General features: G+C 36.4%; 1 protein-coding gene across 1 annotated transcript; it reads left to right on the top strand.

The window, feature by feature from the left end:
- The first annotated feature begins 26,582 nt into the window (after positions 1–26,582).
- On the top strand, positions 26,583–108,942 carry Enpep (glutamyl aminopeptidase). Its single transcript, XM_027935472.2, has 20 exons — positions 26,583–27,479; positions 38,953–39,094; positions 41,119–41,250; positions 53,542–53,662; positions 56,566–56,720; positions 57,383–57,496; positions 60,912–61,046; positions 63,796–63,861; positions 68,964–69,029; positions 69,167–69,315; positions 76,954–77,033; positions 85,421–85,557; positions 85,702–85,757; positions 91,153–91,303; positions 92,733–92,806; positions 92,916–93,020; positions 93,109–93,279; positions 97,231–97,371; positions 104,750–104,828; positions 105,733–108,942. Exons 1-20 carry the CDS (start codon positions 26,824–26,826, stop codon positions 105,883–105,885), a joined length of 2,883 nt encoding a protein of 960 aa, XP_027791273.2. The 5' UTR covers positions 26,583–26,823; the 3' UTR covers positions 105,886–108,942.
- Positions 108,943–144,179: the final 35,237 nt, after the last annotated feature.

Here is a 144,179-nt window from a genome sequence, read left to right as displayed (position 1 = left end):
CTCCCTCTGCTGCCCCACAGGTCCAGGCAAAAGTCAAAGTGGGCAAGCTGAGCTAAAGACAGAAAACTACTATCTTCAGAATTGGAAATCCTCTCCAGAGCCAAACAAAAACTACCGATCAATTATCCAGAGCTCCCCTTGGCTCTTAGAGATGTGTTTCTTAAAGTAAAACTGTTTTCAAACATTCAACTATGACAGCAAGGGCTTTTAAACATACCGTAGATTATGAAACACTTTGTTCTTTCCCATGATGTTTCTCTAGAAAAATTAAAACAATTTTAAAGCCTACCCCCCCAAAAGAATTGGAAATTCTCCTCCTCCCTCCAAGAATTAGTATATTTGCTAAGTTATTGTTCTTGTAATTCTCTTGCTTTTGAGATTATTCACGTAGAAATCTATTCTTTGAGTATAGTGGGAACATAAAGAATTACATATTTAAAAAATAGCTAAAAGGAAAATGAAGTTGGCATTTTTGCTTTGTGACAATAGGATAATTAGGGAGTAGGGAATTTTTTTTGAATTTGCAAAACCGTTAGAAACAATCTCTGTTGTACTGAGGCAGAAGAGACTAAAAGTCAGAAAGAAGATTTATTTCAAAATCAAAAACTGTTGGGATTCTTCCTGAGATTTGCATGCTTGAACAGTTCTATTCAAAGGGGCAATCCTGTCCTACCAACACTGCTCCTTCTTAGTCTCATTTCTGTCATGTGTATTTAGGGGAAAGCATTTTCATGGAGCTAATGTTTTGCATGGATTCACATCCAGTTAAAACAACTTTGTGTAACAGGTTCTAAGTCATAGCATTCAAGTGTAAGCTTGTCTATGTGTCTGAATGATTAGGGTTTTGCAAAAGTCAATCCAAATAAAGTTCCATCAGTGTCTTTTTTTTTTTCTTTTTTGCACCCCTGAGGATTGAACCTAAGACCTAGCTCTATACCACTGAGCTACACTCCCAGCCTTTTAAACTTACTTACTTACTTATTTATTTATTTTGGTACTGGGGATTGAACCCAGGAACAGGCTACCTCTGAGCAGCATTCACAGCCCTTCTGTTTCTATTTTATTTTGAGACAAATCTTGCTGAATAACTGAGACTGGCCTCAAACTTGCAATCCTCCTGCCTCAGCCTCCCAAGAACTTGGATTACAGCCACGTGCCACCATGCCCAGCTTGAGACTTGTTGAGTAAGCTACACTTAATGAGTTAAATTGTTATGTAGAATATTATTCGGCACATACTAAATCCATGTGTGTATTACCTTTGGCCATTCAGAATATGGGAAGAATAGACAAAAATAACATAATAGATAAAATGGTTGTCGAGTTAGATAATAGTAACATACTCATCCCAATAATCCCTCTGTGTCATAGTGCAGCAAGATGTCAAGAAGTGAGGTTAGTGGGATTTGAAGGGGATGTTTAAATTGGGAGTAACCTCTAAAAGTCTTTATTAATACTGTTTGTCCTTGTTTTATTTTGTTATTTACTTTTAGAAACATTTTATCGGAAAAAGAGAAAAGAAAATACCTATGACTTCCCCTATGTAACTGGTGTATCCCTGCATCAATTTAGCAGAACTCTATACCCTGGAACAATCCAAAATATAATCCTCTGACTGCAGAACCTGGAAAAACTGTTGCTGCTATTGATACATAACATACCGCTACTTTTGGTCTTTTTATATAAATATAAACACACTCACACACTTATATGTATATATCGAATTTTTGGAAACTTTAGCTGTGCTTTCCTCCTTGGAAAAAGCATCCAAGTTTATCATCTTTATTTGGCATCGTACAGCAATTAACAACCACATTGGATAGGTGTGACAGTGCACACCGAAATCCCAGCGGCTCAGGAGGCTGAGGCAGGAGGATTACAAGTTCTGGGCCAGCCTCAGCAATTAAGCAAGGCCCTTAGCAACTTAGAGAGAACTTGTCTCAAAATAAAAAATAAATAAATAAAAAGGACTGAGGATATAGATCAGTGGTAAATTGAATCCCCTGGGTTCAATTCCTGGTACAAAAAAACAAAAACAAAACAAAACAAAAAACCCAAAAATTAACAAAACAAAATGATATCAATCTATAAATGCTAAATTTAATTTTTTTTTCATTTGTACAGGGGTTAATATCCTGTATTAAATATGTAAGGGTTTGATTACAGAAATTAATAAAGCATCTCTGAACAATGAAAAAAAGTATAACCCTCAAATATATATATATATATATATATATATATATATATATATTTTTTTTTTTTTTTTTTTTTAATGGTACTGGGGATTGCACCCAGGACTTTGTGTGTGTCAGGCAAGCACAGTACAACTGAGCTACATCCCAGCTCAAGCCCATATTAACAGGAAGCAAATCTCTCTCACTTGCTATGCCCCAGAATGCTTACTCATTATGTAGGACCACCCATGTCTGCTTTTGGCTCACCGCTAAAACCAAAATTCAGCTCATGCTCTCTCTGAAAATGACTAACTCCATCATTCTATGAGAATTTTATGAGGAGCTGGGTGTCCTGGCATGCTACACTGCTTCTGCTTGTTTTTGCAGACAAAACCTAGATAGCGTGAGGAAGTTCTCCATTCCCACAGCTGGCATGGCGTCATGTCTCTGTGCCCTACTTGGAGGTGGTTGCTGCAATCAGCAATGGTACTGCAAGGTACAGGAAAGTTGTTACCACCACAAAGAATGTCAGAATCAAAACTGGGCCAAGCTTCCCAAGTGACAGTCCTTAGTGTCACTCAAACCTCCACTCTCAAGATACAAAGACCCCCTCATGCCCACTCCATCAAAGTGGATGACTAGTTTGGGATGGATTCTAGTGTCTCTCTACCACTTCTTTTTTTTTTTTTAGTTTTTGGCGGACACAACATCTTTGTATGTGGTGCTGAGGATCGAACCCGGGCCGCACACATGCCAGGCAAGCGAGCTACCACTTGAGCCACATCCCCAGCCCCAGTCTCTACCACTTCATAAACTGGAACTCACAGTTTCCCTGGCCACACACTGAGAGCAAAGGGCAGCTCACAAATTCTCTCTTTCACCCTCGTGGAAACTTTTCTCCAAGAAGCTTAGCTTCAGAGACCTGCCTTGACTTAATCAGGGTACATGGGTCCATCAGTTTTGGATAGTTTCTATTGTTGTGCCTTCAAATTTACTACTCTTTACTTCCATTATTCCCATTCAGTGTAACTTTCAGCTCAGCCACTGTAGCTTTCATCTCTAGAAGTTCAATTTGGCTCTTAAAAAAAAAAAAAGCAAAAAAAATTAAGAATTTCTTCCATGTCCACTTAAATTGGGGGGGGGGGGGTACTGGAGATGGAGTTAGTTACACCCCCAGCCCTATTTATTTGTTTATTTATTTATTTAGGTACTGGTGATTGTACCCAGGAGCATTCTACCTCTAATCTATGTTCCCAGACCTTCTGTTTTTACTTTATTTTAAAACAAGGTCTCACTAAGTTGTCCAGGTTGGATCTTGAACTTGTGATTCTTCTGCCACAGCCCACAGCCCTCAAGTAACTGAGATTATACACATTTACTTAACTTCTTGAACACAAAATATAGCTGTAAAAATTGTTTGGGTAATTTTGTCTGCTAATTCTAGCATATGAGGCAATACTGGCTCAACTGATTGATTTTTTCTCCTGTTTAAGGCATCGATTTCTTTGAATGCCTGCTAAATTTTGATTGCATATGAGACATTGTGATTTTATTTTGTTGGATGCTGGGTATTGCTGTATTCCTATAAATATTCTTGAACATTACTCTGGGATACAGTTAAGCTAATAGGAAACAGTTTGATCCCTTGTGGTCTTATTTTTAAAGATTTATTAGGTGAGATCAGAGTCATGTTTATTCTCCAGCTATAATTATTCCCCACCACTGAAGCTAAACCCTTCTGAGCACTCCATCAAATGCCCTGTGAATGATGAGGTTCTCCAACATGGCTGGTAGGAACAGGAACCTACTCAGTCCTGTTTAAGTGCTCAGAGTCTCCCCTCTAAGCTGATTGGGTGGTTCTCTGATCTCTGATAAATTCCTCATGTGCATGGAGTATTCTGCTGCATGGTCAGGGAGACACCTTATAGATCTCTGGGTTCCTTTTTCAGTGCAGTTTTTTCCTCTTTGGTATTCTGTGCTATGAACTCTAGCCACTTGGTCTCCCTGGATTCCCAGCCCCATCTATTCAACTCAAGGAGTCTGCCAGCAACTCTTATGTTGTACTTCTTTGTACCATAGCTTGGAAACATGCTCAACAGGACAAAATGGACAAATATAGGGCTCATCCAACATGTTTTTCTGTATTTTGAGACTATCTGTCAGTTGTTGCCTTATGTCTGGCATCCACGACATATTTCATAATTTTTTTCCTTTTTTGGGGGATGGGGGTATTGCAGATGGAAGGATAAATCAAGTCTGTGTTACTCCTTGATGAGACATGTAAGTCTACCCAAAGCCATTCAAATCAATAATGTTCTATTTTGGAAAGAGGAATTAGGGGAAGTAGTACTTTGAGAATATGTAAATAAGAGAGATTTATGGATGGTAATTTACTGAAATAAATAACATACAGCTGTTTTGCATAACACTTCACAAAATATTGAGAAAAACAGACATTATATCAAACAATGAGAAAGACTATGGGGAGAAAACCAAACCTACCCCTGAAGCTGCTATTGGATTGGGGTCTTAATCTCTTTCCTGTCAAAGAAACTCTTGGAATTCTTGTACAAAATTCTCCTAAATCTTTTTAACATGTTCAAATACCATGTTTGAAGTTTCTTTTGTGGGCATGTGTGTGGGCATTGAACCAGGGGTTCTTTACCACTGAGCTGTGTCCCCAGCCCTTTTATTTTTCATTTTGAGATAGCGTCCAAATTGCCCAGGCTGGCTGGGAACTTGTGATCCTCCTACCTCAGCTTCCTCGGTTGCTGGGATCACAGATGTGTACCACCTTGCCCAGCTTCCCTATTTGAAAAGTTTCTACCCACACAATTCAATTTCTACCCATCCTCCTCAACTTTTTAACTCATGGGAAAGAGAATATTTGGTAGAATATTTAAAAATAATAGTGACAGCAGATCCTTCTGCTCTGGAACTCACATAGTCTGGCTCCTTATGTGTGGATCTGGGATGGAATACAGAAGGGAACAGTCTGACATAGAGCAGGAGTGAGATAAAGCTAACAGTCACACCCCATGGATGATTGATATGTGGTCATACTTGCCAGATTTATTGCACTATCCATATATCAAGTGGATACAAAGCAGCCTGGCACATACCTATGAAGCCTGGGTGATTCTCCAGGAAAGGGTTATGGGAACCATCAGAGAAAGATAGAGAACTTATCTGTCCTTGCATATTTGTGGAGAGACTGATCCAAGAAATCCCTGTTCCCTTTCTAAGTTTTAACAGAGGCTAGTATTTCTAGTAACCTCCAAAGTAGAGATCAGATTTCTCAAAAACCTATAGTCACCCACATGGAAATAAATTCAACTTTTAATTTTTAAAATAACTTTATAAAAGTGACAGCTTTAGATGCTGAAAGAAACAGAGAGTGTCTGAAATGGGAGTGACACTGTGATCTAGTGGGGAAATAAGTCATGCCTTTATTCAAAGTAACACAAGGGAAGGAGTAAGTCACAATATAGAGTGTCAACAGAAGAAAGGTCACAGAGTTAGCAAATAATGGTAAGGAAAAAAAATCACAAAATTTTGCTGAGCGTAGTGGGGCATGCTGGTAGTCACAGTAACTTGGGAGGCTGAGGCAGGAGGATCACAAGTTCAAGGCCAGCCTCAGCGACTTAGTGAGTCCGGTTTCAAAATAAAAATTAAAAAGGGCTGGGGTATAGCTCAGCAGTAGAGCATCCTGGGTTCAAACCCCAGTACAAAACAGACAGACAGACAGACAGACACACACACACACACATGAGAAAATCATAATATTTAAGTTCAGAGAGATCAGAGAAATATATAGTCACTAGGCTGGGGTGGCCTTAAAATGCCCCATGAAACTTGTGGGGATCCTGTTGTGCTTGATGGGATTTCAATGAGAATAGTCTTGGGGTGGCCAAGACTCATGGGGACTTATTCCCATATAACTTTCACTTCATGGCAATACTTGCAGAGCTAAAGTTTCATGAAAAGTAAGGTGGCAACAAGTGTAAAGTTCAACATTCCCCAGGGCAGGAACTCTAAAACTTTACATCCTAGAGTCAGCTGACACCCCACTGCTCCTGGGCTCTCCAGCTGGGATAGTGGCACAAAACTGCTTCTAAATTCTTACCTCTTCAAGAAGGGGAGGAAGGGAGGGTCATTGCTCATAAGTCAGGCATTGGTTCATTGAGCACATAATAGTGCGAGGAATTGCCCATCATCTTATCATTACCTGCTTCAGTGAACATGATGAATGGGTAAGAGATAAAGCTGTTTCAGTACTGCTGCGTGTGTTCCTGCAACATCATTTTCCTGCTGCCTTTGTAGGAGTAGCTTATAGACTGATGCTAAGAAAACTGCTGAATCTGGAATTGCTTGCCAAGGAAGAAGAGGAAGAATGATGTTGACCCCTGCAAGGACACAGAAGAGCAATGATCCTGCCTGTATCAAGAGAACAGTTGGTGAAGTTGAAGACTCATGGGATTGGACAAACAAAGAAAAATTAAACCCATAAAGAGGGGAAAGACAATGCTGTGTACTTTTTCAGAGCACCTTTGCTCTGAAATCAAGGCAAGTTAAGAGAAAGGTATATACTCCCAGTGAAGTAGGAGTCAGGGCCAGTGGTCATTGCAGTTAGAACTAGTATCTGGGGCTGGGGCTGTAGCTCAGTGGCAGAGCGCTTGCCTAGCATGGGTGAGGCACTGCGTTTGAGCCTCAGTACCACATAAAAATAAAGAAAATAAAGGCATTCTGTCCATCTACATCTACAAAAAAGAAAAAAAAATTTTAAAAATCTAGTATGGAACCCTCCATTTCATGGTTAATAAATGAAAGAAAAGCATTCCCCATGACCATTTCCTGATTTCCTTGTGTCATTCAAAATAGAAAGCATGAATTTCAAAATCTCAGATAATTTGGTGTTTTATTTTACAAAATTATAGGTACTATTATAATTACCCTTCAAAGATCAGGAAATCTTTATTTTATTTCCTACTTCCTATTATACCTTGAACTTAATGTCAATCTTAACTCTATTCCCATCACCCTGTGAATTTATCATATAAATTTTCAAATACTATTATCATATAAGGAAAGAACTCAAAAAAATTTGGGGTGGGTGGGTATGGTGCCAAGATCTTTGTTTTTTATTCTCCACTACTCGTCAAAAATGTTTAAATATTTCTACTTGAAGAATAAGGGTTATTAATTTTTTTATAATGGGATGGAACCCTGGAGTGCTTGACTACTGAGCTGAATTCCCAGCCCTATATATATATATTTTTTATTTTGAGACAAAATAAAAGGCCAGCTGAGGCTGGCCTTGAACCTGTGATCTCTGTCTTAGTTATTTAAATCACTGTGGTTACAAGAGAACACCATTCTGCCTCCCTGAAAGATTAATAATTAAATGTAAGAATTTCAACTTAATTTATTTTTTGTCAAAGGATAGAATTGCAATTTAGTTTTAAAGATCTAATTGACTTTATTTTGCCGTTTTAGAATCAGGCAACACTTCCTTTCAGAAAGTAGAATAAATGTTTCAATGAGCCAAGCAGAGAGGTTGGTTTCATACACAGAAAAGGTATATAATATATTATATATATATATATATATATATATATAATATACAATATATAAATTTATATATATATATATATATATATATATATATATATATATATATATATATATATACATATTTTTTTAAAGTGGCTTTGTCATTTCAAACTTATTTTCCTTGTAAGGTGGGGGATAGGGAGACAAAACAATAGAAAAATAACCACCTGGTTAACATAAGGTTACCAGTTTTGTGTAAAGATTAAGGTTAAGGTAAAGATAAATTCACTATTATGCTGGTTGAAACTGGCCTGTTTAGAAAATTTGGCTGTTATCTCTCTAATCCTGATATCTAGGAAAGCCAGATAAACAGCTTAGTTTCAGGTTGATGACATAGAACTTTAGCACAAGTGACTCCCTTTTCATATTTAGCCCATTCAATTAGGGCCAGTGCAGAACCTTAGTTCAAAAACATGTTTTCTTATGTGAGCAGAGTACGTGCCTGTTATCCCAGTGTCTCTGAGGCTGAGGCAAGAGGATCCCCAAGTTCGAAGCCAGCCTGAGTAACCTAGCAAGACCCCTTTTCAAAATAGAAAACAAAAATGTCTGTGGATGTAGTTTGGTGATCGAGTGCCCTTGGGTTCCATCCTCCCACAGCATTGTAAAAATAAATAAATAATAAAATAACATTTAAAATTCTATAATTTTTATTTAACATTTCCATTTAAAAATAACAACCAACATCTGGGTGTGGTGGTGCATGCCTGTAATGCCAGCGGCTAGGGAGGCTGAGGCAGGAGGATCACAAATTTAAAGCCAGCCTCAGCAACTTAGAAATGCCTCAAGCAACTTAGGGAGATCCTGTCTCTAAGTAAAATATCAAAAGGGCTGGGAATGTGGTTCAGTGGTAGAGTGTCCCTGGGTTCAATCAACAAATAAAATCACTTTACTGCATTATCATATCAGTAGTGGAGTTGTTTACTTTGCATTTAAATACCAAGTTGGATACTCACTTCAGGGTGCATTCATTAGGCAGAGGTGACTAAGAAGCATAGAGAGGCAGATAACCATACAAATTAAAATTGTTTAAGTCACTGTGTAGGATAGTCGTGCTTGTGTTTTACATCCTCAAAAGTCCTCAAAAGTCAAAGATTAATGAAAAGCAAAGGATATCGAAATAGTCCCCAGAGAACTTCCCTTATCTACAACTGTTCCCTACCCACCCTCCTGCCCTGTCCTAAGTGAGCTTTACCACCAGCCACAATCTTCTCCCATGATGTGGCCCTGCTAAACGTCATAAAACCCAGATCCTTGTTGTAGCCTGTCACCATTTTCCCTCTAGAATATGTGCCCCTCCACTGCTTAATACAGCATCACTGATCCGTCAAGGTCTGTCTCCCTGTCTTTTTCTTTTCATGTTCTCTTTCATTTGCTTTAAAAAAGCACCATGACTCTATAACCATTACTGCAACCAAAGCCAAACTCCTAAACTTACATAAGTTTTTAAAATCTTTTATAAAGTGTTGATTCGTCAATTGTCAATTGACTGCCTTTTATGTGTCAGGTGGTGTGACACAGAAGAAAATACTAATATTGAAAAATAGCTAAGCCTGTAACTAATAAACATTCAATTTCATTAGATGTAATGAAAAGAACCCTGGTCTGGTTAACTAAACTGGGCTCTCTGTGACCTTTGGAAGGTTCTTTAGACTCACCCTGGGTTTAGTTGTCTTACCTGTTTACTAGATTATATCTAAATTGCATTGCAGTTCTATATGCCATGTTCTTATGAAAGATCAACTTCTCTTTATTTTTAACTCAGTGCAAGTATAGGTGTTATGGTTGAATACATTTTTAATATGAATTTAAAAATCGGTAAGTCATTATATTACTAAAGATGCTCTGAATTTCCATTTGGCCCAAATTCTAAACCAGATAGTACCCCCAGTCCTATTAACTTGCCAATAAATACTGATTCAAGGTCAGGGCATGGGTGTGGGAAGGAGTGTGAATGGAACTTGGCTAGATAAGAGACAATTCCCCTAAATGCACAAATTGCTGATAACATGGCCATTTCACCTGTGTAGACTGAAGGTCAATACAAAGATTCATTGAGTAAGCTGATTTCTGATTACAGGAGCTGGTAGGAATCTTTGCAAAAATCTGGCGAATGTTGGAAGGCAGGGTTGGAACTGCCCATGGCCTGAAAAGACACTAAGAGCTTGAGAATAATGACAAAGAGAAACTGAAAGAACTGGCAGGAAGGGCTTTCTCAACTCAAAGGAGGAGGGAGGCTTCTTATTCCTGAAGCCAGGTAGCCTTTAGAGGAGGATCAAGCCAGGTGTGGTGGTGCACGCAATTTAGGAGGATCAGATGTAGGTGATGTGCATCCTCAAAGTTAATTTTTATTTACCTCCCTCCCCCGTTTTTATGTGCCTACTGTATACTTGACACACTTCCAGACAATGGGGATACAAGAAGAGTCCTCATTTGGTGGAATTTACATTCTAGTTGGGGAGACAGATAATACACATTAAGGAAAGAATAGATGAAATAACTTTGGATGGGAAGAGGGCTCTGTCTGCAAAATATAAAATAGGTTAATATGATAGAAGGTGCTAAAGAGAGCCAGGAGCCGTGGCACATTCCTGTAGTCCCAGGACTTAGTTGGGAGGCTGAGGCAGGAGGATCACTTGAGCTCAAGACTAGCCTGAGCAACAGAGTCAAGTAAATAAGTAAGCAAGTAAATAAATAAATAAATAAATAAATAAATAAGAAAGCAAGCAAGCTAGCTAGCTAAAGAGGAGGGAGAATGGGCAGTAATGAGAAAGCTAATGGAGTCTACAAGGTCCTCCCTGAAGAGGTGACATTTGAGATGAGGTGTGAATATGAGGATCCCTCTTTGCAATGATGTTGGGGAAATGTGTCTTAAGCAAGCAGAATTGGAGATGGGATTCTGGAGTGTTCAAGGTACAGAAGGAAAATTGGAGGGAGTAGAGCCTGGCCTAGGAATAAAAAAAGGACCTCGGAGGAACATGCAGGGTTTCAATGTTGCTCCAACTGCATTGGGAAGCTGTAGCCTAGTATTGGGTTCCTTGGTTCTTGTCTAATCCAAAGAAAGATTTGCAAGACATGGGATGTAATGCCAAATTTGTGGGACCCCAATAAACCTCCAGGAGCCGAATCCGATGCAATCACACAAGAGTCTTTATTGCAAGCTCCAGCCTGGATTCACAACCGTTCCCGTCGCAGTGGTCCAGAGGAGTGAGCCCCAACACTTAGTTCAGTGAGGATTTATTGGTTTTTTGGGGAATACTCTATGTGTCACAACATCACACAGCAAATCATTTCACACAGTGGGAAAGTCAAACAACAACTCTTAACATTGATTAGCATATTCATTGGCGGGAACAAGTCGGGTAAGGGTGACTGGTTAGAACTGATTGTGGTTTAAGCCGAGAGCGGGTGTACATGCTGAACTACTTGGTTTCCTAACATGTTATCAATCAACAAAACTACTAGGGTGGTCACCTGGCATTTCAGGTATCTTCCCTGTCTCACTCTAATTGGTTGTTGCTATGGTCCGAATTAGGCCTCAAGCATTTTTTGGAACTTGCATTTGCTGAGTCAAGGACATCTGGTAGGACAAATGACTCAACAGGGTAGCTATGTGCCTAGGAATGTGTTTTCCAAGGACAAGAGTCAGCCCTCTCCCACTTTGGACAGGCCCTGCTCTGAGGTATAGGCTGGTTTTTCAAAAATGGAGTCACATCAGTTTCTCAGGATAAGCATAAAGGGTTTATTAAGCGAAGTAAAAATACACTCCAGATGAGAGAAAGTGGCCCACTATAGGTTTTCTACACTGCAGGTTTTAATATTTGGTCTAGAAACCTCCCTCCTCATGTATTTTGTGCTTGGAGGATGCTTACCCTTGTCTCGGTGGCTCAGTGCGCCTGCGCTGATTTCACCGAATTGGAAAATTTCCTGTCAGCACCTAAGTGAAACTTTGCTGTGTTAGTTTTAAAAAACTACTATGGCTGCTCTGTATATTGTTTTCATAAAGCATTTCTTTAATTAAAAAAACTCAGATTTAAAAGTATAAAAGAGTTGCTTGACCTGCAGGTGTGTCTGAATGTCAGGCATCTTTAATAAAGGATTGATCAGGCATGTTTGTTGACTGACCTGTAATCCATGCAGTAAAAGAAATTTCCCCAAGAAGGAGTAATAGGCAATAAATAATGCCTGACACCCAGGAGGGAGGAGGGAGTGAGAAAGATAATCAGAGGGGAATAGATACTTCTGAAATGGGAATCTCAGTACCAGGTTCTCCTGGTTCCAGGAAGCCTTATAGCCTTCGTAAGAGCAAACAAATTGCAGGTGACATCCATCACTCAAAGCTGATTTTTATTAAAAAAAAAAAAAAAAAGACCTTAAAAAACATGGAAAATTGCAAAGGCTGGGCAGCACAGATATAGAATTAAATTTCCCTTAACAAATGAAAAGTATAAGATAATGATGGAAAATGGATTTATATTTTATTTAGAAATGGCATAAATCTCTCTTCTTAGCTTATTTAATTGATCACGATTTGGAGGAGGGTTATTATTACATTATAGGAAAGTGACAAATGCTAATTTTCCCAGAAAAATGCTAGATTTTCCCAGAAGAATTTCACAAAGATATATGTGTATGTGTGTGTTTATTTACGTGGAAAACTAAAGAAATATATCTTCAGGTATATTTAGAGAAAAAGGTCTCTAAATCAAAGGAAAGTAAAGGTGATAACATAAAACTACAAAAGAATGTCCATAATTGTATAAGGCACCAAAGAAAACCAGTTTTTAACTTTTTTTTAATGTTTTTCTGTTTTTTAAAACTACATATTTTTTACAACAGCAATTTCACATAGTACATATCATTTTGTTTGTTTTTATCATTTTATTATATATATTATATATTTATATTTTCTTTCTAAACAATAAGCCTACATTTAGTTAGTAGTTAAAACAGTTAAATACAGCATCACATTGAAAATTGGTTAATATGCTTTAGAAAAAAGCTGTTTAAATGCTGTTGCATGAACTATGTATGACATTGTTAAAATTTTACATATGGTGTTAAAATTCTAAATTTATAGCAAAACTAGGAAAAAGTGTTTTTCTTCCAAGTTAGATTTTATCTGGCCCTCATGTTATCCACTCATTCCACCTGTATAATATTTTCTATTAAATTGGCATCATTCAATGCAGAGTGGGGAATAATGAAGACATTACAAAACCAAGTGAATGACTCTGATCTCAAAATACTGTATGGGGAGAAAGAAGATACATAATATGCCAAGAAAATAGGAAACAAATTTAAAGTATCAAATAAGTTTGAGACACTATATACAAAAATTCTATAGATTGTTATTCTGTAGAACATTACAAAGAGAAAATGATCCCAAGGAAAAGAGGTTAGTTTCTTTGGCTGAACACATGTGTGTGCCAGATGCTGTGTCAGATATCATGAACACAAACTAGCATGAGGCCAACCTAGACCTCTGCAGCTGTGCTGTCAGCTAGGATAGCTGCTAGCTATGTTAGTACTTGAAAGTACGGGTCAGGTTGTCATCTTAACACAAAACACACTAGGCTTTTGTTTGTTTGTTTGTTTTTGGTTGGTTGGTTGTTGGGTTTTTTGTTTGTTTGTTTGTTTGTTTTTTGTTCACAGGGATTGAACCCAGGGACACTTAACCACTATTTTGGTCAGCTTTTTCACTGCTGTGACTAAAAGATCTGACCAGAACAATTGTAGAGGAAGAAAAGTGTATTTGAGGGCTCACAGTTTCAGAGGTCTCAAGCCATAGAAGTCCATTCCTTGGCTTTCAAGGTAAGGCAGAACATCATGGTGGAAGAGTGTGGCAGAGGTTAGCAGCTCACATGATGATCAGAAAGCAGAGAGAGACTCCAATGACCATATACAAATGTATACCCCAAAGTCACACCCCATTCCCACCTCTTCCAGCTACACCCTACCATTTCAGTTACCACTCAGTTGATCCCTATCATAGGATTAATTCACTGAGTTAAGACTCTCACAACCCAATCATTTCTCCTCTGAACATTCTTGCATTGTCTCAGACATGAACTTTTGGGGGATACCTCACACCCAAACCGTAACAACCACTGAGCCACATCTCCAGTCATTTTTATTTTTTATTTTGAGACAGGGTCTCTCTAAGTTGCTTAGGACAACGCTAAGTTACTGAGGTTACCTTTGAACTTGTAATCTTCCTACCTCCACCCTCCAGAGTTGCTGGGATTACAGGTGTGCCTGGCACACACTAAGTTTAGGTAGTGTGTGTGTGTGTATACCTAAAACATTAATTTTTATATTAATATATTCAAAATTTTGTTTTGTGTCTACAACATGATAATATTTTGGACATACTGGTCTAACTATATTGCTAGAATTAATTCCATCTGTTTCTTTTGTTTTGTTTTGTTTTTTAATGTGACTACTAGAAAACTCAAAGATAAATATATGGTTTACAATGAATCAAAATGCATCTTCTGTCATGTATAATTAATTAGAACAAACAAAAAATTTTAAAAAATTTTAAAGATAAACATATGGCTCATACTATATTTCTATTGGTTGATACTGCTCTGGGTTTTTAAAATCCAAACAAGAAAACAACAGATTAAAGCTATACAAGATAACCTATATATAGTGCCAAGAGGGTGGACATATCTCAGGGATAGAGAACTTGCTTGGCATGCACAAGGCCCTGGATTCAGTTCCTAGCACAGTGTGGGGTAGGGGCAAGAGATGAGAAAGAGAAGCTACAAACTCTCAGTGTAATATACTCAGCAGTCTGTGAAGAAAAGGTAAGTCTTGGTCAATGTCAAGGAATAATGATTGTTAAATGGAAAAATGAAACATGGCAAGGTGTAGAAAGATACAATGTTTTCTGGGGAATGATACTATTTAACTTTAGACCATGGAACTTGCAGGTAATGGTGAACTACACAAGTGGATATGGCCAAGCAGAGTTTTGACCTTGAATCTCAGGAGAAAATTTGGATTAGTGATGAAATTTTACATTCTTTGAACAAATGATTGAAGTCATAAGATGAAGTTATGGAAAGTTTAGAAAGAAGGAAGAGAAAGCATCTGACTTGTGGAAGAACATTTAGTGGACAAGAGGTAAGGACATTGGAGCAGACAGAATGGAGACAGAATGGGGTAAGAAGAATCAAAGCGGGGACAAGAGAATGATATTATTTCACTCTTCATTCCGTAAGCATTTATTAAATACCTACTCTATGCCGGGTATTACAAGAACTTATGGAGATACAATGATAAATATATGGTTTGGAAAATAGATAAGAGGTAGATGACTGGTTAAGGATAGTTGTGGATGAAAGTAGAAAGAAAAATCTACAGATCATTGAGCTTTGCACAAAAAGACAAATGACCAAAGCTATAACACTACCAAAAACAAGAGCCTAAATTAATCAGACAGGAAACTCTGCTTTAGGCTGTATCTCAACTTTAGCACCATTGACATTTGGATTAGATAACCAATGGAGAGGCTGTCTTGTACATTGTAGGGTATTTATCAGCATTGAGGGCCTTTGCCCTCTAAATGCCAACAGAAATCCACCCCTACCCCAGTCATAATAATCAAAATGTCTCTGGATATTGCCAACCGGGAAGATGACAGTTACCTTTAATGAACTGGCCTAAAGTAAACTTCAGTGATTAAATAAAACTAATATGTATGGTAAAGAATATTAAAAGTCATGCTAGCAGATAATTCCTTTGACTCGAAGTAACTTAATACTGTGGAGTTTATTTATTGCTTATGTAAGGATCAGTTAGTGTGTGGAGTTGGAAGGGGCTGTATTTGTTCAAAAACCCAGAATGAGGAGGAGGAGGAGGAGATGAAGGGGGAGTAGGGGAGAGGAAGAGAAAGAGGAGGAAGAAGAAGAAGAAGGGAGGTAGGGAGGAGGAGGAGGAGGAGGAGGCAGAGGAGGAGGTGGGGGAGGAGGAGGAGGAGGAGATAGAAACCCAGACTCCTTCCATCTTGTGACTCTTTCCTCTTCACTATTTGCCTGTTGTGATTTTCCTGGGTATCAACATATAGCTGGCAGGCAGTGTAAGAGAGAGCATAGAATTACAGAGGTGGCTCCTGTGGACCAAATCTGGAAGAAACTATTACTTTTCTTCACATTCCATTAGCCAAAATGGAGTCACATTTCCACAGGGGAGAAAAGAAAGGCTGAGAATTGTCCATCTGTGAGTCTGAGAGGAGAGCAAATGTGTTTCATGAACAATTACCCAGTTACTACCAATAAGCCAATAGTCACCTTGTATCTCAAATGAAATTTTGTCTTTATTATCAAATTCAATTGTCTATATATAAATAAAATTAATAAAATTATAGATGAATCTTTATGTATTTATTGTTATGTAGACAATGTTGCTTTAGAGTCAGAAATATTGAGTTTCAGTTGCTAAAAAGCAAAAAAAAAAAAAAAAAAAGAAAACACTCATTATGCATTGCTTCATTAGCAACGGGGAGAAATTAGCCATGTTGGCCTTCATGGCAGAATGATTAACTGTTAAGACTGAAGTCACAAGATTGGTTCAGAACTTGAACTCATTGCCAGAATCAACACAGAAAAATGACCAGGTCTACCCCTTGGACATAGATATGGGTAAAGTTCTGTCATACTTATAATGCTGTAGTTGAAACACATGAAAAATCAACCACCAAGAAAATGAAATAGCCTTTTTAAAAATAATCTGAAATAACTCACTCAACTTCTCAAATCACTGACTTATTTGAAAAATAGAATAACAATCAACTTGCTTTATAAATTTGTGCATGATAAGTTTCTAGTCTTAGTCTCTTGTCTGTTGACTAGGCTAACATTTGTCATCATGTACTAATAAGCTAGGTGACACACTACCTAGGTTACAAGACTACTTTCTGAATATCCCAGGGAGATGGGACACCATTGGAGGATAAAGAGTAATGCAATGTCTAGCCCAGCTCAGTACATGTCATGGGAGGGGGTCCTGAAAGACTTGATATCCAGATATCTGTCTTATATGTTAGATCTGGTAGTAAATTCTTCTTTAGAAACTATTATACATGCTATTTGTTAGCTAGGCTATCTGCAAAGGTCTATGTAGGCCATAACATAGCAAAACCATAAAATTATTCATGGAGAGGTCTGGAGTGGGTCATAAATAGTACCAAATTTCTTCTATTTGATTTGGAGTCAGCCTGGTGTAATAAGTGGCAGCTGGGGCTCATAATAACTAACTCATAGCATTGTTGAAATGTACTAAAAAGACAGCAAATAAAAGACATCTGGTCCCAAGTATGCACCGAGAAGGCTGGCTCTGTTTCACTCTCTTCTTCCACCTGAATGCAATTACATTTTGAAGGGGAGGTGAGGAATGAGAGACGGGTAAGTGAGAAATGAAAGACACAGACCATGCAGAGATACACACGAGAGTTTATTTGTCAGGGCTGACAAATAAAGGCCATCTCTCTATAAGAGAGAGAGAGGCAAAATAGGCTTGGGTTCTGGGATTTTTTTAATAGGGCAGGCTCGGGAATCAGAGCGGAGTGGGTCCTAATGAGGGTGGTTAAGAGTTGGGTTCATATGAGGGAGTGGTGAGCTTTCTCAGAAACGCCCTGGGGTGGGGAAAGCAGAACTTTTTCCTTAAAATGGGGCTGTCACTTAAGATGGCCGTCCAGATGCTAAGCAAGGACCTTATATCTTTGCCCACATTTGTTTCTATGGTATTCTGAAATGCAAATAAAATGATCTTTAGGAAAATAGAATTGGGAGCTGCTGTTCCTAAGCCATCTCTAGAAGCAGTGTGGGGCCCAGGGTAAATCACCTTGTACATTTCCCCCTCAAAGTAAAACAAACCTTCTCCTGAAAGATCAAGCTGCAGTAAATATCCATGATAGGAAATAAGTGCAGGCTATGAGGGTGTGGCCAAAGTTCTTCTATATGTGTAAAGAGAGTGTACGTGTGAAGGACTGTGTCAGTGAAGTGTGTTCTGGAGATTAACTTGGGTTATTCAAGTTGTTGTTTCTGTTATATTCCTCTTTACCAGTAGGAGCTACCGAAGGCATAAGCAAACCAGACCTGGCCAAGGAGGTATCAAGGAATGCGGCACCGGGAATTTTTTATGCAGTGATAAAAGGAAAAAAGCACTTAAGGAAAAAATGTGTCTTCATCTTTCCCCCTCTCTACTTCTGTTTTTTTAGTTTGATTGTGATAGTGAGAGCTGTGGCAACCAGTTTGAGACCACACTATATAGATGGTAGAGGGGAAAAACAGGCAGAGATTAATTTCTTGATATGACTGAGCTGCTAAGATCACACTGAAGCTCTGTAACTCTAGATTTCTTTTTTTTTTAAATTTATTTATTTTTTAGTTGTAGTTAGACACAATACCTTTATTTCACTTATTTTTTTAACGTGGTGCGAGGATCGAACCCAGGGTCTCTCACATGTGAGGTGAGCGCCCCACTGCTGAGCCACAATCCCAGCCCCCAGATTTCTTGTTATAACGTATTCCAATTAGGATACTATTATTGTGGTTGAACATGATGTGAAGTTTCACTGGTAATGTATACATATACGAGCATAGGAAAGTTTTGTCAGATTAATTCTACTGTCTTTCCTATTCCCCTTCACCTTCCCTTCCCTTCATTCCCCTTTGTCTAAAACAATAGACTTCTATTCTTCCACACCCTTCTTGTAGGTTAGTATCAACATATCAGAGAAAACATTCTGCCTTTGGTTTTTTGGGACTGGCTTGTTTCACTTAGCATAATATTCTCCAGTTCCATCCATTTACTGGCAAAAGATATAATTTCATTTTTGTTTAAGGCTGAGTAATATTCCATTCTGTGTATATACATCACATTTTCTTTATCCATTCATCTATTGAAGGACACCTAGGTTGATTCCATAAACCATTCAATCCAGTTATCCCACTCCTTCGTCTATACCCAAAGGACTAAAAATCAGCATACTACAGTGATGCGGACACATCAGTGTTTATAGCAGCTCAATTCACAATAGTCAAGCTATGGAATGAAAAGTATCTTAACTTATGAACTTCAAAATAAGTTCTTTCTCAGTCAAGCACTGGGACACAAACCTGTAATCCCAGAAACTTGGGGTGTTTGCCCAGACAGGAGGATCACAAGTTCAAGGTTAGCCTCAGGAACTTAGGGAGGTCCTGAACAACTTAGCAAGACTATGTCTCAAAATAAAAACTATAAAGGGCTAGGGATATTGTTCCACAGTAAAACATCACTGGGTTCAATCTTCAATACCAGAAATAAATAAACAAATTTTTTCTCAAAAGGAATCTGAAATTCTCATATGTTCCAATCCATTATTGACTGTGCCTGATAATTTCACACATGGAAAAATATCTGAATCTTAAGTAAAGAGATTGTAAGCAGTCAAGCTAAGACCCTTATAAATATCTTAGGCCTATATTCAAAAGAGACCAGATAAAGCAAGAATGAGTTCACTACCTGAAACCCCTTTAAATGCTAAAGGAAAGCATGGCTTCAAAGAAAAGAATCCAAATGTTTTAAGTCAAATAATTTTCCAGGTTAGCTGTTGACAACAAGAATAAAAATAAATGAGGCCAAGCATTCAGAAGACAGAAGGAAATGACTTCTAAAAATAGTGTCATTTGCCTTGAACTTTTAATAACATTAACCAAAACAAATTCTAGAATAAAACCCTCAGAAATCAGAAGTGAATATAAAATTTTCCCAGACATCAACTTAAGGAAGGATTCAAGTAAAATCAGTGGAGTCATATTATTTATGTGGAACTACAAGCATCCTAGTCACTGAACAAATAATTGATGGACCCTGTTAACAAATATTCCATAGTGAAGGTAATTACAAAGAAAGTCATAAAAGTACTTTGAAACCTTGAGCAAAAGCTATTATGTCCCAAAGAACAAAAAGAAAATTCTGAAGAGTACCTTCAGAAAATCAGAAACAAATTAAAGAAGGTATGTTTTGGCAAAAAAAAATAATATTCTACCTTATCCTGACCCTCTTTCACTTAAGAAGAACCATTGTCTTGAAAAATGATGTTTTCATTTGTTTATACTCGGTGTCTTTTTACCAACTTAAATACCTAACATATTCTGCCTCTCACTAAACGTGTGCTGAATGAATATATAAAATCCATTGTATTCACTTAAAATAACAAAAATTTATTCTTCCACATTTTGGGACACCAGAAATTCAAAATGAATTCAGCTTGACCCAAATCAAGGTGTCAGCAGGGCCATACCCACTGTGGGAGTTGTAGAGGACATTCTGTTCCTTGCTTCTTCCAGCTGCTGGTGACTGTCAGCACTTCTTGGCTTGTGGTCACATGGCTCCCACCTTTAAGACCTACATCTTAAATTCTCTCTTTCCTCTGTCTTCACACTGCCTCTGTGTTTGCAATCTCTCTCTCTCCTTTCAGAAGGGAGTGTAAGATTGTGTTTAGGATTTGCCCCAATAATCTAGGATAATTCCCATCTCAGGATCCTTAATTAAATTACATCTACAAAGAACCACCCCTTCTCTTCATTGTTTTTTAAACCATATAAGACAACATTCATAAGTGCCTGAGATTAGGACCTTGACCCCTGGGGGGAGTTGGAGGGCATTTTCTGGTTTAAGACAAAAATGTTCTTAAAGAACAATAAAAAAGCAGTTAAAGCCTTTACTTCCAAGGGAAGCAGAAACTGAACACAACTTTATTAGTTAAAATCAGTGTGGAGCTGGATATGGTGGCCCACACCTATAATCCCAGTGACTTGGTAGGCTGAAGAAGGAGGATCATGAGTTCAAGTCCAGCCTCAACAACTTAGTGAGGGCCAAGCAACTTAGGCAAAGTCTTGTCTAAAAAATAAAAAGGACTGGGGTGTGGTTCAGTGGTTAAGCACTCCTGGGTTCAATCCCTAATACTTAAAAAAAAAAAAAAAAGTTAGTGTGGTAATGAAGAAAATTCAAACTAAACAGCTAGCACTAATAAATAATAATTGGAAAAGTACTGGCCTTTCTTCTGAAAAAAATAATTAATATCACCTAAGGGGAAGAATAGGTCCATTAGAATGTTTATGGAGAACTTGATACAAAGCCTTCTTTGCTAGTGTAATTCACTTGGACTCTGTATGAAATAAAAGAACATTCAGTGATATAGTTTCCCTACACCAACATTAATTTTGCTGACTTCTGCAGATGCAAGAGAAGAGAGAAAACGTTGCCAAGAATTTGGACACTACAAAGGCTGAAAGGAAATGCTGAGTAAATTAAGCACTTCAGGAAGTTTAAAAGTTCTCTTGAAATATGAAACTATTATTTAGTGCACTGTGAAAAAAAATATAAAGATAATTTTGAAATTCCTGGAACAACAGAAATCTAGACTATATTATCACTATTATTTTTCTCCTGCTGTTTCTTTATCTACCTGCTTTCTCCCAATATAATGCACATTAAGGAACTCACTATAAAAGCAGTTCAAAATTATAGGAGTAATAAACTCTTTCCTTTTGTTTTATTTGCTGTTCTGAATATTTTCAAGACATCTACGTGCTGAGAACAAAGCAGAGGTTTACATACATGCCTTTAAGAGTATTTACTAATATTTCTTTTAATGTTCACATTTTAAAATTTGTTCTAAAATTTCTTGCCTAATATATGTTCTTTGAAAAGTGAATATTTATTGAGTCAATAAATATTTGTGGAGTGAACAAATGAATGAATGAATGGTGGCCTAGAGACACTTACCAGGAGAGTGGCAAACTGATTCTCTTCAGAGGAATCCAAATGAGCGACCAGAACAAGATTCACACTTATGAACTGAGAAGCCCTGGCATCCATGGAAGATGGATGTGGGAAAGATTTAGACCATCAGTCTGTAGATCCCAGAAAATCCTGCAGGACAATCAGTCTTGGAAACAAAGAAAAGAGAAAACTTATTGTTTCATTGATTTTTACTTTTTATTGAATAATTTTCCCCTTCATCTTTGAAAATCTTCCTTCTTCCTTTCTCTTGTCTTTATCATCTATCCTTCCTTCACATTCTCCTCCTTTTCATTTTCCCTAGTGTGTATTTGCCCATATTGTGTCAATCATTGGACCAATTCATCATTTACCAACCCACAAAAAATAAGTTGTAGTATGCCGAGCATTTTCCATCTGAAAACTACCCACAAAAATAAGTTGCAGTGTGCCGAGCATTTTCCATCTGAAAACTACTCCTAACAGCTGCAATCACTTTCAGCTCTTAAAGTTTATTTAGTCCACTTAGTTTAAATGGGAACTGAATCTTTTCAAACAGTTGCTGAATCCTAATAAAAGATGATGAATAAAATACAGGCATTGAAAACATCAAATGATTAGACAGGATCACAAAGAACATCACCAATATGGATTCAGAATTCATAGTTAGCAGAGTCATAGAAAATGTCTCCCTGCTTCCATTCTAAGCCTTTAAGTTTTAAAATGTCTGGATTAACCATGGAGTTATGTAGGACTTACATGCGTGATAAAAGTGGCCCTATAGCAAGATGGAGAGGAACTGGTTGTTAACTTCCCTAAAAAATACAACTAAATAGTGGCAGATTCTGCTTCTTCCAACGTTGTGAATCCAGCTTGCCACTTTTGTTTGTTGGTTAACCATGGGGTTCACCTCAGATCAACTGAGAGAAATAAAGAACCAGCCAAGTAATCACACTGTAGTGTTAGTTTTTGACAACACTTCTGGAGATGGTTCTGGTGCTCAGGTGAGCCTAAGGCACATCATGTATACAGATGGCCAGGTAGCCTCGGTGCAAATGTGTACTCTCTGGACTTCACAGCTTTAAACTGAAGCTTCAGGTGAAAAAATAAAAAGAGAGAGAAAGAGGCGCACTCTAGGTGTTTCAGTGTTATGGTGATTCCAACATTAGTCTACCTGTTGTGGGAAGGAATTGGTTAAGAAGTACCTCTGCTACTCAAGACCCGATATGATCTCCTTGCCTCCAAGGTATGTCTTTCCAGGTGTTCCTGGAATTTTAAGTTATTTTATTTTATTTATTTATTTTTATTTGTTGCAATTGATTCTATTTTAACTCAACATTTCTGGTATACTATGTCCATGAATGCTTTCTATTCTGGATTCTTGGTGTCCTTTCCCCTTCTTTTCCTTTCTTTATTTTTTAATTTTTTTTTTTTAATGTGGTGTTGAAGATTGAACCCAGTGCCTCACATGTGCTAGGTGAGCACTCTGCCACTGAGCTACAACTCCAGCCCTCCTTTCTCCTTCTTGTTCATTCATCCATTCATTTGTTTATTCATAAGCCATCAATAAACATTTATTGCGTCAAATGGAGAACGAATATCGGACTTGTATTTTAAATAGAAGATGATAATGTACATTGTCAAAAGCTTTGAGAGCTGTGATCTAGAATCTGCAGTGAACAGCCATCACTGGCCTGGACCTAATTAGTGAAAACTGATCAGGAGTAGCCTTTCCAAATTACTTTTATCAGGCTAGAGTATGGAGCTCTGTCGTAGAACACTTGCCTAATACAGGCAAGGTCCTGGGTTCAATTCCTCCTCAGCACCAAAAAAAAAAAAAAAAAAAAAAAAAGGAAATATTTCAAATTACTTTTATCTGATATAAATTCATTCAACATAACTTTATCCAACATAAACTATTTCATCTAGAAGGGCTTGTGTGATGGTTCATTGGTCTCCTTGTAGGAATAGCTTCTCTCTCTTTCCTCAGTAGCTACCTTGATGGTCATTGTGGATTGAGCATGGAATGAATGAGGGTTTTCAAGATCAAGAGGATTGCTGCCACAGACTCTGCCTTCCAGTGTCAGTGACATGAAGGACAGTAGGTACTGCTGCAATGAGAACAAGTGTTGAATTATAAAAGCTAGGTGAGTTTATATTTAGTAGATCCTAACATGTTGACCACAGATAGGTTTAGGATACTCCTGGCTCTGCCACCCTCCTGCCCCACCTGTCTGGCTGTGTGTCTTATCTCTATCACATTTAGCAACCTTAGTATGCGGATCCAGTTAGGATGCGGTGCCCCTCACTGAATGCAGTCAGCTTTCACAGACAGGTACTAAGATATTGTGGCTGGAACTAGGTGTTAGACTCTAAATTTACACACACACACACACACACACACATTACTTACATGTATTTAATGTATTTTATTTCTTCTAGCAAAAACTGCATTTAAATACTGACTCTTTTATGATGGAATTCCAGGAAGAGTAGGAGGGATGTTTTATAGCAAGTAGCCATTCTCAGTCATCATTAAGTGTATTCTACCCCAAAGGTCTATTTTCTTTTCTGCCCAGTCTATGCATAGTCTCATATTACTGTTTTTCTAGATGAGGTGGAGTTTGTATATGTTTGCTTATCTGATCATTCTAAAAAATGCTTCTAGTTTAATATAACTTTATATGTACCTTCTTCCAAACAGTTTTTCTCTTCATTTTTTCTTACATTATGTTGAGGTAAATTTGATTTTGCCTTTTATTTATTTTTTTTAATGAGAATTTTAATATTTATTTTTAGTTTTCGGCGGACACAACATCTTTGTTTGTATGTGGTGCTGAGGATCGAACCCGGGCTGCACGCATGCCAGGCGAGCGTGCTACCGCTTGAGCCACATCCCCAGCCCTTTGCCTTTTATTTTTGACACACATATGATTTCCAGCCGCTTGCCAGGGAGCTGATGGGTCCAAAAATATCTGACCCATCAAACATTTAGTGAAATGTCAATCTTATCAACAAAAAGGGGGTTTGAGCTGTCCCTCTCCTTGGTCTATACCCAAAGGACTTAAAAACAGTACTACAGGACACAGCCACATTAATGTTTATAGCAGCACAATTCACAGTGGCTAAACTGTGGAACCAACCTAGATGCCCTTCAATAAATTAATGGATAAAAAAATGTGGCATATATACACAATGGAATATTACTCAGCAATAAGTGAGAATAAAATCATGGCATTTGCAGGTAAATTGATGGAGTTAGAGAAGATAATGCTAAGTGAAGTTAGCCAATTCCAAAAAACCAAATGCCGAATGTGTTCTTTCATATAAGGAGGCTGATTCATAGTGGAATAGGGAGTGGGAGCATGGGAGGAATAGATGAACTCTAGGTAGGGCAGAGGGGTTGGAGGGGAAGGGAGGGGGCATGGGGTAATTAATGATGATGGAATGTGATGAACATTATTATCCAAACTACATGTATGAAGACACGAATTGGTGTGAATATACTATGTATACAACCAGAGAAATGAAAAATTGTGCTCTATATGTGTAATAAGAATTATAATGCATTTTGCTGTCATATATAAATTTTAAAAAGTAAAAGAATGGGGGGCACTTGAAGGGCTAACATTCATGAAGTTGATTTGCTGAGTTTAAACATACTGTGATCTCAAAAAGTTTAGAATTGCTTCAGAATGTGAAATTGATGAATACAAGATAGATCTATAATTTAGAAAAGCATATCTCCTCCTTCTATTAATTCTTTTCCTCTTAGTAGTATTTCATGAGAAAATGCAAATATCAGAATACAGTAGACTATTTTGCCTTAAAGAGGTCCCCCGCACCCCGATTCATTCGTTTGTTTAGTTTGTAACAGAATAGTTTAAAGCAACATTTCTCAGAGTGTATTCCTTGGTGTTCCCTCACCAAAAAACAAAAATACAAACAAACAAAAAAAGCTCTTGTGTTAACTAAATGTGGAAATTACCCCCATAGTGTTTCCTCTCAGAGTCTCACAATGTGTGTCACAATCTGGAGACTCTGAAAGAATGGAGGACAGCAAAGAAGATTTTAACTTACTCTCTTGGTCAGCAATCCCTGTCCTGCCAGCGTATCTATTAATACTCATAGATTGTACTTTGGGAAATAATTGAGTTTCTCCCAGGTACTTAACCTTTGAATATTTCTCCTCTTTACAGAATAGAAGCAGTGTAATGTGGTAATTAAGTGTACAGACTTTAGATACACACCACCTGGGTTCCAACCCCAATTTGCTGTTTACCAATTGTGCTACCTTCAGCAATGACCACCTCTTAAGATGTCAGTTTTACCATCTCTAAAAATGGTCATCCAAATAGCACCAATATCATAGAGTTATTGGAAAAATTTCAACAACTTCTATAAATTACTTTGCATAGTGCCTGACATATAAAAAGTTGTCAAGATTTGTATTATTATTTTTGTATTGTTACTATTCCAAAGGCCTTGGGTGCCTACATGTACAGCTACCCCTAAATATGGAAGTCATTGTGACTTGCCCGGACCCTCTGTCATCCAGATGCAATAGGTTTGCCTTGCAGCTTGGAGAAGTGGTCCTTGGATTTATGAATTAACTCCAAGCACCCAACTCTAAGGATTGTCCAGAGGGCAGAATTTGAATGTTTATATAATAGGAAGAAAAAGAATGGAAACAGTTTCTTTGGCAAGCGACCTGATAAAATAGTGAAATTCAAGAAGCCCTTCAATTAAGAGAGAGAATGTGAACACAACAGGAAGAAGACCTAGTGGCAAAGGTTGAGTTTTTCTCTCTAAGCACACCTCTTACCCAGAGGCTTTCTCTCTTGAAAGCTGCTGACAGAGCTTTGGGGGAAAAAAATATATCATTCTCCTTTGGCTGATAAGCCAGGTCCTGTTTTATGTTTAACTTGCTCCAGTGTGGGAGGGGTAGGGGTGGGGATGCGGTATTTATAAGGGGAACTGGGGCCATGTTCCTGTCATTCCCTGTCTGGGATTCAGCTCCTCTTCTCGAGTCCCCATCCCACCCCCCTCGTTTCCGCCCTCACCCTTGAGCTGAGCGGCTGGTGGGAACTTGAAGGGAGTGGAAAAGACGCAAGAAAGCAAGAAAGCCGGAGGAAGAGGTGTGGTGAAAGTGAAAACAGGCTGCCAAACCAGGGGACTCTCTCCAATTTAAGAAGGAAGTCAGCTGACGTTAGTTAAATTTAACATCCCTCTTATGTGTAACGTTTGACTTCGGAAACAAAAAAATGAACTTTGCAGAGGAAGAGGGCTCTAAGAGATACTGCATTCAAACCAAACATGTGGCTATTATCTGTGCGGTGGTGGTGGGTGTGGGGTTAATAGTAGGACTTTCCGTGGGCTTGACCCGATCGTGTGACTCCACCGACGGCACAGCTCCGGCGCCATCCCACCTTCCTCCCGGGACTAGCCCTTCAGCCCTTCCTCCCACGGCCAGACCTTCAGACGTCCCTCCCCAGGACCCCAGCGCCTGTCCTGCCAGTGAAGATGACAGTGGAGATTGGAAACATTTCAGACTGCCGGACACCGTCAACCCCGTACACTACGACCTGGAGGTGAAGCCCATGATGGAGCAGGACACGTACACCGGCAGAGTGACCATCTCCATCAACGTGAGCGCACCCACGCATTACCTGTGGCTGCACCTGCGGGACACCTGGATCACCCGGCTCCCCGAGCTCAAGAAGCCCTCGGGGGAGCAGGTGAAGCTCAGGAGGTGCTTCGAGTATAAAAAGCAAGAGTATGTGGTGGTGGAGGCCGAAGAAGAGCTGGCCCCCGTCGGTGACAAAGGTCCCTACCTCCTGACCATGGAGTTCGCTGGCTGGCTGAACGGCTCCCTGGTGGGGTTTTACAGAACCACCTACGTGGAGAACGGGCAAGTCAAGTAAATATTAAGTTTCGCTTTACTTCCCCTGAGCCCACAGATCTCCTTTCTAGTTCTTCTCTTTTTTCGCATTCTACGTTTTAATTATTTTATTGGTCTGATCTTTATCTGCCGTCGTCGTCGGTTTTAATTTTCCAGTTCTCCCTGTTAACTCTGAGAAGCAAAAATTCTTGCCCTGCCGTATTTTAAAAACCTATCATAAAATTTAATTGTAGTGAATGAAATGCCTGGAGGGGGAGAAAAGCAGTAACAGTGAGTCCTTCATTCAACCAGGAGGAATCATGATATACTGCATCCCATCCTTTATATTTACACAAACTACTTTCAGATTTTAAAGTTTAGGAGTTCAGTGAATTTCACTAGTGATATTCTTGGGCCATTGGGCAGTGATTTTATACTAAGCTTTTAAAGTGATGTTACACTACAACCTGATGCTATTCCCCATCCTTCATGTATCTAAGTGAGCAATCAGTAAATGTCAATGATTATTCTGTCCATTATATCAAAGAGAGACATTGAAAAACTGCATGAGATCCACAGAATTGTTTTTTATATCTTCATCTAGAAAGGAAGGAAAGAAGGATCATGTCTTTCTTGTGTCCTATGGCCAGAATTGTACTTTTATATTTATTTATTTATTTATTTATTTATTTATTTATTTTTGGTACCAGGGATTGAACCCAGAGGTACTTAACCACTGAGCCATTTCCCCAGCCCTTTTTATTTATTTTTTTTTTTTAATTTTGAGACAAGGTCTTGCTAAGTTGCTGAGGCTGGCTTTGAACTTGAGATCCTCTTGCCTTAGCCTCCCCAGAGGCTGGGATGTACACTACGTCTGTACGTGCACTACCGGCCGGGCTTCTCATTCTTAAATATTTACAGGAATTAGATTTTAAAGATTGTGTAATATCCTGTTGTATGAAGGAACAGAAACTTTCCCCTAATTCCCTGATGTTGGGTATTTGAGTTGCTTCTGGTACTTTATTATTTCAAAAAAGTTAGAAAAGGGCGTAGGTATACATATATTTTTATGTATATATCTGTTTATTTCCTTAGGTTAGGATATTATCCTAAAAATAAAAGTAGTAGTAGGCCAAAGGGTACAAATATGTCAAGAAACTTGTAATACTTAGTTTATTCATTAAATAAATAATACAAATTCATTACAGAGAACTTGTAAAACATAGAAAATTATAAGAAAAAAATAAACATTCCCCGTAAATCACCCAAGTATACCTAAGTAAATCACCCAAGTATAGCCATTGTTAGCCTTTAGCCAGATACTCTGAGTCTTTTTTCTGCACACAGATAAACATGATGTTATTGTATTGCATGGTGGTATTGTGTAACATGATTTTTCACTATATCATCAATACTTTAATATGTCATTTGTATTCATCCACAAATGGAATATTTGATAGGCCATTGGATAATACTAATGTAATTTTTCAACTTTTCTACTAAATGTGTGTAAGCTGCTCCTATTTAACACAATGAACAGTTAGTAAATTATATATAAACATTTTCTAATATTTCTATTAAAAATTCCTAGGAAATCTACCAAAATTATGTCCCAAATTACATTCGCCTCAGTGATATGTGAACAGGTCTTTTTCTATGAACCTCACCAACAATATGATGGTTTTTTAATTGTTTGCCAATTTCATAGAGGAAAAGGCTTAATATTCTGAAGAATATCCACTTTAAAGAGATTGTAAAACTTCATTAGTGTAAAGTAAAAAGAAGCCAAAACTTTTAAATCATTATCACTAAACTTTTTAAACTGCTTTTTAGTTTAAAAAGTTGTGAAGATAATAGAAATTTTATCTGAGGGAAGCCATCAAAATATTTATAGAATAAATAAGATAGAATTTCATATAAGAAAGGTTCAAAATATGGAACAAGTTTCCATTAATAAATTTCTGTCACATCATTTATAAGTTTAAAAAAGCATTTTATACTCAAATGTGATTTTCACTCTGGCTCTTTGTGTTATTTTTCTGTACCAGTTAATTTTACCAAAGTAGATATACTCGAGAGCTGCTCACTCTGAAACTCAGCTGACTTAGTTTTTGGTTGGCAAATCCTAGATGAGGAAGGACAGGGCTTGGCTAGATTCTCGAGGAGGCTTGGTCTCCTGAGTTTGCCTGTTTTCATTAGTAGCAGTTGCAGTTGAAACTCTCACATTACACAGATGCTGCCAGTTCCGTATTGCACACACAGCTCTGGAGGTATTCTGGCATCTACTCAATAATCTCATTTAGGCTAAATGGAATACTTTTTTGTTTTTCTTATGATGAAATATTTCAGGCACTTGAGAAAAGTGCATTTATGTTTTGTTTTGCTTGTTTTGTTTTTTTCAAGCCTGTGAGTAACATCTTGACAATGTAGTTAGTCCCTAGTGGTTCTCATCCCCTGAGTCCATATAAGGGTTGCCAAGGTAAGGTCACAGGGAAGCACCATTCTGTCATACTCTTCAGTGAGCTTTGTCTTATGTGATGTTCATACAATTTTAAATATTACCATACTGTTTCATTTTAAGTATGCAGTCAAAGTATATTTTATTTATTTATTCAATACATAAAAATTGGACATGTTTATGGTGTGTTTTTGATACATATATTCATTGTGTAATGTTCCCATAAGGGTGAGCAATCTGTCTCTTCAACCATTTATCATTTTATAGTGGTGAAAACATTCAAAATCCTTTCATCCAGCTTTTATGAACTGTATTATACATAATCTATAGTTACCATATTGGGCAATAGTGTCCTGGAACGTCTTGCTCCTGTATAACTGTAGCTTAGTACCATGACCAGCTTTTTTGCATCCCAGCTCTCTCAACTACCATCACAGCCTCTGGTAACTACCATTCTACCCTCAACGTCTAGGAGAAGTTTTTTAGATTCCACATATGAGTGAGATCCTCCTGAATTTGACTTTCTGTGCCTGTCACTTCACATAATGTCCTCAGTTTCAATCACGTTGCCTCAAATGACAGGATTTCATCCTTTTGCGGGTGAATAGTATTCTGTTATGTATGTATATCATGTTTTCTTTGCCATTCATCAGTTGATGGATACTCAGGTTGATTCCATGTTTTGGCTATTGTGACTAATGCTTCAATTAATGTAGAAGTACAGATATCCCTTTGACATATCAATTTCATTTTCAAATTCTATTTCCTGACCTTTCTACCTTAACATAAAATTTAATTCTGGGGTTGAGTATCAGTTTGGGATATCAATCTGTGACAGTCTCAATGCATTCTAAGCATGATTGCACTCAGTAGTAACCAAAATTACTTGAGTTCTGCAAACAGAACCAGGACCTGAATTTCACAAAGAGGAGATGAGACAACAATCCATGATTCTTTTTCTCAAGATTGAGAGGTGGAAAAAAATAAGTGGAGCCACTGTAGAATTCCTTAATAATAATAATAATATCCACATTATCTTAATAGTAACAGAGAGGCTGAGAAACGTTGCATCATTTTTCCTTTCTTACCCACCTCTTCCTACTCTCTAGACTGTTACTTAAGAGTCTAAGAAATACCACTTAACTGTAACCTTTGGAATGTTTTCCTCCCTACATTCTTCCCCTCCACTTGTACTCACTGTGTTATATAGGGTTTCCTGTTGTCTTCTTCCCAAAAAGTTTCCCTCTACTTAAATCTCCAAAGTATGTATTTTCTTCCCCCAAACGCTCAGCATTTCTTTCTCAGTATTTGAATTACCCTTGCACAGAATTTCCCAAGGTTTATTCTATAGCATTCTGGTTGTAAGGAATCTTAGTAGATATTGCCAGAAAAGAATCAAGGGAGGGATTCTGTGGCCAAATCAACCAAAGAAATAATATTGCATACATAATTTGGTTTGTTTTTTAATCGTGGGACTTTTTGGAAACTTTTATTTGATAATATCCGTTATGAATCTTTGACAGACTGCCATAGTACACAGTTCCCACACTGTGTGGAATCTCCAGTGGAGTTCCTGAGAAGAGACAGTGGTTCTCCTGTTTCCCACCTAGTACACAGCGAACGCTCAAATGTTATTGAATGACTACATGGGAACGTTTTCATTCAGGTCCCCATGTGACTGGTGTTCCCCTACATATGCCAAGACGTTGAAATTGAAATTGACAAAGCTGCAGCCCATTTCCCATTAATGAGTTCCACTTTCACTGGTGAAATTTTCTCACTTAGGGTGGAAAATTAGCCTTGGCTCCTTTTCTCCCCTTCTATGGAATGGAAGAGCAGTTTGTCAAATCTTTGTTTGACTTTGGAATGCAATCTTTATACTTTTGTGACTGAGAATCATTAGAATTGACAGTAAGTACAAGAAGAATTTAAAAGAGGAACAGGTCATTTCTAATTTGGGTTTTTCAAGGTGTCCTTCATAACATTGGGAGGATTTCAACTGAGTTTTGATAAATGGGATTTTAATAGGCAGAAGGAGATGAGAAGATAAAAGCAGGTGGATGCCAAGTCAGAAACTCATAACGGTGGTAAGAACATTAGTTTGTGGTCTCTCATTGGAAGAAGCTAGCTAGAGATAACTCTGGGAAACACGCAGGGAAGAAAAAGAAGGCTGGCTATGACAGAAACTGTGAAGGAGGAATTAACTGGTGACTCTTTGGATGTAGATGGAGAAGGAAAGAGATAAATCAACATCTAAGTATTTGGGAAGTACTGAAAAGAGATGAGCATCAATCAGATATTGGTTTTAGGATAGAGAGAAGAGGATACAATGGAGAAAGTAGAGGGAAGATAGTCAAGATTCCCAGATCAACTGACTGTGGAGAAGGGCTAATGTTATGGGTCTCAGATGCCCGAGGTATGTGATCTGAGTGATGGCTCTTGTCTTTAGTTGATATTGCAAATGGAAGAAAAAAGAACTGGTTTAGGAAGGAAAGCCAACTTCAGTGTTAGGCCTGCTGGAGACCTGTCAGACATCTGAGAAGATACGACTAGTGAGCACTTGAATAAATATATCTGAAGTTTGTAATGAGATTTAGGCTCCGAGTGGAAGCATCAGTGAGATGCTCACAGTCAAGTGTGTGGGGCAGGTGGTATATTCTCATGCACAGAGGTGTATACTCAAGCATGTGTAGTTTCGATCTTAAAATTTTCACTGTACTCAGCTTATTCTTATATTCTTAGACTGATGTCATGCTATCAGTCTGCCCATTATCAGTAAAGAATTAGACTTGGGGAGAGGTTTTGTTTACTTGTTTAAAGAGGTTTCATAATTTCCTTTTGGAAGTGAGGAAATAACAGAAAAAGATTTTTACTTGACCTTGAATATCCAAGGTCAAGCAATAAAAAAAACAAGCAATTGGAAATTAAATTATTAACTGGTTTATTCAGATCACCATAAAGCTACACTAAAGTCTGAAATCTATATGAGCCATCCTGCACTGACTGATGAGGTTTCCTACACAATTCTGGAACCCTTTACTTAGTCTGCATAGACATTTGGCATCAGAAGCCCTTTGCTTAAGGATTTCATCTGGATTTGGTAGTTATTTTGCTGGTTCAAGTTATTAACTTGCTGAACATAGCCTGAGAGTGTTCACTGGAAAAAGTGGGTTTTTTTCCTCATAAAAAGTGATTTATGAGATGATCAGGTAGTTTTTTTTTGGTTTGTTTTTTAAAGTTGATTCAGAGTGAATTAGGCTGTGACTTGGATCTATTCCTCAGCTTTCTCCAGAGTTACCTTGATCTAATGTGCTTTGAAAAGTCAGAAGGATGTTCTTCCTGTGGATGAATTAATAAGTTACAAGGAATTTCTTTTTAACATGCTAGGTCTAGCAATTGACTTAATGTGACACAGAGAGGCCCTTATGGAGAAGGGTTTCACAGCAGCACATTGGACTGGCATGATAGCTATTCAGGACATACCCAAGAGTCACTTCCAAATGTGTTGTGCTATTAGTCAGACTTTTCCATTAATTTGTAAAATAGTTCATTAGATTTTTAAAAGAAGAAATTTGAATCACTGAATCAAACCTCCCCAGAGAAGTTGTGATCTACAGTTGCTTTACATTGCTATCTCATATACCTTGCCTTCAAGTTTGCATAATATTTTTAAAAATTTAGTCATGTTTATTGAATTTGACTATATTAATAGAGGCTTTTAGGTTATTCAGTCATCCATGAGAAAAATAAGTGATTGCCATTTTAAAAAATGGTTTATCACCTATAGTATTTACACATAAAGTTATTTTGTTCTAATATATATTCTAGTCAAATGAATAAATTATAAATACTTTAGATTATGTAAAGTGCTATATCAGAAAGCATAGTTAGCTTTCTAGATTTATAGGAAATACAATGAGGCGTGTCCTAAACCTATCATGTAAATTTCAAGGGAGTTTCAAATATATTACTACCTATGATCTTCCCCCTCCTATGTCCCCCTAACCTTGTGAAGAGGCTAGACATGCTCTGGTGACTAGGTTTTACAGTTTGAGGACACTAAGAGTTGGAAGGTTTTGTGACTTGCTTAAGAATCACACTTAAGGGATCAAAGTAAGATTAGAATTTAAGAATTTTTAGTTTTAGAAGAGAGCTTTACCCTAAAATCACATGATCCTGCACTTTAACAAAGAAAAAAAAATACCCATTTTGTGGCCCTGCTGGTTGATGAATGTCACTTTGCCTGCTCTGATGTAAATCCAGGTCACTGTGAAGGAGTTGGACTTGTTGTGATTTGCTGGGAAGACCACCAAGACAAACCAAGCCAGATCTGCCCCAGGTCCATGTGCAAGCTCAGGAGTACTCTGATTTCAGAAGGCAGGTTTTGCCTATTATCAAGCAGAACCTCCTTTAAAGAGAGAACACTAAAGGACTGAGAAGCCTTCTCTCTCTTAGGTCCTTAGGAGTTTATCTAGCATCTACCCAAGGGCAAAATAGAGTATTTGGAAACCTGCACAATGGCTATTATTTGGAAAATGATCCACTCCCTCCTCACTTTCCCTGCCACATGAAGTCCCCCACCCTTTCCCAAATTAGTTAGCTCACTTATTGATTAAGCTGAAGCATTTTTACAGGGAGTGACTTTTCCTTTTCCTCTGCTTCTGGAAAAAAAAAATCAGATTCCAGAATTCAGAAGAAAAAAGCAACTGACTTATCATAGGGTTGGAGCTTGGTGGATCACTGTATACAACTTAACACTCTGGGAAAGTGTGCAAGTTTTTATTCTGATGCATTTGCACTCAATATGATCTATAAGATGTTAGGAACTTCAGTTTACCAAACTGTTAACACCACACAACTCATCAATAATTATTCTACTGCAGAATAAATAATTTAACTCAGATTCAGCAATCATTTACATCTTGTCCCTTTTCTTTTCTCTCTCTCTCCTTTCATCTCCCTCTTTTTCCTTCCCCACTTTCCCTCCTCTGTTCCCTCCCTCCCTTTCTCTCTGTCCACCTGCTCGCCCTTTGGAGAATACAGTGAGAGCTCTCTCCCTTTCTCTTTTAATATCTGTATATTTCTTAAGTACAGTGGCATCCTCTAACATTATCACAGTACAGTTATCAAAATCAGGAAATTTAACATTGATACAATACAATTATCTAATCCATGGTCCATAATCAAATTTCCACCCAGTTATGTTCCAATTGATTTTTTTTCTGGTCCAGAATGCAGCCTTGACTCATGCATTGCATTTAGCATCATGCCTGTTTGTACTCCTGGAAATCAGGACAGTCCCTTAGTCCTTCTTTATCTTTCTCAGTGTCAATATTTTTGAAGAGCATAGGCGTTGTTTGGAGAATATCACTTAATTTTAGATCGTCTGACTCTTAGGATTTAAAAATTCGAGTTAAACACATCAGGAATATCACTGTATTCCTTCAGGAAATCGCATCAGGAGACTGTTGATTGTACTATTATTTGTGATGCTACCTTTAATCACTTGCTCAAGATGGAATCCAACAGTGATGACTGCCATTCTGACTGGAGTCTGTTGTAAAGTGACAGTTCCTCCTTGATAAGAATTTTTCTGAAGATTCTTTGAAACTATGCAAATATCCCTCATCAAACTTTTACCCACTTGTTTGAACATCCACTGATGATTTTATTTTCTTCTCTTTCCATGTTTTTTTTTTTTTTTTTACTGGTGCATTATAGTTGTATATAATGGTGGAATTTGTTGTTACATATATGTACGTGCACACAACATGACAATATAATTTGGCCAATATCATTCCCCAGTATTCCCTGCATCCCCTCCCTCCCTGGGGTCACTTTCCTTTACTGATCTCCCTTTGATTTTCAAAACACCTTCCACAACATCACTTCTTTTTTTCCTTTTTCCTCTCCAGTTTCCACATATAAGAGAAACCATATAATCTTTGACCTTATGAGTTTGGCTTCTTTTACTTAACATAATGGTCTCAAGTTCCATCCATTTTCTTACAAATTACATAATCACATAATTTCATTTTTCTTTATGGCTGAATAAAACTCCATTGTGTACATTTACTTTATTCATTCATCCATTGATGAACACCTAGAATGGTTCTGTAGTTTGGGTCTTATGAATTGTGCTGTTGTAAACATGGACATGCACATGTCACTATAGTATGATGACTTTACTTCTTCAGGGTAAATACCAAGGAATACTATAGCTGTGTCATACTGTGGTTCCATGCCTAGTCTTTTGAAGAACTCCCATGCTGATTTCCATATGGTTGTACTATTTTTATGACCCCAAAATAGTATAAAAGTGTTCCTTTTTCTCTGCCTCCTTACCAGCATTTTATTATTATTTGTATTCTTGATGACTGCCATTCTGACTGGAGTGAGATGAAATTTACCACTGACGATTTTGTAAGACCCTTATTCCTACTAAAATTATGAGTTTGCAAACTAAGAAAGAGCTTTCCTTCCTCCCTAATTATTTATTTGTTTTGAAAATCAGAATAAGGATTCATGGATTCATGAATTCCCTTATTTATTTTGATGTTCCAATTCTCCCAAGTTTGTCCAGTGGTGCTCACGTCAAGCAGGCTCTTGTGTCCTTTCAACTTGTTCCCATGATTCTTTGAATATTTCCTGGCTTTTTGGCACAGTTAGATATTCCAAGATCATCTTGGAATTTTCCTGACCCAGCACCAGAATAAGCCATTTCTCCAAGGAGCCCTGGTTTCTTTCAGTAGAGAATGATATTTTAAAGTCATCTGGGAACTAATTGTGCTCATTACTTCAAGTCTGTCATTGTTTCCAGTCTTGCTCAGTAGATAAAGCAAGGACATATATGTGTCTGTATTTCTGTATCATCTGCCTTTTTTACTTGTATTTAAAATCATTGAAATCACAATGAAACATGTAATTACAATTCAGCCCCACAGAGTGCAGTTTAGTGTTCCCTTTACAAATATATAACTCCCTTACCCAACAGTGAGGAATCTACTAAGCTAAGGAAGCTAAGGAAGCCCTATCATAAAGATTATCTTAAAATTTTTTTTTCATTTGCCATGCTTAGGAAATGGAGAAGGATGTTTTCCAAATTGCTAACACATACCATTGCAAAAATACAAATGTACTTCATCGTGTTCAACATTTATTTACACTTATTTTAGATAAAATACATTGAAATGTACAAATCTAATGATTACGATTCAAGGAACTTTGACAAATATGCCCATCTTTGCTATCTATATCTCTATGATGAAAACAAAGTTGTCCAATCATCTGAAAAAGTCCCTTTTTTTCAGTTAACACTCTTCCGAAAGATAGCCAGTCTTCTGGTTTTATTTATTTTTAGTATAGATTAGTTTTCTTGGCCAAGTTTTTAACAAGAAATTTTTTTTAGATCCAGATAGCTTTTGGAAAAAATTCAAAAATATTATAATTTTACCTAGATGGATGTTGACCTATGGCATATTACTTTTTAGGTAAATTAGTGTATATAATAAATCCTTGAACCAAAATAAAAATGCAGAGGGTTCCCATGGCCTGTTCTCCTCATCTGACTGTGCTGAACTCTTCTTTTGCCCCAATTACCTGGTTCACTGGGTTTCAGCTGACCACCTCTCAGTTCCTCAACTGCACCAGGTTCTTTTTTTACTAGAAGGACTTGGCACTCACTGTTCACTGAGCTAGAACACATTTTCCTTATTCTTCACCTATCTGGTTTTTTTGTGATTATCCAGACCTCAGCACATCATCATTCATTCCAAGAGCTCCCCTTTGATTATTCTACCAGAAATTGCTCATCACTTTTCCTGGGTCACTGTCGGCCATCTCCCCTGGTTTATTTCTGTTTAACTCTCATTGCTCTTCTAAATTACTGAGTTGTTTGGGTATCTATCTTTTCATAAGATATCAGGGACCTTATCTATAAAGTCTTTGTTGTTTCCTCAGCACCTAGAATAATGTGTATGTGTATGTGTTTGTGTGTGTGTGTGTGTGTAGGGACAACACCTATTTGTGGGACAAATGAATGATTGATAACTTAAATTGGTACTCTTTATGATAGGCCTTCCTTAGCTTCTGAAAATCCTGAAGAACAAAATATTTTCCTTTTACAAATTATTAATGAATATAAATCAACATTGCTTTACTTTTCCTTTCTTTTATACTTTTTACTTTGTTTAGTTTTCCAATGAGCAAATACACAACACTGTTGCCTTATTTTAATATGTTTACAGGTATAAAATGTATATTTAATTGATTTTGAGCAGATTTTTCAGCAAAAAAATATTTTCATTTTGAAATTCTAGAAATATTAAACATTAACATTTTAGTGAACACAGGCAAATGCCTAGAGTCACAAGAGAATGTTGCTGTATCTTTTCAAAAGTGGGTTTTTAAAAATTAAAAAAAAAAATTGCTGGGGATTGAACTTATGGCCTTGCTCATGCTAAGCACCTGTCTACCACTGAGCTACATCCCTGGCCCTCATAGGTGGATTTGTTTTAAATCAGGCCAAAGTTTACTTTACCTGGGGAATTGCTCAGCACTGCCTCTGCATGAAAATGAAACTGGATTTCTGTCTGTGGTATAACATAAATAAGACAGAATGTGCCATTCGGATAGGACCTGGAGATGCTGGAAGATACTCCTCTGCTCTGTGACAGAATACAGCTGCTCACTACCTCTAGGACAGTTAGAAACAGGCCTTTGAGTTTAGCTTTGTGTTTATCTCTTTGTTGCTCAATGAGTTTGGGATAGAGAGAGTCATGATTCATAATTATATTTTATTTTGGCCCACTGAACAGATTTGTAAAATGTGTAAATATTCAAATAAAATACAGGAAATTGTTTGTCTCTGGATTTTCATGGATTTGCCAATCTAAAAATTCCAGGACAGACTTTGACAGTTATTTGATCATTTTCCTAGATGGAACCTTGTGTTAAGAAATTTAATAGTTATAATCATTTTTTTTGTATAGGAATAAGAGCATAGGGTCTGTCAAAAGAGGCAGCATGTATTCTGTCTATGTGTTTATTTCTAAGGAGCATAGCGGCCACTGACCATGAACCAACAGATGCCAGGAAATCCTTCCCATGTTTTGATGAGCCCAACAAAAAGGCGACTTACACCATATCCATCATCCACCCCAAAGACTATCAGGCACTTTCAAATATGCCCATGGAGGTGAGTATTTCTTAATGTTCTGTTTATGCAGATAGTCTGTGTGTATAATATCAGCTAAAATACCTGATTTGCCATGGAAGAGAAACCATTAAATTCTAGAACTAAATGTGCACTCATTGTAGGTTTAGAAGATTCAGAATACATTTTAACACTCGCTTTTGCTTTGAGTTCTAGTAATCATAGTCCAGTAAAGAAGTCACCTCCATGTTTCTGTGCAGGAGAGAAAACAGTAGACATCCATTGGCTGGGACTTTGCTCGACTCACAAAATCCCCTAATAATGATGAATTCATGACAAACTAATGGAATTACAGGCTTAGAAATATTTCTGGGCCTAAAATAAAACTCAGTAGTTTTATTTTCAGCTGAATATAAACCCAGTTTTTAAACACCGAAAAACTACTGTGAAAAATCTTTACTTAAATACTGGGTTGTAGAAGCCAACTCCAGCAAAGACCATGCCTGTAGATTTTTTTTGAGAACAGGAAATGTTTGTCAACTGTTGGATAAATAACAGGCTACACTAATTTCTGCCTGTGTAATCATTAATTAACATAAGACTCTTTCCTCTATAATTGGTAATGTAGTTAACTAGAATATCATTACCTCAAAGTTGAAGTTCAACATACTTTATACCTTTGACATGTCAAAGAGTAGGTCTCATCTTTAGGTATAATTATCATTTATTTAGTACCAGAAGGACACTGAGGCTGAAATTATACCTCTGATCTTTCTGATTCACTGCCTGAAATGTCATCACTGAAATTCTTCTCTTTTGATAATAAAATATCCCTTGAAAAGACAAACACAAAACAAAAACATTAGAGAGTTAAAATGTAAACTGTCGTCAGCCATCCATGCCTCCATGTGAACTAGCTTCTAAACTTGACTTCTTTTGGTATCAGGCACATGAGAAATTAAGTTTTGGTTGGAGAAGAGAGAGGAAAGAATAAAGTTAAAGTGTGACACATTGACCCAGAAGATGGGTTCAGGGTACAGCATCATCAGAATGTCTTGGCATGAATGAGGGAAGAGTATGGGAGGGGGAAAGCAAACTTACCAGTCTCTGCTCACAGTCTCCCCACATTACCTTTCATTTCACAGAGTTATATTTCTTGACCTTCTTCTAGATCCAGACAATAGAGCTGGAAAAGGGAAAATTTTCAGGTCATTAGGAGATCAACACTAATACTATTAGTCTTTCATCGTGGAGTAACTACCTTACTGGAACCCCAGCACTTTTATATAAGCACATACACGTAATGTCAATCATATATCAATTCTAGTTCAGCCTCCCTCATTTAATCTCTTTGTAAAGCTTCCCACTTAGATAGAAGCTATAAGAGGAAGTGGAAGCATTTAAACAATGGTACCAAGAATTGAGAAAGCATTCATTGTTGAAGTATTAGGATTCATGATTGACAGGGAGGACTGCAGAGCTGGTGTGGAAAAAAAAAAACCCAGACAGAGAAGGAGTATGTCAAGCACTGGAATCCTTCTCTCTGTCCATGGAAACCAAGGCACTGACTTTAGAGGCCATACCTTGGGTCTTCTATGTAGACAACTAGAAGTGGAGAAGAGAAGCCACCATTCATTTATTCTTGATAGAATGATTCCCCTCCTGCATGTACTCAAGTCAGCAAACATTTACTAAGTTCTTTCTCCCTGACAATATTAAACACTAGCCTATCCTTTATTAACAGATCAAAATACCCCCTAAAATATTATGGTGAGGATTGTTGTTTAGTGTAGAAAGATAAACTCTCATCCAATTGACATCATAGTCCAAATTCTGTTTTTCCTAGAGAAACCCAATATGGCATATAATTCAGTTACTCTTTCACAATACTTAAAATAATGTAAATTTTCCTTTAGTCTTTTCAACATCACCACAAAAATTTTTACTTCTGAGCTTTGGCAAGCTCCTGAGTAGAGAGAAGAGCTGGGGGGGTGGGGTCACCATTTGTTTGTCTTGGACATGATTGATCTCTTGATAAATGAAAAATTATCTTTTGTATTCTATAGATAACAGAGTCAGTGGATGACCAATGGATTCGAACAACTTTTCAGAAGTCTGTTCCCATGAGCACTTACCTGGTGTGCTTTGCTGTACATCAATTTGCCTCCATAACGAAAATGTCAGAAAGTGGAAAACCTGTGAGTTCCATTATATTTTAAATATTTACCACCTGTGAATTTGTAGTTAGTTTTCTACATTTTTGAATAGATATTGGTTTGTTTTCTGCAATAATAGGCCAGAAAACTCCATCAGACATCAGGGTCTGTGAACTTGAAAATATATCAAGCAATATAGAAAAATATAAGCCTAAAAGCCACAGACAGAAAGTAAACAAATAGGAGAGACACAGATATGTATGGCCTTGAATTATGTTAAGGGGAAAATTCACAATGAATCAAAATCTGGATCCCAAGTACACCAGCATAAATGTATTTAAATATCTGTGCATATTCAATTTAATAAAATGGCTCAGTGCCCCCTGGGTGAGGTCCCAGGAAGAGAGACTCCAGGGAGAGAGGAAGAGAAAAGAGAAAGCCAACTGTCCTTCCAGTAACCAAGCACTGAGAAGCTGGGGCCATTTCTACATGTGTGACTTAAAATAGGACAGCACCAAAGTGTCAAACGTACTTTTTAAAAGTGTGAGAAAACATAAGCAATCTTTTTTTTTTAATGAGGATATCTACTTTAATAATTTCCTTTTGAAAAATCAAATAATTTTACCCATTTTTTTCTCATTTTGGAGGCCCCCATTTGGCTTATGCTCTGAACACTTACTTCTTCTATAAAGCACGTTAACCCAATTTTGTGCCATCGGTTTTATACGTGTGCGTATGAACTTATGAAATATTTGCAGTATTATTTAAAAAGGGAGGACCACCACCCCATTATATGGATGGGAAACTAAAGCTTAATGAGTGCAAGTAATTTGTTCATGATTCAACTGATAAGTGTCAGAGACTCAAATTCCATTTTTTACCCCAAATACTGTATCCTGATGAGCCTTCTGAGATGTAATGTTCTAAAAATATCTTACCTTTTCACCAGTCATTGGAAGGGAAGAGATAGATCCTTTATTTCCTGTGAAATTAGCTCCTGGGGAAATTTAACTTTATCTTGGTATAGAAGGATGGACATTGACATATGCCAAACCTGGGTTTCCAGATGGCTACCTATACTCTATCCATATTTCAGTGAGTACGGAATGTCCAAAGGCCTTTCAGAGGGGCTACACATCATGACTCATTCATCTTTGTGTTTTCCTTGCCATATATGTTGCTTCGATGTGGCCTTCAATCATGGTGAAGGGGACTACCAGTGGCAAACAGATAATATTAGATATGGAAAAAAATGGCATCAGAAAGAGGAAGTTGTTTTTTCTAGGTTGAAATGAGTACAGTCAATGCATTCCTCTTGTTAAAGGCAGAGTTGAGTACATCCATCAAGCTCCCCCCCCCTTTCAATCTCATAGCAAACATGGAATTTTGTCTGAATGTGCTTTCCTCATACCCCACAATTCAATTGCATCATTGTTTTTTATGCGGTGCAGGTGTTTCTCACACCAATTTTTTTAAAATTACAATTACTTCTAGGCAAGTTTTTCTATTTTGGGTAGAAACACCAAGCCAAAGTAGAAAAGATTCCAGTAGGTTCTACTAATCATATAATTTCATAAATGAGAACAATGCAGCTGGGCACCATGGCACACACCTGTAATCCCAGCGACTCAGGAGGATCACCAGTTCAAAGCTCGCCTGGGTAAGAGCGAGGCACTAAGCAACTCAGTGAGACCCTATCTCTAAATAAACACAATAAAAGGGCTAGGGAATGGCTCGACGGTGGTTAAGCACCCCTGATTTCAATCTCCAGTACCAAATAATAATAATAATAATAATAATAATAATACAGCCAATCAGCAGATGATATTATTCTTGAAGTTCCTTTCTTTTCTTTTTTATTTATTTATTTTATTTTTTATTCTTATTTGTTATATATGACAATGGAAAATGTATTACAATTCATATTACATATATAGAGCACAACTTTTCATATCTCTGATTATGTACAAGTATATTCACACCATTCGTGTCTTCATATATGTACTTTGGATAATGATGACCATCACATTCCACCATCAGTTCTAACCCCCTGCCCCCTCCCTTCCCATGCCACCCTTTTGCCCTATCTAGAGTTTTTCTATTCCTCCCATGCTCTCCCTCTCTACCCCACTATGAAACATCTTGATGCTGGTTGTTTTAATGAATCATAATAACAGCCATTATTATCAGGTGGTTAGTATGTGCCCAATACTGTTAAAATACTTCATGAACTAGATTTCTTTTTAAAGTCATGTTTGTTGAGATATAATTTATATATGGTAAATTTATCCTGTTTAGTTTTATAGTTATATGAATTTTGATAACACAAATATAAAAAATGACAACATATATATGGATATATAGTACTGCTGTCAAGATACAGAATATGTTAGCTTGTGCTCCTTTATTTCTTTTTTTAAGCAAATAGAGAAATTAATTTTAATACATTTTCATTTAAACCAATGGATTACCAACATAATTTGCAAAGAAAATAATTGTTAGTAAGATAAGTAAAGTATTTCATGTTCATTTTCTTTGTTCCAGTAAGTCTTTGGAATCTAATGTGTATTTAACACATAGCACACCTCAATTCAGACTAGACACATTTCAAATCTCAGTAGCCTCATGTAACCAATGACTGCCATATTGGCTCCTTTCTTCATCTTTCACCTTTTGGTGAGACATATGCTGTAGGCTGCATGATAAGTCCTCTTGTTATGTGGTTTCTTGTTGAGTTCCATCAGAAAGGGACACCAAAGAGATGTACTTAAAATATACAAGAGTAGAGCAAGGAGTTTTATTCCTCCCTATAAGACTCTATTAGACTGTAAATTGTTTTCTACATGCTTTTGGTGGGAATAACTTCAGTTAAGTCACCTTCTCCTACAAGTTTTTCATAATGGCTCTCTCTTATTTCACCTCTCACCTTTCCAATTTTACAAAAGGAAAGGTGCTTCACAAAATTTGTTAGTTTCTCTCAACCTCTCCCTTACCTTTATAAATACCTTATTAAACAATTTTTACTCTGATTAAGCTTTTTCATGCTTGAATCTTGAATAATGATTTTTAATTATAAGAGAGTAAAATATACCTCATCTCATATCACAGGGAATGTATATTCACATACCAAATTAATTATATGTTAAAATATAATGTATAAAATGCTAAAACTTTTAAAGAACATATTTGTGTAACTTTGTGAAGAGAAATGGAAAACAAAATAATATGAAATAAACAAAAGCTTAAAAATTAGATGATATTATAGTTATTAAGAGACATGAATCATATTACAGCTCATTTTTAAAATTTTTTATATTTAGCTTGACTTGGTTTCTCCTTTGGTTGGCTTTTCCCTTATTGTAGTTCTTCCCTTTGCAGATTTTCATTGTTGTTTTTTATTTCCTCCTCATGGAATATTTTGCCAAGAATGTTCTGTAGTGCAGACTTTCTTGCTGTAAATTCTTTTAGCTTTTGTTTATCATGGAAGATTTTTATTTCATCATTAAATTTGAAGTTTAATTTTGCTGGATATAAGATTGTTGGTTGGCATCCATTTTCTTTCATAGCTTGGTATATGTTGTTCCAGGCTCTCCTGGCTTTGAGAGTCTGGGTTGAAAAATCTGCTGAGATACAAATTGGTCTTCCCTTATAGGTAATCTGATTTTTCTCTCTTACAGGCTTTAAAATTCTATCCTTATTCTGTAGGCTAGGCGTTTTCATTATAATGTGTCTTGCCGCAGTCCGGCTACAGCAAAATAACCGGGGGGTGACAAACAACTTGTGTACATTGATACAGCAGGAGTGGGAGCCGTTTATTGTAGGACAGGAGGGGTATATATACATTCCATACAGCTTATCTTAATTAACATAAACTAGATACAGCAGTCAACCAATAAGGAATCTCCACACTTAATGGCTTGCTGGTGTTATTTCACAAAACACTCCCTCTGGCAAAATGCCAGGCGCCATCCTGACTTGTTTACAGACTCTAACAGTGTCTTGGTGTAGAACTGTTGTAATTTTGTACATTTGGTGTCCTGTAGGCCTCTTGTATTTGATTTTCCAGTTCATTCTTCATGCTTGGGAAATTTTCTGCTATTATTTCATTGAAGAGATTGTGCATTCCTTTGGTTTGAATCTTGGAAACTTCCTCTATCCCAATCAATCTTAAATTTGGTCTTTTAATGGTATCTCATAATTCTTGGATATTTTGTTCATGTTTTCTTACTATCTTCACTGTGAGGTCAACTTTATTTTCAAAATTGTATGTTTTGTCTTCATTGTCTAAGTTCCTGACTTCCAAGTGATCTAGTCTGTTGGTGATGCTATAAATTATGGAGTTTTTTAAATTAGCTTATTGTTTCTTTCATTTTGAGGATTTCTGTTTTTTTTTTTTTTTTTCAGTATCTCTATCTCTTTCTTTAAGTAATCTCCTGCAACTTGAATTTGTTCTCTTATCTCTTTGTTGGAGTGATCAACTTTTGCCTGCATCTACTCACTTAGGTCGTTCTTCAATTCCCAAATCATTTTAGTTATGTATATTCTGAACTCCTTCTCTGACATTTCACCTACTGCACTATCTATGGATTCTATTGTTGTAGTGTCTTGGTTTGTTTGGGGCACTTTCCTCCCTTGTTTTTTCATGATGTCTATGAGTCTTCCTCACTTGAGTATAGATTTGAGGTACTACAGCTTCTGCCCTATTGTCTTATAGTATGCCTATAGGTTACCAATACCTCACTTTTAAGGGAGAGATCAATATTACAGCACTCAAGGTACCCAACGAGCAGCCATATATTGGTTAGCTTCTATTTTTACATTACAGTTTTGTCACTATAATTAGAAATGATGGGTTTGGTTATCTTCTACCTTATAGTCAATAGGTTTGCATAACGGTTTACAGTTTCTAATGATAGAAGGGGGCCTGGGTGGTTGGCTGAGATGTTTATGAGGTAGAATGTTAGAATATGGAGATATTAAATTGTATGACTAGTGAGAGGGTAATCATAAAAAGGTGGCTGTTAGTAGGAGGAACAAGAGAGAGGCAACCCCATGCAAAACTCCCTGTTACCTCAGCAACAGGATAATTATTAGCACCCCTAGTAGAGATACCTTTGGTGCAGCCAGGCCCACAGGGATCTTGGTGATATCTTACCAGGTCCTTATTGTTGTCCCTTGATACAAGCGGTGATGTCCCTCCCAGTGGTGGTGGCAGCCGCAAGCCTATATGTACCCTGATGTTGGGCTGTGGAGCCACGCTTTGCTGAATAATGAACCCCAGTGCAGGGCGGCTCACCACATATCTCTGTGTCTCCGGGTGCGGGACAGGACTTTCCTCCCGATCTCTGGGCCGCGGTGTCTTGAAGTTATTTTCTAATAATGTCGTTGAGCTTGAATTTCCAATATCACTCTGACCAAGGATGTTTCCTTGTAAGGTAGCTCTACTAGTTGAGTGAGTCATTGAATCTGTACCATTCAGCTAGCTGGGTTCTAAGGATGGATTTTACACAAAGATTTAGAGTGAATAATTGGAAAATAGAATTTGGTGAAAGATCCCCGAAAGTCCTGTAAGTAGTAAATCTTTCTTAAATGGTTCTATGATAAGTGAGAGCATAGCATTCTGTCGTAAATCAGTGAAGCTTTTCATCGTTTGGAAGAGGAACAATGCTAATATTGTCATGATATATTACTTTCTCATCATTAATTTAACAAGAGAGTAATAGAAGCCAAACTTCCTTTTGAAACTTCCCAGATGCTCTGAGTCAGAATTCCAAGAAAATTAAAATGTAAAACTGAAGCCGCTAGGTACCCCTTTCTCTTTCTTCCACCACATCTACCCACCTCTTTTCTCAGGGCTGGGGGTCAAACCCAGGGCCTCATGAACGCTAGGCAGATGCTCTCACTGAAAGCACATTTCCAGCCCTCTACCCCTTCCAATCAAAGACAAGCAACCAGAATGTTCTCTCCTGCAAAAATCTGTGGGACTGTGCCCTTCAACAGTTGAACAAAAGTTCAAGGGAGAAGTTTGAAGCCTCCAGTGTGAATGTTAGTGCTTCAGAGTAAATTCCTCTTCCTTGGCATCCGGAGGTTCTCCCCTGGCTCCCTACCCACTCACTCTAAACTAAAATCTAATAGTTGACATCACAGAACAAAATGCTCTCAGTATGATTTCCTACTTCAGAGAGAATTACAGGAAAATCAACCTACTTAAATCTACTGAAATGTAACATCAGAGGAAACCCACACCAGGTGCATGGTCCTACATTTTTAGAGCTGAACAGACAGCCTAAGACACACAGTATATGAAAACAAGCAACAGGAAAGAGAAAGTCTGAGACAAATAGAAACATAGTGGGAGTGAATTGCAATAATTGGAGAAACAAGAGAGATTTTTTTTAAAGCCATAACAATTAAGTATTCATACACCTGTAACCTTTAATTAGTAAGTTCAAAGATTCAAGAAGATGTGCTCATTTTAAAATAAATACAAAAAGTGATGTGGAAACAATCAGAAATAGTAATTAGAGTTTAAAAACATGATTTCCAAAACATGACCTTTGTCCCACCCCCACCCCTACCAGGTGATCAATTCATTCCAACATCAGAGCCTAATAAGCCCATAATTTCATTCTGCCCACTTTTTTGTATTTCTATTGACTCCATACAGGTATTCATATTGTTGCAAGTCCTGATAGGTCTGGTGGGGTTCCGATTTTTATAACTTACCAATCATTTCTGAGTTCTAGGAGCAGAGGGGATCCATCAAAGCATTAATTTTTACTGCATCATCTTGACCTGAGGTCATTACTTTTTCTGTTAAAAAAAATAAGTTTAAAAAGTTAAGTTGTAGCTAGATAGTTGTTGCACACACCATTTTTATTTTATTTGGTACCAGGGATTGAACCCAGGGGTGCTTAACCATTGAGCCACATCCCCACTCTTATCAGAAGATGATCAATAGACAAGAACAATAAAGACAGGGCACAACTGACCTGCAGTGCTCCCAGCTAGAACCCTGCAGGCCTGGCTTCTGTCCCCGGTGATGGCAGCAGTAGAGGCTTGCAAAATGGATTCTTTCATGTGGTCTTTCCAAGTTTAAGGACCTCATCTCAGACCTCAACACAACCTTCCAGAGTCTTGCTCCACCAGCCTTTCTTCCTCTCCCTGACCCAGGTAAATTTCATCTAGTCTTTTAAGACAGTAGAATCTCAATGTCTCTCCATTCTCTCTCCAATCTATGATTACAGCAAAAACTCTGGTTTATTTTTTTTTTCTGGCTTTCAGTTTTTATTGCTAAAAACTTTTCCAAACAAGGTTCTTGCAAATCAAAAGGTTTCGCTTCAAAATTTATAGTGTGAGCACCAAGAACCTACTTTGGATGTCCAAAAAGTAAGTTTTGCTTTTCCGCCCTCCATTCTGTGGCAGTGCCATTGGCAATGTGGGTACCCTGTGAGATCACTCACATATAAGGAAGTGCAGACAAGAAAATCACAAAGGCCAATAATTCAGTGTGTTATCTTTAGTGATATTAACACTGTTTATGGACATATTTTTAGAATCATTATGTGTCAATTGCTGTGTTTGCATTATCTTATTTAATCCTTGTAATATTTCTATGACACTATTATCATTATTATCTCTATTTTGTAGCCAGGAGAGTTAGATTTCAATCTGATGAGTAGTGAGAAAGTATGATGTAGAAAAATGAACCTTGTTTTGAATTCTAATGTCAGTGTGCTTTGGACTTCATTTTCTCCATGCATACAATGAGGAAGTTTACTTTTATTTATTATCTGTTCATTTATTTGGTACCAAGGATTGAACCCAGGGGTGCTTAAACACTGAGCCACATCTCCAGGCCTTTATTTTTTATTTTGAAACAGGATTTCACTAAGTTGCTTAGGACCTTGCTAAGTTGCTGAGGCTAGCTTTAAACTTGCAATCCTCCTGCCTCAGCCTCCCAAGCCAGAGGGATTACAGGCGTGCACCACCAAACCTGTTAGGAAGTGTATTTTTTTTAAGAGAGGGAAAGAGAGAGAGAGAGAGAGAGAGAGAAAATTTTTTAATATTCATTTTTCAGTTTTCGGTGGACACAACATCTTTATTTTATGTGGTGCTGAGGATCGAACCCAGCGCCCCGCGCATGCCAGGCGAGCGCATTACCGCTTGGGCCACATCCCCAGCCCAGGAAGTGTATTTTTAAATCTCCTTCAAACCCTGAAAATTTAAATAGAGGTTTACAATCCTTATCTAAACCCTTACAACCAGTTGTGTGTTGGAATTCCTAAGTTTTTGGATTTGTGTAAAATGATATGTTCAAATACTGTCACTGCAGTGGCATCTGGGGTAGCATCTTATAAGCACACAGTGATGTTTCTGCCTGTATTTTAATAGCAGGAAAAAAAATAAAGATCGTTAAAAAAAAAAATCCTAGGAAAAGACAATAGAATGAATTGTACAACACTTTTCTATGTTCATATATGAATACACACCACGGTACCTCCACATCCTGTTCAGCCATGGAAATGAGATATTATACTCCATGTATGTATGATGTCAAAATACATTCTATTGTCATGTAGAACTAAAAGGAACAAATAAAATTTTTTTTAAAACTCCATATTAATTTGTTTAAAGACAACAAAAGCTTTTGATTTTCAGAGCTCTGTGTTTTAAGGTCATGGCTAAGGAATTGTGAACCTGAGAAAGGACTGAGGGAAGTGAGCATGGATGATATAAAACATTATGTTCCATTATCATTAACAGGACCAGATTCATAGAACTGATGAAAGAAACATTGCATGGGAAATGCTTTTCACAGTACCTAAAACAATTTAGGTGCTAAATAAGACTAGCAAGAAATCATAATAGTTCCATTGTTAAGCTTTGTACTTGATTTTGGTGGCAGAGACATAAAAAATCATCACTGACTGTAAAGATGGCACGTGGTCTTATTACATTGTTCTAAGAAAAGTTGACCTCAAGGGACACATAAAGGGAGTGACAATGATCAACCAGGAATCAATCAGGACTCACGTCCCATCTCTGAAACTACTGGACACATTTGAATGAAACGGATAATATTAAAAACTCTAAAAGCCTACTTTATAATAAGTTCCAATAGGTTAAAGGAAAAGCACAACAATAATTGTAAAGCCAGTGCATGGTGCCTCCCCAAAAAACAATCAACTGAATCTAGACTTTAGAAAGCCCAGACTTTCACCACTGATATTTGTGCAATGGATTCAGTATTTTGAGATATGACTAATAGTTTCTGGTGGAGGTATATCCAGGTAGTATAATTTGCTTAGAAAGCTTACTCTTTTTTAAAAATTAAATATGCGCATAAAAGTTAGGTCCTTAAAGCCTTATAAATCTTACATTTATGTGTGAAGTTTACAAACCTTATGTTCATATTTATATATAAAGGTTGCAAACTTTATATTTAACCTTTAATAAAGACCTTGAATAATAAAGGCATGGCTAGTCATACACTTTTTTCAAAATATGTATATTTTTTAAGTTGTAGATAGATACTCTACCTTTATTTTATTTATTTATATTTTTGTGGTGCTGAGGATGGAGCCCAGGGCCTCACACTTACTAGACAAGCACTCTACCACTGAGCTACAACCCCAGCTCTAGTCATTCACTTTTGAAAATGTCATCTCGGTAAAGCAAATATGTGGATTAGAAAGAGGGAAATTATTATTGAAAAGTGATGACGATTCAGAGGTTATTTACTGCACTTTGTCCTGCACAGAATGCTGAGACTTAGCAGATGATAGAGAGTTAACACCTTTACCAAGGGCCAGAGAAAGGAGAGAGGGATGTGAATGGAGTTTATGTTGAAGACAAGGTCAGAGAGCAGGAAAAGCACACAGAGGGGGAGCAAAGGTGTTGGCAGAGGAGGGTAGATGCTTTCTAACGCCCCAAATCCAGAAATCACAGAGATTCTGCAGTTCAACGCTCCTCCCCCAACACACGCTATTTGGGAGCTTCAAGTGACAATGTTGGCTCATTACAAAATTAATGGGCCATATCTATATAACCTGTGATTGCGCAGTTCAGTCGCTCTAACAGTGGTCATAAAGTATGATCTACAGCCTCGCTTTGAAAGGTCATAGATCACAGATAATCTGCAGACTGGTTTGGCTGCAAAGAGGGAGCATTCTTCTGTGGGGCAGGGTTTCTCAGAAACAGAAGAGAAAGGACCTGCTTTGATTTGGATTGACTCTACATCGATACCAATCTTATCTAAAGAAACCTCATTTCTTCTCCTGTCACCATCAATACTGGAAAAAATATAGAGGAAGAAAAAGTGAATTTTATTGTTTCAGAAGCGTGCTACTTCAAAGGAGCCCATGAACCAGCGTGGGAAATGAGAAAACATGACCTCTAAGAACACATGGAGTCTCTCTTCCCGTCGCCTAGGGCAGGAGGCCTCATGGTTGTCCATTCCTCCTCTTTGTCAACCCTCTTTAACTCCCCATCATTGTGCACACCACAGAAGCACATAGTGTGTGTGATGGAGTGAATCAAGAGGACCTGCTACCTTCTTATGTGTTTAATGGTAGAGAATAGACACGGCAGAAAATCTGAGAAAGTTTGATCACACTAGTTGGTTCACAGAGAGAAGACTGTGAGACTCTAGATGGACAACGTGGCAATCCTGTGTGATCCCGCTGGCTTTAGTTTCATATGGTTGGTTGCCCTATTACCTTTGTTTCATTCAGTGAGCACCATTGGATCCTCAGTTTCACATAACTGCTTGGAAAATTCATGTCACTATTCACTGAAAGGACAGAAGGGCAGGGAGAAAATGGGTTACTCATCATTTTTGACAAGTTAAAAAAAAATCAAAGAATGTTGAGATGAGTTGTGTTGTTCTTGAGCATATATTTATTTTTCCAAATCAGGCAAGAATGTCACCTGGTGCATATGAGAATCATGAGCCAGTGCTGATGATTTAAGAATTTGTCCTTTATCTCATTGGATCTTTCTACTGTTCTTCACTGCTGAGAAAAGATGATTAAAGATGTGTGCTGTCATGAACATCAAAACCAGCAATTTTCTATAAATAGTAAAAGAAGAGAATAGGCATCTTTTTTTTTTTTTTTTCTTTTATTCTTTTGTTAAACCTTGAGTCATCTGTTCTGGTTAGGTCAGTGGCCTTGAATTTACTAGGTATATCTTTTGCTTTCCCTGAGGGTTTTTGATCAGGCCTTGGGGTGAGTATGCATATTTCACTTGAACTTCTCACAAACCTTCAGCCGATTCTAGCTGACTTTAGCTAGAGACTTCAGACTCTGTCTGAAGCACCTTTTTCTTTTTTGCATACAGAGAAACTCTGAACACCTGTGATATTCTTGCACATAAACCTGATATCTAGGAACCACATCTACTTGCATAACATTATGATTAAGAAGATTCTTGATTTTTTAAAAAAATCATACAAACTTAGAATTGGGGGAAATTATGCTTGGTTTGATTGATAAATCTTGTCATAGCGGCAAGAAATAATACCCTAGCAAATTAGAGAGTTGATGTAGCTTTTGAAGATGACTCCTTTTCAGGAAAATTTTGGATCATTATATTTTAGGCTCTGGGAACAGAATAGTTGAAATAAAGAAAAGATGATGTGGAAAAGCTGGATAGAATAGCACAAGGAGAAACATGTGTTTAGGGGCTTTTTAGATGAGAATAAAAATCACAGGAATTCATTTCGTGAAAGACAATCTACACATATGCAGACAAAAGCAGAGACAGAAGACAGATTAGTGGGTGGTTTGAGGTTGAATAGATGCATAGAATTTAAGAAGAAAATATATTTATAGATAGAAAAAGTAATAACATCTTTTAATGTTTTGAACCATTGCATCTTACACTTTTTTGTTTTGAGTACCAGGGATTGAACTTAGGGGCACTTAACCACTGAGCCACATTCCTAGCCCTTTTTTGTATTTTATTTAGAGACAGGGTCTCACTTAGTTGCTTAGGGTCTCCGTAAGTTGCTGAGACCAGCTTTGAACTCTCGATCTTCCTGCCTCAGCCTCCAGAGCCACTGGGATTATAGGCATGTGCCACCATGCATGTGGTGTCTTACACTATTTCCAGTCACTAAAGTTGCTCAATGAGTGATACAATTTATGTGGACCTTTCACACACTGGTGAAGTGATTTGTCCACAATCACACAGCTAGTATGAAACAGAACTGGGATTCAAATTAGATTTATCTGACTCCAAAGCCCTTTTGACTATATTACATACTATAGTTTATTTGTGTTTTATCAAATGTATAATTATCACTGATTTTTTTTTGTATTTTATTAGCTCACTATTTATGTCCAGCCAGAGCAAAAGCACACAGCTGAGTATGCTGCAAACATAACTAAAATTATATTTGATTATTTTGAAGACTACTTTGCTATCAATTATTCTCTTCCTAAATTAGGTAAGAATTATTTTTTCCTATTTTTAATATTGCCTTTGTTTTTACCTGAGTTGATTCATTGCATCTAATTAACTATCATCCCTAAGTCCTTTTCTTATATGCGTTCTATATGTGTGTGAGATTAATTAGATGTTGAGACATCCATTCTGGATTCTTCCAAAAATAATGTGTGTACTCTGTTTGGATCTATGTACAGTGTTTATTTACAAATAAAAATGATCAAAAATAAAAGTATGTGCACTGAACTGCAGAGCTTATTAATGATGGAACAGAAACAGCAAACCAGATTAGCTTAAACAACCAGCATCCATCCCAATAGTGTACATGCCTTCCCAACATCTGTGGGCTGGAAAAGAAAAGGGGTAATTGATGTCGCAAGAGTTCCATGTGCTTCCAATCTTCCCATTGTTGTGCAAGACTAATTCTAGATTCTCCAGCAGTTAAAATGAAATGCTGATGCTCCTTCCAGAAACATCTTTTTTTTTTTTTTCCTGATATGGAGGGAGGCATGTTTTCCTTTTAAAACAAAAGTCAGACTGTAAACAGAATAGTGTAGGTATGACATTTCTATAAATAGCAGAAATACCTTATTAATAAACTTGAGTGGTGTTGGCAGAACTTTAAATTTAAGATCCATAGAGTTGCTTGTAGTGATGAAATGAAAGGCGGTAAAAAAAGAAACCAGCCAACAATCGGCTTCCTTGCTCTTCTGTCTGCCCTTCCTTAATAAATTATCAATGCAAAACAACTCGAATGACAAATTTCCTACATGAGAATAGCTATGGCTGGGAGCAAGTTTGTATTTTTTTTTTTCCAGTGGAAACAGTTCCCATTTTTTTTTTTATTGCTTAACAGTGATTACAGAAGAAGACAAAAAGAGAAGCAAATTTTCATCCAAGTCAGAAGAATAATTAATAAAATATGAAGCACCTGAATTCAAAGGATTCCCCCCCACACACACACACCCTTTATCTCACTTGTACTGCCCATATGTAACCTGGGAAGTGGAACTCTGGTGAATTTCTCTGGCTCTTCTCCTTTCTTCCTCCTTCTCTTGTTCCTTCTTTATACTCTTTTATGAACATTTTTAACCCTTTCAGAATTAACAGCATCATAGAAGTAACTTCTACACTCATTACACTCCAAAAGTTAAACATACTTGTGCTATTTAATTATAATTATAGTGTTATTTAATTATAATTCCAATACTCAACCAGACATGATATTACCAAAAAATTTTATTCAGTGATAACATGCAAATTACACTTCACAATATTTTGAAAAATATCAGCACTTGGTAGAGATACTGCTCCATCCTTTCAGGGATATTCTTTTTTTTTTTTTTAATTTTTATTGTTGGTTGTTCAAAACATTACATAGTTCTTGACATATCATACTTCACACTTTGATTCAAGTGGGTTATGAACTCCCATTTTTACCCCGTATACAGATTGAAGAATCACAACGGTTACACATCCACTTTTTTACATATTGCCATACTAGTGTCTGTTGTATTCTGCTGCCTTTCCTATCCTCTACTATCCCCCCTCCCCTCCCCTCCCCTCCCGTCTTCTCTCTCTACCCCATCTACTGTAATTCATTTCTCCCCCTTGTTTTTTTTTCCCTTTCCCCTCACTTCCTCTTGTATGTAATTTTGTATAACCATGAGGGTCTCCTTCCATTTCCATGCAATTTCCCTTCTCTCTCCCTTTCCCTCCCACCTCTCGTCCCTGTTTAATGTTAATCTTCTTCTCATGCTCTTCCTCCCTCAGGGATAATCTTATGACAAAACAATAAAACCTAAAAAGTAAAGAAAACTATTACTGTATCTTGACCTCCACTTAAGATATATCCCTTTTTGAAAAGCTTTATGCTTCAGAAATCTTTATTTTAACCAGAAATAAAGGGCTTTTCTTTGTCTTGTTTGTTTTTCAGGATCTTTTTATTGGTGCACCATAATCATACATAACAGTGAGATTCGCCATCATATCTGCACCTTTATACAATATAACAAGAAAGGGCTTTTCTTACATATTAGATGAAAACTTCAGTTTATTTCCACTTTTGTCCCTCATTTAAATTCTATGTAATGAAAAAATTACATGCTGATTACGGTTCATTGACCAGGGAATCTGTATTTTCCACTAATCAACTGAGCATTTTCTATTTGGGGATTTAGCTGCTTGAGGCTTCCTCCTTTTTCCAGGTATTAGGTCTATTATCAGCCTCAGCAAACATAAAGAATAGGAACTCCTCACAAAATCCGACACTTTTAGACCTGGAAGAGAAGGAAGAGAGAATATAACCAATTCCATGATTCTCCAACTTATTTAATACACCTAAGTAGATAGTAAGCTATTAGATTGATGGAGAATCAGGTGGACCTCAAACTGTATAGAGTTAAAGGGGAAAGGAAGTTTCGTATTCTCTATTATTCTCTATTCTTGGTTAGAGATTTATTTCTGTGCCCTTAGCCACTCTTTATTTCTCAGTCCTGATTTGAAGACTCTCTATTCTCTTTCTCTTCACAGCTTATCCTCAAAACAGATGCTTTTCATAAAATAAGTGAAAATCATGGAGGGGGGAGAAACCTAATATAAAGAAAGTACATATAGAGAGTGACAAAAGACATAAAATTATAAAGCCTTGAAAAAAGAAGTCATGAGTATTCTTCTTTTTAGGAAAAAAAAAAAAAAAGACACGTTGCTATCTTAGAGCCAAAAGGAAAAACTCCCTGGAAGTTTTAAGACCAAAATGTTTGAATAAACCATTACTGTTTCTCACTCTAAGAAATTATTTTTAGATTTTTACAAAACATTCATCCAAAGAACTGAATTTGGTAAGAAATGCTATGAACAAATGGAAAGAATGCATTTCTCACTGGAGTCTTTTTTTTTCCATAGATAAAATCGCTATTCCAGACTTCGGCACTGGTGCCATGGAGAACTGGGGACTTGTCACTTACAGAGAAACAAACCTGCTTTATGATCCTCAGGAATCAGCCTCATCCAACCAACAGAGGGTGGCCACTGTGATTTCCCACGAACTTGTGCATCAGGTGTGCATGGGATATTGGCATCAAGTCAACTTTCTATTTTTTTTTTTTTTTTTTTTTTCCGGTTACTAGGGATTGAAGTCAGGGGCACTCAACCACTGAGCCACATTCCCAGCCCAGCCCTGTTTTGTATTTTATTTAGAGACAGGGTCTTACTGAGTTGCTTAGCGCCTCGCCATTGCTGAGGCTTGCTTTGAACCCACAATCCTCCTGTCTCGGCTTCCCAAGCCGCTGGGATTATAGGCATGCGCCACCACATGTGGCTCAACTTGCTTTTGAAACAGACTTAAAACCATAGGACTAATTCAAATTATCTATGACTTAGCAAATAAAAAATAGCTGATTCAGAAAATCCTGCATGAAGACCATTCTTAGTGCTAATACGTATTTAACCATAAAGAAACTTTAAAAAAAATATTTTGCCATTGGTAAATGCACAGGCCTTCCTATAACTTTATAGATTCTCAGTAATATCTAAATAAAGGTAATAAGGCAAGGAGAATTTAATATCATTTAAAGATCCGGATAAGTAAAGCAGGAAATAAATACAGTGCTTGCCACTTCTCTGTCATGGTGTCAAAATTTAGATGGATAACTAACTGTTTTGAATTTTTCTAGTCTCTTCTACCATAAGAAGAATTGAACACTATTGCTTATCATTTCAGTGGTTTGGAAATATTGTAACCATGGACTGGTGGGAAGACTTGTGGCTGAATGAAGGATTTGCTTCTTTCTTTGAATTCCTGGGAGTAGACCATGCAGAAAAAGAGTGGCAAATGGTGAGCCTAGAGCACATGCATTCCAGATCTCTTCTTCTCATTATGCAAAGCACGATAACGGGCCAGTGTTGGGATCCAAGGGTAATGTGCTTGGGAAGTTCATTGTGAGAATAGGGTGGAGCCAGCTGGCTTCCAGAGAACTATGCTTAAAGCCAATGCCTGGTCCCTACAAGGCAACTGACCACCACATCAGATATCCCTGAGAGATATCCTTGAGAGAATCACTTAAAAATACATGTTGAGGCAGGAAAAAATGAATAAAAAGACAGCCAGCATAGAAAATGGCCACCCTATGTTCAAGAAGTATCTACGTGCTAGCCCTTTGAAAAATGTCTGTCTTATTTTGCAAACTATTTACCTTAGACAGGGTGCTCTAATAGTGTGGTGAAGAGATAAAAGAATAAACTTAGTAGTTAGCTACAAGTTCAAATCTCAGACACATCATTTCTTAGATTCATGACAGAAATGTGACCTTGAGCAAGTTACATAAGATCTCCTTCGTTCTCTCTTCAGTGTTCAATAAGGACATTGTTCTCTATCTTAGAAGCTTTAAAAGCTTCCAGAATATACATGTATTGACTATTAACCTAAAGTGTACCCCTGAGGGACCTGGAAAAAAAATACCCATGTAAACTCTATAGATTTTTTGTTTGTTTGTTTTAGAAAACTTAGCTGTACTTTGTATTTATATTTAGATGGTGTTAGTATTCTTATCTGATTGTACCTATGAATGTGTGTGTCCACAGAGATGTAAATGTGGGAGTAGAATTAGGAGATTGTGTTTGATGTAGAATACTGCCCTCTACTGGGAAGAACTAAAAATATAAATGCCTGAAACCCTTGCCATTTCCCTAATCTGCTTTTAAAAAGTAAAAAATCTAATTGGCAATTATTGCTTTTTTAAAATTTTAATCTATATCATGATTTTTTATCCATGGAACTGTTGACATCAGGGACAAGATAAATCTTGTACCCATCTTGCCCCAGTTGTGACAACCAAAAAATGTCCTCATATACTTCCAAATGGCACCTGAGGACAAAAAAATTCCTGGAGTAGATGAGAACCACTCATCTACACTGAAAATGTATGATTTTATAATTTATTGAAAATAAACTACATAAATAGAAAATCATTTCAGCCTTCTTTCAAAGGAATCCAATGCCCTTCTTATATCAAACTGTTGTAAAAAATTATGTTTGAATAGTGTCTGATATTTTAGTTTCAATGTTTGTTTCAAGAACACTGATAAAATTCCAGAAAGATTTGGTATGCAGATCTTGAAATTTCAAAAAAAAATTTAATCATACTGTATAATATATTCACAGTTTATCTGTTCCTTCATCCATTCATTCATTCTTCATTTAGGAAAACTAGAGAGGACCCAAAAATAAACAAAATGTATTCTAAGCCCTTAATGAGTTCCTAATTCAAAGTCTTATTGGTGAAGGGGTCAGATAAAGAGAAATGTTTTGTGAGAGAACTTTATAGTATCACAATAGTGAAGCCTTATTTCTTTGTTTTTTTTTTTAATCTAAGCTTTCTTTTTCTTTGTTTTCCATATTTTTATTGGTGCATTATAGTTGTACATAATCGTGGGATTCATTGTTATATATTCGTACATGTACACAATGTAACAGTGTAATTTGGCCAATATTGTTCCCCAATATTTCCCCTTTCCCTCCCTCCTTCCTCTACCAATCCCTTTCCTCTACTCTACTGATTTCCCTTCAAATTTCTTGAACCGCAACCCTTCCACATTTCCTTTCCTTTTCCCCCTCTAATTTACACATATGAGAGAAGACATGTGACCCTTGACCTTCTGAATTTGGCTTTTTTCATTTAACACAATGTTCTCAGGTTTCCTTCATATTTGTGTAGATGACGTAGTTTCATTCTGTATAGCTGAATAAACTTCCTTGTGTATATATACCACATTTTCTTTAACCAGTCATCTGTTGATGGATACTGAGGCTGATTTCATGATACTTGGCTATTGTAAATTGTGCTGCTGTAAACATGAGTTTGCATGTATCACTATAGTACGATGACTTCAGTTCTTTGGAATGAATACTGTGGAGTGCTGTATCTGGGTCTATGGTGGTTCCATGCCTAGTCTTTTGAGAAACCTCCATACTGATTTCCATAGTGGTTATACTTTTTACAATCCCACCAACAGCATAAAAGTGTTCCGTTTTCTCCGTATCCTCTCCAGAATTTACTGTTGTTCGTATTTTTGTTTTTGTTTGTATTCTTGACTGCCATTCTGACTGGAGTGAGATGAAAGCTCAGTGTAGTCTTGAGTTGCATTGTAGAACCTCCTTTCATCAGTGAAAAAACTCTGAGGGCTAGGAAGTTCACATGAGCTTTCACATAGACAATAGATATTGAAGCTAAGACTGCAGTCCAATTTCCAGATACTGAGAACAGGATTCTTTCTATGCAAACTGCCTATATGTACAAAAATCAAAATCCAAGTCAAAATTAAACTTAACTAGCAGTCATCATTTGACAGCAGTACCTTGCCTATTATAAATAGACACCATAAAATTGGAAAATGTCAACAAATATGCCATGCTCCCCTTTGGGAAATATTTTAAATTAAGTAGGCTCAATAAAGTTTCTGATTTTTAAATTACTAATGACTTAACAAAGTTAAATTTCAGATTCTTATTCTTTAAGAAATAAAATCATAATAGCAGCTAAGGTGTTAGTTTTCCTTTCATGCCAGGATCTATGTCAAGTGCTTACCATGAATTATATCTTCAATCCTGTGCACAAGTCCACAAAGGAGATGCCATTATTACCCCTGTCTAGTGAGGGAGGGAACTTGCTTAAAGATAGCTTAGAACCAGTGAAGTTGGGCTATACTTTTAGGCCTCTCGACCACTCTGTTTTGCTGAGAAACACAAAATGAGAAGTGATTATAAGAACTGAAGAATAAGCTAGTTCTTTTTTTATTAATTATAAGTTATCCAAATTCCAAGGACAAATTCACAGGAAATAAAAACTGAACCTCAGCTCAGCAGATTGACATGCTACTTTACTTAATTCTCAGAACAAACTCATGAAATGATGTCACTGCTCCCATTGCACAGATGTGGCTATGGGGCTTAAAAAGTTTGGAATAGTCCAAAAGTCACACAGAAGTGGTAAAACAGAATTCATACCCATTTTTGTCTTTTTGGCCTGTTTATAGGAGAATGAAGTCAAAGCAGTTATAAATAGAAGAAGGAAATTAAATCAGTACAGATCAATCAGTGCAAAATATGACTAATTTGAAGGCCTACTGTTTGTTTCAAATAATTTGAGTAATTTATATTAATTTTCTCTCAATTTTTATTATATATGGTATTACAAAATGTGCACCAGTCTAAAGGAAGTGCTCTATTTCTTTGGCTCGTTCTGTCATTTCAGCGTGACCAGATATTACTTGAAGATGTATTACCTGTACAAGAGGAAGATTCTTTAATGTCTTCACACCCAATAGTCGTCACCGTGACAACCCCTGATGAAATAACATCTGTTTTTGATGGAATATCCTATAGCAAGGTGGGGAACTGTGGCATTGCTTTGAAATCTTCCTGTTTACTGACTTTTCTTTCAAGTAGAGGCTAAAAATGGTAAGAATGGTAGTATACCAAGTGGGCTCTGATTTTTATAATTAGTAGTAATTTAACAGTTACATTTTATAATCTGGTTGCTTAAAGATCAAGATAATGATAACTGGGCATTGCCTCAGGATTTTTGAATTCAGTGTTTGAATTTTTCTCTTTTCATTTGTGCTTGTACCTGCTTCCTGCTTTCATTCTGATAATTGAACATTTAGTCTTTTTTTTTTGTATCAGGAATTGAATCTAGGGACACTTAACCACTGAGAGACATCCTCAGCCTTTTAAAAAAAAAATATTTATTTTTTAGTAATAGGTGAACACAATGTCTATTTTACCTTATGTGGTGCTGAGGATCAAACCCAGTGCCTCACATATACTAGGCGAGCTCTCTACCTCTGAGCCACAACCCCAGCCCACCTCAGCCCTTTTTTATATTTGATTTTTAGATAGGGTTTTGCTAAGTTGCTGAGGCTGGCTTTGAACTCACGATTCTTCTGCCTCAGCCTCCTGAGCCTCTGGGATTACAGGCATGTGCCACCATGCCCAGCAAACATTTAGTCTTTTTTTAAAAATATTTATTTTTTAGTTTTAGGTGGACACAATATCTCTATTTTACATTTATGTGGTGCTGAGGATCAAACCCAGTGCCCCATGCATCGTAGGCGAGTGCTCTAGCACTGAGCCACAATCCCAGTCCCAAATATTTAGTCTTTAAACATCAAATTTAAAATTGTTTTAAAGACAGTATATCTTACTTTTCTGCTATGTGGTCTGTCAGTGAGGAATCCCATATATGTGGGCACTTTTTCTAGTAGAATCCTTTAATGCTCCCAGTAAACTTAAATCTAAATCAGTTAGAAGGAAATATTCTTATCCATTTTTAGATAAAATTTAAAGATGACTTGTAGCATTTTATAAATGAGGAATTCTTATCCAATAAAACTTGTATGAAACACTGCTGAAAATCTATAAGCCAAAGTTTTGTGCTACCTGTTCTCTCCCACAACAGCTCCTGCAGTTTCTCCTTCAGACATATCCCATTCCTATATGTCACATCATTTAAAACTTTATTTTTGTAATTTTCCACTCTGGTTTCTTATGGTTTACCCACTACATTAAGTTACTCAAAAACTACTGCAAAGTAATACAGTTTGGTTTGGGTTTTTTTTTTGGGGGGGGGCATTGATTTTTTGTACCAAGGACTGAACCCAGGGGTGCTGAACCACTGAGTCACATCCAAGACCTTTAAAAATACACACACACACACACACACATATATGTATTTTTATGTATTTTTAGTTGTAGTTGGGCACAATACCTTTATTTTATTTATTTTTATGTGGTGCTAAGGATCAAACCTAGCGCTTGCACATGCTAGGAGAGAGCTCTACCACTGAGCCAAAACCCCAGCCCCCCAAGACCTTTTTATGTTTTATTTTGAGATTGGGTCTCACTAAGTTGCGTAGGACCTTGATAAATTGCTGAGTCTGGCTTTGAACTCACGATCCTCCTGCCTCAGCCTCCTGAGCCACTGGGATTGTAAGCATGCATCATCATGACCAGCATTTGTTATTTTAAGTGATGCCTAAAATATTTATTTATTTATATCAGTTTTATTTATTTATATCATAATTATTGAAATAAATACTTATTAAACTTGACTTAAGTGAAAAAAAAACTATGTTTTAGTATTTGAAATTTATAGCATCATATGTTTTGGCTTTCCTTCTCATATTATTCCTATGGTGTCTTTTTTAGTCTTCTTTAATTCTTTTTCCTTCATATTATCAATGATTCTTTTTATCTTTCTGTTAAAATGAAAATTTCTTATTTACTTAACAGTCTATTTCATTAACTCCCATGGGAGACGTTAGAACAAGTTTCAAACACCCAGAGTCATAAGTATACCCAGGACTTAAGATATTAGGGCAAAAATAAATAAATATGTTTCTATGACATAATAGCTTTTTCACTATGCCTGAAAACAATTTAAAATGCTTGCTAAAGTATGGTAAAAATTACTAAGTAGGGGAGGCAATGTTTTTCTGGTCAATTACTCAAAAATTTATTTAAAAATCTTATAAATAGTGTATCTTAATATAAATCTTATAACATGTGAAAGGAAAGTAGAAAACAGGTATTCATCAGATTGATCAGACAAAAGAAAACCACATAGATAAACTACTTTTACAGAGGAAGATTTTTTAAATCTAAATTATATACTATTCATATTAAATTGATCAGATAAATCTTCAACTCTCTATGTCCCTCTGATAAATACAATATATTTTTTCCTGCATGGAGATACATTTTATAATTTGTGAGAATTTTACACTGAACTCTTTCTTCATTCATCAAAAACCCTGATCTTTAGACAGTTTCTTTCATTTACAAAGCTCCATCTGCTGGTTCATTTGGAGAAGTGCAATAATCATTGGAACAGTAAGTCACTGAAGTGAGGGCCATTTTAGCAATTTCTTTACCTTTTGGTTATTTTAGAAACATAGATACTAGGGTGTACAAAATGGAATTTTATCCTAAAATCTATAACCATATAATTTAATAGAATCATCTTCAAGAAATAATCTCACAAATATGATGTTGAAATACCAGCCACAGTAGTGATAAGTGATATTTCTCTATATAATCTTTATTAGTTTTATTTGTCACTTCTTTTCCCATCATAGGGAGCTTCTATTCTTAGAATGCTTGAAGACTGGATAACACCAGATAAATTTCAAAGAGGATGTCAGGTATGATTTATTACTTTAAGTGGTATTGAAAGTAAGCTACACTGATCTGTGACTGATGAATGTTAAGAAATGTTGCTCATTAATGATAATTCATTTTTCATTTTCCTTACTCAGGGATAGACAGTATGGCAAAAAATAAAAGGTTATTTTACATCCAGTTAAATGCCTATATTGTATCTAAATTATCAAGTTCCAGAAGTTTCATGGAGAAGTTTAAACAGCTTAGTTATCTTTGATACACTTTACATGTGCTCTAGCCAGCTCTGGCTTCCATAGCAAATTAGTCTTGATGGCTCAAACAAAAGAAATTTATTTTCTCTCAGTATTGGAGAATGAAAGTCCAAGAATCAGATGCTGGCCAATTTAATTCTGGTGAGGGTCCTCTTCCTGTCTTGCAGATGGTCACCTTCTTGCAGTGGCCTTACATGACAAAGAAGAAGCACTGTGGTGTCTTTTGTAAGAACAATAATATCATCAATAGGGTCTCACCCTCAGTACCTCATCTAAATATGAATACCTTACAAAGGCCCTGCTTCTAAATACCATCACATTGAGAATTGGGTTCAGCATACGAATTTCAGGGGAACACAGTCATTCAATAGTAATATGATATGAAAATTTAAATCTATCTGTAAGGGTCTTCCCTTTACAGTGAGTATAAGACTTTTTCCTTATGATTGGATTGGAAAGTAATTAATTAAAATATCTTTTTTTTAAAGAAAGAGAGAGAGAAAATTTTTTAAATATTTATTTATTTATTAGTTTTCAGTGGACACAACATCTTTATTTTTATGTGGTGCTGAGGATCTAACCCAGCGCCCTGTGTATGCCAGGCAAGCGCGTTACTGATTGAGCTACATCCCCAGCCCAAAATATCATTTTTTATGATGGAATCAATAAATAAAGAAGACCAGCTTCCTTTCAGAAAGGGAAATTTTAAAATTTTTTCTAAATTTAAATTTTTCACACATCCCACTTAAGCATATTTTCCAGTGGATGATCTGGTTTCAGTTTTGTTTTTCTTGCAGACCTTTATCCAATTGTCTCAGGGTTGGTGTTTTATAATATGTATTATTAAAGTCATTATAATGTGTCCCCATAATTGCCCTATCTACAGATTGGTCCCCTCCCAGCCTAGAAAAGGAAAACTGTTCCTACCTCTTCCTTCTCCAAACTCCCTACTGTGATAACCCAGGTAGTTACAGGGAACAGTGTGGACATCCAACCCATAAAGCAGAAATAGAAGACAGGTTGGAGCAGAGCATCCACTAACTCTCACATGGAGGACCAGTTCCTTTTGGGGATGTGATTCCCCAGGACAATGCCTCCATTCCTAAAGCTCTCACTATGGCCATCTCTTCTCACATGGAACTTAACCCTATGATACTCAAAAGGAAGCAAGCCCCTCCAGACCAATATTAAGATTCTCAAGTGACTATTAAAGTAACAAATAAGACTAAGATTTAGGAAATATTTAGGGAGTGCACTACTGTATTTTTTTAGTAGTTTTGTTCATTAATAAAATATTCTGTGTGGACGTGAGATGCAAAGGGAGAAGCTGTACGTGTGAGCTTACATGCACATGAGAACATCTTGTAACTTTTCCATCAAACTCAATTTTTTTTAACCTGGGGGTGGGGGGCTTTTAATCACTGAGCCATATCCCTGGGCCTTTTTATTTTTTAATTATGTGACAGGGTCTTGCTAAGTTGTTTAGGGCCTCACTAAATTGCTGAGGCTGGCTTTGAACTTGCGATTCTCCTGCCTCAGCCTCCTGAACTGCTGGGATTACAGGTGTGCACCACCACACCTGGCTCAGACTCAAATTTCATCTCATCTTCCTTCATTGTGAGCACCCTATAGAGGAACTCTCTCTTCAACATCTTTGCATATTCTCCAATGCCTAGTAGAAAATGTTACACATACTAGGTGATCCAGAAGATGTTTGTTGAATGAATGAGTGAATAGTCTATAATAAATAACATTGTAGAGCACAGAAATAAAAAAGAAATTTCATTTTCAAAAATGGTGTTAAAATTCCATTTGCAGAGCTTTCATTCTAAATCATTTTCATTTAAAATTTAAAATTTCATTCTAAATTTTCACTAATAAACCACACATTTTTTCACTAATAAATCACACATTCACACATCTTCAGATCTGACTTCAAAGACTGACTTTAGAGCTGATCTTTCTTATTCACTTATTTAGAGAAGGGCCAAAAAAAAGTCCTTAAAAACAAATAGCTAAACTAATAATTCAATAATACACATTTCCTTTAACCTAATATCTATTATCATTAATTTAAAAAGTTGTCCCAAACTAACATTTCTCAAGTTAAAATCTTCCTTTAACTTAACTATGATCACATGTAGTGCTAAAACCTAACTGGCATGAATAGATATTAATTTTTCATACCATTATAGTGCTATGAAATGAATTTATAAAAAGAACCACTAAAATATTTATCTTTTTCTCTCAAATACTAGCTAATATCTAAAAATAGCATATGATCAATATATTCCACATTCAGTAAGCTCTCACACCAGCTGGGACATTCTTTCACATAGTTCAGGCACCTGAAAAATAGACTCCTTGAATTGCAATCACCATACTATGATTGTTGCCCGGAAGTCCCACAGTCTGTCAGACTGGAGTTACTGCTCTTTTCCTTACAGATACTGATTCTCTGTCAGAAGTGGCTGCATTAGTTAACCTGGTGGTGATGAATCTGGGAATGGCAGATATCTGTTCTCTTTCAAGCTTATCATGCCCCCCAAATCCAACCTCAGGAAACAAAATATTTAGATGGTGTGGGGAATAAAAGCAAAGTCATTCATTATTTTTGATAGATAAATCATTAAAATTTGTCTATTGAAAATAATAGATCATGGGTCATTAGTAACAATATGTGGTTATGGAAAAAAAAGAAAGATACTATGTCCTTTATTTTTCTTGTAGTATTAATAGTATCCCTGGTAAGACAGGAATGCTGAGCTGGAAAATGTGCTCATTTGCTTTTCCTTCTGGGAATACTAGCAATAGAAACACTGTTCCTTTCCTTCTGTGCTCACGAATGTCATCTTATGAGGGACTGTGACCTAGGTTGTTGCATAACTTTAGCTGGAATGACTACCAGCTAAATTATTATTAACTTGTGAATATTTGTGGTGAAGAAGGAAAGTTCTTCAACCAGAATATTCAAAAGTGGTCATCAAAACAAAATAAAAATTAATACCTTTTCATATAGTGTTATATAAATTTCTATTCAGCCTCTAGTTCCAGAGAAGCAATAAATTGCAATTAAAAAAATAACAACCACCATGATGAAATCCACACATGCTGATCCATGATTCAGAATTCTCTTCATAGTAATCTTAGGCAAATCTCTTCACCTTTTTAGGCACTCAGGTAGTTAAACAGAGTGGTTTTCTTCATCTAAAAAATGTGCGCAATGTACTAAGTAATATTTAAAGTCCCTTCTAGATCCAAGATTTCCTGTTTCTAAGCTCAAGACCTTGTGAGTATACAAATAAAACCTAAATTAATTTTAAAAAGATACTCGTCAATATAAATTGTCATTAACACATAGACATACCAAATAGTATTATACCAAATATTCAATTTTTTTTTAAGATATAATGAATGATTAGTGCAATACTCTGGAATCAATACCTAAAAATGATAGTTTCTTCTCTCTTCCTTTGCCTGCCCTCTGGTGGTAGTGCTGAGAAGTGAATTAATCAAAAGAATTTAAATGGAGTCAATGTTCCAAATGGGCCTTAGTGCTCCCCCAGGCTTCCTGGGGTCCTACTAATCTTGTTTAATTTCTCTGTCCTTGGATTGAAGAGGAGTTTAGAAGATAATGTGACTTAGGTACAGCACCTACTGAAAATTTACAGCAACTTAAGAGGGAAAATGATATGCACCAAGTTAACCATGAAGAACATCTAAGGAGCCAGAGATTCTGTGGCACCCACCTGTAATCCCAGAGACTCAGGAAGCGGAGGCAAGAGGATCCTGAATTTGAGGCCATTCTAGGCAACTTAGAGAGACCCTGTTTCAAAATAAAAAATAAAAAGGGCTGAGGATGTGGTTCAGTGATAGAGCACCCTGGGTTCAATCCCAGCTTTGGAAAAAAAAATTTTTTTTAAAGAAGTTTCTATTTATATCTAAGATTTCTTCATTTTAGGGTTTTTTTTGGGGGGGAGGGAGTGGTATTGGGGATTAAACCCAGTGTGCTTAACCACTGAGTCATATTCCCAACCCTTCCTTTCTTCCATTCTTTCTTTTTCTTTATTTGAAACAGGGTCTCACTAAGTTGCTCAGGATTTTAGTAAATTGTAAGGCTGTCCTCAAACTTGTGATCCTCCTGCCTTGGCCTTCCAAGTCTCTGGGAGTACAAGCATGCAACTACCATGTCAGGCTTAGACATCTGCATTTTAAATGGGAAATAATTCAAGAAAGTAAAGGAGTGATGCAGCAGGACAGAAGAAACTTCAGAAAGTTTCCTGCAGAACCTCAAGCAGTGTCCAGATATGGATGAGAAGACTGGGAATTTTCTTTGGGGCTCTATCACATTAGATCTGAAAATTCATATACAGAAAAGGTTTTGTGAACAGAACAGCCCAAAGAGGGAACCTTCTATTTAAAGATTCATATTTTGTTAATATTTGAAGAATAAAGATTTATTCTTTAAATTTAATAATTTCCTCACCCCATCCATCATCATTATTATTGTTATTGTTAAAAAGACTATACATTTATTTCCTTAGAGCAGAGGTCAGCAAACTACTGTTCAAATCCAGCCTACCACCCAACTTTGTAAGTTTTGTGAAGTAAAAAGGCTTTCTACATTTGAGAATGGTTAAAAAAATCAAAATAGAATATTTCATAACATGAAAATTACATAGAATTCAAATATAAGTGTGCATATATGTGTTTTTTGGAGAACAGCTATGCTCATTCATTTATACATGGCCTGTGGTTGCTTTTGTTATAGAGGCAGAATTGAGCAGTTGTGAGGAGGGCTTCAAATCATGTTATAGAATCTCGAAAAGGCAGCACTGACTTCCAAAGTACTTGTTATCTTTTACATACAGATTTACTTGGAAAGATTCCAATTCAGGAATGCAAAGACTTCAGATTTTTGGGAAGCACTGGAAGAGGTAAGGAGGAGTACACCCCTAAGTATTTCTTGTTCTGACTTACAGAAGATTTACTAATCATTTCTTTACCTGACTGTTCTATTTTTATCTTCCCTTGTTTGTAAATTAATTAATCTCTATTTTTTTTTTAATCTTAGGCAAGTGAGAAGCCGGTGAGAGAAGTAATGGACACCTGGACTAGACAGATGGGTTATCCTGTGCTAAATGTGAATAAAACAAGCGTCACACAGAAGCGTTTTCTGTTGGACTCAAGAGCTGATCCTTCCCAGCCACCTTCAGATTTTGGGTAATTCATTTCAGAAAAAAAGTAGAAATTTGGCAGAAATACTCGTCATTTACTTAGATACTGCTCTCCAGTACATGTTCAATGTGTTCAAATAGCCAGGTGGTCTCCAGGTTCAAAATGGTAGACTGAGCACATGTTGCTCTTCCCAAGGTATGAGTGAATGGAGGAATGAATATACTTAAAATCAATAAACCCTTAAGAGTAAGGAAAATAAATGGGTGGGACTACATTCATCATAGAATTTTGTGAAATAAAAGCAGAAGGAGAAATACTGACAGAAAACCAACTGAGGAAAATGCAGCTAGATGATAGTAAAGGGACCTCCCTGTCCCTAGTCAGGGTCTGGGCTCAGTGTCAGCATGAAGAATGCACAGCAGGAGTGAGAAGCCAAGCTGAAAGTAGTACAATTTTTATGACGTCTAGAAGTAGGACCTGTGCCGCTCCACTTTCTCCATCCACTACTAGTCTTTTCTCTATAAGGAACTCTAAGAAATCTGGTTGTGACCCCAGGGCAAGAATGCAGAGGGCTGTTTACTAAAGAAGTAAACCAAAACAGTGGAGGAGAGCTAAGCATTTCCATTTCATTAGGACTCCCAGACTATAGCATTGATTCATAAGTGTAATTTATTGGCTTTCAACTTTTATAATCAACCAATGGATAACATGTAACGGTGTTGTTATGGTGGCAGAATACATTGGAAATATAACCTATCTTATCATTATAATGAGAAAAAATACCTGACAGAAGAGAGGAGGTGGAAAAGGGAGAAAAAGTGAAAGAGAGTGTGGGGTATTTACTCAGTAGTGGCAGGTCTCTTCCCAGATTGGTGACGTCATGTTGTCCATGATGCTGTTCTGGTAGCTCAACCCTGGAAACAGTGGGAGCATCATGTGAAAAAGGGCAAATACTCTTTTGTCCTCTGAGAGCTGATTGTTAAGCAAGAGCACTCCAGGGGCTGTCCTCGCTTAACAGTTAGGAAAGTGGTAAAAACAAAAACTTCACAAAGCAAGAGTGGTGGAGTGAGTATATTATTTAGCGGTACATTGTAACCTATAGAAAACTAAAAACCATTTTATTTTATTTTACTTTTTTTGTTAAGTTTTAAAAAGAGAATGGAAAAGAAAGTAATATAAGTGCACCAAGTCACCCTCCAGTGGATGAGTTAATACATATTGTTTAAACAAAAATAAATAAATAAAGTTAGGATGCAGAACTAAAACCAGAAGCACTTAAAAGGAGAGATGCTAGGGGCTGGTGTGGTGGCTCAGAGGAAAAGCACTCGCCTAGCATGCGTGGGGCACTGAGTTTGATCCTCGCACCACATAAAAATTAAATAAAGATATTGTGTCCACCTACAACTAAAGAATAAATATTTTTAAAAATAAAAATAAAAAAGGAGACCCTGAGTAAGGTGCAGGCCTGGGTGGGGAGGATGGAAAGCAAACTGTGGTTATTCAACAGTTTCCTAGTTTGTGATTAATAATGAGTTTATGTACAAATTTCACAAATCAAATTCTCTGAGCATTTAAGCAGCATTTAGAAACTTAATCAAATTCTCTTGCGTATAGCATGTGTAAAAACTTAGAATCAAATTCTTCTAAACACTACCAGTTACAGTTTCATTAAATTATTTTCTAATTTCCAAATACAAACACCTAAAGGTTTATAAATCTTTTTTGAAATTATTTGATATATTTTTAGAAATTAACAATTTAAAATACAAATACAGTTTATCAAATTAGAGTGACATTTCTTCATCATGTTAAAAATCAAACCCTCAACTTTACCAAGCAAGATTTTTCTAGACAATTGAAACATGGATACTGAGTTCAGGATTTCTAAGTATTTTAATTAATATTACAAATCCAATGTGTTGTTTTCTCTGATGTGCTAGGTTTTTAAAAATGTTCCAAAGAGTGTAAAAGTTGATAGAGCATGTACCTCACAGCCAGTGATCTCAAAACTCATTCCATTTGCACAAGTTCAACTTGTACAGTCTTGATGATATGAGCATTTCTGCATAACTTATTTTGTATACATTTCTGGGGTGCCAAGCACCCCTCCAAATGAAAGGTAAAAATCAGACTCTCAGGACACCCAAACTGTATACAATATTTTGGGGATATCATCCTGGCCAGCTCAACATGCTGAGTCCCTCCTAGGTAGGTTACTAGGTGAACAGGAGCTGCATAGCCTATCACTGGTCCCTGGACATTGTTCCGGTTTCATCTAGTTCCAATTTTTATTGTCCCTTCTTGCAACTTTGAAATATTTGCTTGGGGTAAAGAGGATTTGAATTCATGCTCACCCAGGTGGCCTGCAATCTCCATTGCCTGATTCTCACTGAAGAGAATCGTCCTCCTGCTCTCTTTCTTAATGATTTCATTGGCATTATTTTATAATTCCTGTATAAGTCATTTGGTGAGCTCAATTAGTTAGTAGCAATTAGAATAACATGAAGAATGAGAATCTTAAGCTATGAAGAAAGTATTTTGGAAAGTGTTTAATAACTATGAACCAGTTCCTTCATAGTTACTATTTTATGTTCTAGCAAATTACATTCACTAAATTTATAATAGTGTTGGAGCTGTTTGATATTAAAATTTAAAAATATTTCTCTCTTGTGAAACAAGATTTCTTTGGGAAAGTTTCTTGGTAATTATTCTCTCTTGTCGTACATGCCCACTGATTGGCTGAGCCTGAATTAATTGGGAGAGAGGGATGGAGATGGCCAGGGTGGGGTCACAGAAAACATCTTTTTACCAGGATGAAATATTGAAGGTGAGCAAATTGGTGCAAAGGGAGTAAAATAAACTATAATATGGAGGAAGTCCTCAAAGGTTTTAAAAGGAGCTTTGTGAATATAATGTGTAACATTTACTAAGCCTTGACTAAGTAGCCAGCACTATTTTAAGCACTTTAGATGTGTTTGATGAGAACAGTTGAGGACAATGAAGCAGAGAGAGAGATTAACTTATTCAAGGTTATACACACGCGCAGTAAATGATAGCGCCTTGATCAGAAGGCAGTCTGGCTCCAAGAGACTGGAAGCACAGCAACTGGAAAAGTGGTGGGAGACGAAGGTGGGGAGAAAGGTAGGGACAGGTATGCAGGCCACATGAAAGATTTTGGACAACAGTGTGAAGATTCAAGGATTTTAAGGAGACAATTGGCAAGATTTGCATTTTTCCAAGTTCCTCTCTCGAATTATGGGGACATGAGTGGAATCAGGGAGACCAAATAAGATGACATTGCAGTGAATGACTCATGTGACAACTGGGATTGATGAGCCCAGACCCTATAGGAGGGTGGCTGTGGCTGAAAGTTGTAGCAGATATTCCAAAGATTTCAGTTCAACATTTTCAATTAAAAAATAAACAACAGCCGGATTCAGTGGTGCACACCTATAATTTCCAACTGAGGCAGGAGGATCACAAGTGTGCAAGAGAGACCCCGTCCCAAAATTAAAAAAAAAAAATTAAAAGGACTGAGGGTGTCCTTCAGTGGTGAGCGCTCCTGAGTTCAATCCCTAGTACTACAGTAAATAAACAAATAATATGCAAGTGACTTAATCAGATGAATTTGCAGAGAACAACTTCTTTTTAGACTATTGTGCTCATCCTGTAGGACAATGGTCATAGCCACATTTCTACAGAACTGAATGATCTTTATAGACACATTTTACGATCCATATACCACAACCTGTTTTCTGTTTTTAATTCGGGACTTTGAGAATTGTCACACTAACAGCACACTCGGGTATTTAAAAAAATTAAAATTGCCAAAAATTGTCCAAGGTATGAGAGAATGGAGAGCACTCAGAATTATGAAATTAACTATTTCTAAGGTGCTGGCTGGAAAAGCCTGAGGCACTCACTTGGTAGGCCATTATCAATCTGTGCGGGAACCTCAGGAGCTCAGCTCTGTCACAGACAACGTGGTTCCAAGAAGCTGGGTGTCTTACTGTAACACAAATTCTGAAAATCAATAGTTCACACCAGCACAAGGAAAATACCAGACCCTACACCAATATGAAGACGCTGAGGGAGTGTATGTGTACACTTCTTTACTTTTTATTTCAAAAGGGAAAGATTAAAATTGAGAAAACCTCTTTATTTTTCACTCTTTCCTCTTCATGATACATGATTGAAATGTAGATTTGACTTAGTTTCAGGTGATAATTCAATGACAAAAGTCAACAAAACAGTGTCTGTGATGGTTCTGTAAACTATGAACTATTTCTTTTGTAGTTACTGTTTTATATTCTAGTAAATTAGATTAGTCATATTAAATACTTCTACAGTCTTTGGATATTTGGGAAAAAAAAAAAGAAAGAAAGAAAAACTTGTTGGGCTGGAGATGAAACTCAGTGGTAGAGCATTTGCCTAACATGGGTGAGGCCCTGGGTTCGATCCCTTGCACTGGAAAAAAACCAAAAAACAAAACATTCTCTCTTGCAACATAAGTTCCATTGTGAAAGTTCCTCAATAATTGTTTCCTCCTGTCACGTGTCCACTGACTTGTTAAACTAAAGACAGTCAACCAGTGTTGATTGGATTTTAACTACTCTTTGGCTATAAATTCCTCTTCACAAAAACAAAACAAAACAAAAAAATTATTACCAAGTGAGCTAAATATATCAGGAATAAAATCACTTTTTACAATAAATTACAATATATCCTTGAATTTTATTCATGAAACTTAAGAGTATGAAACTATGTTAACCCATTTTTCTCTAATATTTGTCTTGAATTCCTACTCTCAGATACTATTTTTATTTCATTTGGATTCATAGAAGCATGATTTTTGGTGACTATTTATCAAAAATCAACATACTTGTCCCAGTTTTGTAAAACAAAAGCAAGGGGATGTTATACATGAATAGGAAAAGAAACTTAGAAAATAGGTTTTTCCCTGTTGAGAATATTTGTTAAAAATCATCAGTAGCTCCTGAGAAATAAGAAAGAATACTGTTTTTTCACTTTATTTATTTATTTTTTTTAAATCAAATCATGTACCCAGAAAGAAATGGTACCTTTCTCCAACCCCAAGGTTCATCTTCTCTCTGGTCAGATGTGTTCCTGTTGGGTGATCTGTGAAATGAATGGCCTCTTCTAAGTATGCTTCTCACTATTTAAGTAATCCAGAATGAGGAAAGTTTTTACTGAACAGAACCTTTTATAATTCAAAGGGTCCACCCATGTGTAGGCTTTTGCTTTAACATTATGGCGGCAACCTTCTCTTACAAATGGGCCACTTACCACGTCTCCAGCAGGCAAGTTTTCTTTCTTTCTTTTTTTTTTTTATACCTTTATTTTGTTTATTTAGTTTTATACGGTGCTAGGGATGGAACCCAGGGCCTCACACATGCCAGGCAAGCGCTCTATCCCTGAGCTACAACCCCAGCCCTGACAAGTTTTCTTGCCTTGAAAGTCCATCCATTGTAAACAGGCAGAAGAAGGGTGTGTCTTTCAGGGGGCAATTAAAGTCAGTTTCCTTGGAGAAAACTAGATTGGCCACTTTTAGTATTGATGGAGCCCATTTCATGGTACCTTAATCACACACTTAAAAAACAAATCTTGATACTCATAAATTTTAGATGATATAATTTTCATTTCTTGACATTTTGTATTCCCAAATCTCTTATTTTATTCAGTTTAGATTAGGTTAGATTGTGTGATACTAAAAATTACCAAATTGTATTCATTTTTGTCTTAGGATAATCTTAAAATCCTCAGGGCAATATTTTTTTTTTATTTTTTAGTTGTAGTTGGACACAATACCTTTATTTTATTTGTTTATTTGTATGTGGTGCTGAAGATCAAGCCCAGCGCCTCGCATGTACTAGGCGAGTGCATTACACTGAGCCACAACCCCAGCCCAGGGAAATATTTTTATACGTGACCTTGGTAGTATAGCTTCTGTCCAGTTTTAGGCATGGTGTAGTCCTACTGACCATGTTTTAGGGTGATAGCCAAGATGTGAAGTCACATTGTGCACATCCCAACACAGCATCCTCTGTTACTTCCGTTACGTTTGGCACTGGAGAAAGATGAAGAAATATTTGTTTGCGTGGCAGCATCAAATTAACAGAGCAGCGACAGAGCAAAATATGTAGGATGTGGTTATTTAACAATGCCTGTCTTCTGAGAGGCTGCAAGGGCTCTTAGGATGGCTTCCATAAAAGCAAACCCTGAGATGATCATGTGAGTGAAAGTGACTCCTTAGGAAGTGTCTCTAGGAAGGATGGTCACAGTGGGCATGGGACAGGGAAGGGAGAGGAAGGGAAGGCAGTCCAGCAGAGGTGCTGTATGAAGTAGTCCTGTGGAGAGTAACTGGCTCAGTCCTGCAGAGAATTTCTGGAACCTGTGCAGAACATTTCAGAGTGTTCCAGCGTGTTCCTGATGGATGGGGTAAGAAAGGTTCTCAACTTTCAACCCATACCAATCAGTCATTGTTAACTAAGGGTGGCTCCAGAAGAATGCAAATTCCCAGGAATTTCTGTTTTTCCTGCTGAGGCAGTTTGAGGACAGTCCTCTAACAGAGAGACTTAGGTTTTGGTTGCTTCCAGAGAAAGCACTTTGGAATCTGGGTTTCTAGGGGATAAGCATCAAGCTGTGTCCACAATAGGACCCCAGAAATAATTTATGTACTGGTTTTATGAAACTTATAGCCAAAAATTCCACTGCAATAAAATACTCCAAAGGACCCAGTAAAAAGTCCTTTAAAACACTTAAATAACATAAAGCAGAGGATTATTTTTTTCACATAGATAGCAAAAATCTATTCTTGAATGACAAATTTTATTATATCCTAAATGGGAGAAATGTCAATCCTAATTCTCTTTAAGGAATTGAATGTTGACAGAGAAACCAACTTTGAGTAGCAATTCAAACCAGCTATTGGTACCTAGATTCATATTCTCTCTAGATACATGAGATGATGCATTTGTGATTGAGAGGAGAACAATTAAATGGCATTGATGATCTGTTTTTTGATATTTCAAGACTAAAATATTGGGAATATATTATATCCAAATACAAGCTACCTCTGCATACCAAGTAGCTAAGGAAAACAATTGGAAACCCCTGAAACATCTGATAATTTTTCCCTTTAGAGCACATGTATTCTCATGATTCTAGCTAAAAGATACTTAGAAAAGAGCATGAAACTTTGAAGGGGGGGCGGGTTATGGTGGTGGTACAATTTCAATCTAACTTCTAAAATGTATTTCTTTAACAGAATTTTACAGACTGCCTTTTGAATTTTAACAATGTTTTGTGCTCCTTAACAGAAGCCATCAAATATAAAGTGTACATAATCATGTATTCAGATGCTCAATATTATATGTTATATTTCTGCAATTTCTTTATTTCAAAGCCTCAAAGCACTTCATTGAATAATAATCTTCATTCTTGGATAATTTTTTGATGCAAATTTCCACAGTTCATAAATTTATAGAAATTGAGAGCAGTTACCTGACCTATTTTTATTACTAAAGTATGATTTATTAACTGTATTGGTTGCATACTATACATTGGATGATCATATAAGGAAAACATGTTTGTCTTGATTTTTATTTTTGATTTTTTATCGTTTAGTAATAAAGTTAAATTTTTCTCTTTTAAAAATTTTAGTTACACATGGAATATTCCAATTAAATTGACTGAAAATGATGTACCACTCAGTGCCTTCTACAATAGGTCAGAAAAAGAAGGTAAATATTATCAATTGATTGATTTATTCTTTGAATTGGTGTTCTACATTAAATTAAGTGTGAAGAGTTACCCATAAGCTGAAAATCAAATAAATTTTAGCTTAAAGAAACCTCTTAAATAATTTATTGATGATTATAAATCTTTATCTGCAATAATGACTTTTCTACTTTGAGATTTTTTTTTTAATCATTTACCATGATTGACATACCTAGCCTTGGGAGATCAAAGTATAAGTTTGCTTCCTTCCCTTCATCTTTCCCTCTCTCTCTCTTCCTTTCTTCCATTTTTATCTTTTTATCAAACAAGTAAGTCATTGAATTTCTTAAAATGTTATGTGGCAGGCTTGGTTTTTTTTTTTAATATTCTCATTAAATTAGACCAATCATTTTCTGAAAATTTATCTCTTACTCTCTCCATTGATTTGTCTTTTTCTTACTTGAAAAATTCTAAAGTTATATAGAAACAAGGAGACATTATCATAGACCTCCATGTCACCAAAAAAAAAAAAAATAAATAAATAAGACAGGTTTTAGCACTAATCCCAGAAGAATCTTGCTTTTAATACTTTTACCGATGTACTTGTTTTATGTCTAAAAACTTGTCTTTTATTTTTATTTTGCAGTCCTGGGGTTTGAACTCTGGGCCTCTTGCATGCTAGGCAAGTGCCCTTCACTAAACTATATCCCCAGCCCTTTTTATTTATTATTTTGAGACAGGGCTGTCACTAAATTCCTGAGGCTGGCCTTGAATGTCTGATTCTCCTGTCTTAGCCTCCAGAGTCTCTGGATTTACAGGCATGTGTCACTGCACTCAACTCAAAACATTTCTTATGTAAGACAAACTAGACTGTGTCCTTTGCTCCATTCCATCAGGACTTGGTCTCAGGAGAGCACTGGGCATACACTTTCACCCGTGGCTTCTTAAGGCCAAGCAGATCACTTGTCTGTGGTTATGGTTTGGATATAAGTTGTTCCCCAAATGCTCATGTGTGAAACAACGCAGGAAGGTTCAGAGGAGAAATGATTGAGTTGAAGTCTCAACCCAATCAGTGACTTAATCCCCCTGAGTGGGATTAACTAAGTGGTAACTGAAGTGGTAGGGTGTGGCTGGAGGAGGTGGGAATTAGGGCGTGGCTTTGGGGTATATATTTGTATCTGGAGAGTGGAAGTCTCTCTATTTTCTGTTTGTCATGTTAGCTGCTTCCCTCTACTATACTCTTCCGCCATGATGTTGGGCCTCATTTAGAGCCCCCAGGAATAGAATTGGCCTTCTGTGGACCATGAGCCCTCAAATAAACTTTTCCTCCTTTAAAATTGCTCTGGTCAGATCCTTTAGTCACAGCAGTGAAAAAGCTGCATATGCCTATAACATCCAAAAATGTTAATTATGTCTGAGTTCATCTGGCAAGTAAATTTTATTCTTTATTCCAGTTGATTTTTAAAATCAGCTTTATTGAGATATAAGTTGCATACCTTTAAATTTACCCATTATTTTCTTATTTTACAGTGCTGGAGATTGAACTCATGACCTTACACATGCACAGCACACACTCTATCACTAAGCTCCATCCCACTCCACAGTTCATCCATTTAAAGAGTAAAATCCAATTTTTTTTTTTTTGTATATTCACAGTCATATCAGCACAGGCAATTTAGAGCATTTTTATTACCTCAGAAAGAAACCCTTACCTTTATCTATCATCTCTCCATCCTCCCATGCCTCAGCCCAAATTGAACACTAATCAACTTTCTACATCTATAGATTTACCTCTTCTGTACATTTAATGTAAATGAAATTACATATATATAATTTATATATAAATAGCATTTTTAATCTTTTTTCATTTAGCTTAATGTTTCTATGGTTCTTCCTAGTTGTAGCATGTATCAGCATTTCATTCATTTTTATTGCCAAATTATATTCCATTATATGGATATGTGACCTTTCTTTATACATTTATCAACTGACAGATATTTGAATCATTTGTACCTTCATCTCATGTCAGTAGTGCTGCTATAATCATTTATGTATAAGTTTCTCTGTAACTTCCCTAGGTTTTTTCCCACTTTTTTTTTTAAACTTGTATTATAAAATCTTTTGTGATTTTTAGATTTACTATAAACTCTACCAGCTTTGCTATTATGGAAGTAAGACTCTTCTTTAGGCTCTTCTTGACAGGAATTGCTATCACAATGAAACTTTCCCTTTATCATTTATGGTAACAATTATTATAGCATTGTGGTCAATATTCTCAATTTCCAAATCAATACCATTCTGTCTCAGTATTTGTATTCATTTAGGTTGTGATTGAATACTAAGCTGTATCTCTTGTGGTCTGTCTTCCGACCATTTTCAGATTCGTAAGCACATTTACCAAAGGAAAATGGAAAAGACAGAAAGAACACACTAAAGAATATGTAACAGCCCTGGTAAAAGACATAAGAGAAGGTTAGGATTTCATTGAGAGGTTTAACTTTTTACCACATTTTCCCCCCAGTGGTCACCATGTTTAATGAAGGTTGGAAGAATGTCTTGGAAGCAGCTTCATTTGCTGTTTACGAATTTAAAAGCATGAATAATTCATCTATCCTTACAGTTTACCCAGCATTTTCATGGACTTAGGATCCCATAGCAGTGAATTTTCAAGATAACTAAAGCTCACTCTAATACTTCATAAGTAAATTTTAAGAGTTCAGAATAAACAACCTTCTAATATTTATTGTGTACTCATTAGATAGATTTGGAATGTTGAATTTGATCCCTTAATTAATCAGTTATTTCTTTCAAGCCAGTATTTATTAAAGCTAACTTACATACCAGATACAGGGGTAGGCCTGGAGATAATGTGAGAGTAGGGGAGAAGCATGACCCCTTACCCTTGTGTGGACAGTTGTCCAGGGCTAGGTCAGCAGGTAGATACAATACTGTCCTAAGTGGCTGGTGTGGTAACTGAAAATAGTGAAGGGAACACACAGGACAAGCACCAGCCCAGATGTGGGGGATCAGGGAAGATTACTAAAGAAAAGGATTTCTAGGCCAAGAGTTCAGGGGCTACTGATAGAGTATAAATGGATGACAGGATTGATGGAGTCTTTGGGGTCCCTGTACTCTGAACAGGGAGTGTTAGCATAGAAAAGAGAGAGGGAGCTCTCAAACCCCTTTCTATCCTTGAAGTATTATGTTTAACACATTTTTTTTTTCTGTAACTATTGACTTATCTTTGTCTCTCCTCCCACGGAGTATTCCTTGAGGAAAAGAAACTTATCCCTTATCCGTTGCTGTTGTTGCTGTTCCTGGCCACTTAGCCAGAAACAAACTAGACATCTCTTCCTACTTCAAAGTGCCTGCTCCATTTTTAGGCTATGCAATAAGTTCCTGTTTCCTGTTTGAGAACATCTTCAGCTCTCGGCTCAGAACACAGATGACGAACATGTCCTGAGTGTACTGAATGGGTAACCAGCTCATGTTACCAATCCTGCTGCCCTCCTCTTGGTTTCTTTGATGATTCATCAGTTAGAAACTCCCCAGGCAATAGTGGCACATCCCCCCTTCCCACCCCAGATCTTTTTTATTTACATTCATATTTTAAGCATTAGAAAAAAATTAAACATGTACTCTCTAACCAAAGACGAATGAACGAGGACCTCTATCACAAACCTGTTCAGGCCATTCCAAGGTGCCCTAAAAACCTTTCCTTTTAAACTATAGTTACTAACTAGATCCTCTTTTAAATGAATTTATCTCTGTTAAAATGAATTTATTCTTACCAAAATATAATATGTTTCTTTATCCTCAATGCTGTTATTTCCTCGTTGGGATTTTATTATAAACATAGTCCTTCTCAGGACTTTCTCTGTAGTATATTTTATGCTGCCGTTTCATGTGTCATTGTTCCTTCATGTTTCCAACAAAATCATTGTCATTTAAGCTTCCTATGCTCTCTTTTTTCTTTTTCAATTAACCTTTAAGCTTTCCGAAGACACAAACTGCACCTCATGTTTCTTGTCCCCTGTCCACTCTTATTACTAGTGCTAGGCACATCCTGAGAGTTTGGTGAGTCCTCGCTTAATGGACTGTCGCCAGTGTATGTTTTTGTAACCTATCTTTCTTTAGTATCAGATACTATTTTCACTATTGTCAATGCTTCTACCTTTAGTGTTACATGGACCTTTTTACTTCTAATTTGCCTCTTTCTAATATTTAGTGTGATCTTGAGTAATCACCTTGCTAAAACATAATATTTTTAAATAGGCATCCATAAATACATAGGATCTGAGGCCTAGGAGAGATATAGACAGGTTTTATAGCTCTAACTTTCAGATTCAACTATCACTGGATACTTTAATAACCATTCTGATTATCATAAAAACAGGGTTTACTAAAAATTAATAATGGCTATATTTAAATATTTATTACCAAAATAATGGTGAGCATGTAATTTTATATACAATGACAAAAAGCAAAGGTCTTCATTTTTTCAGCCTGAGCCTCATGGAATGTGCAAACTTTGGATGATTATGGACACCATTTTGGTGGTTTGGAAACTCAAGTTTGTTTTTTCAGCCCTGGTCAACCAAGTCTTGGAAGATTTATTCACCCAAACCAAACATACAAGAGATTAACCAAGAATGCTAATTTGTTAATTTACCCACAGATAAAATATCCTGGCCTAGTAAACCAGCATACTCATGTCAGCTAATTGGTGTCTCTTCCCAGGGGAAAAGTTTACTTAGTAAGGATTAGGGCAGAGTTAAGGTAAATCAGTTATTTTAAGATGTCATCAAACTGTGATAGCCTGATATATTGCATCCTCTAGGTGACCGTAATTATTTTACTTAGAAACTATCAATAGTAGCCTGATGCAATAAAGTTTCTTGTTTGTGCAAGAGTCCAAAGAAGGTATTTCTGACTTGCCATCTCTCTTGGGTGGCTCTCCATCAAATAACAATCCTGTTTTCTTCCTTCTTCTGATCCATCCCCTCTTGGATGTTAGAATTCCTTGCTAGATCTTTTGTATCTGGGCAGAAACAGAGGAAGTTAATTTAGAGACTAGGCCTAGAAGTGCATCTATTGCTTCTGCCCACATATTATGGCCAGTTCTCAATGTGTGCTTCTACCTAACTGCAAGGAGGCTAAGACGTACAATTTAGCTCTGTACCCAGGAGGAAAAGGAAACAGTGTGGTGAGCCACTAACAAGTCCCTGCCACATACACTGTTCTCTATAGGACCAGAACTGTCAACAAGCCTGGAACACCTGTGCCATCTCAGTTGGGCCCCTTCCCTGGGCAGACACTGGCAGATCTTCACTAAGACTCTTTTGCAATTTTTCTTCCCAGTTGCCAGAATCATCACCACTGACAATCCTTCCCCATGACAGGAAGATTGGCATTTTCTCAGACTCCTGCTTGTTTCATATTAAAACTACACCTTTCTTTCTAGGAAGATTGTAATAAACTATTTGTGAGATTTGGGAGCGACCCTATAATTATTGCTGATATAATCATTAATACTTTCTTGATTGGGCATTTTGTTGTAAACATTATCCAATTTGACAATGGACCATGTTACCTTTAGTTTCAGAGATTGAAATGTTCTTCCTTGACCCCACAAACAGACAATGCATTCCTGTTGGAAATTTTTAGCTCTTTAAGTTTATTTTGTGTATTATGAGTCAAAAAGTACTGCTCTTGAGTCTTTCGTTTTACTAGTAAGTGAGGCACAAAATTTAAAAAGATGTAAATTCTGTCATTACATGCTAAAATTTAATCTGCTCAAAGAAATAGTGCAATACAGCCTTTATAAAGAAAAACATTTCATTCTTTAGGAATCTCAGGTTATTGCAAGCTGTCTTCTTGTCTAAAATTTGTTATAATTATTTATAAAAAATAGTAACATTAAAGAATGATTGTATATGCTCTTTTGGAAAAGGTAATTATCAGTCTCCATAAAAAACAACAACACTGCTCTTAATAGTCAGAAAAAAAAACTAATAAAAAGTAAATGGAGAAACAAAAAAAGAAACACACCCGTACTTCGCTGTGTCACCAGGAATAGGCTCAATATTTTAGTCCAACTTACTTCATTATGTAACTAAACCGCCAGACAGTATTTTGCTGCTGACAACTGTTCTGAAAGTAGCATGAACTTGGAAAGTCCTTAACTACTAACTTCCTGGATCTCAGCTTCCTCATCTATAAAGTGAGAAAAATCACAGTGACTCTAGACAGGCTTAACTGGAGACATATAAAGCACACTAAAATACTGCAGTATTTAGATGGATTGCCAGGAACTTCTCAATGTTATTTATATTTGCTTTGCTATTTATAGAACTGGCAGCCTATCCCCTTTCATAATAATGGAGATAGCTACCATCTGTTGGACACATAACTATGTGTCCAACGCTTTACCTATGTTATCTTATTTAATCTTTGCAACAGGCCTGGGGGATTTTTATCCCTGTTTTACTCCTATTGAATGGGGACACAGGAGTCAAGTGATCTGGCCAAAGTGACAGGGCTACTAAGCCACAGAGAAAAGACTTCATCCTAAGTCTTTCGGACTCCAAAGTTCATATTCTTTCTTCTGTAACATATGGCTTTCTGCTTAGCAAGAGACTCTCCTCCTGATACAAACATTCAGAGTATAAGGTTGCCAAAAGATTAGCTTCCTTTCAACAACTTGTCCATGGGAGAATGACAAAGAAAGATTAATACTACATGAGTGAGGTAAGGGTTTATAATTTGTCAAGTACCTACTCTGAAAGTTCCTAAAGAAACGTATTGTCTTGTTGAAGAGCTTGCTCATATATTATGAAAAACTACTGTGTCCTGGATACATTCCAGACCTTGCAAACACTTCCAAAAGTTCAATCATCTTTCCTCCCAAACTGACTTACCTTCCTCTGTTCTCTAATGGCAACATAATTATTCATCCAATCAGTGCAAGCCCTTTTCCCTTCCTCCAACTGTCCACATCAGGTCAGAAGAAGGATTGTGTTGGTCTTACCTGTAATCACCTCCCGTTTTCATCGTCTCTGCCTCATCCTTTCTTGCCCTTCATTATAACAATGGATTCTAAATGAGTCTTCTTTTCTCTAGAAGGTCCTCCAAAATATCTCCCATAAAATGACCTTTCTAGAAAACAGACTTGAGCATGTTATTTTCCTGCTTAAAAACCTTCCTTATCTTTCCACCTCTCAGAAGGTGAATTCTCCATGCATGATCTTCATTGCCAGCTTCATCTTCTGTTTTCCAGTATTTTCTCCATTGTCATTACACTCAACTAGTTGAAATTCCTCAAATATACTAAGCATCCTCACGTCATTATTTAAATTGGATATTGTCCATGCAAACAAAAAGCATAGGAATTGGAAAGGTATGCTAACAAATATTGGTCATGTCAGAACATAGCTATGATTTTAAGTGTATATGCTTAATTTAAAACATAAGTCTCTATTCCTTTAGTATTGGGCTTCACAGCCCATTTTATTTCTCTAACTTTGTAGTGACTTCACTCTAAATATGGGGAAGATATTGAGAATGAGATGTGACTTCCTTTACCCTCTGTAAATATTGGATGTAACTTTAGAAAGTTAATTTGATGAATCCAATGATGAAAAAATGTTGTTATAATCAAAATAAGGAGGTAAAAGATCTTACCAAGATAAACAAAATTAAAAGAAAAATTATGACAAGTATTAAAAAATCAAGAATGTTCCATTTGGATTCTAATTCATTTGCAGGTCTTCTTGACACTTTAAAAGCTTTACCAAGGCTAGGGATGTAGTTCACTGGTAGAGCACTTGCCCAGAGAACATAGGCCTTGGTTTCAATGCCCAGCACTGCAAAGAAAGGAGAAAAAAATAAAAAGGAGGACTACTGATTCTTAAATCATTTTTCTTAGCAATAGCCATTTTCATCAGTTTCAATGGTTGGTTTCAAATGTTTACATTTTTATCCTCTCCCCAGGCAGCCACAATAAACACTTTTCATGTAATGAATCCATTGTGACTTGGAATATATGGACTATCCCAGAAGGCATAGGCTTCTCTGTCTTTAGGCGTTGTTTTATTTTATTAAAGGATTGGCCAGCATAGAATTATTTCATTCATTTGGCAAGCTTCTGCCAGTAAGAAATGTAAGTCACAAACAACAGGACACTTATTGACATTACTTATTTCTTTTTCAGCTTATTCACCCCAGTGACATTCTAAAGTTAGGCAACTAAATAAGAATTAGGCTTTGGGGCTTTGGATCCAAATCAAAACTTGACTCCTTGAGCTAATATTTCTTTTCTTTTCTTTTCTTTCTGCCCTCTGGGTCTAATTTCTCTGGGTTTACAGTATATGCAAACATGTTTCTCATTAGTGTTTATTTACTACCATAGGAATCACTTTGAACCCTTATGATCCTAGTGGAAATACTTTTCTCAAAATAAATCCAGATCATATTGGGTTTTATCGTGTAAATTATGAAAAACTAACTTGGGACCGGATCACTGAGGATCTTCTCTTAAACCACTCGGTAAGAGACAGCAATGGTTATGAATTGTTTTATTTTTATTCTAAGAATAGCATTTTAATGAATGATATTAATTTTTCTCAACACATTTTCATTTAACTATGTTTCATTTTTTTACTTCTTTTTTTTTTTCCTCATTTTTCCCAGCAATTTTCTTCGGCTGACCGTGCAAGTTTTATTGATGATGCTTTTGCCTTGGCAAGGTAGGTTTTATAATGAGATCAGATCATTTAAGATATTGTGGGTTTTCCCATAAATATTTGCTTAAATGAATTACAACATTTAAGTATTAATCAATTTTAGTTTAAAATAGTCAAGCCAACATTTTAAACATCATTGTTTTTATTGGCCCTCTTTTTTAAAAAGTTTATGTGTTCCTCATAACCAAACTGCTGATATTAGCTTGTCACTTATACACAAAAACCCACACACCCTATTGACTTTGAGTATGGGTTGTTCTGGATCCGAGGCCTTGGGCTAATTAGGAGTGATATTTGCAAAGGCTCAAAAGTGTACCTTCACAATTTGATTTAATAAAAAGGTAACCAATGTGTTTTATTAATTTGGTTTCATGACCCCAAGCTCATTGTAAAACTTGCCTAGAATTGTCAAATCTTGTTCAGGTCATTGAGCCATGGTGTGCCACGATTTATCAGAATTAAGATTCCATTTAAGAAATTTGTCTCTATTTTTTATTTCTCATGATCTGAAGGTAATCTGCATGTAGAAAAATACAATCAACACAAATTAAGGGAAGAGAGGATTCTTAACCATGGTAACTCTAAATTTTTTTCAGATAGTTGAACACTAGTTGGTTGTTCAACAAGTATTTATTAAGTTCCCAATACTTTGCAGAAGTTGGAGACACAGCCCATTTTATTTCTCTAACTTTGCAGTGACTTCACTCTAAATATGGGGAAGATATTGAGAATGAGATGTGACTTCTTTATGTAGCCTCCCATGGCTCCTTTGTCTGGGTTGGGTGTTCCTCTTTTGGGTCCCTTCTTCTCCCACAGTATTAAATCAACATTATTTATTAGTTGTCCATTTCACCCATGAAATAAAAGTTTCATGAGGGTAGGCACCCAAACCCAGCTCATGGCTGCATGTGGCTGTTAAAGTTGATGCTCAATAAATATTGCCTATAGGGATGGCTGGTATAGATGGCTGGCAGGATCTATAACAGCAGCAAAAGGCAGAGGAGAAGTATTTTTTACATGGACTTCCTGAACAGCATATTAGAAGTCAGAAAACCTTGGCATTTTTCAAGGAAGAAATAATAGGTTAAAAAGCAGGCTTTTGAACTTGATTAAAATCCTGATTTCATGTAAACTTAAGTCTTCTAACCTCTCTCTGGTTCAATTTCCTTATTAGTAAAATGGAGATGAACTTATAAGGCTATTGTGAGGAATAAATGAGATAGACATAAATCACCCATCATATGACTTTTCTGGCAGAAAGTGCTCAGTAAATTGTATTACTTGACCAAAATGCATAAACTATTGATTATTAGCAGCAAAGATAAGATACATTTAGAAAAGTGATTCTGAATTTGTAGTCTTTATAGGTGGTGTAGAATATGATGCTCTTTAGTGAATTCTCAAGTTTAATCTGCCAGATATGTAATAGATTAATTTTTTCATTTCATTACAATATGCGATTTGCTCATTTAATGAATATGCATTGAGTACCTACTAGGTATAACGCACTGTGTACACCCTGGGAGACTAAGTAGTAAAAGAAGATGACTGATAAGGATTTTTAAACATAACAGAATTATTTAGAATTTTTTTTTTCTGGAAAACTCTCCAGATGCACTGTGTACCATGACCTTTTCCCAAACTTAGCCTCTGTTAGAATTACAATGAATTGCAGTATCTTTATCATTTAATTCCCATCACAACACAATGCAGATTGCTCTTTTTGTTCTGAGATGAAGGGAACAGCTCTTGAATACTTCTCTCAGGAACTGGATATAAAGCAAATAGCTCAAACTATAGAAAAGACCTTTTTTGCATTTCTCAGCTCCTTAGCCATGACCTCATAAAATTTTTAAGAAATATGGGAAGGAAGAAAGTGAAACTAATTTAAAAAGCAAACCATATGTAGAATCACACCACCGCAGAGCTGGAAATACCTGAGTTAACACCTGGCCCAGTTTCCTTCTACAACATATGAAGAGAACTGGATTAAGAGAGGAGCAGACTCCACCAAGGCTGGTGACAGCTGTGTCCTTTCCACTCGGAAACTTTAGGAGGGAAGAAATGTGCAGTTAAGCAGATAAGTACCTGTGGAAGGATTAGAGTTTACACAGGTCTATTGAGGTGTTAAAAAAATTAACTTTATGTTTAATAATCAGGCTGGGCACAGTGGAGTACCCACCTGTAATCCCAGCAATTTTGGAAGCTAATGTAGGAGGATCAAAAATTCCAGGCTAGCCTCAGCAAATTAGTGAGATCCTATTTCAAAATAAAAAACCAAAAGGGCTGCGGATGTAGCTCAGTGGTAGAATGCCCCTAAGTTCAATCCTGAAAGAAAGGAAGGAGAAAGGAGGGGAGGAGGGAAGGAAAGAATATAGGAGGGAAGGAAGTAAGGGGGAAGGGGGAAAAGAAAGAAAATTCTCAACCAAGTCTGACCTTCAAATCTAGTTTTTTTTTTTATTGACTTAACAAATGTGGTTTGAAACCCAACATCAATGTAAGACTGTTTTCTGGTGTTGAGTTCCATAGAAGGAGAGACTGAAGTGGAGGTTCTTTTACAAATCATGAGATTTGGGGTAGGAGGGTAGGAAAAGGGTAGGAGGAAAATGGGGCCCAAGATGTCCTCTCATCTGAAGTCTGGCTTTGCCAGATTCTAGCAGGAAGCTATGAATTGTAGGGGAGCAAGTTCAACTTGAGGGAAGCTGTTTGGCCTTTTGTATTTCTGAATTGACAACCCTTGGAAATGGGTGGCTGTTGCACAATTTCTTTGGCAAGATGGATATGTTTGGCCAAGGGCTATTTTCTGGAGAAGGCAGAGCCAGGAACCCACAGATCACCATGAAGGAATCTGGCGCAGGCCCTCCGAATGTGTTTGTCTTTCTTTCTTTCTTTTTTGGTATCAGGGATCGAACCCAGGAGTGCTTAACCACTGAGCCCATCTCCAGCCCTTTTTATTTTTTATTTTGGGACGGGGTCTTGCTAAGTTGCTTAGGACCTCCCTAAATTGCTCAGACTGGCTTTGAACTCGAGATCCTCCTGCCTCAGCCTCCCGGGCAGCTGGGATTACAGGCATGCTCCACCATGCCTGTCTTTGTCTTAAAAACCATTTTTAGAATAGAGCAAGCAGATTGGGGGAGGGAGGAGAGGAGGGAAAGGGAAAGCACTGTGGAATGAGATTGATCAAATTATGTATATGTACAAATATGGCATAATGAATCCCACAATTATGTATAATTATAATGCACCAATTAAAATTAAAAAAAAAAAACACTTCCTAACACTTGTTCCCAATAAGCCATATCAGCATTGTCTGGGAACTTAGGAGAAATGTAAATTCTTGGGCCCTACCCAAAAACTACTGAATCAGAAACTCTGGGAGTGGGGCCAAACAGTTATGTATTTAATAAGCCTTCCAGGTGTTGCTAGTGTGTGCTTAAATTTGAGAATTCTGGCTCTAAATGATACTGCTCTTCTGATTCAGTAAATGGAAACTTCAAAGTAAGGTGCTTTGAGGAAAATGAAAAGTTGGTTGTCAATTCAGAAATACAAAAGACCAACCAGCTGGACTTCCCTTAAGCTGGACTCACTCCCCTACAATTCAATGTTTCCTAGTGGAATCTGACAAAGCTTAACTTCAATTAATACTTTTAAATATATATACATACATACATATATATGTATGTATGTATATATATTTAGTTGCATATGAACACAATACCTTTATTTTATTTATTTATTTTTATGTGGTGCTGAGGATCAAACCCAGTACCTTACATGTGCTAGGCAAGCGCTGTACCACTGAGCCACAATCATAGCATTCCATGAATACTTTAATTCTTTAAGTATTATCCATGTAATTATTATCAACCAGCAACAATTCACTCCCTGTCCAGTGTTCTGGTTCTGTGACTCAGACATCAAGAAAATCAGCAATACCAGAGTAGAACCACTGCATATCAAGTGTACTGGGAAAAAAATAATAGACTAGGATATTAATTTTTCAAAGAACTTGAATATATCGTATTTAGATCCTTGGTTTTCCTCCTTCTTCCCAGTTAGACAATTCTCTTGGCTTTTGTAACCAAGGCCCATTCCTCTGAATCTTTTCACTTTCTAGAAATGTGTGGCCCACTTGGTTTCTGACCAGAGTCTATTATTCTTCCTAATTTTTTCTTAACCACTTCACTAATTTGATCCTCAGAGTGACAATGATTCTTTAGAAGTTTCCCAAGATAATGTTGATTAGGCCTAGATGTTGCTCTATCCAGTTGAGAAAGTATAGAATCACTAACATTAGAAAACTCTCAAGTCATAAATGTCAACACAAAATTCTATAATTTTTTAGTTAATAAACATTCTTTATAATAAGCTACTCCATTTCTCAAAATTCTTTATGCTTTTGTTAAGGGAGGCTGAATGCTCTTGAATAGAAATCCTTCTAGATCAGAGCAGGAACTGAGAACATATGAAGAAGAATTGGATCTTTGAACTGAAAACAAACTATACTCCTATCTTTCCAATACTCATACATTCTCTAAGCAAACTCTTAAGGGAGGAATCAATACATAATTACACTATTGTTTATTTTTAAAATGATCTCAAACATAATAGCACTCAATGCATCAATATTCCTAAATTCAATAATTTTAAAAAATCAACCTTTAGTTTAAACTTTCAAAATGTGATTTGGAAAGACAGAATTTCCATCTAACGTTCTTTTGGAAATCTAGGCTAAGATTAAAAGGTGTAACAAGTCCTGAGAATGTTGATTTCAAAAGGTTCTAAGATGTCTTAGAGGAGAGGAGAAGTTAGATTCTTTAAACTTTGAAATGTCAATAGTACCTTCAAATTTTTTGGAAGAGAAAAGTCCATTTTTATTTATGAAGATTACTGGGAAATGTATAAGAAAAGAGATGTTACAACTGGAAATATAAGCTCAGTTTTAATGCTTTGTTTAAAGCATCCATGATTCGTACTACCCTTCATGTTTCTTCTTCATATTAAATGTAAATAATTTCAATAAAATACACTTATAATGAAGTCTTTATGTATTCTAATCAGTTTGTGAACTTAAAATTTAAAAGCTTTTATTCATCATTATTAACCACATATCAAAATGGCTTTGGTTTCATCTGAATTTTTGCCATAGTAACTTTTTAAAAATGTACATCTTAATGTTATGTTTTCTTCATTCTATTATCGCACTCATATATCATTTTGAACAAAAACCTTTGGATTGGTCCTCAATAGTAAGTGCAATTTCTTAATTGATTAATAAAAGAATTCTCATTAATATGGAGTACTGGGGATCCCCCATATGTTGGTACTTTTAGCCAAATGTAAACTAAAATCTGTTTTCTAATTAGTTATGTATGTGTGCATGTTTTGTTTTTTTAAGAGCTCAACTGCTGGGTTATGATGTGGCTCTGAACTTGACCCGGTATCTCAAAATGGAAGAGAACTTTTTACCATGGCAGAGAGCCATTTCAGCTGTAACTTACATCATTAGCATGTTTGAAGATGATAAAGAGCTATACCCCATGATTGAGGTGATGTTGCTGCTATAATAAAAATATAAACGTTTAGTCATTAGTAAAATAGGATGGTTTCTGAGGGAAGAAGCTCCTAGGGGACATATCATCGCTACCTCACAAGTGAAAACAAAACAAAGTGCAATCTTGACTAATCAACTTAAGGAGATGCTATCTATTCTTTTTCAATTTGAAGCATATCAGTATGTGTAGTTTTGTATATTGCATAAGGTATAAATCTGAGTATTAGAATAAATACAATAATAAATATTTTATTTAAAATTTATAATATTTTAAACTGTAAATACTAACTGGATCTTACCTTAAATGGATTTATCTCTGTTAAAATGAACATTCTTCCCCAAATATAATATTTCCTTATTCTTGAGGCTGTTATTTCCACATCAGGATTTTGTTGTAAAATAGTCATTCCAAATTGCTTTGTTATGTCTGTGGCACTTTGGTAGTTCACTTGTAATTTTAAACCAAATCTGGATTTGAATTTCTAGCTCTTTCACTTACTAAATGAAAGACGTTGGGCAATTAATTTAATATTTGTAAATCTTAGCTTCCTTTTGAACAATAGGAACATCAACACTCATCTGCCTTTGTGAGGATCAAATTATATGAAAGTTCTCTGTAAATCCTAAATATCAGTTATTTTTATTATTTCATCAATACTTGAACAACTTTCTTAATGCTAGAACTGTGTCAGGTGTTTTCTACTTATTTCATATAATAACTAAGAAATGGAGGTTAAAAAGGGATTACTCAGCCAGGTGTAGTAGTGCATACCTGTAATACCAGCAACTTGGGAGTCTGAGGCAAGAGGATCACAAGTTTGAGGTCATCTGGGCAACTTAGCAAGACTCTGTCTCAAAATAAAAAAATAAAAAAGAGCTGGAGAAGTAGCTCAATTGTAAATGACCTCTGGGTTAAATTTCCAGTACCAAACAAAAGAAAACACCTGGGTATGGTGGCACACACCTGTAATCATAGTAACTTGGGAGGCTAAGGCAAAAGGGTCACAAGTTCAAGGCTGACCTAAGCAATTTAGTGAGGCCTTAAGCAACTTAGCAAGAACCTGTCTTAAAACAAAAAGTAAAAAGCACTGGAGATGTTGCTCAGTGGTTAAGCACCTCTGGGTTCAATTCCTCGTCCAAAAAAAAAAAAAAAAAAAAGGCTTACCCAAAGTTTTGTAAAACATTAGAGAAAGATATCCAAGGTGGTTTATGTCCCCATGATTGAAGCAAAATTGTAATGTGATAAAAAAAAAAAAAAAAAAAAAAAAAAACGGAACACATTCCTTTCCTAAAGTCAGGCCCAGAGTTTTCAAAACTAATAGGAAAATTCTTACAACAAGGGACTGCAGATTACAATAAATGGGAGACTGTTGATAGGTAGCAAATTATTACTCATGGTAATAACCTGATGTTTTTTATTTCAGAAATACTTCCAAGATCAAGTGAAGCCCATTGCAGATTCTCTGGGATGGGATGATACTGGCAACCACCTCACAAAGTAATTTTTCACCTTTTAAAAATTAATCTTCATTTAGTATTTATTTGTGTGTTTTAAGACATGTTGAGAAGTGCTTAAACCCTGGCTTTGTGTTTGCCTGTGTTCTAAGGTTACTCCGTGCCTCTGTGTTAGGGTTTGCCTGCAAGATGGGAGAACCAGAAGCCTTGAATAATGCTTCCCAGTTATTTGAGGACTGGATAAGGACAGGCAAGAGGTGACTATTCACCTTGTTTTTATTTCTAGAAGACTTTAAACTGAGAAATGAGCCACTGACATCTCTGAAACTTTGCTTCCTTGTCTAGCATTCCTGTAAATCTCCGTCTTTTGGGTTATCGGTATGGAATGCAGAACTCTGGAAATGAAGCTTCATGGAACTATACTCTAGAGCAATACCAGAAAACTTCATTAGCGCAAGAAAAAGAAAAACTGCTCTATGGATTAGCATCAGTGAAAAATGTTACTCTTTTGGCAAGGTAAGTGTCTTTTTTTTTTTTTTTTAAGGGTTTGGTGTTTGTGGCACTAAGGATCAAACCCAGGACCTCACATAGTCTGGGAAAGTGCTCAACCACTGAGGAAAAACCCCTAGTCCAAGTTGGGATTTCATTTCATTTATATTAATGGTATTTAGTAGTTTATATGTCACAGTCTTTTAAGACTCTGATTAAGAAAGCATTATGTCTTTTTCCCAAAAAAAATCCATTAAAAATTATTTTTCATGTAAGAAACAAAATATCCATCTTGTGATTGAGCAAAAGAATAAAGAAATGTAGTCCCATATAAAAATGTTCTGGAGGTAGGTTTCCTGTGGGGTGCAGTGATATTTTTATCCAGAACCCAGGCTCCTGTTCTGCCATGCTCAAGGTGTAGGATGTCTTGTGACTTCCAAAGCTCCAAACATGTTGTCATAACCAAAGATGTCCAGTAGAGGAAGAAAGGAGTGAAAGAACTTATCTTTACAAGGTTCTGTCTTTATAATTAGAGAACAGTTGTGTTCACCTCCCCTTATAATCCAGAACAGACTGAGATGCAATCAATGTGGGTCACACTCCCTGTCTATCATTTGATCATTTGCTGAATAGGATGGACTTGAATTGATTTGAGCCAATCATAAATCTTTGGCGTTATGGTAACGATCTGCCTTCCCTAGGAACCAAAGATATCTAAAGATTCCCAAACTAGGCTCTATCATCAGAGAAAGAGGAGTTCTGCCACAGTGTATATACACATGCATGAACACACGTATACACACACACACACACACACACACACACACACATTTACATTGTACCCAGAAGGTACAAAGACTGCTTGAAGCCCATCTATGAATCTTTTCTCACTCTTTACCTGTGCCCCAAATTGACTGGCTTGTGCCTTAATTCATTTTTTTTTCTCATTTGTGGTATGAGTTACTTATCATTCATTTTACCACCATTTGTAGTGCCCCTTCTATGTAGGTTTAGACATGTAGATTATGGAAATAAAAGTAAATAAAACATAATGTCTATCCTTCAGCAACTCACAACTTCTTGGGAGAGGCGGAATGTAAACAGTAAACTACAGAATAATACAGTTTGAAAAGACTACAAGAGAGGTTTGCTTTTGCCTAGCAGGGCCAGCAATATGCCTCCATTACCTTAAATATAACTCTCTGCTATAAGGTAGCCCATTAGGAACCTGGTCATTTTAACATCACAGGTACCCCATTAATATGTACAATTTTGTGTTTTTAACGTATCAGTTAAAATTTAATTTAGATTTAAAAAGAAATTGATCATCCTAACATCCCTCAAAACATTATACTTGTCATGACTTTCATAGCATTGTGCTGATTATATCTACCAAGGATATATTAGAAAGTACTTTAGATGCTGTAGTAAGACTCTTGTGGGCCAAGTGGTAGAGGATAAATTGTGCAAAACTTTAGGAGCCCAGCACTTCAGTGCAGTTCCAGGAAGTTCAATGGTTTCGTGCATGTTGAGATATTCCTTTTAAGGTAAAAGACAAGTTGCCACACCTTGTACTACCTTAAAAAAAAAAAGAGATCATTTTAGTGGACTTAGTAAGCTGCTTTTATTTTATTTTTTTAAGTGGTGCTGGGGATCAAATCCTGGTCCTTGTGCATGCTGGACAAGTTCTCTATATCACTGAGCTACAATGCCAGCCCAGTAAACTTTTTTTTTTTTAATTGAGACAATGGAAGGGTGAGAGGGGAGGCTGGGGTTGTGACTCAGTGGTAGAGCACTGCCCAGCATGCATGAGGCACTGGTATCAATCCTCAGCACCAGATAAAAATGAAATAAAGATATTGTGTGTCCACCTACAACTAAAAACTAAATATAGAAAAAAAATCAAGGCAATTGTCCTACATTTGAGTGTGTCACTTCAACCACCTACAAAGTCTTTCAGTTTTTAACGATGACAGAACAAAAGAAGGCTCTCTGAAAAATCCAGGCTATAGTAAAAGCTTTCCTAGAATTCCTTTCTTATCTGACACATATGATAAATATGTTGTATTTCATGAGTACAGGTTTACCTCCTGCAAGTACAAAAAAGGGTAGTATCTTTATTTGCTCTCTGATTATTTCCAAAAGTTTGTACGCTGTTGAGTGATGAGCCAGTAAGATGGGGAACAGCTGATACTAATTTTGTCTGCCAGTCTAGTTTTTAAATCATTTGTTAAGCTACAATTCTAATTTAAATGGTCTCTTGGAACAAATGTCCGGTCTTCTCAAGTTCCTTTTCTTCCACATGTTCCTCCTATACAGGGAGGCATAAGTCATCATGTTGTGATGGAGAAAGAGAATTCTGGTCCTTCCTGGTTTTGCCCTAAGGTGTTGACCTATTTTGGTCATGGACCAGAGTCCGCTGGGTTTTTATAGATCATGTTTTACCTGCTTGGAACACTGTACATTTTCCAGACATTAAAGCTGTGTTCCTGGTCATTTTCTTCTGTTCATAAAGTACCTGTGCTGTGTGGCCTTTTTGTTTTCCCAGCAGCCCTTTGGGCAATCCTATATCTTATTATTAGACTGAAGAATCTCCTAAGTTCCCCTATACAGTTCACAAGTTAAGGGAACCAGGAGCATCACCTTACACCCATTAACATGTTCACCTCACTCTGCCTACATTCACTGACAGTCACCTATACCATAATGGACTTAGCACAAAGGTAGGTACTCAACTGCAGGCCCACCCTCAGAGGACTGGAGAGAGTGATGTTGTTCAGTTTCCCATGTGACTTGGACTTCCTTTAAAGGTTGAGTTTTCTCCAGTCTCAATTAGGGTACACATCTATGGTCAAGTATGTTGTTTCTTGACATGCTAATAAAAATGAAAGAAATGTAGAATTATCTTTTTTCTTTGACATATGCTGATTACTGAAACTTTCTCACAACTCAAATTGAACACTCAGCCCTTGGTTTACCTATTATCTTTTATCTCCCTAAAGATGTGAATGAATCATGCCAATTGGTAAGAGGCTATGGAAACCCAACACTAGAAGAATATGAAAATTCTATCAGCAATAGATATCTATTTTTCAGATGTCATCATAGTGAATAAAATATGTGCTGATCTTCTTTGGAAACACTCTTCTAATACCAATATGCCCTTATGTAGAGCCTCAGGGAGAAATACAACTCTAGGTACAACCACTGCATAAATTTAATAAAAGTATCCATTTGGTCATTTATGTTCATGTATTTGCATCATGTTATAACTAGAGACAAATAATCTAATCATATAGATTACATTTGGAGATTTTTTCTTATAATCTAGGGAAAAGTAAACAAGTTTTGTGTTTTCCTACAGTGAATAAGAGCATAAACTATTAACCATTTTTTAAAAAGAGCATAAATATTTTATCTTCATTTACTAACTTCTTTTTTAAATTTAGTGGGATAACACATAAGTGAGTTAAGTGTTTATGTTCAACTCCATACATTTATTTTTAAAGGTTGATCATTAAAATACTATGTTTTTTTCTATTTTTAGTATTTATAAAACCATTTAAATTTTTGTGGGGGGAGGCACTAGGAATTGAACCTGGGTTGCTTTACCACTAAGCCATATCCTCAGTTCTTTCTCCCCCCCCTCCTCCTCTCACTCAGTTGTCTCAGTTGTTGAAGCTGGCCTTGAACTTACAATCCTCCTCTCTCAACCTCCCTAATTGCTAGAATTACAGGTGTGCACCACTACACCTGGCAATAATTTAATTTTTTAATGTTCCTATAGTTCATATTTCTCAAATTCTCAAAATCATGGGCTAATCTTTAAAAACAGTTAAAAATATTGAACCTTTTTAAATTGTGTTTCATCATTTATCATATTTAACTCACTACTGAATTGCAGGAACAAAAGTTATACTGTATTGGCATTTAGCTAACAGTGAACATTTTGAATTGTTTTTGTTTGACTTCTCTTAGGTATTTGGATTTGCTCAAGGACCCAAACCTTATTAAAACTCAGGATGTGTTTACAGTCATTCAATATATCTCCTATAATAGCTATGGGAAGAGCATGGCATGGAATTGGATACAGCTCAACTGGGAATACCTAGTCAACAGGTATGATGGTCTAGGTAGTCTTTGTTTGATATTATTTACAAGTTCCTTCCTTTTTCTCTTTGGTGTACTTCTACTGACATCTATACAATATCTGAAATAACACATCCTCAGAGGTAAAGGAAAATGGTATTTACCTTCCAAGTAAGCAACATACTAATGAATTTTAACCACAATTTTTTTTCCTGGAAATTATTGTTTCCAAACGATCTATACGATTCTGAGATCTGGAGAGATGGCTAAATTGCATTATTTTTAGTTTGGGTAATATAATTCTTCTCATTGTGCTAGTTGCTAGGATAATGCCAGGCACATATTTAGGTCTCAATATTTGAAACTTAAACGAGAATTCCTGAACCTGGGCTCAATTTAGAACCCTGTATCTCATTGAGGTTATATGGGTGATAATGTATATCTCCTCTGACCAGATAATTACACTTGTATTCTATATAGTTCCTTAAAGAGTTCTGAATAGTTCTTCACATTTATTAGCAGGGTTTTGGGGAGGTGGTGGGAGTGGTGAAGGAAAGTTTGAGGATTTTTTGTTGTGGGAATTGAATCCAGGGCCTCAGGCTTGGAAAGCACGCATTCTATCACTAAACTACACCCCAAGCCTGACAACAGCAGTTCTAAAATGGGACAAGAGAAGAGTAAAATCAGTGAAAGAGATGCTTTTCCAAACTTCTTAAGAATTTCTTAAGCCCCATGCAGAAGAAATATTGCTATTCTTGGTTCTGATCCTCTAAATGCAATTTTCATGAAAAAAAAGCATTTTTTAAAAATGTAAAATAAATACATGCCTCAAATAAATGTGTAGCTGGGTGCAGTGGCGCCTGCCTATAATCCTAACAGCTTGGGAGGCTGAGGCAGGAGGATCACGAATTCAAAGCCAGCCTCAGCAAAAGCAAAGCACTAAGCAACTCAGTAAGACCCCGTCTCTAAATAAAATACGAAATAGGGCTGGGGATGTGGCTCAGTGGTTGAGTACCCCTGAGTTCAATCCCCAATACTAACAAAACAAAACAAAACAAATAAATGTGTAAAGATTGGTGCACATTTACCACCTGTAGTCCTCACCTTAGGAAACAGCTTCTGTTTTCCCTTTCCATTCTCTCAAGTCATCCAGAGGCACCACCTACTTGGTAATGACTGCCATGTGAGAAATACCAACTACAACAATCCTGCTGTTTCTTTTCTCTTTTCTGTTCTACTCACTAGTGGCATTGTGGATATTTTATTTCTTTTCCTTCTGAGATCCACATTATATCTCCAGCTCTCAACTAAGGTGTTTCACATTGCTTTTGCCTATTCATGATAAGATTTTTACCTTTTCTATTCTTGTGAGTAATGAGTGTAATTGTTCATCTGTCTCTAAAGATTGGCTGGTGAATGTATGTGTATGTACATGTGTGTGTTTGTGTTGCTCATGTGCATTGTTCATTTGTTTATAATTTTTTCAATGAAATATTTGGTTTAGAATGAATAAATCTACCTGTTAAGAACATGCTGTTGCCGGGCATGGTTGTGCAGGCCTGTAATCCTAACAGCTGGGGAGGTTTAGGCAGGAGGATCACATGTTCAAAATCAGCTTCAGCAACTTAGTTAGACCTTGTCCCAAAATAAAAAGGGTTGGAGATGTGACTCAGTGGTTAAGCAACCCTGGGTTCGATCCCTGGTACCAAAAAACAAAATAAACAAACAAACAAAAAACCATGTATGTTATAACATATGTTCATATCATGCAAGGTAACCTGTTCATTTTTTCTTTCAAAAATGAAATACCTAATGACACACACTGTGTATTTTGTTTTAGTTGAAATACTATGAAACTATTTTTATTTTTTCTTTGGTGTATGGTATAAGGAACCTATGTAAATAAAACACAGTATTTACTTTTGAATTATTGCGAAAAGACAAGTAAAGAATGTTTTATTTCACAAAATAAAATGGTCATTCCCTTACTATTTATTAAACAGAGTATTTTTCACGGCTTATTTTAATAATTCTAGTTTAACTTATTTCAAATATTGCATTTTGCATTTTAAAAAATTACTTAATTATTTCTTTTTTTAATATTTATTACTTAGTTATAGGTGGACACAATATCTTTATTTTATTTTTATGTGGTGCTGAGGATCAAACCTAGTACCTCAAGCATGCTACGCGAGGACACTACCTGCAAGCCACAACCCCAGCCCAGTTCATTATTTCTTAATTAAAAAATTAAGAAATAGAAAAAATAGGTTTTACCTGCCATAAAGGTCATAAACATCTAGCCTAGAATAAATGTATTAGACCTAATAAACTGAATTTTTTCCTAGGGAAAATAAATTGATAAACCATTTCCAGAACCGTTCTAAAACCCTTGCCCAAGGCTTTTAGTATTTCTTCACAATCTAATGATCTTTCATGAGGCATTATTTTAAATGGCCCCAAACATAAAATTGTATAATAACCACATGTCTGACAGTTACACAAAAAAGCAATATTAATTATGTTTGGTTTGAATAATAGAATTTCCCCATGCAAAATTATATGACAAATTAAGCAGAAATGAGCCAAATTTTTTTCCAAATGTGTTTTCAAAATTTTAAGATAAGTAGTTTTACTGCTTCTATTTCTGAACTACTTAGTGTCATTCTAAAATAATCTACATTTTAAAATACAGCTTTTGTCATGTGATTTCTATGACAACTAATCACCAGACCACTAATGTCCTTGCCAGTTTGAGCCTTGACTACAAAGTCCCAAAGATACTTGGAAATTATTCTTTGTTTCTTCTACTAAACTCTTAGGTGAAACTGTGAAGTTGAAAGAACCCACTAAGTCAGTAGTATGGTATAATAAAGTCTGTTTTCAGTCTGTGGCAACAGATGAAAAATCAAGTCAATAATTTTGGCTTAAAGAACATAATCAAACATGACCGAAACTAAACACTATCTCATAGACAACATAATTTAATAAGAACTTAATTAAAAGTTCTGTGTGCATCAAAATAATTTCTTAGGGGTAACACAGTAATACTTACATAAATATTAAGCCCAAGAAGATAATTTTTATATAATTTTCTAATTATTTACAATATTATTAAATCCTTATTTTAGTTTAAAAAATAACCAATATGATAAATACCCAGCATATTTCCCCTGACTTTCTATTCTTGATATGATATTGGTTTCTTGGGATAAACATATTTGATTCTCTCATTTCTAGATTTACACAGGTATTTGTAATTTTTATTAATCTATTTATTGCTAGCTCTCAAATATTTTCTTTGATTGTTTAGTCACTAAGAACAAAACAGAAAGGTACTATGGAAATTGTAGGTCATCGACAAATTCTTATTACCTGCATTGTAGCAGACTTTGAATCTCATTTCAGGAACTCAGTTATGTCTTTCTTCTTAAAATCCCCTCTTATTAGAGAACTGATTTTTTTTCTTTTTTTACAAAAGGTAGATAAGCATTCTTATCTTGTTCATAATGCCTTTTATGGTGCAAAATAACCTAGAAATAATTTTGTTGTCATATTACCATTTTTCCTCTAGTCATTTTCTATGGTTATTTATTTATTTTATAGAAATGGAATTATACATGTGACTTTATAATTTGATTTTTTATACATATCACTCTATCTTGTAGATGTCTCTTCATGTCTTTAGGTTGGTTTTTGAATGTTGTTTTTAAGGACCCAATAGTATTTTAATATATTTTAGTTTACTTAGCCATCTTTTAGACAATGTCATTGTTCCCTGACTACTATAAATAATGTATTGTGAACAATACCTTTGAAACTGAGTTTAATTGTTCTTTTCAAATGTCCCTGACAATAACTTTGGGATACAGTTAATGCTAGAAGTATTACTACTGGGTTAAAGCATGTGTCCATTTCTAGAGTTTTTGATAAATATTGTAGAATCATGATACAGAAAAATTTCACTAACAATTGCCCATTTTTCCAACCCTTCCAATATTCAAGATTGATATTTTTAAGTATTCTTGGTAACTGAATAAATAAGAACTAATATCTCATTTTAAACTATAAATCTTCCATCCAATAAGTCACGTGGAGCACCTTCCATGTGCTAAGCATTACGATTGGCATTGGGGATGGAACATTTAGGAGAAGCAAACCTCGTTTTCTGTCCTCATAGAGCTTAGAGTTTAGTAACAAACACCAATAATATGTGAAGAATCATACAAATGCATGTGTACTTAAAATTGTAACAACTACCAATAGAAGTAGTTCAGGGTGTGCCAATATAAAGGGGAAAATAGAATATCATCTCTACAATTCTGTTTTGGTACTTAGCTTAACCAGCTTGTTATAGATCATGTAGATCTATAGTACACTACTAAGAATTTCTCCTGAATAGAATTACTTTCAGTTTGTTTTTTTTTTTTACTGTGTTTAATTTACTTTGAAAATTACTTTGAAAACATACAGATCATAACTTGCAAAATGCAAATAGCTATAGACCAAATAGACCAAGTGGAAAGAAGTTGGAAGAAAGGGCTTCCCTAAGGACATGATGGTTGAGCCGGAGGAAGTGCAGGAGTGAATTAGGCAGATGGGAAGTGAAGCATTTCTGGATGAAGACCTATCAGTAGAGAGAAGAGTAAAGACCAAGACTTGCAGAGTCATGTAAAAAGTTGGACTTGTGTTCTAAGCAAGGATGAGTCACTGAAGGTTTTTAAGTAAGAAAGTGAAATGATGAATTTTACTTTGAAAAGAAGCTCTGGTGGTAAGATGAAGGGTAGACCTAGATGGGGGCCAGAGTGGGATTTGGGAAAAGCCGTTAGCTGCTGTGATAGTCCCAGCAAAAGCCAGTGACAGATTGGACTATGGATGTAATGGTAACGATGAAGAGACAACAATAACATTTAGAACCTGGTGGTAGATTGGAAACGGAAGATGAAAGTGAGGGGACAAGGGTAATGCCTAGATATGAAAAGAAAAGTGTGTTTGTATGTTTCTCTGTGAAGCAGAGGCAAGGATATCTTTAGGAGGGAAGAAGCAGAGTTTAGAGGTTGGGAGAGTGAAAAATCTTTGAAAAAGGTAATGCAGAGAGAAAGTGAATGAGTTGGCTAGGGTAATGTAGAAGCATCATCAGTGTGAGAGTCCGTTTAAGTTAAGTTTGAGGGCTGGGGATGTGGCTCAAGCAGTAGTGCACTCGCCCAGCATGCGTGCGGCTGGGGTTTGATCCTCAGCACCACATACAAACAAAGATATTGTGTCTGCCGAAATCTAAAGAATAAATGTTAAAAAAATTCTCTCTCTCTCTCCCTCTCCCTTTCCCTCTCTCTTTCACTCTCTCTTTTAAAAAAAAAAAAGTTAAGTTTGAATTCATGAATTTATAATGAAACAATATAGGGAAAGTTCAGTGACTTTCCTTGACAGAACTTGACCACCTGATGGAAGCTCAGAGAAAATGGGTAGTTGATTTCACCTGAAGTTAGAGTTTTTCCAGACATGTTATTCAAATTCAAGGGAGTTGGGGGCATACAGCAAAAATGTTATTGAAAATGGTAGCTCGTGGTATCTGAACTACCTAAAGAAATAAGTTGAAAATAAAGAAGATCTAATGGTCCAGGAGAAAGTAGGGGTGCAGATAGCCAAGGGGGCAGAAATCCAAGAATGGTCATAGTAGAAACTGAAAGGTAGATTATGTCATAGAAGGTGCATAAATTAATAACTTCAGGTGCAAATTACTTATGGATCATGCAAATTACTTAAGGTATCATGGGAATTTGTTGATTGAAATAGAGTGGAGAATATATCATTGGAAATAAGGTCAGGAAACTAAGGAGCTAACATGGTAAAACCACCTCCATGATGGGATAGCCTGGAGCAGAGTAGGAGCCAAGTGCCAAAGTGTATTGTATTTGAGAGGAAGTAACCAGAGGGAAGTCTTTAAAGGGAGTGAAGGAATAATGGTCTGGGAGCAGCTATGGGGAGCATGAGCACTCCATTCTACAAACTGCTGCAACAAAGGATGGGGGAAAATAAGCAGGATCTCACTGACAAATAGTGTTTCAGCCAAGGGACAGTTCCACATGGTTCCAGATGCTAGGCAGAAGGTTCAAGAGACACAGGCACATTTTGGATCATGACTGATGATGATATTAGGAATGAAATGTGTGATGGAATTAAATTCAGTGGTGTCTATGGTAAATAAGAGTGCACATTGGCCCTAACATACAAAAGATCATGATTGAATACTAGACTATTTCAACTTTTTCCCAGGGGCAACTTTTCATTCCTTTGCGAATGTCACATTACCATATTTCACCATCTTACACTTTCTAAGTTTCTTTATATGATTAAAATATTTGTTCTATATCGTATCTGTTACATGATTTTTCCCTAGTTCATTTTTTACTTTTAAATTTGTTCATGGCAGATTCTTTTTTAAATTTGTGTAAAACAAACTTTACCAGTTTTTGTCTTCATAGATTTTGCTTTTGCTAGGTGATAATTTTTAAAGATTAAAATTTCTCCTACTATTTTGTATGTTGATAAATTTTCCTGTATCCTTCCCAACATTCCAGTGCTCCAGCTTTATACAGAATTTTGTGGTTGTTTTCCTTGCACTGTAACTAATGGTGATATCTGTACCTGTGTCATACCTATTTATATGATGATCTGTAAGAAAATTTCTGCATCTTGCTCTTAACCAGAGACTATGCAAAAATGACAGGAATAGAATATCATCTCTATAATTCTGTTTTGGTACTTAGCTTAACCAGCTTGTTATAAATCATGTAGATTTATAATACATTACTAAGAATTTCTCTTGAATAGAATTATTTTTACTTTAATTTGTTTTCTTACTGTTTAACTTACTTTGAAAATTACTTTGAAAACATACAGATCATAACCCCCAAAATGCAGATAGCTACTAAAGCTTCTGCTTTCCAGAAGCAGAGTTAATGGCCTATGTTCAAAGTTCTGCTCCCGCAAGAAGATGCATGGAGTAGCTGAGTTTCTGCTCTATTGATAAGAACTGGGCCCAGTGTCTACACCTAGCTGCAAGGAAGACTGAGAAATGTGGTCATTAGCTGAGTGCTTCTGTGTGCAGGAAAAAAAGTGCCTAATTGGAGAATAGAGCAAATAGTCCACCATATCTAAGGAAGAGGTGTGAATCTGTCTACAAAGAAACAAAACAAAACAATAACAACAACAAAAGCCCACAAAAGTTACTAAGCATTTCTCCTGAATAGAACTATTTTCAGTTAAATGTGTTTTCTTACTGTGTTTAACTTACTTTGAAAATTACTTTAAAAAAACACAAAAAATAAAAAGGAGATCTTTATTTCTAGAAAAAGATTGAAAGCTCAGGCACTTATACTCCCTTTTATTCCTCTACTTTTCTCTTCAGATTTACACTCAATAACAGAAACCTTGGCCGGATTGTCACTATAGCAGAGCCATTCAACACTGAAGTACAACTCTGGCAGGTACGAAGATAAATTCCTCTCTACTTGTCTAGAAAGGAATATAATTATACCTTTTTTCTCAAATAGAAGTGGTATTATCTCCATTCAAATAAAACAAGAAAGAGAATGCTTGTATCTAATAAAATGTACACCTATTTTTTTTTATAAACTGAAAAAACAAACTTTAAAAGTTGAGAAATATGAAGCCTTAGGTTCACCAAAGCCTGAACAGTGTGCTTCCCCTTTCCCGGTAATTATAACTCTGATCAAGATTTGATTCAATTCAGAATTCATTGTTTTGGAATTTCAAAACTAATCCCCAATTTCTGAATTTCCAGGGAGGAAAAGTGTCCATTAATATTGGACAAAGAAAGATCGTTTGATGTTATTTAGATTTGAAGATTCTTGCTTATGTTAAGAAACAAAAATTATTTTTTTTAACGGAAAATACTACTATGACTGAGTTTTGGGGAGAGTTTGGAGGATAGAATGGAGAACAGAACCAAGCTGAACAGAGATCTTTTTTTATGATTGAGCTGAAATAAATAAACTGAAAGAACATTAAAAAAACTCCAAACTCTCAAAGCGAGAAACTAGATAAAACCGCCCATTCCACTGGCCAGTTTTTCCAGGTAACTCCTGAAGAATGCACAGAAAATAGAAAAGTGAACATGAGCAGAAATGGGCATGCCAGCCACTGGCATGCTGCCCTCCTTCCCCACCCTGTCAGAGCCTCTTGGCTTGGCAAGCTGGCAGGGGTCCAAAAGCCGCAGGTCATGCTTCCTAATGGAGAGGCGGATCTCAGTGCCTTGCAATGATACTGAGTGGCCAGGTAGGAAGGAAACACACCCAGTTTGTGAATGAAATTCTTGAAGAATAATTGGGATTAAAATGACATTCCTAATTATTTCCCTGTCTTTTCTAGATGCAGAGCTTTTTTGGAAAATATCCAGAAGCTGGAGCAGGAGAAAAACCTAGGGAACAAGTGGTGGAAACAGTGAAAAACAATATTGAGTGGCTAAAACAGAATAGAGAGACCATAAAAGAATGGTTTTTTAACTTATCAAATAACAGTTAATATGCTCAAATGTCATATTTTTTAAATTTGTGAAGTTGTTGTTTTTCCTATTAAGCATTTGATGGTCTAAATTTAGAAGCACTAAGGAGAGATCCTTATGAATGGATACTGCTTTTGCTAAGTACTGTGTTGATGTCTTGCAAAGCTTTTAAATTGTTCCTCTTTGTTTATGAAGGAAGATACTAATAGAGTATTTAATATACTCAGGGATTTCTTCTAAGTGTACTTCATAGGAGATTCTTTACAAACTGAAGAGAATTTAATAGTCATTTTAATGTCTTTAAATATCATTCTTTGTATCTTAAATCTGTGAAAATAGAACAATTTGGTCTTAGCTTTACATTTTTAGTACCAAAGAAACACCACTTAATCTTCTCTCTTGATTGATTTTTAAAGTTTAAATACCAGTACTTGAGGGACATATTACCATCTTAATCTTTATTTTATTATTCAGAGTTACACAGACCTAATATCATTTTATTCACATATGTCTTACTACTTTAAATCCTACCAAAGTAACCTGGGCTTAAGTTTTGCTCGAGGATTGCATGAATTAGCCAAAGAAATGGCTGAATGTTGCCATTGCTCTTATAAAATCAACAAGAGAACTCTTCTTTCTTTTTTAGAAATAAATCTAAGTTATTACATTGAAGAGAATATTGTTTTTTGATGTCATTTTACTCTTGAGTAAACATGTCAGCATCATTACCCAAATAATTTTTCAAGTTGCAAATATGATTCAGGAACCTGCCTTTTTTCATGCTTGGTACTCTCTCTTCTTTCTCCATTCTTTACAAAGCTCCTTCAAATATGCTATGAAATTAGAGGGAACATAGTGCTTAACTGTGCTCCATGGATTTTAGAGGAAAAAAGCTAAATAATTGGAAACTGTTCAGGAAAGAGAAAAGGTGGATTATTCCATAAAACTAAATGGAATTAGAATTTAGCTTTGACCTCACCTAGCAATCTAAGTGTGAAAATGGGGAAACTCATGGACATCTCCAACATGACTCTGCATATCTGAGGATATATCATCTTATAGTTAAGTTTTATATATAAATCCTTAGATCGTAATCCATACAGAATAGCACTGATCAAATTTATATGCATGACTTGATTAAAGACATCAATTTCATAGAAGCTGGTGGCCAGAATATGTTTAATGTGGCACTCGATGCCTAGTAGATCCACAATGTAAGTCCAACAGGCATTTATCTTTTGATAAATGTCTGTGTCCCAAAGTGCTATATCTAGCAAATCTAAATTTATTTGTAACCTTTGGAAGTATAGGGCAATTCAGGAATGGCTTGATAAAAATTGAAGCACAGGGATACAGTCAAAATCTTAGTAATTACTTTATTTACACAACAATATGCACTAATCATGTACTCCAAACTGTGAATTTTGCTACCACTGTTTCTTATCACTTCTCAATTCACACAGCTCAACTAGCAAATTCAAATGCAGACTGAAGACAAAAATGATACAAAATAAAACACTTCCAGACAAATTTTTTATAAATATTATTGTAAATTAGTTCAGAATGAAAAACACATTAACCTTATAAATCATCAAGAAAACCCCAATAAACTCATGGGGATTAACATCCTAACTTCAAATTCTGGCACCAATCAGAACCAGCACTTAAAGTCCATGTATTGTTTTAAGGGACAAATAAAGAAGTAAGATGGTTTATCCTTCTGCTTTGTGAAATAAATAAAAATTTTAAATGAAAATATAAGTTTGAAGAAGATGGTAAATAAAACAGATTCCAACTTATCAAATAAATACATATACATATGTAAATGGAAATTCATTTAGTATACACACACACACACACACACACACACACACACACAGGATATTTATTGTGAGGAATTGGCTCATGTGATCATGGAGACAGACCAGTTACCATCAGCCATCTGCAAGGACATCTGGGAAAGTCTGTGGTATAATTCAGCTTGACTCTGAAGGTCTGAGAACCAGAAGAGCTAATCCAAGTTCAAAGACAGGAAATGATGAGATGAGATGTCTCAGGTCAAGCAGTCAGGTAGAAAAGGGGAAGTAGAATATTTCTTTTCTTCCATCTTTTGTTCTATTCAGGATCCCAAGGCATTAGATAGAGCCACCACTTTGGAGAGGGCAATCTACTCTACCAAGGAAGTGATTCAAAGGCCAACTTCTTCTAAAAACTCCCTCACAGACAAACCAGAAATGATACTTAATCTGAACACCCTGAAGTCCTGTCAAATTGTCACATAAAATTAACAATCACAGTTGACCTTATGGTCTTCATTCATTCATTCATTCATTTAATCATTCATTCACATAACTAATATTTATAAAGTTTCAGTCATATAAGAAATCCCATTTTATGTTCTGGTCATCTTAAATTAGAAATGGATTTAAAAGACAAGTGGGAAGAAAATGAGTTGAGAGGATAATGGAGGAGGATGGGAGAAATAGGGCAGAGAATGTCAACTAACCAGCAATTTGTGTTTTGTCCTGATATTCCTCCTGGAGAACCTTTAAACGTTAACATGGCTACATATATAGGCCAAATGTTGTGAACTAACAGCAATTTAGATTATGTGATTTAAAGGTGTGCTAGATATTGCCCGCTGGCAGGGGACAACATTTCTACATTCTTTATGTCCCATCCTTCTGTATTGCACGGCTGAAATGCCAAACACAGCACTCCCCACACTTCACATGTTTGAGGTCCCACCAATGATGTGAACTTTCATGAGATTTGGAAGGAAATGAGAGAAGAGGCAGAACCCACCTTCTTTCCATGACAGTGCAGGGAAAGACAGTTGTGTGGGAAGGCATGAGTTGGCAGCCTTTGCACTCCATGTCCCTATGTACCATCTCTGTGTAGCATAGAAGTTCTGATATGACTCTCATAGCTTTCTCATTTCTGGGTGACATTAGTAAGTTTTCAGTTTCTGGATCAGAAAGACAAGGATATGTCACCTTGGAACCAGCAGCTTGGCACTGACTCATTTCTATTTCTCTAGTCCTTTTGTAAAAAATATATATTTATTTTTTTAGTTATAAGTGTACACAATACTTTCATTTTATTTTTTTGTGGTGCTGAGGGTCTAACCTAGTGCCCCATGCATGCTTGGCAAGCGCTCTACCTTTGAGCCACAGCCCCAGACCCCCTTAAGCCCTTTTAATAGCATATAAGTTTCTCTCTCAAGAAAATCCTTCTATATTTGGAGAATATACTTAGAATATTTCTTGAACTGACCTCTGAATGATATAGAATGAAAATGCAGATTTTATTTTTTTTATATTTATTTATTTATTTTAGTTGTTGATTGACCTTTATTTATTTACTTATATGTGGTGCTGGGAATCGAACCCAGTGCCTCACACATGCTAAGCAAGCACTCTACCAACTGAGCCACACCCCCAGCCCAGTTTGTTTTGTATTTTCATTTAACTCAATGCTCAATGATCCTTTCCTGCCTATTGTCCCTTGTATGTGTGTGTGTGTGTGTGTGTGTGTGTATATATATATTTTTTTTTTTTAAAAGCTGGCCAGGCATGGTGGTGCATTCCTGTAATCCCAGCAGCTCAAGAAACTGATGCAGTAGGATCATGAGTTCAAAGGCAGACTCAGCAATTCAGTGAGGCCCTAAGCAACTTAGTGAGACCCTGTCTCCAAATAAAATCTAGAAAAGGGCTGGTAAAGTGGCTTAGTGGTTAAGCTCCCCTGGCTTCAATCCCCAGTACCCCCCCCCCCCAAAAAAAAAGCTTCAATCTGGGTCCTTTGCTTGGTGTGAATTAATGAAATGGACTGACTCAGAAAGTCCACTCTGGCTCTACTAATTGCCAGAATATAGGAAAAATTGTGATGGCCAGCACTTCAAATACGGGTTCCTCCCCATGGTAAAGGAAGGTGTTTCACTTTTGTATTATGATACATACGCATATTAGAAGGCACTATTGTAACTCCACTCCTAAGACTATACCCAAGGGAAGTGAAAAACGATGACCACACAAGAACTTATACCTGAGTGTTCATAGAGACATTACTCATAAGAGTCAAAAAGTAGAAATAGCCCAAATGTCCATCAACTATTAAACTTGAAAATAAGCCATAAAGCACAATATTATTTGGCCCTAAAAAGGAATGATACAATGACACATTTTAATATGGATGAGCCTTGACAGCATTATACTAAGTGAAAGAAACTAATTACAATGGGCCACATTTCATATGATTCTGTTTCTGTGAAACGTCCTGACTAGGCACATCCACAGAGACAGAAAAGAGATAGGCGTTTGAAGGTCTGGGAAGGGAATATGGTGAGTGACTGCTGAAGCTTTTTTTGTGAGGTGATAAAAATGTTCTAAAATCAGACAATGGTAATGAACGTACAACTCTGAATGTACCCAAAACACTTAATTATACACTTTAAAAGGGTGAATTTTATGGTATAAGAATTCTCTCTCAATAAAGCTATTATTTTAAAAGTTGCCTTTCTTCTCTTGGAGCTTCACTAAACTAAATTACAGAGGAGCAGTGGCTCCTGAGGAAGCCCTATCTTCCCTGCAATGGACAGTGACAATTTTCCTTTTGCCAAGGTGTTTACAAAGTGTGTCTCTTTTTAAGACTGTTTTTACCTCCAGATTTGAGACTTTGCAAAAAGATTCTTATATTCTGATTCAAAGGTGAAACTAGTTCTTACATTGCATTCTCCATTATCAGGATTTGAGTTGTTGTTGGCTTTCTTACTACCACGGGGAGAGAGGCTAAGTGGAAAGAAGCAAGCGAAGAAGGGAAGGAGAGTCCTGGCCACATTTTTTGAGCACCTAGATCTAACTGCTTCCATACTGCATAGACATCACCTTGTTCTTGGAATCTAATGAGCCTATAAATCTCTACCTTTAAGGTATTTTAAATTGGGTTTCTCTTATTTTCAGTGAAAAGAGTCCCTCAGTGCAAGGTCCCATTATATTCTCTCAAGAAAATTTTATATTACTTGGGGGAGTATGTTATGAAAAAGAAATTGTTAAGGCTAATAGGGTTATTGGCAAGAAGGAAGAATGGAGGGAAGGAAAGAGGGAATAGAAAAGAAAAATGAGAGAGAAGAAGAGAATAAGGGAGTATTTTTATTGAAAATGAAAGGAAGATAATAAATCACAATTTTCACCACATATCAGCACGTGAATAGGAAGGAATCTTTACGTTTGTCTTGCAATAATTCATTTTCTAAAGGGAAAACCACAGGCAGATTTTTTTTTCCTCCATTGAAAACAGAAAAGTAATAGCCCCAGCAAGTGAGACCAAGGTTATATTCATTATCATTAAAACAAAGGCAATCAGTCCTTCAAATTCCAAACATTTACATTGTTATATGTAAAACAAATAAAATAACTTCCCTCCCCCTCCCCCAATAAAGAGAACAGTACTGGGGAGAGAAGATGTAAATACAGGAAGGAAAAAAATAAAAACAAAGGAAGCAAGATAAAGCATATGGCCTAAAGGATACTGGATAGTTAATTTAGTCATGTCTCATATTAAATTATGCGTTTTAAAATGCCTAGAGAGCATTTTAATTATGACAGTTACCAATAAAAAATTGTTTTATAATATGTTGCTTTTCCATGAGAAGGAAAAAGGTTGTCAACTGCAAAGCCTCCTTGTCTATCCTTGAATCCTCACCCTTTTCTGGAATGTACAGACTCATCCAATTAGAACAGGACCTTACAATATTCTCGTAAGATTGGATAAGGTTTAGAGGTGAGGATGAGGGCAGCGTAGCTTTTAAGGGACACTGACAACTTTTGTTTTCTATACATTTAACATATCTAATCAGTATTCCTCTCAACCAGAGTTGCTCTCTTTGTTTTTCTTAGTCTAGTACTTCTTTTCTTATATCAAAAAGGATAATTATTAAAAGAAAACGCCATTAACAGGCAAGTACAGAGCCCTGCACCCAGCCACAGTTCAGTACACGTTCTCTTTAGTGCCCAGGCCATGTTTTCTTATGTGCTAGGCGCCATCTTTACTCCACTTCACAGAGCATTGCGCTTGTAAATCTACCTTCTTCCTATTATATCAGCAACCTTTCCTTCTCTCTTTCTCTTTGCATCAATACAGAATAAATGATATTATTTCCCCAAAAGGCAAAAAAGCAGAACTCTCTAGGTCCCCTTTTCTGGTCTCTCCTCATCTTTACTGTAAAGTCTCTCTGAAGAGTTATTATACTTATCTAAAATTTCATTCTTGAGCTCATTCTAATAAGGCTTTCACCCCTACTATTTCACTAAAACTTCCCTTGCTGTAGTCAGCTTTCTAAATCCACTAGTCAATTCTCAAAGCAAACACACAGAAAATAAATAATAATAATAAATAGGTACAGACCTTACTGATATTGGTTTAATGTAATGTTAAATTTTAGAATAACTAGACAAATGAATTACATCCTTCAGAAAGTCTATTTTCAATGGAGTTTTGATAATTTTTATTAAAACAGAAGTAAGGATTTTTGAATATAGATGTTCTCTCTTGTTACTTTAATAATCAGATGAACTGAGGGAATCGTTGGTGAATTCTCATGGAAGTTGAGACAGCTGTGTCAATAGAATCCACTCCAAAAGTTGTGCAAGGGTAAGATTTTCCCACATCCATCTGTTCTAACACATACACCATTTTTTAAAATTCCCAGAATTATAGGACATAGAAGGTGACTCCATTTTTTTTTTCAATCTGTAAAAAGTTTTAATAAAATACTGTTGAACCATTTCCCCTTGGAGGAAAATAAATAAATAAAACAACTCTGATTAAATAGTATAAAATCTATATGCTTAATCAATGTATCTTTGCAATTAACACTTCAAGATAAATTGAACATGTAATCTAATTGGAAGGATCTATTTCAAAATTATAACAATGCCTGAGTGGTATAACTGATTCTGATCCAAGGAGTTAAAGGTCTAGATTTAGGGATCAATGAAAGCTCAAATAAATGTATACACTTTGTAAAAGATTTATCTGTGACATAAGAAGAAGAATCTATGTTCCAAGTTTTCAGAAAAGTCAAAACTTCCAAGTTTATCAAGAAGAAAGCCATAAAAATGTAGATTAAATGTCTGGTAAGTTAACAGATCTATAATTGGGGGATAAAAGGGTATGCTTTTTAAATTTTCTTTTTCTCTTTTAAATAGAAAGTGATAGTCTATACTCTGAGTCCACAGGAAACTTCTCTGATGTTAGGGGTGAACTTACTGCCAACTACGAATGTGCCCTTTAAAGTGGAGGCATCTTTCAACTGGGCAAATGTTCTGTCTCTTGTCTCCTGCTCACTCACTTGTCTTCTCCTCCTCAGGAGAAGGAACCAGGCACACATAACTCAACCTTTCCCTTCCTTCTCCTTCTAGGGACTCACCTGTCTAGATAGTATGTGTCCTGATATGCTTTTAACAAGGAAGCCTGCTTAGCAACAAAGGCTCCCCCTGTGGTAGGAGAAGTGGGAATGAATGGGCTGAGGAGGCTGTGCAGGATGATAAATCCACCCAACTCTTGTGTTCATCATCATTGCCACACACCTGGACTATGTCTTCCAACCTGGTTTTTATCTGTAATAACTCTTTATTTAACTCTCCATTGGCTAGAAATTCATTTGGGGACAGGGGTAGAAAAGGATGCATATAAACTATTGATGCACTGAAAACCACACCAATATGGAGGTCCATGTAAGACTGCAAAGAGCCATATTTGCTTATCCCCTTTTGCTAACTAATGTACTACGTGGGATTTTTGGATAAAGGTAGGATTGTTTTGTTCGAGTGGGTAGCTTGACGTGAACAAGGGAGATGGAGAAGGGAAATTCAGACTCTGCCCTAGGGCTTCAGCCATTACAATGCCCAGGGACTGCCCTCTTGCAGTCAGACAACTCCCTGTCAATCTGGAGAAAATGGATACCGGCTATGCTGGAAATTTCCAATTTGGCGAGATGTGCACAGGCGCACTAAGCCATGACGGGGAAGCCAGACTAACTGGCCCCAAGTACAGAATATGCCAGGAGGGAGGTTCCCAGGCCAAATATAAAAACTCGCCAGGTGGGAAATCCCATGATGTTTCCCGTGTTGGAGGTGGCCAATTCTTGCACCTCAGGGCCTACTTCCATTTCACTAAATAAACACTCCCATGCTTTTTCTATCTTTCCGCTTAAATCTTTGTTTCAGGAAGAGAAAAAAAGAAGGAAACCAGCTCAGTAACAGTTTGACAAACATTACTCAGTCCCAATTTTCCACGATTTGCCCCTGTAGATATCTGTCAGTGCATATTTGTAAATAAAACTAAATAGTGAGCTTTAAGCTCACATATTAATAACAGAAGTTGGCCTTAATCAGTAATTAGAAGAGTTGGCAAGGTCCTAATGTACATAAGGCTTAAGCTTTAACGTGAAGGATAGTAGTACATAGTTAGAGAGAAACTCCAAAGGGGTAAAAAGGCTGTAGTTTTACATAAATTTGACACCAATATAGAGAGTGACAGTTAAGGAGCACAGTGCATAATGGTACATCTGAATTGGTATGGTGATATCCAGAATAAGTGTTGAGAACTAAACTGAGGCCTCTATCTTGTAGCAATTAAGGAACCCACTAAAGTTTTTGAAACAGAGAAATAATGTAGAAAATACAGAATTAGATGGACTAATTTGATTTTTTTTAAATGCAGGCTGCATCAAAGAGGTAAGAGAATCAAATAAATACTAGTAAGCAGAAAGTCAAAGGAGGAAACAAATTGCCTTCCTTTCTATGCCTCGCCACACCTAGGTATAGCAAAACCTGAATCTCCTATTGTTCACTCCTCAATCACCATAGCATGATTTCTGCATCTTAAATGATTCTTACAAATGTACTACTGACCTATTAATCACTAACCCAATGACCATTTTATTCATTTGTTATCTAACCTTGACAATCATTAACAACCAGGATGACTGACCACTCTCTCCCATTAGTTATCTAGGGCTGCTGTAACAGAGTATCACAAACTCAGTGGCTTAAACAAGAGAAATTTATTGCCCTACAGTTCTGCAGGCTAGAGAGTTGGAAGTGTTGGCAGGGGTGGTTCCTTTTGAGGGCTGTGTGGGAAGGATTTATTCCAGGTCTCTCTCCTTGGCTTGTAGGTGGCTGGCTTCATGTCCACATGGAATTCTCTCTGCATGTATAGCTGTGTCCAGAGTCCCCCTTTTATAAGGATATCACTCACTGAACTGGATCCCACCCTAATGAACTCATTTTGACTTGATTACATCTATATAAAGACCCCCATCTCCAAAATTATCACATTCTGAGGTACTGAGAGTTACAGCTACAATATATGAATTTTAGGGGACACAATTCAGCCCTTAGCATCCTCCTTCCTGAAATTTTCCATTCCTTACAGTTCCTTGGGGCTTCCTTGTGGCTTTTTCTCATATATATCTGACCATGTCTCATTCTCTTTTTCTGCATTATCTTCCTCCACTTACTCCTTAAATGTTGATATTTCATCATATTCCATGTTCCTTCTTACTCTTCCATTTTTATTCCATATGCTATCTCTTGCGCTCCATGTCTGCATGGTGCTAACTCTTGTCTGTGTAGGTAAACCTCCAAAATATGTATTTGAGGCCTCATGTTTAGCCTATGCCCTATATAGACGAGACTTATATATCTGTTTATTCATTCTTTTATTCAGTGCATACTTATTGAGTGTTTATGTGAGTTATAAATTATTCTACACAGTGGGAAACATACACAGTATCCCTGCTCATGTTGGCTAACCTTCCCATGGAGGAGAGGCAACATCTAATAAATATATAAAGTCAGAGAGTGATGAACTATAATAAACAATAACAATGGCAAACAATGTAGCAAAATAAAGGGGACAGAGTAAATAAATGCTATTTTAGACATGGTGGTCAGGAAAGGCTTTTTTTGTGTGTGTGTGTGTGCCAGGGTTTAATTCCAGGAAATCAAACCACATCCCCAGCTTTTTTTATATTTTATTTTGAGACAGCATCTCCCTAAATTGCTTAGGGTCTCAAGAAGTTGCTGAGGCTGACTTTGAACTTTTTCAGCCTTCTGAGTCGCTGGGATTACAGGTGTGCACCACCATACCCTGCCAGGGAAGTCCTCTTTGAAAAGAGACAATAAAGAGATCTGGATCTCCAAAAGCCAAATGAATATCTCCATACAACCCACAAGCATCCCAAACTTTTTCAGATTTCAGCCTAAAATGAAACTTATTGTCCACCCCCACCCACACACACAAATCTGCTCTTACAGTATTTCTGATCTTGACAATGATATAAGCACTCTTCTAGGAACTTCTGAACTTCACTTATCCCATATCTAATTAATTAGTCACTACACCTATCACAATGGCCTCTTTCCACCCAGCTACGCTATTAGCAGATGAGGTTTTCTTGATGAAAATCTGAGCATGCTGCTCTTTGGTTCTAATAGTCCCTCTCCTTCACATCAATATAATTCAAAGCACTGAGCCTATCACTCAAAACCTTCCAGAATCTGCATCGCTCCAAATTTATCCTCTCACAACCAAGCCATTGTATTCTAGCTTCAACTTTTTCATAATGGTCATAGATATAAAATTTTCATTTTTATACTTGCATATTCTAAATAAAACTGATACTCTAGAAAAAATTAAAAAGTGAGCTGACTTTTACTGCCCAGAATGCCTTCTCCAAATTTAATCACTTGGCAAATACTTGTATCATTTCTGTGATGATGTTTGCTCTCTGTCCCTACGGAACTCCATACTTTTGTTCCCACAAGACTAACATCATTCATCATAGCCATTACCACTACTTGCTCCAATGTGTTAAACTGCCAGCTTCTTAAGGTCAGAGCCTTTGTCAGCTGCATCTTTGTATCACTTTATTTACACAGTTCCTAGAACACAATAAAAATTCAATAACTGAAACCACAAAACTCTGGTGAAATTAAAAAAATAATGGAAAGCAATTCCATGTTCATAGATTAGAAGACTCGATATTGCTAATATGTCAATTCTTTCCAACACTTGATCTATTGATTTAATGTAATCCCAATTAAATCCCAGCAAGCTTTTGTAAGTACCAATAAACTGATTCTAAAGATTATACAAAAAGCAAAATGCCTAGAAAATAACCAACACAATAGTGAAGTAGAATAAGAAAGTTGGAGGATTCAATATTACCTGATTTCAAAACTTAAAATAAAGACATATTCAAGAGACCATGCTGTTTGTGAAATAATAGATACCTAGGTCAAAAGAACAACTAGTCCAGAAATAAACTGCACAAATATAATCAACCAATATTTGACAAAAGAGCAAAGGTGATTCAGTGGAGAGAGTATAGTCCCTTTGTAGGAAATGGTGCGGGAAAATTGGACTTCCAAATGTATAGGGGAAAAAAATGAACCACACTTTAATCTTTCACAAAAGTTAATTCAAAATAGAATATAGGCCAAAATGAAAAAGACAAAGCTATAAAATTTCTAGAAGAAGATAAAGAAGACTGAATTTGATGATGAGTCTTTATGTACAACACCAAAGCAAAATGCATGAAAAAAAATTTGTTGTACTTAACTGAAAATTAAAACTTCTGCTCTTTAGATATGAAAAGATACTGTTAAAGCAATGAAAATACAAGCCACAGATTGAGAAAAAAACTTACAAAATACATATCTGATGAAAGTCTAGAATTCAAAATATACAAAGAGGGTTAATGACATGGTATAGTACTTTGCCTAGCATGAGTAAGGTTTCCAGCAACAAATGGAGGAAAAACACAAATTCTTAAGATTATATAAAGAGAACAATAACAACCCCCAACTAGCCTATATTAAAAATGGCAAAAGATGTTTGTGACATCTACAAGTATGTATGTATAAGTTCACACACATGTATTACCACAATGAAAAAATAAGAATATTTATATATACCCTTATATCTATGACCATATTCTATGTCACGTATTTACTAGGATTGTTCACAAGTTTTTGGTTCCTTCTCTTCTTCTGGACCCATGGTAAAACTGTATCACCCCATGTCAATGAACAAGACATTACTGTTAGACTTTGTTTCATCATGGAACTGTATCATATGCCCTTCTTAAACAAAAGCTTGAAGAGTCAGTAGAACTTCAACATGCTCTCTTTTTATTCTGGGATAGCCACTTCCAAAGTTATAGATAGTGACTGCTTCATCTACCAGTTTGAGAAGTAAGAACAATGATGATGTGAAATAAAGCCTTCAGTGGGAAGGGGGATGGTAGAGGATAGGAAAGGTAGCAGAATACAACAGTTACTAATAGGGCATTATGTAAAAATGTGGATGTGTAACCGATGTGATTCTGCAATCTGTATTTGGGGTAAAATTGGGAGTTCATAACCAACTTGAATCTAATGTATGAAATATGATATGTCAAGAGCTTTATAATGTTTTGAACAACCAATAATAAAAAAAAATAGTATTATTATCATAAAAAAAAAAGAAATAAAGCCTTCAGCCATACCTCAATGTATGTTTAACATGAATACAAAATAAAACTTGATGTACTAAAGTTAAAAAATTTAAAAAAAACAGTTCACCAAAGGAGATCTGAAAGATAGTCTACCTATGAAGATAGATGACATATGAAAAGATATTCAACTTCATTAGTCATTAGGAATTGAAAATTAAAATGAGATACCAGTACAAATCCATTAAAATGTTTGGAACTCAGAAAGTGGCACTATCAATTGCTGGTGAGGATGTAGAAAACAGAAACTCTTCATTTCATTGTTGTTAGAAATACCAATGGTATAGCCACTCTGAAATCAATTTGGCATTTTCTAACAAAGCTAAACACAATCTTACCATATGATCCAGCAATAGTACTTTTAGGCATTTACCCAGATGATTTAAAATGTTATGTCCATACATACCTGCACATGCATATCTATAGCATATTTGTGTTTAATGGACAAAAAATTGAAAGCAACCAATGTCCTTCAATAGGTGAGTGGAATAACAAACTATGATACTCCACACAATGGAATATTATTCAGTAATAAATAGAATTTAGCTATCAATTATTAATATACATTCAAAATTTATTAGCTATCACTTATTAATATACATTCAAGGTTCATTCATGTCACAAGACGGCATGAATTAATCTTGAATGTATATTAATAAATGAAAGAAGTCAGTTTGAAAGGCTACATGGTGCATTATTCTAATCATACAACATTTTGGAAAGCAATTGTAGACAGAAACAGTAAAAATATCAGTGACTGCCAAGGGCTCAAGACTGGGAGAGGGGTAAAAAGGTGAAGAATACAGAACTTTTTAGAGCATTCAAACTCCACTGAATGACATTGTTAATGATAAGTATATGACATTGTGTTTTCCAAAAAGTATAGAATTTTATACCACAGAGAATAACCTTAAGAAGCATAAAGTAGAAAATAATATCCAGTTAAGAGGTCAGGGGAACTTAAACCAATTAGAAAAAATGACCAGAATTCTAACTATAATTACAGGTATATTTACAACCTTACTAAATGGGGCCGGGGGAAGGTGCTATCCTCTGCATCTGTGAAAATAAGTACACTCTATAAGATTAAGGACACAAGGGCTGGGGCTGGGGCTCAGCGGCAGAACGCTCGCCTAGCACGTGCGAGACCCTGGGTTTGATCCTCAACATCACATAAAAATAAATAAAATGAAGGCATTATGTCTAACTACAACTAAAAAAAAAAGATTAAGCACAAAAAGAAACTATACACAAGCTCTGTACTTTTGTTGACACAATTATTCCTTAGAGAAATACTGACTAAGAATTTTGATACTGCTATGCACATATGGTGGAATTGAACAATTAAGCAAATAGAAGGTAGATGGCTGGGAGCCAGGTTTTGCACTATTGGAGTCGAAGGTTACAGATAAGCAGGGAAGGAGGCTAGAATGATCTACATTGTAATGGATTAGAGTTTGAGGCATCAGCATGCAGTCATGTTTAACTTAACATAGATTCTGATTGTGACAAAGAGTTATTTACAGAAATGTGTATATGTAGGGGGTCAGTACACACTCATGTATGTCCCTGGTCTGTCATTTGATAAAGACTAGAAGCAATAATACTGTAGTAGTACTGAGTACATGTAGCACCCATATCTCAGTTTCTAATATCATTCTCCAATAAAAGTAACTATGACCCCTTGGGAAAATGACTAATTCTAGAACTGGGGCAAGAAATATACAAGATGAACCTGTAGCATCAGAGAATGCCAGAAAGTAAGGAAATGCTCAAAAACAAAACAAACCACCTCACAATCATAGGGATAAGTTAGAGGGACAGAGGAGCCCATTGAAAGAGCTCCAAGTTGCCAAAACCAGACCACATTGAGCAAGAAAATAAATTGGTATTGAGTTATAACCCAAAGTACAAAATAATTACTTAAGATCCCACACTTGGTTTTGTCTGTGTTCTGTTGCCATAACTGAATACTATTGGCTGATGAATTTATAAGGAGGAACCATTTATTTAGCTCATGGTCCAGAGGCTGGGAAATCAGACAGCATGGTGCTGGCATCTGGAGACAGCCCTCCTGCTGTGTCATGACATGGCGGAGGGCATCACATGGCAAGACAGAGCAAGCATGCCAGCCAGAGCTCACTTTTAGAACAAAGCCACTCCCTCAATAATTTATTAGTCCATTACTCCTTGAGTGGATTCATCCATTAATAAGGGCAAAGCCTTCATGACTCATTTCCCAAACATCCCACCTCTAAAAACATTAATATTGGCATTTAGGGATTAAGTTTCCAACACATGAAATTAGGGAAACATATTTAAATATCAACCACACTGATATAAATAAATGATTAAGTAAATTAACAAATGGAGGACACAAATCTCTTGTTGAGAAGGCCATAGAATTAATGTAGATACTCCTTTTTTCAAGGAGGTAGAACACAGATTCCCCATCTATAAGTGTAGACTATGCATAGTGATTTCCTTGCAAAGAATACAGTATTGAAAAGGAAAAAAGGGACAACTGTAATGTGGCCAACCTGACCAACACTACCTCAGCCAGGTGTTCCCAGTCAACATCAACAGTGATAAATCATATCAATAATGTATGCTCTTGATATGGCATGTGAGGATGGCACTTTAATTCTGTGGCCACCTAGCCCCCCAAAACCTTAAACCCCAAACCAATCATGAGAAAAACATCAAATAAATCACAATTAAGAGACACTCTACAAAATATCTGTCCAAAATACTTGGGATGATATTGGCCAAATTAGATTGTTATGTGTATGTACAAATATGTAACAACAAATCCCACCATTATGATGCACCAATAAAAAATATTTTTAAAAAAGCAACCTGAAAAATAAATAAATAAAATGCCTGACCATTCTTCAAAATTGTCAAGATCATCTCAAAACAAAGAGATGATCTCTTTCCAACAAAGAGACTAAGGATACATAATGATTAAGCATAATGTGATAGTCTGGTTGAGATCCTAGAACATAAAAAGGACATTAAATATAAACAAAGAAAATTTGTTTAACTCCCAGTACTGCAAAAACAAAAACCAAGGAATTTTGAATAAAGTATTAACCTAAGCCAATAAAAATAAAATTCAATAACAACTTACCAAATGTAGTATTGATTCCTAAACAGTACCCCCTTTCCTAAATTTCATCTAATAGGATGCTTTAGAAATGGGTTGGACTTTGGTATTAAGATCTGATCCAGATCTGATCTCAGTTTCACCTGGATCTTGAGCAAGTTACTTTTAACTTCAGTAAGACCATTTCCTCATTTTAAAAAGTTGACAATATTTGCTTCGTAAGACTTGTAAAATCTTTATTGAATACATAAAACACCTATCACAGTAATAGGCTCATAGCAGGAGATTGATAAATGTTAGAATCCATCCCATTTGCAAGTTACAATGAGATATGGAAGTCAAAAAAGGCAGGTCTTCTATATCATGTAAAAACACTGAATGTTTATTTTAAGTCTCATGTTGTAGATTAATACTTTGCCATCTGACACTTGAGGGGTGGGTATTGCTTGTCAGAAATTAAAATATTTTTAATGCAATATGCCTTGATAGGAGATAAAGCCTCCATCAGCTATTAGAACTTTTCATAAATCTTCACCTTGTACTCATCCTGTATTTGCTTATTTGAGATCTAATTATGTCTTGCCTATTTGAAAAATCCTTTCTGAATATCCCTTATTTTATTAAAAAGGGAATGGGGAAAAGTGAACAACCATTTAATTCACTATAATGGTTAATAAGAAAAGTGATAGACTCAATGCATTTGGTCATGACTTGTCCCTTAATAAAAAGTGGGTTTTCTTTCTAGCAGCAAAAAGGAAATTTAGTTATATACACCCCAGGTGTATATACTGTCTTAATTTTGAAATACAAAAATATAAGCTAAAAGTAAGAGTGTCTTTATTTTTCTATTTGGATCCCAACAAAAATCAAACACAACTAGTAAGAGCCAAAAAAGAAAGGGAGAAAGGAAGGAAGGAGAAAAAAGAAGAGAAACAAATGAAAAGAAAGACAAAGAAGAAAACAGGCTATTTGTGAGGAAAAAATATGGAAATGTGAATAACAAAGTAATGCAGCTTCCAAAATAATTTCCAGTTCCTTCCTGGCTGTGGGATAAAAGCTCTTTTTTCACTAGATTAGTCCTCACGTTAAGAAGAGCAGCCTCTGGTGGCAGATTAAGGATTTTATAAGTGGCCCTGCAGAAACCCAAATCCCTTCCTTTTCTTTCTTTTACTACTTGCTCTGAGCAAGCTCAGAGCCAGAACAGCTAATCAACTTTAGCGATTATGTATAATTTCACCTGAATGTCTTTAATACATATATTTTATTTGTACTCTTTTTTTATATGTGTTGTAAAAGCTACTCTGAATATCTCGCTTACAAAGATGGGCTATTAGCCAAATGGGCTAGGATCTGAATCATGATAGGGTAGGGTGAGGAAATATTTTAAGGAACAAGCGATTGACTGAAACTTTCATAAAGACAGGTTTGATGAACTTAAGTCCGGCTCTCGCTAAGCCTTCTCTGTCTCCTTATTTAAGGAGTAATCAAATAACTCTGAGGAAAATGGAAATTTCTGAGAAGCAACCTTCTTTGAATTTCACCATTTTTTCAAAGGGATCGCCTTTGGAAGACAGGGATGGGTAGTAGCGCTTCACCACTTGCCTCCCAGGCAGGCAGAGGCCCTGGGTCCATATCCTCCAAAGCAGTGCCTTTCTCCAACTGTGTGAACTCATCAAATAATGAATGATCCCCGCCCCCATAGCTGCATTTCTCCTTCCTCTAAACTCTATCATCCAAACCCTTGGATTCTTGCCAATTGCGATATTAAAAATGAATAATAAATAAAATGCTCCTCATCACTTATTGCTATAGAAACTGTTGTTACCTTGGATGAACGCAACAAAGGGGGCTAGATGTGAGAACCGACTTTAATGGCAGCTGTACTGCAAACTCCCTACCCCCGCACACTCACAAAACCACCATGAAGCCTCATGAACATCCAGGGCCAAAGCTGTTTGTTTCTACAAAGGACAGGAGCGGGGAGGTGGCGGGAAATCGTTGAGAGCTGGGATGCCAACTGGGGATTCAGAGTGAAAACACAAGCCTTCCAGAGAGACACCGGGGAGCTTCACCTACTATCTCCTCTCTGAATCAGGTTCCACCGTCTGGGAAGGAGTAGAAATGGGGAAGGCTGCAGACCTGGCGCACCCCTCACGGTTCTCGGGAGCCTCGGGGATCGCCCTCTCCGAGCCTTGCTCGGGTGGCCCGCTAGGGTCGCGACGCGCCACCAGAGCAGCGCAGCGCAGCGCAGCGCAGCGCAGGCGAGGCCCCGCGCCCTGGGCGACCCGGCGCACACCCGCGCCTCCGCCCCCGGGGAGCGGAGCCGGCAGCCGCTTCCACCGTGCCGCGGCCTCGGGGCCCGCCTCTTCCGCAGGGTTGCAGCCCCCTCCTTGGGGCCGGTGCCTCCTCCAGTTCCGAGCGTGGCTCCCCCACCTCCGAGCCAGCAGCAAGAGATGCGCGTGGGAGACCAGGAGGACTTTTCAAAATAAATGGCGCGCTTGGTGTTGGAGGGGAAGGAGGAGGCCTCGGGCAGGGCGGACTGATACCCAAACCCGACTGGCTCCAGCTGGTTCCTCGCTCCGGGAGGCGGGAAGCGCGCCCCGCCGGCGGGAAGGGCACGTCTGCTCTGCCGGGTCCTGTGAACCCCCAGCGGGACAGTCCCAGGCCCACATATGGGGCAAGGGTTGTACCCTGCCTGGGACTTAGTTCTGACTCCCTGGAATATGACCTATGGTTCCTTCACTTGCGAAAGGGGGCTGGAAAAATAAATAAATAAACCTTGACTAGCCCTCTACTCCCATGAGTTCCTCCTAAAATTACTTCAAGGGAGAGTGAACCATAAAACAACATTACCTTCTTGGGAATAATTAATATTATCATTTAATTTTTTTTTTTGGTGTTTCTCTACTGGTATTACACGTGCTTTCAAATAAATTAATCTAGATTATGTTTTATTATATTTTATTTATTAAAAATTGCTACTTCCTCATAGGAGTGCTGCAATGATGAATTAATATTTGCTAAGCACTTGGAAGTGAAAATTACATAAAACTTGGCGGAATCACTCTATTATTATTGATGCAGAAAAACAATAACTTGATGGGACTGGTAACCCGGGCCATCTGCTGTTAACTGAAATCACATTGTGCAAAAGCTTTGCCTATTCAGGCCAAGTGGTGAAGTACAGGAATAATTATTGAGTAATTTAAATTCCCCAGGAAATGGAATCCTACTTTGAGGGGAAAAGTGAGTCTCCTGATTTTATTTTGTTTTTGCTCAATTCTTGTTATAATATTTTATTGTCTAAGTGGATAAATTCTCAATTTTTATTTATATTTTCTGCAATTTAAAATGAATTATTTTAAGACCAAGTATGAATTAACAAAGTGAGAATTAAATACTTATTTTCCTTTCACAGGAACCCTACTATTTTTAAATTTAAATACATCTCCAAATAATTTCAAATATTTTTACATCAACCATTCCTTACACAATATTGCTGGCTAGTAGACAGGAGTAGAGTTGACATATCTAATTTTTCAGAGGTGCATGTTAACCAGAACAAAGATAGGCATCACATCTAGAATTAGATTTCCATTTAAACTTGTTTCCATCAAAGCACTCTTTTTTTTAATTTTTAAGACAATTGCTTCAATTCTCCTCTTTACTTCACTAATGTCCACTTGGATACAGCCCTCAAAATTATATGGTACCAATTATGTTTCAAAGTAATCTCAAGAGTTTTAGAAATAAATTATTTTTTCAACACAGGGTTTTAAAATGTAATGTTCTAAAAGACCTGGCAAGCAGCACTAATCAATCATTGCGAAACTTCTCTATATTCAAGCACAGAAAACATTAAAATTTAATATCACAAAAGTAGGCCAGACCACTATCATCAACATAATAATCATCATCATTTATATAACATATTAAATTACTCAGTGTAGGAGTGCCAGAAAATGAAGTAATGTTGTGAATTCACTAGAGGGAGCAATTCTTCTTAGTAAATTGGTATTACTTAGCTCTATATATTTAGTAATCCTAGAGTAGATCTGGTCATTTAACATAATGTGAGAATAAAAATATGCAGGGTTCATAGGAGAGATCTTAGTGAATATGTACTGTCATTTCAAAAGTCCTTTTTAGTTTTTCTTAAAACATCTGAGGAGAAAAGAGCTTGAGAATATAAGATAGAATAAGTCCAAGGTAGAGATAGATCAGTTGAATATCTGTCAACATTGCCATTTTAATTTTCACATTTGTACTGTTAGATAAAAAATTACTTGTCCACTAAAATTGGCACAGCATCTAATCCAATAACAATCTCAGTGACAATAGCTAGTTTCCAAGTGTCTGGTATAAATGCAGACAAACTCAGATTTAATTGACTAAAGCAGCATGACAGATGTTCAGACCTATTCACACTTTTGCTATATGTTCCTCTTTTTTAGCTCTTTGTGACTTAACCTCAACAATTGATTTAGATTGTTGTCCTATTTGATGCACTTCATTACTCTGGATTTGAGGCAGAAAAACATTTTCTAAGCAAAAATTAATATGGAATTGATAAATAGTACTCTTACTATCCTAATTTTATTGTTTTGATTACTTGTAAAATAATAGAAATTTTAAAATAAAATAAAATAAAATTTGAATTATTACTGTTTAATTAATGCCAAATTTAATAATATACATGATGCTAACTTTTCAAAAATTACTGTTTTATTTTCTTACCTAATGAGTATTTAATATATTTGTAGTGAATTAGTACTTGATGCAGGAAACTGTTAGGATCTGAGCATTTAAAGATAATCCAACTAGACCTTTAAAAATGAAATTATATTTCTTGTGGCATTTGCAGGTAATTGGATGGAGTTGGGGAATATCATGCTAAGTGAAGTAAGTCAATCCTAAAAAACCAAAGGCCAAATGTTCTCGCTGATAAGTGGATGCTGATCCATAATGGGGGGAAGCATGGGGAAAATGAACTTTGGGCAAAGGAGAGGGAGGGAAGATGGGGGCAGGAAAGATGGTGAAATGAGATGGGCATCATTACCCTAAATACATGTATGACTGCACATATGGTGCAAGGCTGCATCGTGTACAACCAGAGAAATGAAAAGTTGTGCTGCAATTGTGTACAATGAATCAAAATAGCATTCAGCTGTCATACATACCTAATTAGAATAAATAAGTAAATAAATTTTTAAAAATTAAAATTAAAAAATTAAATTATTTTTCAATAATTCAATTATAATTAAGTGAAGAAAAGAAACTCAACTATGTATTTTCAAGCTTCCTCAAGTTTCTTATTGAAGGGAATGGTATTTCTTCTGTTTTTAAATCACTGGAAAATCATGATAAGGGCTGAGTTTACAGAAAGTTCTATAGTCTTCCATATGAGACATGTTTAGAATATAAACTGTCAACTCAGTTCCAACTCAAGTATTTTCCTTTTTATTCTCAAGTCAAGTATTTCCTACTGTTATTTGTTTGTGTAACTCTTTTCCCTAAAATGCCAGTTTTTAAAAAAAGTAATCTGAGTACTTGTGTTATTGTATTGATGGTTTTTAGTTGTTTTGCTGAGACAGGATCTTGCCCAGCCTGGTCTCCATCTCCTGGGCTCTAGTGATCCTCCCACTGAGCAGAGGGGACTATAGGCTCGTGCCACCTCGCCTAGCACACTGATGGCTTTGATCTGATTTTTACTTAGGAATGAAGAGGACAAAGGAGCTTTGGTGATAATAGTGTATATCATGGTAAATCTCTCTTCTTTCCTCATTATATCCTCTAAAATATTGTATTGTTCTACAGTTGTAATACATTGAGTAAACTATGGGCTTTTATGAACTGTAGAAATGTATCAAAATGTCAATGAAATTACATTCCATAATATGGAGATGTGTATTCTTTGTTATGCTCACAGTGTCACTTCAAATCTTTTTTATTCTATGACTAAAAGTGTAACTTTCAGAGCCACAGAGGAAAAACCATGACTGAAATATATTAGGGCTGAAGGATTATACAGGTTGGAGATGGATTAATTTTCTTTTGTCAAACACTGAAAACTCACTTTAAGCTACATGGTTTAAAGGAAAGAAATACTGGGTTACCTAAATGTTCTAGATGCCAATAACAATAAGATATTTTAATATTGGCATTAATTTGTAGGGAGAGTTGAAAAATTGATATTCAATTACCTTACGTTTTAAAATTTATTCTCAGGGCTGGGGATACAACTCAGAGGTTGAGTTATATTTTGTGCTTGCTTAACATGCACAAAATCCTGGGTTTAATCCCCCAGCATTGCAAAAAATAAATAAATAAAATTATAAGAGTAGCTCTCATTATTGAAAATAAGTATATGGTAATAAAATTTACATTCCATAGTCAAAGACATTCTGGTAATATTTTACTTTGATTATGCTATATTGTCCTTAAAACTAAATTTTCAAACAGAGTTTAACAATGGCTTTCAAATTAAAAGCCCTTAGCCTTTCAAAGAACAGAACTAAATATGTTAATTTTTACATATTTTTTAATATTTAACATTAAGTCATATATAACCATTTGATATGAAAAGTGAGTACTACTATTATTGTTGGCAATGTACTTTCTTAGAAATTTTTTGGATTCTAAATTGAGACCAGTTTTTAGGAAAACTGAATTTAATTGCCATGTACATTGAAAATGAGAGATGTCCTTTCTCCTTAGTGATGATTAGGATTACCTCATTTACCACTGCAAGAAAAACGTATTTGTACCTATTTAGAAATCCTTGGCCCTTGGCTTTCTTTGTATTTGCAGTTTATAAATGTTAATCCCAGTGGATCACAGGGAGTGGACAAGGCTCACAGGCCAGGAAAATGCTTTGTTGAAGTGAAAAAAAGTAGACATTTCCCCTCAATTATAATGCCAAGAATTTAATAACTTTGAAATATAATCTAAGAATCTTGGCATAGTAACTAAGATTTTAAAGGTTGATATATTTATGCATAATTTGCCTTACTTGTGTATTTTTTCTACTTAACCTATACTAATATTATAAAACAAAAATAATGATGATGAGAAAATAACTTGGAGGGCTCAGCCTGGGGAAGGAATGTTAAGAAAGGGTTTTCACCCTATGTTTTTCCAGGACAGCATTTTAAAGATGTGTTTTACATGGCCATATTTTGGGGGGAAGAACATTGGGACTCCATTATAATAAAAAAAATTCCTGTGGTATATATACACAATGGAATATTACTCAGCATCAAAAGAGAATAAAATATGGCATTTGTAGGTAAATGGATGGACTTGGAGAATATCATGCCAAGCAAAGTAAGCCAATTCCCCCAAAAACAAAGGCCGAATGTTCTCTCTGATAAGTGGATGCTGATGCATAATGGGGAAGCATGGGGAAAATGGAGGAACTGTGACTGGGCAAAGAGGAGGGGGAGGAAAGAAAGGGGCATGGGGGCAGGAAAGATGGCAGAATTAGATGGACATGATTACCCTAGGTACATGTATAAACTGCACATATGGTGCGATGCTACATCATTACAATCAGAGAAATGAAAAGTTGTGCTGCAATCACAAATTTGAATGCAATGAAAATACATTCTGCTGTCATATATACCTAATTAAAATAAATAAATAAATTTATTTAAAGGGGCTAGGGTGTGGCTCAGTTGTAGAGCACTTGCCTAGCATGTGTGAGGCACTGGGTTTGATTCTCAGCACCGCATATAAATAAGTGAATAAAATAAACGTCCATCAACATCTAAAAAAAATTTTTTTAAATTTATTTAAAATAAAACTGAAAGAAAAAATGTACTTGAGACTTAAGGTCGATATTTAAAAAACATTATTTCAGTGAAAATTTGATCAGAATCTTACTTTTAAATATGAAACTTAAAAAATTTTCACAGTTATCAGGCTTTTCATCTTCAAAACACAATAGATAACAAATCAATGCTTGTATAACATTTACATATATTCTACATAAATATTTAATCCCAATTTACAGATGGTAAATCTTAGAAAAGATTCTTAACTTTAGAGGCAATTGCTAAAAGACTACATTTTTGTTTTCAAGAAAATATTTTCACATTAGGCAAAATTATCTAATAAAGTACTTTAGGTATATCATTGTTCTTACAATTATAAATATTATTCTACCAATAATTCCTAAATTATTTTTAAGAATAAGAACATAAACGCATTTTCTTAACTTTTTGTTATTCAGAGAAAGCCATGTCCTTTAAGAGACTCCAAAATTATGAGTATTACATTGAGAATTTAAAATCCTCAATATGGCTAGTTAAAAGTTGGATACTTACATGTATGGAACATAATGAACCCTCTGGATAAACCCCAAACAGTGGATAATAAAATGATTCCAGTGAAGAAAATGACCTCTGCTTACCTTCTTTGTGTCTTGTGATATGCAAGTTAATTTTAAATCTTGTGAATTGCTTTAATCCACAGGCTCTGGTTTTAAGATGAAGCCAAAGCTGAATCTGAGTCTTAGCTTCAGAAAATACATCTGTCTTAGAGAAGCCTTCTCTTCCTACTCTCTTTCTCCTTTTCTTCCTCCTCCTCCTTCTTCATATTTAGACAGAATAAGAAGAATGAAAGAATCTTTCTTCTGTGATTGTCTCTCTTCTTTATCTCTCGATGTTAATGCAGCTAGGGAAACAGTAATGTATTCCGTGGATCTGTAGAACATCTACTCTGTAGAACATCCACTCTGTCACCCAACATACACATCCATAACAATTTGGAAGTTTGTGTAAAGGAGTTCTTATAAATTTGGTCTTTGTTGGAAATAACTTAACATATCTATCTTTGGTCAGATTGAATGGCAACCTTGTGGCCAATTTGCAAAATACATCCCATATTACTTCTTGTTGAGGATTTTTCTGTACTACTTTTTTTTTTGGGGGGGGGGCATTAGAGATTTAACCCAGGAGCACCTAACACTTAGCCGCATTCCCATCTTTTTTTATTCTTTATTTTGAGAGAGGGTCTAAGTTGCGTAGGGCTTCACTAAGTTGCTGAGACTGGCTTTGAACTTGTGATCCTCCTGCCTCAGCCTCCTGAGCTGCTGGAATTGTAAACCTGTGCCACCATGCGTGGCTATACTACATTTCTTATAGGTGGCAATCCTTCCTATATTCCAACACTTCCAATAACAAAATTATTATTTTTTAGAAAATCTGAAACACCAAAAAATGGTTTATTACATTTAGCGGAAATCTACCATTGAATAACTTTTAGCCTTTTTATCTTCAGGAACACAGGATATGCAGGATATATCCATTACATCTTCCTTGCACTTCTGGTTTAAACATATGTACAGATTCCATGTCACTCTTAAATCTATTCAAAGTTAAATAACACTTCTTGTCTCAAACTCCTCATAGCCACGCTCAGTGGCACACATCTGTAATCCCAGTGGCTCAGGAGGCTGAGGCAGGAGGACCATGAATTCAAAGCCAGACTCAGCAAAAGTGAGGTTCTAAGCAACTCAGTGAGATCCTACCTCTAAATAAAATACAAAATAGGGCTGGGGATGAGGCTCAATGGTTGAGCGCCCTGAGTTCAATCTCCAGTACCTGCTCCCCCAAAAAAGAACACCTCATGTTATACACATGTTCTTCAACTTATGATGGGGTTACACATCAATAAACCCATTGTAAGTTGAAGATAAAAGTAAAAATTGCATTTAATACACTTAGCCTACTGATCATCATAGCTTATAGAGTGTCTATTGTTTACCCTTGTAACATCTGACTGATAGGGAGCTGTGACTCACGGCCGGCCGCTGTCCAGTATCATAAGAGAGCAACGTAGCAACTATTAGTAGCCCAGGAAAAATATCAAAATTAAAAACTAAGAGAATGTGTATTGCTTTGGCACCATCACAATGTAAAAAAAATCAAAAGTGAAACATTAAGTTGGGATCCTCTATGTTTTGTTATGTCTTCACCTTCCTGAGAATCCCTTAATCAATGTCTTTACCAATATCTTTCAGAGTTTATAAGTTAAACTGTATACAGCATCCTAAAGTGAGACAAGTCCATGGCCGATATAGAATCTTTGTTCAATTGATGTAGCCAAAAAATGGAGAGTATTTTAAAGACAGCATGTCATATCATTGCCTGATACTGAGATTGTAGTTCATTGTCTTAGTTCTTGTTATGGTTTAGATGTGAGGTAACCTCCAAAAGCTCATTTGTGAGACAACGCAAGAAAGTTTAGAGGTGAAATTATTGGGTTGGGAGAATCTTAACCCAATCAGTGAATGAATCCCCTGATAAGGATTAACTGAGTGGTAATTGAAGGCAGGTAGGGTGTGGCTGGAGGAAGTGAGTTATTTGGGGCATGGCTTTGGGGTTTATATTTTGTAAGCTGAGCTTAGTCTCTGCTTTCTGGTGGCCACGTACTGAGTGGCTTTCCTCTACAATACTTTTCCACATTGATATCCTGCCTTATCTTGGGCCTTAAGTAATGGAGTTGGTCATCTATGGACTGAGACCTCTGAAATTGTGAGTCTCCAAATAAACGTTTCCTCCACTAACATTGTTCTTGTTGGGTGTTTTGGCCACAGCAGTGAAAAGACCTACTAAAATAGTTCCTATAAGTACATAAAAAATGACTCCCAAATTTAGTGCCTGTCAACAACAATAAACATTTATTATCTCACATGGTTTCCGTGGTGCAGGATTTGGGAGAAGGTTAGCTGGGTGATTCTGGTTCAGTATATCTCATGAAATTGCGGTTAAGATCTCAGCTGAGGTTTCCATCCTTTGGAAGCTTGTCGGGGCTGGAGGTCTGTTTCTAAGATGGCTCACTCAAATGCTTGTCAGATTCATTCTAGCTCAGTTCCTCACCACGTGGACTTCAGAGGTCTGCTTCATCATCCTCCTGACATGGTATGAGTGCTGCCTTTCTCCAGAGTCAATGATCTAAAGAGAGAACTGGGCAGAAGCCACAATATCTTTTAGGTTCTGGCACTGAAAGACACTCACTATCATTTTTAGAGGACACTATTGGTTGCACAGGTCAGCTTTATCCAGTGTGGGAAGGGACTACATCAGAGGAGGGAGGGATTACTTAGAGGCCATTTTAGTGGTTGGTGCAGGAATCCATCCTCTATCCTCCAAGGAGTGACCTCCCTACCCCACACAAAGCATACTTCCATCTTAGGATTCCTCCCCATCCTAAAGTATTACCCTATTACAGCACCATTTCTTTTTTTACTTTTTTTGGTGGTGCTGGGAATTAAACCCAGGGCCTTGTGCATGCAAGGCTAGCACTCTACCAACTGAGCTATATCCCCAGTCCAACAGCACCATTTCAAAGTCCAGAATCCTGCATCCCAACCAGGCATAGGTATGGATGAGGCCTTTTCAGTATGGCTTCTTGGGTACAGCTCCTTTGATCCAAAGACTGAGAACTACAGAGATAAGATTATGTTCTCCCTGTCCACACACATACAATGGTAGGTCAGAAATGGATAACCAATATAGACATTCCTATTCAAAATGTAGAAAACCAGAAGTGTGTAGGAGTCAGGAATCCATTGCAATTCTGGAATCCAGCTAGGTAAATATTAAAGGCTCTTCACTAATATTCATTCCTACTGCTTTTGGAATGGTTTTCTATGACTCTTTGCTCTGTTTTTTCTTTGCTCTGTATTTTTTTGTTTGTTTGTTTTGTTTGATTTTTGGTTCTACCTTCTTGAGTTACTTCTTTTCCCATGAAAAGCAGCTTAGGTTTGCAGCTGTGATTTTTTTTTTTTCCAGTCTGGTTCCTACCTATAAAAATTTGGAGGCCCCAAAGCCTCTTTTCTTTTTTTGTTCTATCTCTGTTCCTTTCAGTTCACCCTGCTGCTGTTTTTAACAATTAAATATTCTTAAAAATGTTGTGAGTCTCCAGTTAATTTTAATGGAATTGATTCCATTATATAAAAGCCACACCTATAAATCTTTTGAGATAAGACCTTCTGTATTTAGGTTTTCTGCTGAGATTACTAAAGGGCAGTACCTTTAGCTTTCTAATTGTACTATTTGTCCTCTTAGGCACAATATTAGATCTTTCTAAGGGTTTCTTTCTTTCTTTCTTTCTTTTCCTCCCTCCCTCCCCCTTCCCTCCTCCCTCCTTCCCTTCCTTTCTCTCTCTCTCTCTCTCTCTCTCTCTCTCTCTCTCTCTTTCTTTCTTCTTCTTTTCCATACTGGAAACTTTGTACCACTAAGCTACATCCCCAGTCATTTTTTAAATATTTTTTTAGTTGTCAATGGACCTTTGTTTTATTTATTGATACATGGTGCTGAGAATCAAACCCATGCTAGGCAAGCGCTCTGCCACTGAGCCACAATCCCAGCCGCCCCACCCCCGGTCATTTTTTATTTTATTTTAGTATTGTTTAGTTTAGTTTACTTAGTTTTTAGTACTAGGGATGGAACTCAGAGCATTTCACCCCTGAGCACATCTCTAGTCCTTTAATTATTTATTTTGAGTCGGGATCTCACTAAGTTGCCAGGCTGGCCTTGAATTTGAGATCCTTCTATCTTAGCATCCTGAGTAGCTGGGATTACAGATTTGCCCCACACCCCAGTTCTAAAGTCTAAACGAAGGATTTTAGAACCAAGTCCTCACCTTCATTTTCATATCATGATTATCTGGCTGTAGCTGGTTTTGATCTTTTCCTAGAAACCATTTCTTTATTTTAGCACTGTTTTCCATCCTGACAGGCTGGCAATTTTCAAGGTCAACAAGTCTTGGATTCTTTTGATTTAAGAGGCCTTCCTTTAATTATTCTTTCTCCTCTCCAGTTTTACTATAAACAACAAGAAGAAACCACGCACAAGAAGGAACCAAACATCTTCAAAATTCTAACTGGAAATTCCTTACCTAAACCATTAGATACCATTTCCAATACAACATGACTGCAGGTGACAAGGTTGCTTAACTTTCTGCCGCTATATTAGAATGTCTCCCCATTTTTTTCCAGTTGCCAATAAGCTTTCTTAGCAGCAGCCTCTTCAAAGGCTGTTAATAACAGCCTGTTCAACACATTTTTCACAGTCTGATGGGGCAGCATATGCTTGTAATCCTAGTTATTCAAGAGGCTGAAACAGGAGGATTGCAAGTTCAAGGCCAGCCTAGGTAATTTAGCAAGACCCTCTCTCAAAAAAAAAAAAAAAATGGATTGGGGGTATAGCTCAGTGGTAGAGGACTTGGCTAACATGTGTGAGGCCCTGTGTTCAATCCCCAGTACAGGGAAAAAAAAGACATTTTCAAATTTAACACCCTCTTCAATATCCAGTTTCTGCCACTGCCTAATTCCGATGACTCGCCCACATTTTTAGAATTTGTTAAAATAGCAGCAACCCACTTCCAGATATATCAGTTATCTTTTAACTTACAGTAAATTACCACAAAACTTGGTGGTTCAAAACTACAACAAAAAATTAACTATCAAGGGATGCAGTGGCTCACACATGGTGCTTTGGAGGCTTAGAACAGGAGGATTGAAAGTTTGAGACCAGGCTACGCAACTTAGTAAGACCCTCAGTAACTTAGCAAGACTCCATCTCAAAATTAAAATAAAAGGAGCTGGGAATGTGGCTCAGGTTTCAATCCCCCCCCCCCGTATTCCTTCCCCTCCCCCACTATATCTATTTCTCTCTCTCTTTCTCTCTCTCTCTCTGGGTGGGGGGGGGGGTTCAGTTTCTGTGAGTCAGGTATTTGGAAGCAGCTTATCTAAGTGGTTCTAATTCAGGGCCTTTCACGAGATTGGATATAAGATATTGGCTGAGGCTGAGCCATCAAAGACTAGGATGCTTCTGTGTGTGGTTGAGTACATTGTCATTCTGGCTGTCAACAACCTCAGCTCCTCAACAACATGGGCTTCTCCATGGGCTAGTTGAGAGTTCTCATGACATGAAAGTTCTTCCCCACACCACTGTCAGAGATTGATCCAAAAGAAAGTAAGGTAGAGGTTGCCATATCATTTGTGCCCTAGCCTGGGAAGTGACATATCATTATTTCTTCAATATCTTTGTTTTAACCTAGTGGTTTAATTCATGGCCTATCACATGCTAAACTCTACCACATCCCCAGCCCATCCTCAATGTCTTATTAGTTACAGATCAACTTATTCATCGAGGGAGGGAGATGCAAGACAATGTGAATGATAAGAGTCTGGAATCACTGGGCCTATCATGGAGACTGGCTACCACACCCACTAAAATCTCTGATAATTTGATTTTTACATGCTTCTACTAAGCTAGATTCATTCCTTCTGGTTTTTGTTGATTTTTTTAATCTAAAATTTACCCATATCTATCATTAGATTGTTTGTTTATTTATTTATTTTCAGTGCTGGGCTTTATACAGGCTAGGCAATTGCTCTCCTACTATTGAGCAACATCCCGAACCCTCCATCGTTAAATTCTTTTTTTTTTTTTTAAGTTTTAGATGGACACAATACTTTTCTTTTATGTATTTTTATGTGGTGCTGAGGATTGAACCTAGTGCCTCATATGTGTGAGGCAAGCAGCCCTCTGCCATTGAGCCACAATCCCAGGCTTCTATCATTGAATTCTGATTGTATTTCAGTTTCGTATTCCAACCTATTCAAATAATTTTGAGTTTTATTTCTGTCATATCAACAATACTCCTGAACTTTGAATTATTGTGAAGTGTGCAAAATAATGGAATTTTAGAAATTCAATTTATTGATTAAAAGTCATACTAAGTATTTATGTCTCTAGGGCCATGTACACATTTAAAGTTTATAAAATAAGGACACATCTCTTTACCTGCATCATTGTAGAATGAAATAACCATTATTTCATTTTCTGTCAGATATAAACAGGGTCCAATTCTACCATGCTCCATGATAACATAATATGCTCTGCACTGGGTAGCTATAATTCCTTCAGGAACTCTTACATACTTTTGAAAAACTGAATTAGACTGACAAAACCCTCAAGAACTTAATAATAAAGAGTGAAAGTTAAAATTTCTAACTTGGAAATCAGAAACATAACTGAATTACCTCTTCAAAATTATAAGATAGAATAATTTCATTACCTTTTGCCCACTAAATTATAAGTTTTTGTTGGTCTTCTTATCTTCTCCCATTGGACTTCACATGAACCTCTGTGTTATGGATTCTTAAAAAGATCTCTTCTTTATTTATTTATTTGTTTGTTGGTTGGTGGTGGTGCTGGGGATTAAATCTGGGGCCTCACATATGCTAGGCAAGTCCTCTACCACTGAGTTACAGCCCCAACCCAACAAATAATTTCTTATTTTCTTAATTGTTAAATTGGCTAATAAGTTGTTGAAGTATTATGAAATTCCTCCTCACTAGTCTCTTGGTATGCAATTCCTTCTACTAATCGGTACCCTAAGTTGCTTCTTAGAGTTCTAAGATGAGACTCTTTTTTATTCTCCTTCTATCCAATCAAAATTGACCATTTGAAAAGGACAAAGTTAGACAATTTAATAAAATTGAGGAGTCATTTATTACCAAGGCCTTAATTCATATTAGTGTATCTAGTGTGGTGGATTTTCTTGTGGTGGATTTGTTTGTCCATACAAACCATGAGAATTTGCCGTCTAGTCAACCTTTCAGTAGGACTACTCTTGGATGATGAACATGTCAGTTGATGAATTCTTTACCAGGAAAATCTGGGCTTTCTGATGCTGGGATTCTATTTCTCTAGATCTGTCTTGTCATGGATTATTCTTTTTCTTGTTCACCCAATTTAGGAAACTTAATAGCATTTTCAAATTGCTGTTAGCAATTTGAATGTTGTTGCTACTAACAAATGAATAGCATTTTCCTACTTTCATTAGTGACCCATCATCCAGCCAGTCACAAAAACTTGAAGTTTGCCTGAATTTTCCCTGAAACTTCTTGTCCAACAGACTTTTAGCTATATTTCTTAGTTCCATTTTCTCTCTGCCATAATCCCAATTGAAAGCCTTTGGTCAACTTCTGGCCACACCTCCTTTCCACATTAAGTCATTAAGGCACAGAATCTATCCACTCATTCCACTGCTTGGAAGCTTCAGTCCTGTCCCCTCACTGACGACAAGATGAACTCCAAATTTCTTAATCATATTTTCAGTGTCTGCCACATTCTAGCCACAATTTAGCTTACCAGACTTATCTTTCACTCCCTTCCCACGCCACATTATTTTTGGTTCATTAAATTCATCCCACATCTACAGTCAGGTCTCTAGTATGCTTTTTTTCCCCCTCTGCTTTTTGTTAAAACCCTGCTTGATTTTTATATTGCATTGATTTAATTTTTTTGAGGCAAGTTCTCTCTATAATGCCTAGACTGGTCTTGAACTCTCAGTCCTCTCACCTCAATCTCCCAAACAGCTGGGATTGCAGACGTGCTCACCATCATGCCCAGCTTTTCGAGTTAAAATCAAAGGGAATCACAAACATGATGTCCTGATCCTCTCAGCTGGAAGACTTTTCATTCTTTGCTGAAAGTCCATGGTACTTTGTAGCACTCCAGAGTTATTTGCTGAGTTCTGAGAATTCAGCATGCTTTATCTCTTCTTGTAGATTTTAAGCTTCCTGAGAATATGCGTCATATCTTTCCATGTGTAGCAGTTAGCATATCTGCTTTGCTTAGACGTGGAACAAGTTAGGTAGGTATTATACCTTGATTTAGGAATGGTAGGTAGTGTGGTTAAAAGAAAAACCTTTAGAGGTCAAATAATTCCAGATTTTAATTCAGCATTACTGGTTTCTAGCTGGATGATCTTGGGCAAATAATTAATCTCATCAGCCTTGGTCTTCATCAGTCAAAGAAAATGGCAGTGCCTATTTCATGGATTTGTTGTCATAATTAAATGAGATATTCTGTATAAAACACTTATCTTAATAAGTAATTATTATCTTCCCATCCTCTATTGTGCCTAGCACAGAGTCTTGCAATATTTTTCCATCACTTTTTTTAATAATAAATGAATTATTAAAAACTTGTATTATGAATTCTGAATTCCATTTTAAATACACATGCATGTTTAACAATTAACATTGGAAATATATAAGGGAAGGATAAAAATGGTAGAACAAAGTATAGAGTCAAGACATTACAATAAAAAAGTAAGCAAGAAGAAATTTAATTTTCAACACAGACTTCTAACATAATTTTCTCTCTGCAGAATACGCTGAGAATTCCTTAAAATTTACTAAGGGGAAAAATTAAATTACCTGTTATTAATTCTAACAGTTTGCATCTTAAGTTGCATATAAAGATGTTTAAATACAGCAGCTGATGGGAAGCCAAGGCAGGTTCCCATAAGCTGCTAGAAGATTCTGAACCACTGGGGAATTTTTGTGCTGGACCACCCACTGCAAAAGGAAAAAGTTGGTACCATTGCCAGTGTGGCTATTTCTTTGGAGTAGTACTCTGAGCTGTTGTAACCATTTTTCTTCAGGAAGATCATGGAGGAAAAATATGTGAGAAACGACTGGACAAATGTTATTTGTCCAAGTTTCAAAGTAATAATAAAAGCTGGAATTAAACTTTCACACAGCAGCTCTCCCAAAACTTAAGTCTGTTTATATAGATTTGGGCTGACTTGTTTCAATCTGCTTTGTAGGACACAAACTTACATGAATAAAGCTAGAATTTCAAGGCAAGTCACGCTATTTAGTTATAGTTTGATTCAGATTTGGGGTTCTTTTTTTATAATCTTTCCCAAAAATGTCTTTAGAAACAAGCCCGTCAAACAGTAATGCTGAAATAACACTTGCATTTGAAGTCCTGTTTCCAAGTTCCTTGGAATAATCTTTTCATAAAAAAGCAAGAGATAACTCAAGTGGTGGTAAGCCGAGCCTGGAGAAGGTGAGGAAAGCTGCACAAGATCTTTCCTCACAATTTTCCCATTTTGTAGCAACTAGTATTTAATATATTTTATCTTCAAAATGTTATCTATAATTAAGAGCAGTCTGGAAATCTAGTGTCCTGAACTAATGTAGAGCAGATGTTTGTGAAAGCACCTGAAATATAATAGACCTTCAGTAAGTAATATTTTGATGGTAAAAAAAAAAAAAAATCTTAACAGGTGTGTGTGTACTTGCATGTTTGTGTTTGTTTGTGTACCCACAATCCTCCTTCCTCAGCACCTCACCTGCCTCACCTCCCAGGCAGTGTTAGCCCAGGGCCATTAGAAGATGAAAAGTGTCTACTATGGCTTCAAAAGTCCCTCCTTATGCTCTGCAGGGGACAAGACTGTAGACACAGAAAAGGCCATTAGTCTATCAAAGCAGGAACTCTTTTTTGTCAAAAAAAAGTGGCAGAAACCCAATTTGAATGAAGTTAGCAAAAACAGGAAATTACTGACCTAGACTGACTAGCAAGATCTCAGAAAGGGCACAAGTTTGATTGGACCTGAAGGATCCTAGTAACCTGACCATCACCAGGACCTTCTCTCTTGAGCTCTCATTTGTGCTTCTCTGAGTCAACTTCCTGTCTTATCAGAGGCTGCTGTCTTCTGCCTTGGAGAACCTGGCTTTTGACAACTCATCTCATTATCATGAATAGGACTGTTTCTCTTCTCTAAATTCTCATTGGAAAATTTGTGGGGAAGGATCCAAAGTCCAGCTGAGGTCATGTGCCTTGTTTTGGGAACATGGAGACCCACTCTAGGATGGGCAGCCTCCATTAGAACAATACAGTTGGGGTTAAAAAAGAGCAGTTCCCTCAGCAGGAGGACAGTTTTATTTACAGAAAAAGGGGCAGGGAGGGTGCTGGGCAGACAAAGCAAGTGTTCATAAAATTGCATTTTTTAAAATTAGAATAAGCCAGGCTTGGGGGGGGGGGGTGCACCTGTAGTCTCAGCTGCACAGAAGGCCAAGACAGGAAGACCACTTGGTTCCAGGAGTTCAAAACCAGCCTGGTCAGCAAAGCAAGATTATGTCTTTTAAAAATCAGAATTGGATTTATTAAATATGAAATAAAGGTGTCTTTTTCAGTTGCTTTTTATTTTCTATAAAACGTCTTTCATAGTCAACTATGGTGGTGCATGCCTGGTAAATCCCAGTGACTCAGGAGGCTGAGGAAGAAAAATGGCAAGTTTGAGGCCAGCCTGCACAATTAGCAAGACCCTGTCTCAAAATTTAAAAAAAAAAATTTAAAAAAAAGGATTGGGACATTGCTCAGAGAGAAAGCATCATGGACTCAGTCCTCAATGCTGAAAAAAAAAAATTAATGTCCTTCTCTGCTACTTAGTATTTATCTTGTATTTCCTCTGTCTTAAATGTTTGGGGCTATAAAACACCACCTATCCCTTTTAAGTCCTATCCCATTCCTACTTCAGCTCTGTACATGAGATGCACTCCTTGAACTTCTGTTAAAATGTGATGAATCAAATACATTCATTTAATCTTGATTTTCCCCCAAATGCTATTAAAATGTTGGGGGAGGGGAGAGAAGCATGCAAAGGGGGAAAAACAGAATAAGCCCCTCAAATACAAAAAAGGAAGAAAACTGTAATAAATGAAAAGTGACAAAAACTTTTGGCATACAGAAAGTAGATGTGTAGTGCAGTTGTTCGAAGAGCTGGAGAACTGAATTCTAAGCTCACTCACATTGCTGTTGGCAGAGGTTTTAATTTCTCACTATACAGTTGCTTATGAAATACAATTACAATGGAAAAAAACATAAGTCTTTAAAATAGCATTTAAACATTAAAATAGTGAAGCAGATATTACCTTAAGTAATTAATTAACATCATCAAATATTGATACATTGACATTGGGTGCCTCATGACATGATGTACAAAGAGCACAGCATTGCTATGCACTATGATATCCTGAGTATCACAGAAGATATGTAATCTGAATCTAATCATATGAAAATAGTGTGAAAAATAAAAACTGAGACATTCTACAAAGTCACTTATAATCTTCAAAAGTTTTAAGATCATGAAAATGTATCATGTGCTTTGATAGGGAAGTGCACAGGAAGGACATGTTGACCTAACCTAGTGCCAGGGCATAAGTGAGGACTTTTCCAGAGTAGGGATATCTGAGCTAACATCTAAACTAGATTTAAGAAGGGACAGTGGGGATGGGGGAAAGCGACAAAGGACAGCAGAGCCAGGAAAGATGGCACATGCCTGTAATTCCAGTGACTCAGGAGGTTGAAGCAGCAGGATTGGAAGTTCAAGGCCAGCCTCAACGATTAAACAAGATCACAATCAGCAACTTAGTGAGATTCTGTCTCAAAATAAAAAGGACTGGGGTGTAGCTCTGTGGTAAAACACCCGGGAATCAATTCCAATTTAAAAAAAGAAAGAAAAAAAGAAAAAGAAAGAAAGAACAAGACAAGACAGCAGATTATAAAGTACAAGACTAAAGAAAAACCACTTGATAACTCGTCAATTGATATATGTGCATATGTAGACATACACATATATACATATGTATATTTATATATAATATATATATATATATATATATCCTTATTTAATATTAGCAAGAGTTCAATACTTTTTCTACTCTTTCTAAATGTCACATGTCAAAGGTTTTGATAATTTGTGTATTTTCCTTTTATTTTATTTTATGAAAGGCATGTTCTAATCACACCAACAAAAAGTATATAGGATATGAACAGTTCTTTCAGGGAGGCAGTAGTTTTTAGTGGCCTTGTTAGACTGTGCCTGATTTGTGTCCTATTCTCGGTTTGATTCTGCCATTCACTAATCAGAAAACCTGAGGCAAATTACTGTTGAGTATCAATTTTCTCCTCCATCAAATAAGAAAATAATAGTATCTACTTTGTAGTATTGTTGTTGTAAGAATTAATTGAGATTACATATGAAAAGCACTAGCTAGATCCTGGCTCATAGGAAGTACTCAACAAACTACCATCTGCATCACTATATTATTATATTTAGAGAAATTATAAATAAAATAAATCAAAAAATGAGTGCTGTAAAAATAATGTCATGATTGCTTTATGAGCATGTGGATTATTTTTTAAATGATGAGTATAGCAGTTGAACCAAACAAAGATAATTTTTTCAATTAAGTACAATTTTAATCCCCAGCCATGTACCCTTCCTGACCTCTAAGAAATGGTACACCAAAGATAGTGATTCTCCAGTAAAAACTGGGGTCTTCAGAAGGTCGGAAGACACTGAAGACACTGAAAAACTCGATTGTAACTCTCTTCTGCCCCGGTCCCTGCTGTTTACTTATTTGTTTGTTTATATGTGTATTTTTTAGCTCATTTACTTAGCACTATAGGGCATTTTTTTTTTTCTGGTTCACACTGAAAGCTACTGATGCTTCATAGATGTTTCATCAACATCTTCTCATTATTTCTGGTGAAGTGTGTTTAGTTTGTTGTTTATCATAATAGTTGGAAAATGGGAGTGCATATGGTAAGTGTTCTAAGGAATATTTTGCCACCAATAAATTAATCAAAAATATGTGAAACTTACTGGACAAAAATTAGCAAGAAATAAAGATATTATTTTTTTGGTCTATGACTTTAATTAAAGTCTGAGTGGGTAAAATCCTTTTTTGTTGTTTTTGGATCAGTGATTTTTAACTTCTTAGGTTTTCTTATGTCTAACCATAAAAATGGCAAAGCAAGGGCTAGGGGAATAGCTCAAGGTAGGGCACTTGCATAGGATGGGCAAGGCCCCAGGATTGATCATCAGTATGGCAGAGAGAGAGAGAGAGAGAGAGAGAGAGAGAAACCCAACTTTATCCAAAGTATCCAACTTTATTCAATATGCTATGAATCATAGTATAGTTTGATACTATTGTAAATAGCAAAATATTTTAAAATGCAAAATAATGTGAAGATTGAAAATATAATCTCTTAACTAGCAAAATTATCCTAGACAATTACAAACTGGAAACTTCTATGTCATTTATGTGTCCTCCACCCCCCCCCCAATAAACATACCTCCATACCTCCTTTGTCTACATCCCTTACCATACATATTCTCCATGATAGATTTTTGAAATTCTTTATTTTAATATAACTATATTAAAATATTAAAATTTGTCCAATATCTTTTTGAACAGTGATCATGATTTATCCTTAAAATCCTCTGACGTAGTGAAGATGATGAAAAAAAGATCAAGATGGAATTTCTGCTATAGAATTCTTTTACATGTCTGATTTGTTGAGAAAAGGATTAGAAATTAATTAGAACTAATCTGAAATTTAATACATGCCAATTCAATAGATTTCAATGTCTTTGAACTAGTATTTTTGTGAACAAAGGTTTTAATTATATCATTTGATCAATAGGCATTTATTGAACATCTAATATTTTACCAGGTATTGTGCCAGGCTCCCATAAGAAGCTAAAAAAGACCCCAACAACTTAATTCATAGTAAAACACCCTCTTTGATAATTGACGGCGGAGTAATTCAAACAAATTTAGCTGTGGAGTATGGCAACAAGGGCACTCAGAAATGAAGTTTAAAAATTAAAAGGGGAGAGAATTGTGAAATTAGAATTACCTTAAGGAGATTTTGGAAGAAGTCCTAAAGGAAAAGAGAGGTGCAAAGGAGAATGGAATGGAGCAGCTCTTCTGCAGAAGAAATGATGATCTTTCAATCTTTCTAGTCTAAAAGATTTGC

Source organism: Marmota flaviventris, chromosome 7, assembly GCF_047511675.1.
Source record: "Marmota flaviventris isolate mMarFla1 chromosome 7, mMarFla1.hap1, whole genome shotgun sequence".
Lineage (NCBI taxonomy): Eukaryota > Metazoa > Chordata > Mammalia > Rodentia > Sciuridae > Marmota > Marmota flaviventris.
This window is presented reverse-complemented; position numbering and strand designations above follow the sequence as displayed.

What these genes read in the sequence shown, in the direction of transcription:
- Enpep (XM_027935472.2), top strand. Translation starts at nt 26,824, where the DNA reads ATGAACTTTGCAGAGGAAGAGGGCTCTAAGAGATACTGCATTCAAACC. An exon ending in GTGGAGAACGGGCAAGTCAA is followed by an intron (nt 27,480 to 38,952) that starts GTAAATATTAAG and finishes TTTATTTCTAAG; the next exon opens with GAGCATAGCGGCCACTGACC. An exon ending in ACTGGCAACCACCTCACAAA is followed by an intron (nt 92,807 to 92,915) that starts GTAATTTTTCAC and finishes CTGTGTTCTAAG; the next exon opens with GTTACTCCGTGCCTCTGTGT.